General features: G+C 48.2%; 1 protein-coding gene across 1 annotated transcript; it reads left to right on the top strand.

The window, feature by feature from the left end:
- Nucleotides 1-1084: 1084 nt before the first annotated feature.
- On the top strand, nucleotides 1085-80375 carry lrrc71 (leucine rich repeat containing 71). The gene is made up of 16 exons (XM_059643008.1): nucleotides 1085-1139; nucleotides 7474-7568; nucleotides 9369-9488; nucleotides 10393-10533; nucleotides 16006-16081; nucleotides 17174-17248; nucleotides 19506-19574; nucleotides 20694-20853; nucleotides 26633-26716; nucleotides 27665-27748; nucleotides 44085-44213; nucleotides 48003-48087; nucleotides 54278-54363; nucleotides 60539-60638; nucleotides 68887-69008; nucleotides 79641-80375. Exons 2-16 carry the CDS (start codon nucleotides 7493-7495, stop codon nucleotides 79947-79949), a joined length of 1716 nt encoding a protein of 571 aa, XP_059498991.1. The 5' UTR covers nucleotides 1085-1139; nucleotides 7474-7492; the 3' UTR covers nucleotides 79950-80375.
- Nucleotides 80376-115981: the final 35606 nt, after the last annotated feature.

Raw genomic sequence — 115981 nt, forward strand, 5'->3', positions numbered from 1 at the left:
TGTGACTGTCTCTCTCTCTCTCGACCCGGTGTGACTGTCTCTCTCTGTCTCGTCCCGGTGTGACTGTCTCTCTCTCTCGTCCCGGTGTGACCGTCTCTCTCTCTCGACCCGGTGTGACCGTCTCTCTCTCTCGACCCGGTGTGACTGTCTCTCTCTCTCTCGTCCCGGTGTGACTGTCTCTCTCTCTCTCGTCCCGGTGTGACTGTCTCTCTCTCTCGTCCCGGTGTGACTGTCTCTCTCTCTTGTCCCGGTGTGACTGTCTCTCTCTCTCGTCCCGGTGTGACTGTCTCTCTCTCTCTCGTCCCGGTGTGACTGTCTCTCTCTCTCGACCCGGTGTGGCTGTCTCTCTCTGTCTCGTCCCGGTGTGACTGTCTCTCTCTCTTGTCCCGGTGTGACTGTCTCTCTCTCTCTCGTCCCGGTGTGACTGTCTCTCTCTGTCTCGTCCCAGTGTGACTGTCTCTCTCTCTCGACCCGGTGTGACTGTCTCTCTCTCTCTCGTCCCGGTGTGACTGTCTGTCTCTCTCGTCCCGGTGTGACTGTCTCTCTCAGTTCCATGAGTAATTTGCCCTCAAGAGGCTGTCCCTCTGTCTCTTTGTACCCAACATGGTGCCAGTATGTAAACCTTTCACCACACTCATGTGGATACGTGTGACAGTGAAGCTAACTCTAACCCTACCCTCAGCTCTGAGGAAGGGTCACTGCCCTCATTAACTCTGCTCTCTCTCCACTCATGCTGCTGAACTACTGAGTTTCTCCAGCAATTTGGGAATCTGCCTCCCTCACAGGCCCTGCCCTTCCCACACTAACCCCGCCCTGTCAGGCTCGAACCCCGCCCCATGCACTAACCACGCCCCCATCGTGAGGTTTACCCGCTGCCCCCCCGTCAGGGCGAACCAGCATTAACCCCGCCCCCAGCAATAACCACACCCCATTCCGGCTCTAATCCCGCCCCCAGCACTAACCACACCCCATTCCGGCTCTAATCCCGCCCCCCAGCGCTAACCACACCCCATTCCGGCTCTAATCCCGCCCCCCAGCACTAATCACACGCCGCACGGCTCTAACCCCGCCCACTCCAGCTGAAACCCCGCCCCCTCGAGCACAAGCGGAGCGACTCGTCTCCAAGGAAACGCCGAAAGGTAAAATGTCGGATAGAAAGAAATAGGGAAATAGGGAAGGATAGATGGAGGGAGAGGGGGAGAGAGAGATAGAAGGAGGGAGAGGGGGAGAGAGATAGAAGGAGGGAGAGGGGGAGAGAGAGATAGATGGAGGGAGAGGGGGAGAGAGAGATAGATGGAGGGAGAGGGGGAGAGAGAGATAGAAGGAGGGAGAGGGAGAGAGATAGAAGGAGGGAGAGGGGGAGAGAGAGATAGAAGGAGGGAGAGGGGGAGAGAGAGATAGAAGGAGGGAGAGGGGGCAGAGAGATAGATGGAGGGAGAGGGGGAGAGAGAGATAGATGGTGGGAGAGGGGGAGATAGATGGTGGGAGAGGGGGAGATAGATGGAGGGAGAGGGGGAGAGAGAGATAGATGGAGGGAGAGGGGGAGAGAGAGATAGATGGTGGGAGAGGGGGAGATAGATGGTGGGAGAGGGGGAGATAGATGGTGGGAGAGGGGGAGATAGATGGAGGGAGAGGGGGAGAGAGAGAAAGATGGTGGGAGAGGGGGAGATAGATGGAGGGAGAGGGGGAGAGAGAGATAGATGGAGGGAGAGGGGGAGAGAGAGATAGATGGAGGGAGAGGGGGAGAGAGAGATAGATGGAGGGAGAGGGGGAGATAGATGGAGGGAGAGGGGGAGAGAGAGATAGATGGAGGGAGAGGGGGAGATAGATGGAGGGAGAGGGGGAGAGAGAGATAGATGGAGGGAGAGGGGGAGATAGATGGAGGGAGAGGGGGAGAGAGAGATAGATGGAGGGAGAGGGGGAGATAGATGGAGGGAGAGGGGGAGAGAGAGATAGATGGAGGGAGAGGGGGAGATAGATGGAGGGAGAGGGGGAGAGAGAGATAGATGGAGGGAGAGGGGGAGAGAGAGATAGATGGAGGGAGAGGGGGAGAGAGATATAGATGGTGGGAGAGGGGGAGAGAGAGATAGATGGAGGGAGAGGGGGAGAGAGAGATAGATGGTGGGAGAGGGGGAGGGAGACATAGATGGTGGGAGAGGGGAGATAGATGGAGGCAGTGGGGGAGAGAGAGATAGATGGTGGGAGAGGGGGAGAGAGAGATAGATGGAGAGAGGGGGAGAGAGAGAAAGATGGAGGGAGAGGGGGAGATAGATGGAGGGAGAGGGGGAGAGAGAGATAGATGGTGGGAGAGGGGGAGATAGATGGAGGGAGAGGGGGAGAGAGAGATAGATGGAGGGAGAGGGGGAGAGAGAGATAGATGGTGGGAGAGGGGGAGAGAGAGAGATAGATGGAGGGAGAGGGGGAGAGAGAGATAGATGGTGGGAGAGGGGGAGAGAGAGATAGATGGAGGGAGAGGGGGAGAGAGAGATAGATGGAGGGAGAGGGGGAGAGAGAGATAGATGGTGGGAGAGGGGGAGAGAGAGATAGATGGTGGGAGAGGGGGATAGAGAGATAGATGGAGAGAGGGGGAGAGAGAGATAGATGGTGGGAGAGGGGGAGAGAGAGATAGATGGTGGGAGAGGGGGAGATAGATGGAGGGAGAGGGGGAGAGAGAGATAGATGGTGGGAGAGGGGGATAGAGAGATAGATGGAGAGAGGGGGAGAGAGAGATAGATGGTGGGAGAGGGGGAGAGAGAGATAGATGGAGGGAGAGGGGGAGAGAGAGATAGATGGTGGGAGAGGGGGAGAGAGAGATAGATGGAGGGAGAGGGCGAGAGAGAGATAGATGGAGGGAGAGGGGAGAGAGAGATAGATGGAGGGGGAGGGCGAGAGAGAGATAGATGGAGGGAGAGGGGGAGAGAGAGATAGATGGTGGGAGAGGGGGAGAGAGAGATAGAAGGAGGGAGAGGGGGAGATAGATGGAGGGAGAGGGGGAGAGAGAGATAGATGGTGGGAGAGGGGGAGAGAGAGATAGAAGGAGGGAGAGGGGGAGAGAGAGATAGATGGAGAGAGAGGGGGAGAGAGAGATAGAAGGAGGGAGAGGGGGAGAGAGAGATAGATGGTGGGAGAGGGGGAGAGAGAGATAGAAGGAGGGAGAGGGGGAGAGAGAGATAGATGGTGGGAGAGGGGGAGAGAGAGATAGATGGAGGGAGAGGGGGAGAGAGAGATAGATGGTGGGAGAGGGGGAGAGAGAGATAGATGGACGGAGAGCGGGAAAGAAAGATAGATGGTGGGAGAGGGGGAGAGAGAGATAGATGGAGGGAGAGGGGGAGAGAGAGATAGATGGAGGGGGAGGGGGAGAGAGAGATAGATGGTGGGAGAGGAGGAGAGAGAGATAGATGGAGGGAGAGGGGGAGAGAGAGATAGATGGAGGGAGAGGGGGAGAGAGAGATAGATGGTGGGAGAGGGGGAGAGAGAGATAGATGGACGGAGAGCGGGAAAGAAAGATAGATGGTGGGAGAGGGGGAGAGAGAGATAGATGGAGAGAGGGGGAGAGAGAGATAGATGGTGGGAGAGGGGGAGAGAGAGATAGATGGAGGGAGAGGGGGAGAGAGAGATAGATGGAGGAGAGGGGGAGAGAGAGATAGATGGAGGGGGAGGGGGAGAGAGAGATAGATGGAGGGAGAGGGGGAGAGACAGATAGATGGTGGGAGAGAGAGATAGAAGGAGGGAGAGGGGGAGATAGATGGAGGGAGAGGGGGTGAGAGAGATGGTGGGAGAGGGGGAGATAGATGGAGGGAGAGGGGGAGAGAGAGATAGATGGAGGGAGAGGGGGAGAGAGAGATAGATGGTGGGAGAGGGGGAGAGAGAGATAGAAGGAGGGAGAGGGGGAGAGAGAGATAGAGGGGGAGAGAGAGATAGAAGGAGGGAGAGGGGGAGAGAGAGATAGATGGTGGGAGAGGGGGAGAGAGAGATAGAAGGAGGGAGAGGGGGAGAGAGAGATAGATGGTGGGAGAGGGGGAGAGAGAGATAGATGGAGGGAGAGGGGGAGAGAGAGATAGATGGTGGGGAGGGGGAGAGAGAGATAGATGGACGGAGAGCGGGAAAGAAAGATAGATGGTGGGAGAGGGGGAGAGAGAGATAGATGGAGGGAGAGGGGAGAGAGAGATAGATGGAGGGGGAGGGGGAGAGAGAGATAGATGGTGGGAGAGGAGGAGAGAGAGATAGATGGAGGGAGAGGGGAGAGAGAGATAGATGGAGGGAGAGGGGGAGAGAGAGATAGATGGTGGGAGAGGGGGAGAGAGAGATAGATGGACGGAGAGCGGGAAAGAAAGATAGATGGTGGGAGAGGGGGAGAGAGAGATAGATGGAGAGAGGGGGAGAGAGAGATAGATGGTGGGAGAGGGGGAGAGAGAGATAGATGGAGGGAGAGGGGGAGAGAGAGATAGATGGAGGGAGAGGGGGAGAGAGAGATAGATGGAGGGGGAGGGGGAGAGAGAGATAGATGGAGGGAGAGGGGGAGAGACAGATAGATGGTGGGAGAGAGAGATAGAAGGAGGGAGAGGGGGAGATAGATGGAGGGAGAGGGGGTGAGAGAGATGGTGGGAGAGGGGGAGATAGATGGAGGGAGAGGGGGAGAGAGAGATAGATGGAGGGAGAGGGGGAGAGAGAGATAGATGGTGGGAGAGGGGGAGAGAGAGATAGAAGGAGGGAGAGGGGGAGAGAGAGATAGATGGAGAGAGAGGGGGAGAGAGAGATAGAAGGAGGGAGAGGGGAAGAGAGAGATAGAAGGAGGGAGAGGGGGAGAGAGAGATAGATGGAGAGAGAGGGGGAGAGAGAGATAGATGGAGAGAGAGGGGGAGAGAGGGATAGATGGTGGGAGAGGGGGAGAGAGAGATAGAAGGAGGGAGAGGGGGAGAGAGAGATAGATGGTGGGAGAGGGGGAGAGAGAGATAGAAGGAGGGAGAGGGGGAGAGAGAGATAGAAGGAGGGAGAGGAGGAGATAGAGATAGAAGGAGGGAGCGGGGGAGATAGATGAAGGGAGAGGCGGAGAGAGAGAGATAGATGGAGGGAGAGGGGGAGAGAGAGATAGAAGGAGGGAGAGGGGGAGATAGAGATAGATGGAGGGGGAAGGGGAGGTAGATGGAGGGAGAGGGGGAGGGGGAGGTAGATGGAGGGAGACGGGGAGAGAGAGATAGAAGGAGGGAGAGGGGGAGATAGAGATAGATGGAGGGAGAGCGGGAGAGAGAGATAGAAGGAGGGAGCGGGGGAGGTAGATGGAGGGAGAGGGGGAGAGAGAGATAGAAGGAGGGAGAGGGGGAGATAGAGATAGATGGAGGGAGAGGGGGAGGCGGAGGTAGATGGAGTGAGAGGGGGAGGGGGAGGTAGATGGAGGGAGAGGGGGAGAGAGAGATAGAAGGAGGGAGAGGGGGAGATAGAGATAGATGGAGGGAGAGGGGGAGATAGAGATAGATGGAGGGAAAGCGGGAGATAGATGGAGAGAGAGGGGGAGGTGGAGATAGATAGAGGGAGAGAGAGAGATAGATAGAGGGAGAGAGAGAGATAGATGGAGGGAGAGGGGGAGATAGATGGAGGGGGAGGGAGAGAGAGATTGAAGGAGGGAGAGGGGGAGATAGAGATAGATGGAGGGAGGGCGGGAGATAGATGGAGGGAGAGGGGGAGGGGGAGATAGATAGAGGGAGAGAGAGAGATAGATGGAGGGAGATGGGGAGATAGATGGAGGGAGATGGGGAGATAGATGGAGGGAGATGGGGAGATAGATGGAGGGAGAGGGGGAGATAGATGGAGGGGGAGGCAGAGAGATAGATGGAGGGAGAGGGGGAGATAGATGGAGGGAGACGGGTAGAGAGATATAGATGGAGGGAGAGAGAGATAGATGGAGGGAGAGGGAGAGAGAGAGATAGATGGAGGGAGATGGGGAGAGAGAGATAGATGGAGGGAGAGCGGGAGATAGAGGGGGAGAGAGAGATAGATGGAGGGAGAGGGGGAGATAGAGATAGATGGAGGGAGAGGGGGAGAGAGATAGATGGAGGGTGAGGGGGAGATAGATGGAGGGAGACGGGGAGAGAGATAGATGGAGGGAGAGGGGGAGAGAGATAGATGGAGGGAGAGGGCGAGATAGAGATAGATGGAGGGAGAGGGGGAGAGAGAGATAGATGGAGGGAGAGGGGGAGATAGAGATAGATGGTGGGAGGTGGGGAGGGAGAGATAGATGGTGGGAGGTGGGGAGAGAGAGATAGATGGAGGGAGAGTGGGAGATAGAGATAGATGGAGGGAGGGGGAGATCGATGGAGGGAGGGGGGAGATAGATGGAGGGAGAGGGGGAGGGGGAGATAGATGGAGGGAGGGGGGAGATAGATGGAGGGAGAGTGCGAGGGGGAGATAGATGGAGGGAGAGGGGGAGGGGAGGATAGATGGAGGGAGAGGGGGAGGGGAGGATAGATGGAGGGAGAGGGGGAGGGGAAGATGGAGGGAGAGGGGGAGGGGAGGATAGATGGAGGGATAGGGGGAGGGGAGGGTAGATGGAGGGAGAAGGGAGGGGAGGATCGATGGAGTGGAGGGGGGATAGATGGAGGGTGAGATAGATGGAGGGGGAGATAGATCGAGGGAGAGGGGGAGTGGGAGATAGATGGACGGGGAGGGGGAGATAGATGGAGGGGGAGGGGGAGGGGGAGATGGATGGATGGAGGGGGGAGGGGAGATAGATGGAGTGTGAGCAGAAGGGGGTGATAGATGGAGGGGGAGTGGGAGATAGATGGAGAGAGAGGGGGAGGGGAGGATAGATGGAGGGAGAAGGGGAGGGGAGGATAGATGGAGCGGGAGGGGGAGGGAGAGATAGATGGAGGGAGAGGGGGAGGGAAAGATAGATGGAGGGGGAGGGATCGAGAGAGAGAGAGAGAGACGGATGGATAGAGCAAGGTGGAAGGAGGGATAGAGAGAGGGAGGGAGGGATAGATGATGAGAGATGGAGTGAAGGACAGAGATCGAGACAGGGATAGAGAGAGAGAGACAGAGAGAGGAGAGAAGGGTGGGAAAGAGTGTGGGATAGAGTGGGAGAAGGAGAGAGTGAATGGGAGAGGGGGAGACAGGGAGGGGAGAAGGAGAGAGGAAGGTCTAGAGAGATAGCAAGGGAGAGAGGAAGGACTAGAGTGTGAGAGAGTGAGAAAGGGTAGAGAGTGGGGATAGAGATCGAGAGAGGGATGGGGGCGGTGAGAGTGTGCTTGATGGAGAGATAGTGCAGTGGGAATGGAGCGATTGATGGAGACATGGCCAGGGAGTCAGAGAGAATCATGGAGAGATAGTGGTGGCGGGCGGGAGGCAACGGAGATTGATAGAGATGGGGGTGGTGGATGGAGAGATTGAGAGAGTGATAGAAAAGGAGATGAAGAGGTTGATGGAGAGGTACTTCTGGTTGTCCTTGTGTCTGAGTGATCTTTCTGTCTATCTCCTCAGTGCGCTGACAAAAGTGACGATGGGGAAGAAAGTAGAGAAAGTGATAAAAGAGAAGCCAGTCACCCCGGTAGAGGAAGAGGGCCCAAAAACTGCTGGTAAATAAAGGTCATTGACCAAAACACAAACAATTCAGTTCCCCTGAGAGGCAGCGAGGGTGAAGGGGGCAGATTGTGAACTGAGCTGTTCCACATCACAAACGGACAGGTTTCAATACAGGTGAACGAGGGAGAAACCATTCCCCACTGGGAGGAGAGTTGGTTACCAGGGGGAGGAGGGGAACATGGATTCAGGAGGGTTGGTTACCAGAGGGCAGGGGAGGGGAGGGGAATGGATTTGTTGAGCAATATGTGGTTGGGTTCCTAACAGTGGGTGGGATGAGGGAAATGGAGGCACCAGGTCAGGGCTCAGGGCTGTCAATATTGACCGCAGTGCCTCTGAGCCAGTGAGTAGGCATATTTACCAATGTTACAGCTGCGCAACACTCTCACTGTAACACACCGATACACCCAACACCCCTGACTGTAACACACTGGTACACCCCACACCCCTCACTGTAACACACCGATATACCCAACACCCCTCACTGTAACACACCGATACACCCCACACCCCTCACTGTAACACACCGATATACCCCGCACCCCTCACTGTAACACACCGATATACCCCACACCCCTCACTGTAACACACCGATATCCCCCACACCCCTCACTGTAATACACCGATACACCCCACACCCCTCACTGTAACACACCGATACACCCCACACCCCTCACTGTAACACACCGATATACCCAACACCCCTCACTGTAACACACCGATACACCCCACACCCCTCACTGTAACACACCGATACACCCCACACCCCTCACTGTAACACACCGATACACCCCACATCCCTCACTGTAACACACCGATACACCCCACAGCCCTCACTGTAACACACCGATACACCCCACACCCCTCACTGGAACACACTGATATACCCCACACCCCTCACTGTTACACACCGATATACCCTGCACCCCTCACTGTAACACACCGATATACCCCACACCCCTCACTGTAACACACCGATACACCCCATACCCCTCACTGTAACACACCGATATACCCCACACCCCTCACTGTAACACACCGATATACCCCGCACCCCTCACTGTAACACACCGATATACCCCACACCCCTCACTGTAACACACCGATATACCCCACACCCCTCACTGTAACACACCGATATACCCCATACCCCTCACTGTAACACACCGATATACCCCACACCCCTCACTGTAACACACCGATATACCCCGCACCCCTCACTGTAACACACCGATATACCCCACACCCCTCACTGTAACACACCGATATACCCCACACCCCTCACTGTAACACACCGATACACCCCACACCCCTCACTGTAACACACCGATATACCCCACACCCCTCACTGTAACACACCGATATACCCCACACCCCTCACTGTAACACACCGATATACCCCACATTTTCCTAGCTGCTAATGCTCTCCTTATAACTGGGGTGGCACGGTGGCTCAGTGGTTAGCAGTGCAGCCTCACAGCACCAGGGACCCGGGTTCGATTCCAGCCTCAGGCGACTGTCTGTGTGGAGTTTGCACATTCTCCCCGTGTCTGCGTGAGTTTCCTCCGGGTGCTCCGGTTTCTTCCCACTGTCCAAAGATATGCAGACTAGGTGGATCGGCCATGCTAAATTGCCCGTAGTGTTCAGGAGTGTGAGGGTTATCGGGGGATGGGTCTGGGTGGGATGCTCCAAGGGGCAGTGTGGGCTTGTTGGGCTGAAGGGCCTGTTTCCACACTGTAGGGAATCTAATCTAATCTAAACAGTTCGGAATGGTGTTTTCTTCTGTATTTTTGTAGAGGACTACGTGTGCACTGGGCACCTGGAGCATGACTTCATTGAAATTTGTAACCGACTGGAGATCCTGGAGATGCCAATTGTGACTCTGCGACATCCAGGAATCGCAGTCAGCGGACTGTGTAAGTGATTGTTTACCATCTGGCGTGTGTGTGTGTGCGTGTGTGTGCGCGTGTGTGTGCGTGTGTGTGCGTGTGTGTGCGTGTGTGTGCGTGTGTGTGCGTGCGTGTGCGTGCGTGTGTGTGCGTGCGTGTGTGTGCGTGTGTGTGTGCGTGTGTGTGCGCGTGTGTGTGCGCGTGTGCGTGCGTGTGTGCGTGCGTGTGTGTGTGCGCGTGTGTGCGCGTGTGTGCGCGCGTGTGTGCGCGCGTGTGTGCGCGTGTGTGTGCGTGTGTGTGTGTGCGTGTGTGTGCGTGTGTGTGCGTGCGCGTGTGTGTGTGCGTGTGTGTGCGCGTGTGTGCGCACGCGTGTGTGCGCGTGTGTGCGTGCGTGTGCGCGTGTGTGCGTGTGTGTGCGTGGGTGTGTGCGCGTGTGTGTGCGCGTGTGTGTGCGCGTGTGCGCGCGCGTGGTGCGCGCGCGTGTGCGCGCGCGTGTGCGCGCGCGTGTGCGCGCGCGTGTGTGCGCGTGTGTGCGTGCGTGCGCGCGTGTGTGCGTGCGTGTGCGCGTGTGTGCGCGTGTGTGCGCGTGTGTGCGCGTGTGTAGAGGTACATGTGGGCAGGGTGCGGGGCACGGGCTTACTAGAGTAAGGGTGTGTACAGGATCGGGGCGGGATGCGTGTGTACTAAAGCAGGGTGGGGCAGGGATACATGTGTACTGGAGAGCAGGACCAGAGACATGCACTTGGGCACTGGATGTGTATATATGTGTGGGGCAGGGTGTGTCCATGTGTACAACAGAGGGGTTGTGTGTGGGAACAGGATGTGTGCAGGAGCAGGGTTCTGTACATGCGTACGGGAGTGATATATGTTTGTGTAGAATTCTGCTTATTTATTGTTGCATGTCACACTTTGTATTGTGCTTGCCTCCCAGTTGACGAGATGGAATCTTTGACTCCCTCGGACGTCTCCTCTGCTCCCCCTCTGAAAGATCAGATCTCCTTCTTCAGACCCAGTGTACAAGTTGAGCTGGAGAACGATGACCCGAAGCAGGTGAAGGCCATTTATATCCGAGGTAGGTTTCGGACAGAGACAGCAGTGGGCCTGAGACTATGTAGCTCCTTGGCGTATGGTCCAACAGTATGAGCTTTGGTCAGGAATTATAGCAGTTAGGGCCAGTGGAATGTGAACATTTAAAATTGGTGGACAGGATGGGCATTCTGAGGGGTTCTAATAGAGGGGCACAGTGGAGCAAGGGATCTCCACAGATGAGGGAGCCTATGCCCTACCAACCCCACCAATGACAACACACGAGTCATGAGTCAGATGGAATGTTCCTCACTTGCTTGGATAGGGTGCATCTCCAAAAACCTTCAAGAAGCTTGACACCATCCAGGACAAAACAACCCAATTGATTGGCACCACAAACCTCCACTACTGACGCTCCGTCACAGCAGTGTGTACCACCCACAAGATACAGCGCAGCGACTCCCCAAGGGTCCTTAGACAGCACCTTTCGGATTACTTCATTGACACATTTACAGTCTAGAAAGGGGCAATTCACCCCATTATTTGAGCACTAGCTGCCAGATATTCACTCTGTTTTCCAACTCCTGACCCATCCTGCTCCAATCTTACTAGAGTTCCTGACACAACCACCAGGCAGTGAATTCCAGACACGCATCTCCAGCTGGGTGGAAAAATAAAACTTCTCTTCAACTTTCTTCTCAACCAAATCTGTTTTTGCACTTATTTATTTACTCATGGGATGTGGGCATCGCCAGCTAGCCAGCATTTATTTCCAGTCCCTACGTGGCCCTCGAGGAGGTGGTGGTGAGCTGCCCTTGTGGACCACGGTGAATTCCAGCATTTTGACCCAACGACATTAAAGGGACAGCGAGATATTTCCAGTGAGTGGCTTGGAGGGGAACTTACACGGGGGTGGTGCTCCCATTGTACCTGCCGCCCTTGTCCTTCTAGATGGAAGGGGTCGTCGGTAAATTTCTGCAGTGCACGCTGCAGACTCCAGTAATGGAAGACGTATCTTCCTGCCCGTGCCCCTCCTAATCATATACATCTCTAACAGGTCCCCTCTCAACTCTCACTGCTGGAAAACAGCCCGAGTCTATCCAGTCTGTACACATTAAACCAAACCTTTCCGCATTCTGACAAATGTCCTCAGCACTCTCCCCAGTGCTATCATGTCCTACCTTTGCTGCTTGCTGCTCTAACACTGGGGAGACAAAAGGGCCGACGAGATGACTGCTTTGTGAAACACCTGCATTTGGATTGAAAAAATGACCCCAAGCTTCTTCTGGTTACAGCCACGTCCGTGTTGGAGACAGCAAGAACTGCAGTTGCTGGAGTCAGTGCCAATACAGTGTGGAGCTGGAGGAACACAGCAGGTCAGGCAGCACCAGAGGAGCAGGACAGTCAACGTTCCGGGCCTAGACCCTCCATTAAGACTCCTGATGAAGGGTCTAGGCCCGGAACGTTGACTGTCCTGCCCCTCTGGTGCTGCCTGGCCTGCTGTGTTCCTCCAGCTCCACACTGTATTGGCACTACCACTTCCGTGTTGAGAGGCCAACATCCTTGTCTCAGGCTTGCTTCAGTGCTCCAGTGATGCTCAGCGCAAGCTGGAAGAACAGCACCTCATATTTCGCTTTGAGACCCTACAGCCTCAGGACTCCATATCAAGTTCTTTCATTTTAGGGCCCGGATACCTCCTTCCATGTCCTTTATCCACTCCCACACACCAGATCCTGTCATGACATGGGCTGATTTCAGCTCAGCACAGCCAACTCCGTTCCACCCGCCTGTGCTTCCCCAGCGTCAGCTTCTCTTTTTCCCTGGCACGCTATCATCTATCTCTGTCTGCTGAAATGTCGTAACGTGGAGGTGCCGCTGTTGCACAGGGTTGGACAAAGTCAGAAATCACACGACACCAGGTTATAGTCCAACAGGCTTACTTGAGAAGTGGGGGAGTAGGGAAGGTCTTGGCGAGGTGCTCATCGTCATTGATAATGTGTTGAAGGCTGCAAAGAACTTAGCATAGGTTTCCTGCTCTTGGGAAGTAATGAATGGTGAAGGGCACCCTACCAGGTATATCCTGTGTCTGTCTTCTGAGGAGGTCATTCAGGTTTCTCACTGTGGCGCATTGGAACTGGCGATCGATGAGTTGAGCACCATACCCGTTTTTATGAGGGCATCATCAAAATCTTTAGGTGTCTGACACATTCCTCCTCATCTGAACAGATCCTGGGTATGCTTAGGGCTTGTCTGTAGGGGATAGCTGTTTTAATGTGTTTAGGGTGGAAGCTGGAGAAGTGCAGCTTTGTGAGGTTACCCATAGGCTTGTGGTAGAGTGATGTATTGGGCCGTCTGTCCCTGATGGAGATGCATGTGTCCAACTATGAGAGTGATTCTCAAGAGTAGTCTGTGTTACTCTATGTTCGGATGAAACTTGTCGATATTGCAATGTGTTCATCCAGCTTCAGACTTTGTAATCTCTGACATTGCGATGTAGTTGCTTCAGTGATTCTTCACCATGAGTCCATGTTGCCAATGTACCTGGTGTATAATGTTGGTCAGAGGTTCTGTGCAGCAAAGAAGTCTTGTTTGAACCTGTGCATGAAAATGTTGGTGTATTGGGGAGCAAATCTGGCCCCCTGTGTGTTTGGATGATGAACTGGTTGTCTAAGGTGAGGGTGCTGCAGTTAAGGATGAAGTGGATGAGTTATAGGATGGCATCTGGAAATTGGCCTTTGGTGGTGAGTACGGTGTCTGTTGCAGCGATGCTGTCATTGTGAGGGATGCTGGTGTAGAGTGCTTAAATGCCTGTTGTGATGAGAAATGTTCCTTGTTTGACTGACCTGTGGGTGCTGAGTTTCTGTAAGAAGTCTGTAATGTTGCGACAGTAGCTGGGGTTCTCCTTGTATAATGAGTTTTAAGATGCCCTGGACATAACCAGAGAGGTTCTCATACAGGGTCCCATTGCCTGATACGATGGGACATCCAGGTGTATTGGCTTAGTGTATCTTCGGAAGGTAGTAGAAATCCCCTGCTCGGGAAATACACGCGCTGAGAGTGTGTAGGGTACTCTGCAGGACCGGATCAAAAGTGGTGACCAGTCTATTGAGTTCACAGGTGCGTTCCCTGGTTGGAGCGGTAGGTACTTGACTGTGGTATTCCTGGTTGTCCAGCTGTCAATACACTTCCTTGCAGTAGTGCATTCCATTCTGTATGACAATGGCTCCTCCTTTGTCTTCTGGTTTGATGACAATGTTGAGATTGATCTTGAGAAAATGGGTGGCGTTGCGTCGTGCCTGGGTGATGTTTTACACTGCCTTGTGAGTGTGGCTGATGAACCTGGCGTTAGCGCATCTCCTGGCAGCTTGAACATACCTGTTGACCCTCAGGCAGCGGCCTTCCGGAGGGGCCCAATCCAACTCCTTCTTTGGTCACTCCATGATCGATCTCTCTGTCAACTGATCCGGTTTGTTGGTTGTCTCGTGGGGGCTCCCTGCTGACATCTTGGAAGAATTCCCAGAGCCTCATTCACCAGATGAATTCCTCTGTGTCTGCTGCAAGACCATTGCGGTCCATTTTGGTTGTGGAGCAGAAACTGAGCCCTCGGCTGAGAACTTTGATTTCATTTGGTTGAAGGGTGCGATCAGATGAGTTGACAATGGATCTTCCCTGTCGTGGTACTGTGGTACCAGGGGAGGCTTGGTTACTGCTGTTGGTGATCCCAGCTTTCTCCAGTTTCTTGTTCTTGGTGTGCATGTAGTGGTGTAGTCCTGTTGCCTCGTCTATTTGGCGGTTTCTGGGAGATGCGTTGTCGTATCTTGAGCACAAGCTGAGAAAATGGACTCCACCTCGATTTCAAGGTTGTGGTGCCTGCTGTAGAGTTGGCGTACGAGCTGATTGGGGACCGTGCGAGAGGTCTGATGGCAAAAAGCTTCAAAATCTCCCCCTCCGCCACTGCATCCCAAAACCAGCCCAGCTCGTCCCCTCCCCCCACTGCATCCCTAAACCAGCCCAGCTCGTCCCCGCCTCCCTAACCTGTTCTTCCTCTTCCCTATCCCCTCCTCCCACCTCAAGCCACACCTCCATTTCCCACTTACTAACCTCATCCCACTCCCTTGACCTGTCCGTCCTCCCCGGACTGACCTATCCCCTCCCTACCTCCCCACCTATACTCTCCTCTCCACCTATCTTCTCCTCTATCCATCTTCGCTCCGCCTCCCCCTCTTTCCCTATTTATTCCAGTTCCCTCTCCCCATCCCCCTCTCTGATGAAGGGTCTAGGCCCAAAACGTCAGCTTTTGTGCTCCTGAGATGCTGCTGGGCCTGCTGTGTTCATCCAGCTTCACACCTTGTAATCTCGGACTCTCCAGCATCTGCAGTTCCCATTATCTCTCCGTGTAATCTGTGTTGTAGGTTCACACGCACACTCACACTTTCTCTCTCTCTCTCTCTCACACACACACACACACACACACACACACACACACACACACACACACACACACACACACACACACACAGATACATATGTTCTCTCCCTCACTCGCTCACACACTCACTCACACTCACACACATAGACACTCTCACAGACCCTCTCTCTCACACACATATACTCCTTTATTCTCAGATACACTCTCTCAAAGGCACGCACACACACTCATACACACACACACACACACACACACACACACACACACCCTCTCTCTCACACACATATACTCCTTTATACTCAGATACACTCTCTCAAAGGCACACACACACACACACACACACACACACACACACCCTCTCTCTCACACACATATACTCCTTTATACTCAGATACACTCTCTCAAAGGCACACACACACACACACACACACACACACACACACACACACACACACACACACACACACACACACACACACACACACACACATATATCTATGGGATGCAGTTGTATTTGCAGATACATTCTATTTAGGTCAAAAAGCACACAATTTGTTGACACAGTCAGTCAGTGGGACATTTTGTAAATTCCTGCTTCGGAAATAAAATCAGACTGACTCCAGGTTAAAACGCAGACAGATTCTAAACAAGGCCTCACACTTAAAATGCATTGTCTGAGTTGAGATGTCACATCCAGTATACACTGATAAAACCTTTAGTTATCTTGGGGCAGTCACTTGAAGGAAATTCTGGGATTTGCATTTTAATCATTCGAAACCAGCATCTCCTTTCTAACTGATTAAAGATTTAACAGGAGGGGGTCAGCCAGTCATTTTAGGTTCATTCAGCACTTTTGGGATATGGGCCAAATGCTGGCAAAGAGGACTAGATTAATTAAGACTATCTGACTGGCATGGAGGGGTTGGACCAAAGAGTCTGTTTCTATACTGTTCGACTCTGTGACTCGAAACCTGATGAAGGAGCAATGTTCCAAAACCTAGTGTTTTCAAATAAACCTGTTGGACTATAATCTGGTGTCATGTGATGTGAGTCTGGGTTGGAATAACACTTCTGTTCCCTCTCTTCCAGGTTGGATGATTGATCAGAGATACATCTTCATCTTCCAGAAGTGCCTGCCTGCACTCAGCAACCTGCACACTGTCAAGTAGGTGGACTCTAATGCGGAATGTGAGCATAGTGCCTAGGCTGATTTCATCCCACTCTCAGTGGTATTGAGGGGAGCTGTTGTATAAACAGGAGGGAACTCTTCTTGCTGCCTGCAGAATCCAGCACGACAGCCTTAGTCTTAAAAATTGAACCCCATCTTTTACATTTGGGAAATGCTTGCGGTACGCACTGCTCTGCCATTGGCTGTTTCGGAAGCTCCACCAGAAAGACACATTTCGTGTCTGATGCGATTATTCTTTAGAACTGAAAGGGGATTGGAAAATGATGGGATTTCTGCCATTGACAGAGCTGGGGGAGGAGCAGGCGGTGAGGGTGCCCGGGCGAAAAAACAGAGGGAGTACCGATGGTGCTAAAGGAGCGATTGAGATGTGAAATGGGTGTTAAGAGCAGAAAATAGGTCAGATTTGCTGTGAGGGAACCAAATGTAGACATGATGCTGGAGGAGAGTGGGAGGTGGGAAAAGAGTTATAATCAAAATAGAGGGCACTGTCCATTCTCTGATGTCGTTGAATTCAACTTTGAGTGCTAAAGTGCCTAACTGGAAAATGAGGTGTTGTTCCTTGAACCTATGACATGTTTCATTGGAACACTGCAGCATGAGAGTAAGATGGTTTATTGAAAGAGCAAGTGACAGGGAGCTCAGGGTCATTTCTATGGACAGAGTGGAGGTGTTCTGCAAAGTGGTTACCTAGCCGGAGCTCGGTCTCCCCAGATGTTAAAGGAGACTGTGCTGGGAGCACAAAATCAAGTAGATGAGATTGGGAAAAAGAGGTCTAAGTGAAACGCTGCTTCAGCTGGAAGGTGTGTAAGGGCACTGAGGAGGGAGGAGGCGAAAGGGCAAGTGTTAAACTGCCTGTGATTACATGGGAAGGTGACTGAAAGGTACAACAAAGGAACAGGTCCTTCAGCCCACCATAGCTGTGCTGTCCATGTTGCCATTCCAAATGAATCCCCTCTGCCTGCATGTGGTTAGGGTGCTGGGGGAACTGAATCCTTGGCCAAGGAGCAGGAGGATGTCCTTAGCTCTGACGGTGTTCTCTCTCTCACTCTCTCCCTCTCTCTCTTGCAGCCTGTGGAACGTGGGTCTGACAGAAACCACCTTTGCAGCATTCCTCGTTATCCTGCGACAGTGCTTCTCCCTCAAGTAAGTGGCAGGTCACTGCATGGTGGACTGGGGGGTTACATAGAATCCCTATGGTGTGGAAACAGGCCATTCGGCCCAACAAATCCACATGGGCCTTCCGAGGAGCATCCCACCCAGACCCGTCTCCCTACTCTACATTTCCGTTGACTAACACACCTAACCTACACGTCCCTGGGCGCTACCAGGCACCTAACCTGCACATCTTCGGACTGTGGGAGGAAATTGGAGCACGCAGAGGAAACCCACGTGGACACGGGCAGAACGTGGAAACTCCACACAGGCAGTCACCCGAAGGTGGGATTGAACCCATGCCCCTGGCACCATGAGGCAGCAGTGCTAACCACTGAGCCCACCGTGCTGCTGGAGGTGATGAAAATGTTGAAGCAATCCAAACTCACAATGACCCCCAGCTTCAAACATCACAGGCTTCAGCTTTACTCCATGACCAACACTAAGTGGACAGGGGTCACACTGGGGCGAGGGGTCACACAGGGCCAGGGGGTCACACTGGGGCAAAGGGTCACATGGAGCAGGGGGTCACACTGGGCCAGGGCTTGCACTGGGGCAGGTCACTCTGGGCAGTCGTCACAATGGGGGAGGGGCCAAACAGAGAGGGGTACCACTAAGACAGGGTTCACTCCAGGGTAGTGCTCCCACTTGTTCAGGTCTCACACTGGGCCAGGAGATCAAATTCAAACAGTGTGTCACAGAGGGATAGGTGGTCCCACTGTGGCAAGGGGTAGTCTCTCTGAGGTTACACCAGGGCTGGGGGGGGTGGGGTGCGGGGCAGGTAGAACAATTGACTTTGGGAAAGGGGTATTTCATTGGAGGACGGGTCGCACTGTCTGAAGGGTTCTCACTGGGGTTTCATGTGGGAGGGAAGGGGACTCATGGGTCACACTCGGAGGGAAGAAGTCTCACTGGGGGAGAGTGTCTCACCAGGAGAATGGGGTGTCTCACCAAGGTAGCAGCCTCACGCTGGGTGAGAGGGTCATATGGAGTGGATAGATTGAATCACTAATGTATTTTGCATTTTTAAATTGTGGATTGAAATGAAAAAAGAGCTTTCAAAACTGGGGATTGCAAGGATTGCTGTATGACATGAAAGCAAATTACCTGATCTTCATAGTGAGCACTGTTTACACAGCTGTTAGTTACAGCAGTGTTTGCAGATAAACTGGAACCATGGGGCTGTGTACAAATGGAGCTTTGGCTGGCGACAAGTGGCTGATTGGTTTGTGAGCGAGTGACCAGTTACCAACAGCAAAGGCCTTCTGCCTGCCAACAATTATGTGATTGGTTCTCAGGTGGCTGAGCTGCTTGGGGCTGTGAACAAGATACACAGAAGAATTTCAGATCAACTCCAGCTCAGAAGCTCTGTCTGGTCTCTACAATAAAAGCCTCTTTAAGGCTAAAGAAAGGCAGATTATCTTTACCAATAACGTATCTTTACCATAACTCTGTGTGTGTGTGTGTGTGTATGTGTGTGTGTGTGTGTGAGAGTGTGTGTTTGTGTGTGTGTGTGTATGTGTGTGTGTGTGTTTATGTTTGTGTTTGTGTGTGTTTGTGAGTGTATGTTTGTGTTTGTGTGTGTGTGTGGGTGTGTGTGTGTGGGTGTGTGTGTGCGCACGTGTGTGTGTGTGTGGGTGTGTGTGTGTGCGTGTGGGTGTGTGGGTGTGTGTGTTTGTGAGTGTGTATGTGTGTGTGGGTGTGTGTGTTTGTGTGTGTGTGGGTGTGTGTGCGCACGCGTGTGTGTGTGGGTGGGTGTGTGTGTGTGTGTGGGGGGGGTGTGTGTGGGGGTGTGTGTGTGGGTGTGTTTGTGGGTGTGTGTGTGTGCGTGTGGGTGTGGGTGTGTGAATGTGTGTGTGTGGGTGTGTGTGTGTGTGAATGTGTGTGTGTGAATGTGTGTGTGTGTGTGTGTGTGTGTTTGTGTGTGTGTGTGTGTGTGTTTGTGTGTGCGTGGGTGTGGGTTTGTGTGTGTGTGTGTGTGTGTGTGTGTGGAGGGGAGAGTTTAAAGGGGGGATTAGAGTTTAGCAGACTTTTATCCTTATGGCTTACAGTAGTTTACAATAATTTTTGTTAACTACAGAAGTATGATCCATGCTCACTGCCAGATGGTCTCAGAATGCAGGTAAATTGGGGAACTTTGCATATTTGAATACGTCTTGAAATTCTGTCGTTGCTCTGGGTGGTACCGCACTACATCTCAGAATAATGGCCCAGTGAGGTGTGACCCTAAATGTTCCGGTCTCTGCAGGTCAGTGGTACTGGATGGTAATCCCATCGCTGGGCAACCCTATCATCAGCTCCTGAGTGAAGACAGTCAGTGAGTACTAACATTGCGAGCCATTCCATAATTCCTCCAGGACACGGCACAGGGATTCACTCTGATGCTACTGCCTAAACAATCAGACACAGACATGGATCCACAACACAGCACTGTCCCTCTAACAGTGCCCACTCACTCAGCGCTGAACCTCTGACAGTGCCCACTCCCTCAGCGCTGACCCTCCGGCAGCGCCCGCTCCCTCAGCGCTGACCCTCTGACAGTGCCTGCTCCCTCAGCGCTGACCCTCTGACAGTGCCCGCTCCCTCAGCGCTGAACCTCTGACAGTGCCCACTCCCTCAGCGCTGACCCTCCGGCAGCGCCCGCTCCCTCAGCGCTGACCCTCTGACAGTGCCCGCTCCCTCAGCGCTGACCCTCTGACAGTGCCCACTCCTTCAGTGCTGACCCTCTAACAGTGCCCGCTCCCTCAGCACTGACCCTCTAACAGTGCCCACTCCCTCAGCACTGACCCTCCGACAGTGTCCGCTCCGTCAGTGCTGACCCTCTAACAGTGCTCACTCCCTCAGCACTGACCTTCTGACAGTGCCCGCTCCCTCAGCGCTGTCCCTCTGACAGAGCCCGCTCCCTCAGCACTGACCCTCCCACAGCACCCGCTCCCTTAGCACTGACCCTCCCACAGCGCCCGCTCCCTCAGCACTGACCCTCCGACAGTGCCCGCTCCCTCAGCACTGACCCTCCGACAGTGCCTGCTCCCTCAGACTGACCCCCATTACATATGTTTGCTTTTGAAATTTATTCTTTCAGTGAATTTGCAAATTACTGGGTCGGCCAACATTGCCTAATTGCCCCCTTGAGAAGGTGAGAGTGAGCCGCTAGCTTGCATCGCTGTAGTCCCCCCTCCCTGTGTGGTGTCAGGACACCCGCACTGTGCCATTAGGGAGGGAGCTCCAGGATTTTGACACTGAAGGAACGGCTGATATATTTCCAAGTCGGGCTTGCAAGCAGTGGGGGCTTGGAGGGGAACTTGTGTAGGTGATGTTCCCCTGGGTCTGATGCCCTTGACCTTCCTGGGGGTAGAGGTCATGGGTTTGGAAGGTGGAATCTAAATGAATTGCCCCCATGGTCTTGTGCCTGACATCAAAGTGTATTACTTCATAGGTTCCAAAATCTAACTCTGAGAAACAACAAGATTGATGATGCAGGAGCAAAGTTAATTGGAGAGGCGCTTTCTACAATTAAAAAAATGAACAAGACTGTAATAACATTAAATCTCAGCTTTAATCACATCACAGATGAGGGAGCCGGTTACATTGCAGATGTAAGTAAGAGTTAAAGTGCAACCTTCAAGCAGCAGCTTCTCACCTCATACGCCAATCATCGGTTTTCACTCTCATGTACATTCTTACTTTCTCTCGCGCACACATTCTCACTCTTTGTCTCACACTCATGCACTCTCTCTCACTCACGCACACACTCACACACATATTCTCACCCACACCCTCACTCTCTCACACACACATGCTGTCTCTCAAACATTCTCACTCACAGACACGTGCTGTCACATGCAGACAGGCTCACTCACTCACTCGCTCACACGCTCTCACTCAAATGCCCACGCGCACACGCACTCACTCTCACACACAAGCTTTCTCTCACACAGTTTCTTACTGTCCACATACACACCCTCACACACTGACACTCTCACTCAAATGCACACGCTCTCACACACTCACTCACACGCTGTCACACACAGCCTTTCTCGCTGTCACACACACAGCCTTTTTCGCTCTCACACACTCCCTCACAGGCTCACGCACACAGCCTTTCTCGCTCTCTCACACACAGACTTTCTCGCGCTCACACACAGCCTTTCTCACTCTCTCACACACAGCCTTTCTCGCTCTCACACACAGCCTTTCTCGCGCTCACACACACAGCCTTTTTCGCGCTCACACACAGCCTTTCTCGCCCCCACACACACAGCCTTTCTCACATACAGCCTTTCTCGCTCTCACACACACAGCCTTCCTCGCTCTCACACACACAGCCTTTCTCGCTCTATCACACAGCCTTTCTCGCTCTCACACACACACAGCCTTTCTCTCTCACACACAGCCTTTCTCGTTCTCTCACACACAGCCTTTCTCGTTCTCTCACACACAGCCTTTCTCGTTCACACACACAGCCTTTCTCACTCACACACACTCACTCAACGCTCTCACACACAGCCTTTCTTGCTCTCACAGACACAGCCTTTCTCGCCCTCACACACACAGCCTTTCTCGCGGTCACACACAGCCATTCTTGATCTCACACATAGTCTTTCTCGCTCACACACACAGCCGTTCTCACTCTCACACACAGCCTTTCTTGCGCTCACACACACAGCCTTTCTTGCGCACACACACACAGCCTTTCTTGCGCACACACACAGCCTTTCTCGCTCACACACACAGCCTTTCTCGCTCTCACACACAGCCTTTCTCGCTCTCACACACACAGCCTTTCTTGCTCACACACACAGCCTTTCTCGGCCCCACACACACAGCCATTCTCGCTCTCACACGCACAGCCTTTCTCGCTCTCACGCGCACAGCCTTTCTCGCTCTCACGCGCACAGCCTTTCTCGCTCTCACACGCACAGCCTTTCTCGCTCTCACGCACACAGCCTTTCTTGCTCTCACACACAGCCTTTCTCGGCCCCACACACACAGCCTTTCTCTTTCTCACACACAGCCTTTCTCCCCCTCACACACACAGCCTTTCTCACTCTCACACACACAGCCTTTCTCGCTCTCACACACACAGCCTTTCTTGCTCACACACAGCCTTTCTCGGCCCCACACACACAGCCATTCTCGCTCTCACACGCACAGCCTTTCTCGCTCTCACGCGCACAGCCTTTCTCGCTCTCACGCGCACAGCCTTTCTCGCTCTCACACGCACAGCCTTTCTCGCTCTCACGCACACAGCCTTTCTTGCTCTCACACACAGCCTTTCTCGGCCCCACACACACAGCCTTTCTCGCGCTCACACACAGCCTTTCTCACTCTCACACACACAGCCTTCCTCGCTCTCACACACAGCCTTTCTTACGCACACACAGTCTTTCTCGTGCTCACACACACAGACTTTTTCACGCTCACACACAGCCTTTCTCGCTCTCACACACACAGCCTTTCTCGCTCTCACACACACAGCCTTTTTCACGCTCACACACAGCCTTTCTCGCTCTCACACACACAGCCTTTTTCACGCTCACACACAGCCTTTGTCGCTCTCACACACACAGCCTTTGTCGCTCTCACACACACAGCCTTTCTCGCGCACACACACAGCTTTTCTCGCTCTCACACACAGCCTTTTTCACTCTCATACACAGTCTTTCTCGCTCTCTCACACACAGCCTTTTTCGTTCTCTCACACACAGCCTTTCTCGTTCACACACACAGCCTTTCTCACTCACACACACTCACTCAACGCTCTCACGCACAGCCTTTCTCGCTCTCACACACACAGCCTTTTTCACGCTCACACACAGCCTTTGTCGCTCTCACACACACAGCCTTTGTCGCTCTCACACACACAGCCTTTCTCGCGCACACACACAGCTTTTCTCGCTCTCACACACAGCCTTTTTCACTCTCATACACAGTCTTTCTCGCTCTCTCACACACAGCCTTTCTCGTTCTCTCACACACAGCCTTTCTCGTTCACACACACAGCCTTTCTCACTCACACACACTCACTCAACGCTCTCACGCACAGCCTTTCTTGCTCTCACAGACACAGCCTTTCTCGCCCTCACACACACAGCCTTTCTCGCGGTCACACACAGCCATTCTTGATCTCACACATAGTCTTTCTCGCTCACACACACAGCCGTTCTCACTCTCACACACAGCCTTTCTTGCGCTCACACACACAGCCTTTCTTGCGCACACACACACAGCCTTTCTCGCGCACACACACAGCCTTTCTCGCTCACACACACAGCCTTTCTCGCTCTCACACACAGCCTTTCTCGCTCTCACACACACAGCCTTTCTTGCTCACACACACAGCCTTTCTCGGCCCCACACACACAGCCATTCTCGCTCTCACACGCACAGCCTTTCTCGCTCTCACGCGCACAGCCTTTCTCGCTCTCACGCGCACAGCCTTTCTCGCTCTCACACGCACAGCCTTTCTCGCTCTCACGCACACAGCCTTTCTTGCTCTCACACACAGCCTTTCTCGGCCCCACACACACAGCCTTTCTCTTTCTCACACACAGCCTTTCTCCCTCTCACACACACAGCCTTTCTCACTCTCACACACACAGCCTTTCTCGCTCTCACACACACAGCCTTTCTTGCTCACACACACAGCCTTTCTCGGCCCCACACACACAGCCATTCTCGCTCTCACACGCACAGCCTTTCTCGCTCTCACGCGCACAGCCTTTCTCGCTCTCACGCGCACAGCCTTTCTCGCTCTCACACGCACAGCCTTTCTCGCTCTCACGCACACAGCCTTTCTTGCTCTCACACACAGCCTTTCTCGGCCCCACACACACAGCCTTTCTCGCGCTCACACACAGCCTTTCTCACTCTCACACACACAGCCTTCCTCGCTCTCACACACAGCCTTTCTTACTCACACACAGTCTTTCTCGTGCTCACACACACAGACTTTTTCACGCTCACACACAGCCTTTCTCGCTCTCACACACACAGCCTTTCTCGCTCTCACACACACAGCCTTTTTCACGCTCACACACAGCCTTTCTCGCTCTCACACACACAGCCTTTTTCACGCTCACACACAGCCTTTGTCGCTCTCACACACACAGCCTTTGTCGCTCTCACACACACAGCCTTTCTCGCGCACACACACAGCTTTTCTCGCTCTCACACACAGCCTTTTTCACTCTCATACACAGTCTTTCTCGCTCTCTCACACACAGCCTTTCTCGTTCTCTCACACACAGCCTTTCTCGTTCACACACACAGCCTTTCTCACTCACACACACTCACTCAACGCTCTCACGCACAGCCTTTCTTGCTCTCACAGACACAGCCTTTCTCGCCCTCACACACACAGCCTTTCTCGCGGTCACACACAGCCATTCTTGATCTCACACATAGTCTTTCTCGCTCACACACACAGCCGTTCTCACTCTCACACACAGCCTTTCTTGCGCTCACACACACAGCCTTTCTTGCGCACACACACACAGCCTTTCTTGCGCACACACACAGCCTTTCTCGCTCACACACACAGCCTTTCTCGCTCTCACACACAGCCTTTCTCGCTCTCACACACACAGCCTTTCTCTTTCTCACACACAGCCTTTCTCCCTCTCACACACACAGCCTTTCTCGCTCTCACACACACAGCCTTTCTCGCTCTCACACACACAGCCTTTCTTGCTCACACACACAGCCTTTCTCGGCCCCACACACACAGCCATTCTCGCTCTCACACGCACAGCCTTTCTCGCTCTCACGCGCACAGCCTTTCTCGCTCTCACACGCACAGCCTTTCTCGCTCTCACGCACACAGCCTTTCTTGCTCTCACACACAGCCTTTCTCGGCCCCACACACACAGCTTTTCTCGCGCACACACACAGCCTTTCTCGCGCTCACACACTGCCTTTCTCACTCTCACACACACAGCCTTCCTCGCTCTCGCACACAGCCTTTCTTACTCACACACACAGTCTTTCTCGTGCTCACACACACAGACTTTTTCACGCTCACACACAGCCTTTCTCGCTCTCACACACACAGCCTTTCTCGCTCTCACACACACAGCCTTTCTCGCTCTCACACACACAGCCTTTTTCACGCTCACACACAGCCTTTCTCGCTCTCACACACACAGCCTTTTTCACGCTCACACACAGCCTTTGTCGCTCTCACACACACAGCCTTTGTCGCTCTCACACACACAGCCTTTCTCGCGCACACACACAGCTTTTCTCGCTCTCACACACAGCCTTTTTCACTCTCATACACAGTCTTTCTCGCTCTCTCACACACAGCATTTCTCGCTCTCTCATACACAGCCTTTCTCGCTCTCACACTCACACAGCCTTTCTCGCTGTCACTCACACAACCTTTCTCGCTCTCACACACAGCCTTTCTTGCTCTCACACACACAGCCTTTCTCGCTCACACACACACACACAGCCTTTCTCGCTGTCACTCACACAACCTTTCTCGCTCTCACACACAGCCTTTCTCTCTCTCACACACACAGCCTTTCTCGCTCACACACACACACACAGCCTTTCTCGCTCGCTCACACACAGCCTTTTTTGCTGTCTCACACAACCTTTCTCGCTGTCATACACAGCCTTTTTCACGCTCTCACACACAGCCTTTCTCGCTCTCTCACACACAGCCTTTCTCGCTCTCTCACACACAGCCTTTCTCGCTCTCACACACACAGCCTTTCTCACTCTCACACACAGCCTTTCTCGCTCTCACACACACAGCCTTTCTTGCTCTCACACACAGCCTTTCTCACTTTCTCATGCACAAGCATTCACACACACACACACACACACACACACACACACACACACACACACACACACACACACACACACACAGCAAAATTTACCTGTGTAAACTCCAGACAGCCGTCTGTAACTTCTCAGTTTTAGGAGTTGAGGCATACCAGCATCAGGATCTCTCTGATCATCTTCACTGCTCAATTTGTTGCGCATAAGATAACAAGGTGTAGAGCTGAATGAACACAGCAGAACACAGAAAATTTTTCTGAAGAAGGGTCCAGACCTGAAACATTTGCTTTCCTGCCCCTCTGATACTGCTTGGCCTGCTGTGTTCATCCAGTTCTACACCCTGTTATCTCAGATTCTCCAGCATCTGCAGTTCCTACTATCTCAGTTGACCATTCACTGTTTTTCCTTAATGGCCCCTCTTCAAAGCTTTTCACTTCATCCCCCTCTGTATTGCTCGATCTGCACACTCCTGCTTCCACAAATTTCACTTTGTCTGTCAACTTTGTAAACACTGCTCCCTGTCCCTGAGTCTGGATAGACTACAAATACTGAAAGGAGAGGTTTTCATTCTCTTCCCTGTAGGGACTGCGTTTGAACCGAACTCTACTGTGGCTGTCTCTGGCTTACAACCAAATCGGAGATCAAGGAGCCAGAAAACTTGCAGAGGTGAGTGCATGGGGAGCTTGACTGACACTGGGACAGGTTTGTAACACACCAGGTTCCCTGTAACTCCCTGAGGGCAGTGTGTGAAGGACAAGGGCCAGTCTTTGTTTGGAATGGTTTTATTCATAGACTGAGAGGTTGCACATATAGATCTGTGTGCTGCAACCCAGCATTGCCAGGGATGTGCTCAAGTAAGCATTCCAATCATGCTCTCCATCTCAGTTCACCTCATCACAATTAAAACAGGCAGCGGGATGGAAAATTCCCACCGGGTTAGGGAATGGGAGGGCAGGCTTCCTCTGGTGCAGGGAGTGGGATGGGAGTCTGCCCCAAGAATGGGACCAGCGTGGAAGACTCCCACGAGGCAGGGAACTGGACACAGAGAGGAAGCAGGGAGCGGGATGGGTGATTACCCACGGGACAGGGAGCAGGATGGGAGATTACCCACGGGACAGGGAGCGGGATGGGAGATTACCCACAGGACAGGGAGTGGGATGGAAGATTACCCACGGGACAGGGAGCTGAGAATGGGATGGGAGTCACCCTCTGGACAGGGAACAGGATGGCAGACTGTCCCCCCAGAACCGGAAGCGGGATGGGAGACATCCCCTGGGACTGGGAATAACATGGGAGATTCCCCACAGGACAGGGAGCAGTATGGGAGATTAACATGGGATTTGGAGCAGGATGGGAAATTCCCCTGGGTCAGGGAGCATGGAGCGGGATTGAATACACCCCCGGGACAGGGAGCAGGATGGGAGACACCCCTCCCCCCAGGACAGGGAGCGGGAATGGAACACACCTCCTGGGACTTGGGAGCGGGGTGGGAGATTCCCAGCACGACAGGGAGCAGGGTGTGGGAAGTCAGGGAGCAGGACAGATGCAGGAGGTTTCTGGAATTCTCAGAGTTTCCAATGGAATGATCTTGTGTCTTTGCTATTCATTGTGCAGGTGTTGGCTCCCTTTGCTCTGACCCATGAGGAGATCGTGGAAAGGAGAATCCTTCTGTTCGATTCTCAGGAGCGCCAGAAATCGGTAAAATTTACCTCTTGGTGCACCCCTTGCTCTATGTCGTTCGACACATGATGTGCTCCCAGTCTCCCCCGTGCGTTTTCTTGGGATTCGGGCTTCACTGAAAAGGTGACATTTGCTCACAATCATTACCAACATGTCTTCGTGGCTTGGATGAGGTAAATGTATTGTCACCAATTTGCAGATGACCCATTGATAAGTGGGAAGACAGGTGGCACCCAGCCTGCAGAGCTGTACAGACAGGATATGTGAGTGGGCAGATACTCGGCAGATTGAATATAATGTGGGAAAATGTGGGCTGGTACATTTTTGCTGAAGGAATAGAGAAGCTGCGTATTATTTTAATGGAGAAAGACGGCAGAAGGCTGTGGGATTTGGGCATCGTTGCCTGGAAATCATAAAAAATTAACATGTGGGAATAGGAAGGATGAATGGAATTTGGTCTTTATAGCAAAGGGAATGGAGTATAAAAGTCAGGAGGTTTTGCTAAAACTATACAAGGCTCTAGTCAGACCACTATGCACTGTTTTGGGCCCCTTATCTGCGGAAAGATAGACTGGGATTGGAGGCAGTCGAGAGAAGGTTCACTCAGCTGATCTCAGGAATGGAGGGACTATTTTATGAGGAGAGGTTGAGCAGATGGGTCTGTACTTGTTGGGGTTTAGCAGAATGAGACGTGACCTTATTGAAGCATTCTTAGGAGAGATGTGGAGAGGTTATCCCCCCTTGTGTGGGAGAGTCTAGGACTAGAGAGGCATCATCTCAGAATAAGGGGCTGCCATTGAAACACAGATGAGGAGAAATTTCTTCTCTCTGAGGGAAGTGAATCTGCACTTCTTTACTGCAGAAGGCTGGCAAGGCCGGGTCTTGAACTGTACTCGAGGCTGAGACAGAGATTTCTAACCAGGAAGGGAATCAGGACTCAAGGGGAAAAGGCAGGAAAGTGGGAGTAGAGTATTATCAGATCAGCCACAATCTTATTGAACGGCAGAACAGGTTCAATGGGCTGAATGGCCTACTTCTGCTCTAATGTCATAGCGTCTACTACAACAAAGTAGTGAAGGTACACATCAGTACCAATGACAGAGGTAGAAAAAGGACTGAGAATGTGAAAAGTGAGTACAGGGAGTTAGGTTGGAAGCTGAAGTCCAGGACAAACAGGGTAGTTATTTCTGGATTACTACCAGTGCCACGTGATAATGAGGTAAGAAATAGGGAGAGAGTGCAGCTAAACACGTGGCTACAGGGCTGGTGTAAGAGGGAGGGCTTCCATTATGTGGGTAATGGAGCACATTCTGGGGAAGGTGTGACCTGTACAGTGAGGACGGGTTGCACCTGAACCGGAAGGACACAAATATCCTGAGAGGGAGGTTTGCTCGAGCTGTACGGGACGGTTTAAACTAGATTGGCAGGGGGTGGGGAACCGGATTTGTAATTCAGAGGATGAGGTATTCAGCATTCCAACAGACACAACAGGGAGTGAGGTTGTTATGAAGAAATGTGGTCAAAGGAGCGTAATTGTGGACACAGAGATAGTTTGAGGTGTGTACACTTCAATGCTAGAAGTATCAGAAATAAGGCGGATGAGTTCGAGTATGGGTCGGTACTTGGAACTATGATGTTGTCGCCATTACAAACACTTGGGTAACTCAGGGAGAGGAGTGGTTGTTGGAAGTTCCAGGATTTAGATGCTTTAAAAGAAATAGGGAGGGTGGAAAACGAGGCGGGGGAGTGGTATTGCTAGTCAAGGCTGGTATAGCAGCTACTGAAAGGCAGTTCGAGAATGATATATCTACAGAGTCAGTTTGGGTTGAGGTCCAGAACAAGAAAGGAGCAGTCACTTTGTTGGGGTTTTTTTACAGACCCCCTCATAGTTGCAGAGAAGTGAGGATCGGATTGGGGGGCAGATACTGGAAATGTGCAGAAGTCACAGGGTTGTAGTCATGGGTGACTTCAACTTTCCAAATATTGAGTGGAAACTTTTTAGTTGTAATAGTTAAGATGGAGTGGATTTTGTCCAGTGCATTCAGGAAGGATTCCTGACACTGTACGTAGATAGACCAACTCGAGGAGAGGCCACTTTGTTTTTGGTGCTTGGCAATGAACCGCGCCAAGTGTTAGACCTGAGATAATTGGAACTGCAAATGCTGGAGAATCGAGGGAACAAAAGTATGGAGCTGGATGAACACACCAGGCCAAGCAGCTTCTTAGGAGCAAAATAGCTGACGTTTTGGGCCCAGACCCTTCATCAGAAAAGGGGGATGGGGAGAGGGTTCTGAAATAAATAGGGAGAGAGGGGGAGGCAGATCAAAGATGGATAGAGGAGAAGATAGGTGGAGAGGAGACAGACTAGTTAGAGGGGTGGGGATGGAGCCTGTGGAGGTGAGTGTAGGTAGGGAAGTAGGGAGGGGATAGGTCAGTCTGGGGAGGATGGACAGGTCAAGGGGGCGGGATGAGGTTAGAAGGTAGGAAATGGAGGTGCGGCTTGAGGTGGGAGGAGGGGATAGGGGAGAGGAAGGACAGGTTAGGGAGGCGGGGATGAGCTGGGCTGGTTTTGGGATGCAGTGGGGGTAGGGGAGATTTTGAAGCTTGTGAAATCCGCATTGATATCATTGGGCTGCAGGGTTCCCAAGCAGAATATGAGTTGCTGTTCCTGCAACCTTCGGATGGCATCATAGTGGCACTGCAGGAGGCCCAGGATGGACTTGTCGTCTAAGGAATGGGAGGGGGAGTTGAAATGGTTCGCGACTGGGAGGTTTTTCAAACTGAGCTTAGGTGTTCTGCAAAGTGGTCCCTCCGCTTGGTTTCCCCAATGTAGAGGAAGCCGCAGCGGGTACAGCAGATGCAGTATACCACATTGGCAGATGTGCAGGTGAACATCTGCTTGGTGTGGAAAGTGTAGGCGACGCATCATCCTCCGGCACTTCCGCCATCTACAATCTGACCCCACCATTAAAAACAGCTCTACACTTTGTTATCGCAAGTGTTGGTAGGAGAGCATTTTGGCAGTAGCGATAATAACTCTGTTACTTTTGCAATCGTCATGGGAAAGAATAGGCACATAGAGCAGGGTAAGGTTTATAATTCGGGGAAGGGTAATTACAATTCTGTTAGACAAGAAGTAGGTAACATAAAATGGGAACAAATGCTGTCAGGGAAGAGCACTATTGAAATGTTTAGATTGTTTAAGGAATGCATACTGCGTGTGTTCGATATGTTTGTCCCGAGCAGGCAGAGAAGATGTGGTCAAGTGAGGGAGGCTTGGTTCTCAAGAGAGGTCGAACGAATGGTTAAGAGGAAGAAGGATGCTTATGTAAGGTTTAGGAAACAAGGAACGGAAAAGGCTCTAGAGGGATACAAGATATCCAGGAAGGAGCTGAAGAAACAGCTTAGGAGAGCTAGAAGGGTGCATGAGAACACCTTGGCAGATAGGTTCAAGGAAAACTCCAAGGCTTTTTACACGTACGTGAGGAATAAGAGAATGACCAGAGAAAGGGTAGGGCCAATCAAGGAATGTAAAGGGAATTTGTGCGCGGAGCCTAAAGAGATAGGAGAGGTCCTTAATGAGTACTTTTCTTTGGTATTCACAACTGAGAGGGATCTCGTTATGGAGGAGGACAGTGTGAAACAGGCTGATAGGCTAGAGGAGGTCAACGTTAGTAAGAAAGATATGCTAGGAATTTTGAGGAACTTGAAGATAGATAAGTCCCCCAGGCCTGATGGGATTTATCCAAGGATTCTATGGGAAGTGAGGGACAAGATCACAGGGCCTTTGGCGATGATCTTTTCGTCCTCACTATCCACAGGTATAGTGCCAGAAGATTGGAGAGAGGCAAACATCATTCCCTTGTTCAAAAAAGGGAATAGGGATAACCCTAGAAATTACAGGCCAGTCAGTCTTACATCAGCAGTGGGCAAATTATTGGAAAGGACTCTGAGAGACAGGATTTATGATCACTTGGATAGGCACTATTTGATTCATGATAGTCAGCATGGATTTGTGAGGGGTAGTTCATGCCTCACAAACCTGATTGATTTCTTTGAAGAAGTGACCAAACACGTGGATGAAGATAGAGCAGTGAGTGAGGTATACTTGGATTTAAGTAAGGTGTTTGATAAGGTTCCCCATGGTAGGTTCATGCAGAAGGTAAGGAGGCATGGCATAGGGTGAAATGTGGCAGATTGGATTCAGAATTGGCTGACCCTTAGAAGACAAAGGGTGGTAGTGGACGGAAAATATTTAACGTGGTGCTCAGTTATGAGTGGTGTACCACAAGGATCTGTTCTGGGTCCTCTTCTATTTGTGATTACTGTAAATGATTTGGATGAAGGAGTGGAAGGGTGGATTAATAAGTTGGCGGATGTATGAAGGTTGGTCACATTGTGGATAATGCGGAGGGCTGTTCTAGGTGACAAAGGGACTTTGATAGGATGCAGAGCTGGGCTGAGAAGGGGCAGATGGAGTTTAACCCTGAAAAGTGTGAGGTGATTCATTTTGGAAGAACAAACTTGAAAGCAGAATACAGGGTTAATGGAAAGATTCTTGGCAGTGTGGAGGAGCAGAGGGATTTTGGAGTTCATGTCCACAGTTCCCTGAAAGCTGCCACCCAGGTGGATAGAGTTGTTAAGAAGGCGTATGGTGTGTTAGCTTTCATTAATAGAGGCATCGAGTTTAAGAGCCGTGAAGTTAAGCTCCAGTTAGACAAAACCTTGGTTCGGCCACATCTGGAGTATTGTGTCCAGTCCTGGTCACCTCATTACAGGAAAGATGTGGAAGCATTGGAAAAGGTGCAGAGGAGATTTACCAGGATGTTGCCTGGAATGGGGGGGGAGGTCTTACAAGGAGAGGATGAGAGAGCTCTGTCTTTACTCTTCAGAATGATGAAGGATGCAAGGTGACTTGATAGAGGTGTACAAAATGATCAGTGGTACAGATAGAGTGGACAGCCAGAGACTTTTTCCGAGGTTGGAGGTAGCTATTACGAGGGATGTAGTTGTAAAGTGAGTGGAGGTAGATATAGGGGGGATGCGAGAGGTAGGTTCTTTACTCAGAGAGAGGTCGGGGCATGGAATGCATTGCTGGAGAGGGTAGTGGTGTTGGCCTCATTAGAGCATTTAAGCAGCTATTGGACAGACATATGGATGATAGCATAAGGTAGGGGTGGAAATTAGATAGACCTTAGGTTTCGGGTAAAAGTTCGGCGTAACATCGTGGGCCTGAGGGCCTGTACTGTGCTGTATTGTTCTATGTTCTAACAAAAACAAAAGAAATGTGTATCATGGTGAATATATATTATACAGCATAGCAGACAGTGTGTAAATTATGGAGAGTAGCAGCCCCTATGCATATTGCAGAAAATAGCAGCCCCTGTGTATATTGTAGAGAATGGCAGCCCTCGTATGTATATAGTGAGTAGCAGTCCCTGTGTGTGTATCGGAGAGAAGACCAGTCCCCATGTGCCTATTATAGAGAATAGCAGACCCTGTATCTACGATAGAGAATAGCAGACCCTGTGACTGTAAGAGAGAATAGCTGTCCTGTGTGTGTTTTTCAGAGATTAGCAGTTCCTGTGTATGTTATAGCGAATAGCAACCCTGTGTATATGATAGAAAATGGCAGCCCCTGTGTATATTATCAACAGTAGCAGTCCCTGTTTATAGTATAGGAAATGTCAGTCCTTACAAATATTACAGAGACTGCAGTCCCTGTGTATATTATACAGAATAGCGATATCTGTTTATATTATGGAGAATAGAACTCCCTTATATACTATAGAGAATAGCAGTCCCTCTGTATAGTATACGGAATGTTAGCCCCTGTGTACGTTATAGAGGATAACAATACCCCTCCGTCATCAGATGGGGTATTGAGTACAGGAGTTGACAGGTCATGCTACAGTTGTATAAGACTTTGGTTCGGCCACATTCAGAGTACTGCGTACAGTTCTGGTCGCCACATTACCAAAAGGATGTGGACGCTTTGGAGAGGGTGTAGAGGAGGTTCACCAGGATGTTGCCTGGTATGGAGGGCACTAGCTATGAAGAGAGGTTGAGTGGATTAGGATTATTTACATTAGAAAGACTGAGATTGAGGGGTGGCCTGATTGAGGTCTACAAAATCATGAGGGGTATAGACAGGGTGGATAGCAGGAAGCTATTTCCCAGAGTGGGGGACCCAATTACTAGGGGTCATGAGTTCAAAGTGAGAGGAGGAAAGTTTAAGGGAGATATACATGGAAAGTTCTTTACGCAGAGGGTGGTGGGTGCCTGGAACGCGTTGCCAGCGGAGGTGGTAGATACAGACACGATAATGTCTTTTAAGATGTATCTGGACAGGTACATGAATAGGCAGAGAGCAAAGGGATACAGACCCTTAGAAAATAGATGACAGATTTAGACGGAGGATCTCGATCGCCACAGGCTTGGAGGGCCGAAGGGCCTGTTCCTGTGCTGTAATTTTCTTTGTTCTTGGTTCAATCCCTGCATATCTTTTCGGGAATGGCAGTCCCTGTGTACATTATTGAGAATGGCAGTCCTTGTGTATATGATTGAGAATGGCAGTCCCTGTGTACATTATTGAGATGGCAGTCCCTGCGTATGTTATTGAAATGGCAGTCCCTGTGTACATTATTGAGAATGGCAATCCCCGTGTATATGATGGAGAATGGCAGTCCCTGTGTATATGATCGAGAATGGCAGTCCCCACGTATATAATCGAGAATGGCAGTCCCCATGTATATGATCCAGAATGGCAGTCTCTGTGTATATGGTCATAAATGGCAGTCCCTGGCTATATGATCGAGAATGGCAGTCCCTGCGTATGTTATTGACATGGCAGTCCCTGTGTATATGATCGAGAATGGCAGCTCCTGTGTATATTATTGAGAATGGCAGTCCCTGTGTATATGATCCAGAATGGCAGTCTCTGTGTATATGATCGAGAATGGCAGTCTCTGTGTATATGATCGAGAATGGCAGTCTCTGTGTATATTATTGAGAATGGCAGTCCCTTTGTACATTATTGAGAATGGCAGTCCGTGTGTATATGATTGAGAATGGCAGTCCCTTTGTATATCATTGAGAATGGCAGTCCCTGTGTATATGATCGAAAATGGCAGTCCCTGTGTAGATTGTTGAGAATGGCAGTCCCTGTGTAGATTATTGAGAATGGTATTAACTGTGTACATTATTGAGAATGGCAGTCCCTGTGCATATTATTAAGAATGGCAGTCCCCGTGTATATTAGTGAGAATGGCAGTCCCTGTGTAGATTATTGAGAATGGCAGTCCCTGTGCATATTATTGAGAATGGCAGTCCCTGTGTATATGATCGAGAATGGCAGTCCCTGTGTATATGATCGAAAATGGCAGTCCCTGTGTAGATTGTTGAGAATGTCAATCACTGTGTATATTATTGAGAATGGCAGTCCCTGTGTAGATTGTTGAGAATGTCAATCACTGTGTATATTATTGAGAATGGCAGTCCCCGTGTATATTATTGAGAATGGCAGTCCCTGTGTAGATTATTGAGAATGGCATTCACTGTGTGTATTATAGACAATAGCAGTCCCTATGTATAACGATCGAGAATGGCAGTCCCTGTGTATATGATCGAGAATGGCAGTCCCTGTGTTGATTATTGAGAATGGCAGTCCCTGTGTATATGATCGAGAATGGCAGTCCCTGTGCAGATTATTGAGAATGGCAGTCCCTGTGTGTATTATAGACAATAGCAGTCCCTGTTCGTATTAAGGACAATAGCAGTCCCTGTGTGTATTATAGAGAATAGCAGTCCCTGTGTAGATTATTGAGAATGGCAGTCCCTGTGTGTATTATAGACAATAGCAGTCCCTATGTATAACGATCGAGAATGGCAGTCCCTGTGTATATGATCGAGAATGGCAGTCCCTGTGTCGATTATTGAGAATGGCAGTCCCTGTGTCGATTATTGAGAATGGCAGTCCCTGTGCAGATTATTGACCATGGCAGTCCCTGTGTGTAATATAGACAATAGCAGTCCCTGTTCGTATTAAGGACAATAGCAGTCCCTGTGTGTATTATAGAGAATAGCAATCCCTGTGTGTATTATAGACAATAGCAGTCCCTGTGTAGATTATTGAGAATGGCAGTCCCTGTGTGTATTATAGACAATAGCAGTCACTGTGTGTATTATAGAGAAGAGCAGTCTGTGTGTGTTGTAGAGAATGGTAGTCCCTGTGTGTATTATAGACAATAGCAGTCACTGTGTGTATTATAGAGAATGGCAGACCCTGTGTGTATTATAGAGAATGGCAGTCCCTGTGTGTATTATAGAGAATAGCAGTCCCATTGTGTATTATGGAGAATGGCAGTCCCTGTGTGCATTATAGAGAATGGCAGTCCCTGTCCGTATCACAGACAATAGCATTCCCTGTGTGTATTATAGACAATAGCAGCCACTGTGTGTATTATAGAGAATGGCAGTCCCTGTGAGCATTATAGAGAATGGCAGTCTCTGTCCGTATTACACACAATAGCAGTCCCTTTGTGTATTATAGATAATAGCAGTCACTGTGTGTATTGTAGAGAATAGCAGTCCCTGTGTGTATTTTAGAGAATAGCAGTCCCTGTGTGTATTATAGAGAATAGCACTCCCTGTGTGTATTATAGAGAATGGCAGTCCCTGTGTGTATTATAGAGAATGGCAGTCCCTGTGTGTATTAGAGAGAATGACAGTCCATGTCCATATTATAGATAATAGCAGTCCCTGTGTGTATTATGGAGAATGGCAGTCCCTGTGTGTATTATTGAGAATGGCAGTCCCTGTGTGTAGTCTAAAGAATGGCAGTCCCTGTGTGTATTATAGAGAATGGCAGTCCCTGTGTGTATTATAGAGAATGGCAGTCCAAGTGTGTATTATAGAGAATGGCAGTCCCTGTGTGTATTATAGAGAATGGCAGTCCAAGTGTGTATTATAGAGAATGGCAGTCCCTGTGTGTATTATAGAGAATGGCAGTCCAAGTGTGTATTATAGAGAATGGCAGTCCCTGTGTGTATTATAGAGAATGGCAGTCCCTGTGTGTATTATGGAGAATGGCAGTCCATGTGTGTATTATAGAGAATGGCAGTCCAAGTGTGTATTATAGAGAATGGCAGTCCCTGTGTGTATTATAGAGAATGGCAGTCCCTGTGTGTATTATGGAGAATGGCAGTCCATGTGTGTATTATAGAGAATGGCAGTCCCTGTGTGTATTATAGAGAATGGCAGTCCAAGTGTGTATTATAGAGAATGGCAGTCCCTGTGTGTATTATAGAGAATGGCAGTCCAAGTGTGTATTATAGAGAATGGCAGTCCCTGTGTGTATTATAGAGAATGGCAGTCCAAGTGTGTATTATAGAGAATGGCAGTCCCTGTGTGTATTATGGAGAATGGCAGTCCCTGTGTGTATTAGGGAGAATGGCAGTCCATGTGTGTATTATAGAGAATGGCAGTCCCTGTGTGTATTATAGAGAATGGCAGTCCCAGCGTATATTATAGAGAATAGCAGTCCCTGTGTGTATTATAGAGAATGGCAGTCACTGTGTGTATTATAGAAAATGGCAGTCCCTGTGTGTATTATAGAGAATGGCACTCCCTGTGTGTATTATAGAGAATAGCAGTCCCTGTGTGTATTATGGAGAATGGCAGTCCCTGTGTGTATTATTGAGAATGGCAGTCCCTGTGTGTATTATAGAGAATGGCAGTCCCTGCGTGTATTATGGAGAATGGCAGTCCCTGTGTGTATTATAGAGAATGGCAGTCCCTGTGTGTATTATGGAGAATGGCAGTTCCTGTGTGTATTATGGAGAATGGCAGTCCCTGTGTGTATTATGGAGAATGGCAGTCCCTGTGTGTATTATTGAGAATGGCAGTCCCTGTGTGTATTATAGAGAATGGCAGTCCCTGTGTGTATTATGGAGAATGGCAGTCCCTGTATGTATTATAGAGAATGGCAGTCCCTGTGTGTATTATGGAGAATGGCAGTCCCTGTGTGTATTATTGAGAATAGCAGTCCCTGTGTGTATTATAGAGAATGGCAGTCCCTGTGTGTATTATGGAGAATGGCAGTCCCTGTGTATATTATTGAGAATGGCAGTCCCTGTGTGTATTATAGAGAATAGCAGTCCCTGTGTGTATTATAGAGAATGGCAGTCCCTGTGTGTATTATAGAGAATGGCAGTCCCTGTGTGTATTATGGAGAATGGCAGTCCCTGTGTATATTATTGAGAATAGCAGTCCCTGTGTGTATTATAGAGAATAGCAGTCCCTGTGTGTGCTGTACTGTTCTTTGTTCTTTGTTTTTATTGCTATCCCTGTGTATGTCATAGACAGCAGCAGTCCCTCTGTGTAAATTACAGAGAATATCAGTCTTTGTCTGTATTATTGAGAATAATGGAACCTGTGTGTATTCCAAGTCATAAAATTCTCTGTCTATATGACAGAAAATAGCAGTTCCTGTTTATGATATAGGGAATAGCAAACCCCTCTGTTATATATGGAGAATAGCAGATCCTGTGTGCCTTTAGACAGTAGCAGTCCATGTGTACTTTATAGAGAATAGCAGTCCCTATGTTTCTAACAGACAATAGCGCAACCCTGTGTAGATGATAGAGAACAGTAGCACTGTATATATGATCGAGAATAGCAGTCCCTGTGTGTATTTTATAGTGAATATCAGCAGTGAATAACAGCAGTTCCACTGTGTGGGGCATAGAATATGAGTCTCTGTGTACATTATAGGGAATAGAACATAGAACATAGAACATAGAACAGTACAGCACAGAACAGGCCCTTCAGCCCACAATGTTGTGCCGACCATTGATCCTCATGGATGCACCCTCAAATTTCTGTGACCATATGCATGTCCAGCAGTCTCTTAAATGACCCCAATGACCTTGCTTCCACAACTGCTGCTGGCAACGCATTCCATGCTCTCACAACTCTCTGCGTAAAGAACCTGCCTCTGACATCCCCTCTATACTTTCCACCAACCAGCTTAAAACTATGACCCCTCGTGCTAGCCATTTCTGCCCTGGGAAATAGTCTCTGGCTATCGACTCTATCTATGCCTCTCATTATCTTGTATACCTCAATTAGGTCCCCTCTCCTCCTCCTTTTCTCCAATGAAAAGAGACCGAGCTCAGTCAACCTCTCTTCATAAGATAAGCCCTCCAGTCCAGGCAGCATCCTGGTAAACCTCCTCTGAACCCTCTCCAAAGCATCCACATCTTTCCTATAATAGGGCGCCCAGAACTGGATGCAGTATTCCAAGTGCGGTCTAACCAAAGTTTTATAGAGCTGCAACAAGATCTCACGACTCTTAAACTCAATCCCCCTGTTAATGAAAGCCAAAACACCATATGCTTTCTTAACAACCCTGTCCACTTGGGTGGCCATTTTAAGGGATCTATGTATCTGCACACCAAGATCCCTCTGTTCCTCCACGCTGCCAAGAATCCTATCCTTAATCCTGTACTCAGCTTTCAAATTCGACCTTCCAAAATGCATCACCTCGCATTTATCCAGGTTGAACTCCATCTGCCACCTCTCAGCCCATCTCTGCATCCTGTCAATGTCCCGCTGCAGCCTACAACAGCCCTCTACACTGTCAACGACACCTCCGACCTTTGTGTCGTCTGCAAACTTGCTGACCCATCCTTCAATTCCCTCGTCCAAGTCATTAATAAAAATTACAAACAGTAGAGGCCCAAGGACAGAGCCCTGTGGAACCCCACTCACCACTGACTTCCAGGCAGAATATTTTCCTTCTACTACCACTCGCTGTCTTCTGTTGGCCAGCCAATTCTGTATCCAAGCAGCTAAGTACCCCTGTATCCCATTCCTCCTGACCTTCTGAATGAGCCTTCCATGGGGAACCTTATCAAATGCCTTACTGAAGTCCATTATATTGTCTATAATATTGGAATATTGGGCCTCACCTCCATCCCTGTGTTTCTTACAGAGAACAGCCATCCCTGTGTGTCTTATAGGCAACTGCAGTCCATATGGCTATTATAGACAATACCAGTCCCTATGTATTTTATGGGGAATAGCAGCCCATGTGTGTATGTGGAGAATAGTGACCTCTGTGTCTATAATCAAGAATAGCTGTCCCTGTGTGTATTACTGAGAACAGTGTTCCCTGTGTTTGCTGGATTGTTCTAATTGCAGTCTCTGTGTATGTTATAGAGAATAGCAGTTGCTGTGGTAATTGAGCAGAATAGCTGTCCGTATGTGTATTATATAGAATAACTGTCCTGTGAATATTATGTAGAATAGCAGTCCCTGTGTGTATTATAGACAATAGCGGTCCCTGTGTGTATTTTTGAGAATAGCAGTCCCTGTGTGTATTATAGAGATTAGCAGTCCATGAGTGTATTATAGAGATTAGCAGTCCCTGAGTATTATAGACAATAGCAGCCCCTGTGTGTATTATAGACAATAGCAGTCCATGAGTGTATTATAGAGATTAGCAGTCCCTGTGCGTATTTTTGAGAATAGCAGTCCCTGTGTGTATTATAGAGATTAGCAGTCCATGAGTGTATTATAGAGATTGGCAGTCCCTTATTGTATTATAGACAATAGCGGTCCCTGTGTGTATTTTTGAGAATAGCAGTCCCTGTGTGTATTATAGACAATAGCAGTCCATGAGTGTGTTATAGAGATTAGCAGTCCCTGATTGTATTATAGACAATAGCGGTTCATGAGTGTATTATAGACAATCGAAGTCCCTGTGTGTATTATAGTCAATAGCAGCCCATGTGTATATTGTAGAGATTAGCAGTCCCTGAGTGTATTATAGACAATAGCGGTCCCTGAGTGTATTATAGACAATAGCGGTCCCTGTGCGTATTTTTGAGAATAGCAGTCCATGTGTGTATTATAGAGATTACCAGTCCATGAGTGTATTGTGGAGATTAGCACTCCATGAGTGTATTATAGAGATTAGCACTCCCTGTGTGTCTTATAGAGATTAGCGGTCTCTGTGTGTATTATAGAGATTAGCAGTCCATGTGTGTATTATAGACAATAGCAGCCCATGAGTGTATTATAGACAATCGAAGTCCCTGTGTGTATTATAGACAATCGAAGTCCCTGTGTGTATTATAGACAATAGCAATCCCTGTGTGTATTTTTGAGAATAGCAGTCCCTGTGTGTATTATAGAGATTAGCAGTCCCTGAGTGTATTATAGACAATAGCAGTCCATGAGTGTATTATAGACAATAGCAGTCCTTGTGTATATTATAGAGATTAGCAGTCCCTGAGTGTATTATAGACAATAGCAGTCCCTGAGTTTATTATAGAGATTAGCAGTCCCTGAGTGTATTATAGACAATAGCAGTCCATGAGTTTATTATAGAGATTAGCAGTCCCTGAGTGTATTATAGACAATAGCAGTCCCTGCGTGTATTATAGACAATAGCAGTCCCTGAGTGTATTATAGACAATAGCAGTCCTTGTGTGTATTTTTGAGAATAGCAGTCCATGTGTGTATTATAGACAATAGCAGTCCATGAGTGTATTATAGAGATTAGCAGTCCCTGAGTGTATCATAGACAATAGCAGTCCTTGTGTATATTATAGAGATTAACAGTCCCTGAGTGTATTATAGACAATCGCAGTCCATGAGTTTATTATAGAGATTAGCAGTCCCTGAGTGTATTATAGATAATAGCAGTCCCTGTGTGTATTATAGACAATAGCAGTCCCTGAGTGTATTATAGACAATAGCAGTCCCTGAGTGTATTATAGACAATAGCAGTCCCTGTGTGTATTTTTGAGAATAGCAGTCCATGTGTGTATTATAGAGAATAGCGGTCCCTGTGTGTATTATAGAGAATAGCAGTCCATGAGTGTATTATGGAGATTAGCACTCCCTGAGTGTATTATAGACAATAGCAGAGATGAGTGTGTTATAGAGATTAGCAGTCCCTGTGTATATTATGGTCAATGGCAGTCCCATGTGTATGATAGAGAATAACAGTCAGTGTCTGTGTTGGAGACAATACCACACAGGCACCGATATTCTATATAATATACACAGAGGCTGCTATTCTCTACACAAAACATGGGGACAGCTGTTCTCTGTAACATACACAGGTACTGCTACTGTTCATAACATACACATAGGGGCTGCTAATCTCTATAATGCCCCTGTGTGTGTTATATAGAATACCAGTTGCTGTATCGTACTGAATAACAGTCATGTGTGTTATTATAGAGGATAGCAGTCCCTGTGGTATATGGTAGAGAATAGCAGCCCCTCTGCATATGATAGAGAATGACAGCCCCTGTCTATATTATAGACATAACAGGACCTGTGCATGTTACAGAGTGTAGCAGCCCCTATGTTTCATATAAACAATAGCAGGCCCGATCCATTTTATAGAGAATAGCAGTCTCTGTGCGCATTATAGAGAATTTCAGCCCCTGTGTATCTTGTAGAGAATTGCTGTCACTGTGTGTTATTGAGAATAGCAGTTCCTGTGTGTATTTTAGGAATAGCAATCCCTGTGTGTATTATAGAGAATAGCAGTCTCTGTGCACATTATAGAGAATTTCAGTCCCTGTGTATCTTATAGAGAATTGCTGTCACTGTGTATTGTTGAGAATAGCAGTTCCTGTGTGTATTATAGGAATAGCAGTCCCTGTGTGTATTATAGAGAATAGCAGCCCGTGTGTATTATAGGAATAGCATTCCCTGTGTGTATTATAGAGAATAGCAGACCCTGTGTGTCTTATAGGAATAGCATTTCCTGTGTGTATTATAGAGAATAGCAGACCCTGTGTGTATTGTAGAGAATAGCAGTCCCTGGATGTATTACAGGAATAACATTCCCTGTGTGTATTATAGAGAATAGCAGACCCTGTGTGTATTATAGGAATAGCATTTCCTGTGTGTATTATAGAGAATAGCAGTCCCTGAGTGTATTATAGGAATAGCATTCCCTGTGTGTATTATAGAGATTAGCAGACCCTGTGTGTATTATAGGAATAGCATTTCCTGTGTGTATTATAGAGAATAGCAGACCCTGTGTGTATTATAGAGAATAGCAGTACCTGTGCGTTTTATCATAGAATCATTGAATCCCTGCAGTGTGGAAACAGGCTCTTCGCCCAACCAGTCTGCACCGCCCCTCAGAGCATCCCACACAGACCCATCCACTCACAACCCACCCAACCCACACATCCCCGAACACTATGGGCAATTTTAACATAAACAATCCACCTATTCTGCACATCTCTGGACTGTGGGAAGAAACCAGAGCACCACAGGCACGGGGAGAACGTGCAAACTCCACACAGACAGTTGCCTGAGGGTGGAATCCAACCATGGCCCCTGGTGCTGTGAGGCAGCAGTGCAAACAACTGAGCCACTATGCCACCCATTGCTGTCCATTGTAGACAATATCAGTCCCTGTGCATATTGTATACAATAGCAGTCCCTATGCATATTATAAGGAATAGCAGTCCCTGTGTACATTGTATACAATAGCACTCCCTGTGAATATCGTATACAATATCAGTCCCTGTGCATATTATAAGGAATAGTAGTCCCTGTGTACATTGTATACAATAGCACTCCCTGTGAATATCGTATACAATATCAGTCCCTGTGCATATTGTATACAATAGCAGTCCGTATGCATATTATAAGGAATAGCAGTCCCTGTGTACATTGTATACAATAGCACTCCCTGTGTATATCGTATACAATAGCAGTCCCTGTGTATATTGTATACAATAGCAGTCCCTATGCATATTATAAGGAATAGCAGTCCCTGTGTACATTGTATACAATAGCACTCCCTGTGTATATCATATACAATAGCAGTCCCTGTGTCTATTATAGGGAATAGTTGTCCCTATGTATATTATGGAGAATAGCAGTCCGTATGTGTATTACAGAGAATAGTATTCCCTGTGTATGCTGTTGAGATTCATAGTCACTGTGTGTATACTATATATAAAAACAGTCCCTGTCAATATTATTCGGAATAGAGGCTCCTGTGTGTATTATAGGCTATAGCAGTCCCTGTGTATAATGTAGAGAATAGCAGTCCCTGCATATATTATCGAGAATAGCAGTCCCTGCGTGTATTATAGAGAATAGCAGTTCCTGTGTGTGTACGATGGAGAATAGTTCTCCCTGTGTATATTATGGAGAATAGGCATACCTGTGTGTATTTTTTACCATTCTGTAAAACAGAACAGGAGCTCCCCAGTTCCCTGTCTATACTGTAGAGTAGGTCTGACCTCCACCCTGTGCCTATGTTCTGTAACACTTGTTCTATTTCTCCCTCTCTCTCTCTGTTTAGTCCCCTTTGTATCGCCGGCCTGACTCGAAGAGTGACCGCAGTACTAGCCAGTTTGGCAGCAACACCAACATCGACAAGCTGGACAGGATGGGGAAAGGTGGGAAGAATACTTCCAAGAAAAAGGATAAGGTATGGAGCTGACTGCTGTTACTTTTCCTGGCTACGTGTGGGAGGGCACTACCTCTTATTATGTTGCTAAGATTTGTTACACTCTTACATTGCCCCGTGTGATATTCCCATTAGAATTTGGTACATGTCTTTGCAACCCTCGCTGGTTCTTCAGTTACATTTCCACTGTCAAGTTCCACAGCTAAAGTCTCAACATCTCCATGTCATCAAGTTGCACTTAGTTTCAACTTTCTGAATAATCGATTTTGCCCATTTCTGGACGCTGTGCGCAATTTTTCATGGCCAGTCCACCCTAGCCTGCATATCTTTGGACAATGGGAGGAAACTGGAGCAGGGAGGCTCCAGGGAGAATGTGCAAACTCCAATCAGACAGTTGCCCGAGAGTGGAATTGAACCCGAGTCCCTGGTGCCATGAGGCAACAGTGTTAACCACTGAGCCACCGTGCTGCCCCAGCCATAGGGCAAGGAATCCTGGACATAATGTCCCAGCTAGGAATCCAGAGGGTAGGGTCTCTTTGGGTGAGGGTTGGGGGGGCATCATAGGGGAAGGGGCAGGTGGCAGATGGCATGCAGGGGGAGGTGGGGATGGAGGTAGGGGGAGGGGTGTATAAGGTGGGGGTGGGGAGAGAATGTGGGTTTGGGGGTGTGGGTGTGGCTCACAAGGGTTTGAGTCCCATCACAACCCCAGGTGGAATTTAAACTTGATGAAAAAAATCTGGAATTGGAAACTAGATGGTGCCAGTGACAACCGTCTTTGATTGTGGTGAAACCCTCATCTAATGAGGGAAGGAAATCAGCTGTCCTTACCAGTCTGGGCCTACACATGATACCAGACCCACAATGATGGAGAGCGGTACTCAGTCCAAAGTAACAAGGTGTGGAGCTGGATGAACACAGCAGGCCAAGCAGCATCTTAGGAGCAGGAAAGCTGATACTTAGACCCTTCATCAGAAAGGGTCTAGGACCCAAAACGTCAGCTTTCCTGCTCCTAAGATGCTGCTTGCCCTGCTGTGTTCATCCAGCTCCACATCTTGTTATCTCGGATTTGCCAGGATCTGCTGTTCCTATTAACTCAGTCCGAAAGGCAGTTAGAGATATCTACCTTTCCTCTTCATCTGGAAGCTCCCCAGCACACCCATCCTCACATCACCCTGTGACATTAATCTGAATTTTTCCTTCTTTGAGCTCGGAACTGGATGCAGCATTCACAAAGATGATTGTGGCAGATGATAACAGAGCAGATTCTGGACCCAAAGCCATGGCACCCGCTCCTGAGCTTAGTTTCTCTGAAACATGCTCATCCGCAGCCTTCCAGTCTTCCATGACCTCATTCCCAGCACATTGCACTTTAAGTGGCTCCATCCCAGTTAATGGACCTGTTTTAACAAACCCGAAGAACAAAGAACAATGCAGGAACAGGCCCTTCAGCCCTTCAAGCCTGTGCTGCCACATTTTGCCCTTCCATACTAAACTGTCTTCACGTACAGGATCTGTATCCCTCTATTCCCTTCCTATAGATGTATTGTTCCAGGTGCTTCTTGAATGCAGCTGTCGTGTTGGCTTCCACCGTCTCCTCTGGCAGCAAATTCCAAGCACTCCCCACCCTTTGTGTGAAAAACCTGCTTCATACATCCCTTTTAAACTCCACTCCCTCCTCCCCACCTTGAACCTGTGACCCCTCGTAATTGACTCCTGCACCCTGGGAAAAAGCCTCATACCTTTCCGGTCTACCCATGCCATTCACAATCCTATAAACTTCTACCAGGTCACCCCTCATCCTCCTGAGTTCCATTGAAAACAAACCCAGTCTATCCAAAAGATAGTAAGAACTGCCAATTCTGGAATCAGAGTTATCACAGTGTAGAGCTGGAGGAACGCAGAAGGCCAGGCAGCGTCAGAGGAGCAGGGAAGTTGGCATTTCAGGTCAGGACACTATTTCTGAAAAAGGGTTCTGACCTGAAACGTGAGCTTTCCTGTTCCTCTGATGCTGCCTGGCCTTCTGTGTTCCTCCAGCTCCATGCTGTGTTATCACAGTCTATCTAACCTTCCTTCATTGCTAAACTTGTGAAAACATTGGAGATATTCTGTGGGCGGAGAAACAGAGTTCACATTTCGAGTCCAGTAGGGCTCTTCTTTGGGACCGAGGTTCAAAGGAACAGATGTGTGCCCATCACCACATGCGACAGTATTGGAAAGGGTACAGAGGAGATTTACCGGGACGCTGCCTGGGCTGAAGTGCTTCAGGGATGGAGAAAGGTTGGACAGACTGGAGTTGTTTTTCTTAGAGCAGGAAACACAGAGGGGAGGTTTTGGGGGTAACAAGACTGGTCTATGAGGGGCACAGATGGGGAGAAACTTTTCCCCTTACTAACGGGATCAATAGCCAGAGGAGAAAAACTGAAGGGAAGGGGCCGGATGACAAGAGGGGATTATAAGACAAACCTTTCTTTCACTCCCAGAGGGAAGTGCACATCTGGAATGTACTGCCTGAAAGGCTGGTCAAATCAGCAACCTTCGAGATATTTACGTACAGTTTAGATGATAACTTTTGAAATACATTAGCTGTGTCTCAAGTTGCTGGAAAATGAAATTAGAATAAGTGGATTGGGGGCTATGGATGTTGCAGCAGCCCAAAGGGGCCTTTATCCGTGCATTAAAACCTCTCCAACTTCCATATCTCCTCTTGGAGTGTTGTTCGCCCCCTGAGGATGATGGAGGGGCACATTGAGGTGCCTGCTCAGTTAGAGAGGAACATCAAAAGCAGCTGCAGGAGTAGACCTTTTAGCCCTTAGTACCTGTCCTGCCAAGTCAGTAGGATAATGACTGTTAGCATCCAACTCAGTCCCCTGTTCACCATTGGATCTCGTTAGCCCTGAGATCCATATCCGACTCCCTGAAAACATTTAATCTTCCTCCATCGACTGCTTTCTGTGGCAGTGAATTCCACAGGTTCCCCACTCTCTGGGTGAAGACATTTCTCCTCATCTCAGTCCTACCCCACCTCCTTTAGACTGTGACCCCCACCCAGTCCTGTGTTATACCCCCGCCCCAACCCACTCATCAGAAATATCTGTGTGCCTTTGTCTCTGTCTAATCCTGTTAGAATTTTATAGGTTTCTAAACTCATTCTTCTAAACTCCCAGTGAATATACTCCTAATTGATCCAGTGTCTCTCCATGTCAGCCGTGCCATCCCAAGAATCAATCTGATAAACTTTTTTCTCACTCCCTCCTCATCCAGAACATCCTTTTGTCTGTAAAAATGACCCTGTGCTCCCTGTTGCCTGCCACTTTAACACACCACCCTGTTTCCTGGCCAACACCTCTGTCTTGGGCTTGCAGCAGTGCTCCAGCGAAGCTCAGTGCAAACTGGAAGAACACACCTTGGGACCCTGCAGTCGTGGTACCCAATGTTGGATTTTCAAACTCCTTGGTTTACCGTTATTCATCACTTTGCCTTCCTCAGCACCATCCTCTCCCTCTCTCTCTCCGTCTCTCTCGGGGTTCCATCTCCACCTATCAGCTCACTCCTTCCACCCCTACTGTCTTCAGCGTACCTGCCACCATTTCTTAGCTGCAGTCACATGGTAAGAAGGGACCGAGACTTGGAGCATTAACTCTACTTATCTCTCCCTGAGAGAAGCTGCCAGACCTGCTGAGTTTCTCTGACGATTTCAGTTTTTATTTCATCCCTTATCTGTTCCATGCTGCAGGTTAGCTGCACATGAGATGGTTCCCTTTCAGTTCAGGTCTTTCCAGTAATCAATGTTTCTCTTCCTGAAACCACCAGCGAGATCTTGCCATCCAAGAGAAACCGAGTATTTCCAATACACAGCTCCCACAAAAGAAAGAGGAAATCAAGCTTGGAAAACGAGGTGAGTTGATGTGATCCTGCTGGAGAGAATATCTGTCGGTCCTCAGTGTGATAGCTGTCTTTCACTGTCTCCAGTGTGACCACTGTCTCTCAGTCTCCAGTGTGACCATTGTCTCTAATTGTCTCCAGTGTGACCACTGTCTCGAATTGTCTCCAGTGTGACCACTGTCTCGAATTGTCTCCAGTGTGACCATTGTCTCGAATTGTCTCCAGTGTGACCACTGTCTCTCAGTCTCCAGTGTGACCATTGTCTCTAATTGTCTCCAGTGTGACCACTGTCTCTAATTGTCTCCAGTGTGACCACTGTCTCTCAGTCTCCAGTGTGACCACTGTCTCCCGGTCTCCAGTGTGACCACTGTCTCCCGGTCTCCAGTGTGACCACTGTCTCTAATTGTCTCCAGTGTGACCATTGTCTCTGATTGTCTCCAGTGTGACCATTGTCTCTGATTGTCTCCAGTGTGACCACTGTCTCTCAGTCTCCAGTGTGACCATTGTCTCGAATTGTCTCCAGTGTGACCATTGTCTCTGATTGTCTCCAGTGTGACCACTGTCTCTAATTGTCTCCAGTGTGACCATTGTCTCGAATTGTCTCCAGTGTGACCATTGTCTCTGATTGTCTCCAGTGTGACCACTGTCTCTCAGTCTCCAGTGTGACCATTGTCTCTAATTGTCTCCAGTGTGACCATTGTCTCTGCTTGTCTCCAGATTGACCACTGTCTCTCAGTCTCCAGTGTGACCATTGTCTCAAATTGTCTCCAGTGTGACCATTGTCTCTGATTGTCTCCAGTGTGACCACTCTCTCCCGGTCTCCAGTGTGATCACTGTCTCTCAGTCTCCAGTGTGACCACTGTCTCTCAGTCTCCAGTGTGACCACTGTCTCTCAGTCTCCAGTGTGACCATTGTCTCTGTCTCCAGTGTGACCACTGTCTCTCAGTCTCCAGTGTGACCATTGTCTCTGTCTCCAGTGTGACCACTGTCTCTCAGTCTCCAGTGTGACCACTGTCTCTCATTGTGCCCAGTGTGACCACTGTCTCTCAGTCTCCAGTGTGATCACTGTCTCTAATTGTCTCCAGTGTGACCACTGTCTCTCAGTCTCCAGTGTGACCACTGTCTCTCAGTCTCCAGTGTGATCACTGTCTCTAATTGTCTCCAGTGTGACCACTGTCTCTCAGTCTCCAGTGTGACCATTGTCTCGAATTGTCTCCAGTGTGATCACTGTCTCGTGCTATCTCCAGTGTGACCATTGTCTCTAATTGTCTCCAGTGTGACCACTGTCTCTCAGTCTCCAGTATGACCACTGTCTCTAATTGTCTCCAGTGTGACCATTCTCTCTCAGTCTCCAGTGTGACCATTGTCTCTAATTGTCTCCAGTGTGACCACTGTCTCTCAGTCTCCAGTGTGACCACTGTCTCTAATTGTCTCCAGTGTGAGCATTGTCTCTCAGTCTCCAGTGTGACCATTGTCTCTAATTGTCTCCAGTGTGACCACTGTCTCTCAGTCTCCAGTGTGACCACTGTCTCTCAGTCTCCAGTATGACCACTGTCTCTAATTGTCTCCAGTGTGACCATTGTCTCTCAGTCTCCAGTGTGACCATTGTCTCTAATTGTCTCCAGTGTGACCACTGTCTCTCAGTCTCCAGTGTGACCACTGTCTCTAATTGTCTCCAGTGTGACCATTGTCTCTCAGTCTCCAGTGTGACCATTGTCTCTAATTGTCTCCAGTGTGACCACTGTCTCTCAGTCTCCAGTGTGACCACTGTCTCTCAGTCTCCAGTGTGACCACTGTCTCTAATTGTCTCCAGTGTGACCACTGTCTCTCAGTCTCCAGTGTGACCACTGTCTCTAATTGTCTCCAGTGTGACCACTGTCTCTCAGTCTCCAGTGTGACCATTGTCTCGAATTGTCTCCAGTGTGATCACTGTCTCGTGCTATCTCCAGTGTGACCATTGTCTCTAATTGTCTCCAGTGTGACCACTGTCTCTCAGTCTCCAGTATGACCACTGTCTCTAATTGTCTCCAGTGTGACCATTGTCTCTCAGTCTCCAGTGTGACCATTGTCTCTAATTGTCTCCAGTGTGACCACTGTCTCTCAGTCTCCAGTGTGACCACTGTCTCTAATTGTCTCCAGTGTGAGCATTGTCTCTCAGTCTCCAGTGTGACCATTGTCTCTAATTGTCTCCAGTGTGACCACTGTCTCTCAGTCTCCAGTGTGACCACTGTCTCTCAGTCTCCAGTATGACCACTGTCTCTAATTGTCTCCAGTGTGACCATTGTCTCTAATTGTCTCCAGTGTGACCATTGTCTCTAATTGTCTCCAGTGTGACCACTGTCTCTCAGTCTCCAGTGTGACCACTGTCTCTAATTGTCTCCAGTGTGACCATTGTCTCTCAGTCTCCAGTGTGACCATTGTCTCTAATTGTCTCCAGTGTGACCACTGTCTCTCAGTCTCCAGTGTGACCACTGTCTCTCAGTCTCCAGTGTGACCACTGTCTCTAATTGTCTCCAGTGTGACCATTGTCTCTCAGTCTCCAGTGTGACCATTGTCTCTGATTGTCTCCAGTGTGACCACTGTCTCTCAGTCTCCAGTGTGACCATTGTCTCTGATTGTCTCCAGTGTGACCACTGTCTCTCAGTCTCCAGTGTGACCACTGTCTCTCAGTCTCCAGTGTGACCATTGTCTCGAATTGTCTCCAGTGTGACCACTGTCTCTCATTGTGCCCAGTGTGATCACTGTCTTTCACTGTCTCCCGTGTGATCACTGTCTCTAATTGTCTGCAGTGTGACCACTGTCTCTCATTGTGCCCAGTGTGATCACTGTCTTTCACTGTCTCCAGTGTGATCACTGTCTCTAATTGTCTCCAGTGTGACCACTGTCTCTCAGTCTCCAGTGTGACCACTGTCTCTCAGTCTCCAGTGTGACCATTGTCTCTGATTGTCTCCAGTGTGACCACTGTCTCTCAGTCTCCAGTGTGACCATTGTCTCTAATTGTCTCCAGTGTGACCACTGTCTCTCAGTCTCCAGTGTGACCATTGTCTCTGATTGTCTCCAGTGTGACCACTGTCTCTCAGTCTCCAGTGTGACCATTGTCTCTGATTGTCTCCAGTGTGACCACTGTCTCTAATTGTCTCCAGTGTGACCATTGTCTCGAATTGTCTCCAGTGTGACCACTGTCTCTCAGTCTCCAGTGTGACCATTGTCTCTAATTGTCTCCAGTGTGACCATTGTCTCTGATTGTCTCCAGTGTGACCACTGTCTCTCAGTCTCCAGTGTGACCACTGTCTCTAATTGTCTCCAGTGTGACCATTGTCTCTCAGTCTCCAGTGTGACCATTGTCTCGAATTGTCTCCAGTGTGACCACTGTCTCTGATTGTCTCCAGTGTGACCACTGTCTCTAATTGTCTCCAGTGTGACCATTGTCTCTGATTGTCTCCAGTGTGACCACTGTCTCGTGCTATCTCCAGTGTGACCATTGTCTCTAATTGTCTCCAGTGTGACCATTGTCTCTGATTGTCTCCAATGTGACCACTGTCTCTCAGTCTCCAGTGTGACCACTGTCTCTAATTGTCTCCAGTGTGACCACTGTCTCTCAGTCTCCAGTGTGACCACTGTCTCTAATTGTCTCCAGTGTGACCATTGTCTCTGATTGTCTCCAGTGTGACCATTGTCTCTAATTGTCTCCAGTGTGACCACTGTCTCTCAGTCTCCAGTGTGACCACTGTCTCTAATTGTCTCCAGTGTGACCACTGTCTCTCAGTCTCCAGTGTGACCACTGTCTCTAATTGTCTCCAGTGTGACCACTGTCTCTAATTGTCTCCAGTGTGACCACTGTCTCTCAGTCTCCAGTGTGACCACTGTCTCTAATTGTCTCCAGTGTGATCACTTGCTCTCGTTGTCTCCAGTGTGACCACTGTCTCTAATTGTCTCCAGTGTGACCACTGTCTCTCAGTCTCCAGTGTGACCACTGTCTCTAATTGTCTCCAGTGTGATCACTTGCTCTCGTTGTCTCCAGTGTGATCACTATCTCGTGCTATCTCCAGTGTGATCGCTGTCTTTCACTGTCTCCAGTGTGATCACTGTCTCCTGGTCTCCAGTGTGACCACTGTCTCTAATTGTCTCCAGTGTGATCACTTGCTCTCGTTGTCTCCAGTGTGATCACTATCTCGTGCTATCTCCAGTGTGACCACTGTCTTTCACTGTCTCCAGTGTGATCACTGTCTCCCGGTCTCCAGTGTGACCATTGTCTCTAATTGTCTCCAGTGTGATCACTGTCTCTCATTTCCTCTAGTGTGATCACTGTCCCTTACTGTCTCCATGTGACCACTGTGTCTCATTGTGTCCAGTGTGATCACTGTCTTTCACTGTCTCCAGTGTGATCGCTGTCTTTCTCTGTCTCCAGTGTGACCACTGTCTCCCGGTCTCCAGTGTGACCATTGTCTCTAATTGTCTCCATGTGACCACTGTCTCTCATTGTGCCCAGTGTGATCACTGTCTTTCACTGTCTCCGGTGTGCTAGCTGTCTCCCAGTCTCCAGTGTGATCACTGTCTTTCACTGTCTCCAGTGTGCTAGCTGTCTCCCAGTCTCCAGTGTAATCACTGTCTTTCACTGTCTCCAGTGTGCTAGCTGTCCCTGTGTCTCCAGTGTGCTAGCTGTCTCCCAGTCTCCAGTGTGATCACTGTCTTTCACTGTCTCCAGTGTGCTAGCTGTCTCCCAGTCTCCAGTGTGATCACTGTCTTTCACTGTCTCCAGTGTGCTAGCTGTCCCTGTGTCCCTCAGCACTGACCCTGCGACAATGCGGTGCTTTCTCAGTACTGACCCTCCGACAGTGCGGTGATCCCTCAGCACTGTCCCTCCGACAATGCGGCGCTCCCTCAGCACTGACCCTATGGCGCGGTGCTCCCTCAGCACTGGCCCTCAGACAGTGCGGTTCTCCCTCAGCACTGACCCTCCAACAGTGCGGTGCTCCCTCAGCACTGATCCTCCAACAGTGCAGTGCTCCCTCAGCACTGACCCTCCGACAGTGCGGCGCTCCCTCAGCACTGACCCTCCGAAAATGCGGTGCTTCCTCAGCACTGACCCTCCGACAGTGCAGCGCTCCCTCAGCACTGACCCTCCGATAGTGTGGTGCTCCCTCAGCACTGACCCTCTGACAATGCTATGGTCCCTCAGCACTGACCCACCGGCGTGGTGCTCCCTCAGCACTGACCCTCCGACAGTGTGGTGTTCCCTTTGCACTGACCCTCTGACAGTGCGGTGTTCCCTCAGCACTGACCATCCAGTGTGGTGCTCCCTCAGCACTGACCCTCCAACAGAGCAGTGCTCCCTCAGCACTGACCCTCCGACAGCGCAGTGCTCCCTCAGCACTGACCCTCCGACAGTGCAGTTCTCCCTCAGCACTGACCCACCGACAGTGCGGCACTCCCTCAGTACTGACCCTCCGACAGTGCCCACTCCCTCAGCGCTGACCCTCCGACAGTGCAGTGCTGCCTCAGCACTGACCCTCCGACAGTGCAGCGCTCCCTCAGCCCTGACCCTCAGACAGTGCGGTGCTCCCTCAGCACTGGCCCTCAGACAGTGCGGTTCTCCCTCAGCACTGACCCTCCAACAGTGCGGTGCTCCCTCAGCACTGATCCTCCAACAGTGCAGTGCTCCCTCAGCACTGACCCTCCGACAGTGCGGCGCTCCCTCAGCACTGACCCTCCGAAAATGCGGTTCTCCCTCAGCACTGACCCTCTGACAGTGCGATGCTCCCTCAGCACTGACTCTCCGACAGTACGTCGCTCCCTTAGGAATGACCCTCCGACAGTGCAGTGCTCCCTCAGCCCTGACTCTCTGACAGTATGGCGCTCCCTTGGCAATGACCCTCTGACAGTGCCCACTTCCTCACTGCTGACCCTCTGTCAGTGCAGTGCTCCCTCAGCACTGACCCTCCGACAGTACGGCGCTCCCTCAGGAATGACCCTCTGACAGTGCAGCGCTCCCTCAACACTGACCCTCTGACAGCATCCATTTCCTCAGCACTGTCACTCCGACAGTACAGCGCGCCTTCAGGAATACCCTCTGACAGTGCAGTGCTCCGTCAGTACTGACCCTCTAACAGTGTCCTCTCCCTCTGCACAAGTTCCCTGACAGTGACCGCTCAGACAATGCTGACTGTCCAATAATCAAAAATTGTGATGTTATGGTCTTTTAGGGTCGATTGTCATAGATGTGAAAATGAGCAAGTCAAAATTAATACGACCTGGAAAGGACAAGAGGGGAGCCACACAGGAACAGGAGGTGAGTGCACAACACGTCCTTGCCTTTCCAGCCTGGAAGATTGAACCGTTCATGTGACTGGAGTTTTGCTTGGGTAACTGAAACTTCCTGGATCACAGTGAGTAGATGTTGCTTGTTGTCTCATCCCTTCACAAAGAGACAATGCAGGATTTCTCAACTGTGCGGAGGGTTCAGTGTGAACCAATATTGCTGGGACCAACGTTCCAGGGAAAATGGTAAATAGAGTGGCCGACGGGACTTTAAACTGGAAAGTGGGGCAGGGAGGAGGGAATGGTAAAACTCCAGAAAGTAGAATGGCCAATGGGGAACAAAGCAGCAGGTTAACATCTGTGGGAGTGGATTCAACTGCACAGTCAAAGTAATAAGAGAAAGGAGATCACAGGAGAACAAGGAACAAAGAAAATTACAGCACGGGAACAGGCCCTTCAGCCCTCCAAGCCTGTGCCAATCCAGATCCTCTATCTAAACCTGTCACCTAATTTCCAAGGTTCTGTATCCCTCTGCTCCCTGCCCATTCATGTATCTGTCCAGATACATCTTAAATGACACTATCTTACCCGCCTCTACCATCTCCACTGGCAACATGTTCCAGGCACCCACCACCCTCTGCGCGAAGAACTTTCCACGCATTTCTCCCTTAAACCTTTCTCCCTCACCTTGAAATCATGACCCCTAGTAATTGAGTCCCCCACTCTGGGAAAAAGCTTCTTGCTATCCACCCTGTCTACGCCTGTCATGATTTTGTAGACCTCAATCAGATCCCCCTTCAACCTCCGTCTTTCTAATGTAAATAATCCTAATCTACTCAACCTGTCTTCATAGCTAACACCCTCCACACCAGGCAACATCCCGGTGAATCCTCTGCACCCTGTCCAAAGCATCCACATCCTTTTGATAATGTGGTGACCAGAACTGTACACAGTACTCTAAATGTGACCGAACCAAAGTCTTATACAACTGTAACATGACCTGCCAACTCTTGTACTCAATATCCCGTCCAGTGAAGGAAAGCATGCCATATGCCTTCTTGATCACTCTATTGACCTGCGTAGCCACCTTAAGGGAACCAATGCCCTGAACATCCAGATCTCTCCATACGCCAATTTTCCCCAGGACTTTTTCCATTTACTGTATAGTTCGCTCTCGAATTGGATCTTCAAAATACAATTGGAGTGCATAGGAGGGGCTATTAAAGTCTCCAGCACACACAGTAGGACAGAGTGTTTGGAAAAGGCTAGGAGTGTAACTTCAAACACACTGGATAAACCAATGGCGATGAGAAGAAGGATGGCTAGTACAGGACTGGAGATGTTACATCTAGATGCATGTAATACGTGTAAAAAGGTAAATGTGCTTGCGGCGCAGTTTGAAATTGGCATCCTCGATGTGGTGGACATCACGGAGACGTGGCTGCAAGGGGATCAGCACTGGGAGCTAAACATCCACGGATATACATCCTGTCGAAAAGACAGGCAGGTGGGCAGAGGCTTTGGGGTTGCCTTATTAGTAAGAAATGAAACTAAATCAATAGCAAGAAATGTCGCAAGGTCAGTCGATGTAAAGTGGTGTGGGTAGAGTTGAGGAATCGCAAAGGTTAAAGAAACAATAATGGGAGTTATGTGCAGGGCCTCCAAACAGAAATGTGGGGCACAAGGTACACCAGGAGATGGAATAGGCATGGAAGAAGGGCAAGGTTACAGTGATCATGGGGGATTTCAATACGCAGGTGGACTGGGAAAGTCAGGTTGGTAGCGGATTGCAAGAATTAGAATTTGTGGAATATCAACAAGATGGCTTTTTGGAACAGCTTGTGGTGGAGCCCACTAGGGGACAGGCAATCCTGGATTTGGTAGCGTGCAATGAGGCAGATTTGATTAGAGACTTCAAGGTGGAGGAACCATTAGGAGGCAATGACCATAATATGATAGAATTTACTATGAAATTTAAGAAGGAGAAAGTGGGATCAGATGGACAAACTCCCAATCTTTAGCAGAGGTTGACCCCGCCCCGCCCCGAGAACCAAAACCGAAACACCCAAAGAGAAGCACCTTGTCCTATAATCTGTAACAAGAGTACAAAAAGTAGTGTCACTTGAGTAACTCGAGTATAGGAGTTGAAACATTATGTTATAATTATATAAATCGTTGATGAGGCTGCACTTGGAGCATTGTGTACAGTTTTAGTCACTCTGTTGTAGGAAAGACACAGTTAAACTGGAAAATGTGCAAAGAAGATTTAAGAGAATGTTGCCAGGACTAGTAGGGCTGAGTTGTAGGGAGAGGGTGGCCAGAATAGGACTTTATTCCTTGGAACATAGGAAAATAAGGGTTGACCTCATTGAGGTGTATAAAATCGTGAGGGGCATAGGTAGGACGAATGCATATAGTCTTTTTCCCAGGGACGGGGAATTGGAAACTAGAGGGCACAGGTTTAAGGTGAGAGGGGAAAGATTTCAGAAGGACCTGAGGGGCTACTTCTGCACACAGAGAGTGGTGCATAGATGGAAGGGGCTGCCAGAGAAAGTGGTGGAGGCAGGTACAACAGCAGCATTTAAAACAACATTTGGATAGATGCAGGGATGGGAAGGGTTTAGCGGGATTGGGACCAAATGCAGGCAATTGGAACTAGCTGAGCGTGCATCACGGACAGCATGGACCAGTTTGAGCCGAAGGGCCTTTTTCCATGCTGTATTACTCTATAAGTCTAAGTTAATCCTTTCATTCCTGGGATCATTCTTGGGAACTCTCTCTGGACCCGATCCAGGGCCAGTACCTCCTTCCTGAAGTATGGGGCCCAAAATTGGCCACAATACTCTAAATGTGGCCTGAACAGAGCTTTATGAAGCCTTTGTTGTACATCCCTGCTTTTATATTCTAGTCCTCTCAAAAAAAGTGCGAACATTATATTTGCGTCCCTAACTACTGACTTAACCTGCAAGTTTATTTTAAGAGAATCCTGGATTAGGACTCCAAGTCCCTTTGCACTTCAGATTTCTAAATTTTCTGCCTATTTAGAAAATAGTCCATGCTTTTATTCTTCTTACCAAAGTGCATGACCCCACACTTTCCCACATTGTACTATATCTGAGACTTCTTTGCCCACTTTCCTAATCTGTCCAAATCCTTCTACAGCAACGCCACCTCCTCAATGCTACCTGTCCCTCCACCTGTCTTTGTATCGTCTGTAAATTTAGTCAGAATGCCCTTAGTTCCTTCATCTTGATAAAGTAAAAAGTTGTGGTCCCAAAACAATACTCCAAGTGTAGCCTCGTGAACAATTTATACAACTGTAACATCCCAACTCCAATACTCAATGCCGTGACCAATGAAGGCGTGCTAAATGCCTTCTTCACCCACCCTGTCCACCTGTGACACCGCTTTCAATAAACTATGTACTTGTAACCCTAGGTCCCTCTGTTCCACAACGCTCCTCAGGACCTTACCATTTACTGTATAAGTCCTACCTCGTTTTGACTTTTCAAAATGCAACACCTCACACTTATCTGTATTGAATTGCATTTGCTAATTCTCAGCCCACTTCCCCATCTGATGAAGATCCCTCTGCAATTTTTGATAACCTTCCTCGCTATCAACGTTACCTCCTAATTTTGTATCATCTACAAACTTACTGATCATGCCTTGTACATTCACATCCACATCATTTCTGTCAATAATCAGTAACAAAGGTCCCAGCACCGACCCCTGTGGCACACCAGTAGTCACAGGCCTCCAGTCCGAGAAACAACCTTCAACCGTCACGGTCTGCTTCCTACCATCGAGCCAGTTTTGTATCCAGTCAGCTGGCTCTCCCTGGATCCCATGCGACCTAACCTTCATGACTAGCCTACCATGTGGGACCTTGTCAAAGGCCTTACTAAAGTCCATACAAACAACATCCACTGCCCTACCCTCATCCATCCCCTTGGTTACCTCTTTGAAAAACTCTGAAAGATTTGTTGGATATGACTTCCGCACACAAATCCATGCTGACTATCCCTAAGCAGACCTTGACTATCCAAATGTTGGTTGATCCTGTCCATCAGTATCCTCTCCAATAACTTGCCTACCACTGATGTCAGGCTCATTGGCCAGGAGTTCCCTGTAGGAGCACACTTAAGAGGGAAATTAGAAGAGCAAAAAGAGGGTATGAGATGGATCTGGCAGGTAAGATTAAAGATAATCCCAAGAGATTCTATATCTATATTACGAGTAAAAGGATGGCTAGGGAGAGAACAGGCCCCCTTAAAGATCTGCGTGGCCGTCGATGTGTGGAACCATCGGCCCATTTGTCTTTGCTCATTTTCTTAAATGATAGAACAACTTTAGCCACCTTCCAGTCTTCTGGAACTTCACCAGTGGCTAAAGATAGAGTAAAGCCTCTGCAAGGCCCTCTGAAATTTCTTCCCTAGCCTCCCACAACATCCGAGATGGACTTGATCAGGCCCAGACGATTTATCCACCTTAATACAAACTCCTCTCTCGTAATGTGTATGCGGTCCAAAACATTCCCATTTATTACCCTTATTTCCTTAGCATCCATGATCCTCAGTAAACACCGGGGCGAAATAGTCATTAAAAAGCCTCTCCCATCTCCTGTGGCTCCACACATCGACGGCCACGCTGATCTTTAAGGGGGCCTATTCTCTCCCTAGCCATCCTTTTATTCTTAATATAGATACAGAACCTCTTGGGACTATGTTTAACCTTATCTGTAGATCCATCTCATACCCTCTTTTTGCTCTTCTGATTTCCCTCTTAAGTGTGCTCCCACACTTTTTATAGTCATCTAGGTATTCACTTAAACTGGACAGCTTAAACCCAACGTATGCCTTCCCCTCTTTCCTAACAGGAGCCTCAATGTTCCTCATCAGCCAGAGATCCCTAAACCTGCCAGCTTTTCCCTTCACTCTAACAGGAACATACTGTCCCTGGTCTCCTGATATCAGACTTTTAAAAGACTCCCACTTACCAGACTCACCCAGTCGACCTCTGTTAAATCCTGCCTAATGACTCCAAAATTGGCCCTGCTCCAGTTCAGCACCTTAACTTGTGGACCTCTCCCAGTCTCTCTCTCTGTTGCACTGTGTCTCACTGCCCCAGTCTCTCTCTCTCACTCACTGCCCCAGTCTCTCTCTCTCTGTTGCACTGTGTCTCACTGCCCCAGTCTCTCTCTTCTGTCTCACTGTCACACTGCCCCAGTCTCTCTCTCTGTTGCACTGTGTCTCACTGCCCCGGTCTCTCTCTCACTCACTGCCCCAGTCTCTCTTCTGTCTCACTGTCACACTGCCCCAGTCTCTCTTCTGTCTCACTGTCACACTGCCCCAGTCTGTCTTCTGTCTCACTGTCACACTGCCCCAGTCTCTCTTCTGTCTCACTGTCACACTGCCCCAGTCTCTCTCTCTCTCTCTCTGTTGCACTGTTTCACTGCCCCAGTCTCTCTCACTCACTGCCCCAGTCTCTCTCTCCCTGTCTCACTATGTCTCACTGCCCCAGTCTCTCTCTCTCCCTGTCGCACTGTGTCTCACTGCCCCAGTCTCTCTCTCTCTCTCTCTCTCTCTCTCACTCACTGCCCCAGTCTCTCTCCCTGTCTCACTGCCCCAGTCTCTCTCTCTCTCTCTGTTGCACTGTGTCTCACTGCCCCCGTCTCTCTCTCCCTGTCTCACTGTGGCTCACTGCCCCAGTCTCTCTCTCTCTCACTCACTGCCCCAGTCTCTCTCCCTGTCTCACTGTCTCACTGCCCCAGTCTCTCTCTCTCTCTCTCTGTTGCACTGTGTCTTACTGCCCCAGTCTCTCTCTCTCTCTCTCTCTCTCTCTCTCTCTCACTCACTGCCCCAGTCTCTCTCCCTGTCTCACTGTGTCTCACTGCCCCAGTCTCTCTCTCTCTCTCTCTCTGTTGCACTGTGTCTCACTGCCCCAGTCACTCTCTCTCTCTCACTGTCACACTGCCCCAGTCTCTCTCTCTCTCTCACTCACTGCCCCAGTCTCTCTCCCTGTCTCACTGCCCCAGTCTCTCTCCCTGTCTCACTGCCCCAGTCTCTTCTCTCTCACTCACTGCCCCAGTCTCTCTCTTTCTCTCTCACTGTCACGCTGCCCAAGTCTCTCTCTCTCTCTCTCTCTGTCTCACTGCCCCACTCACTCAGTCTGACATTAATGGTGGTTTGTGCTTTTCTTCGCAGGTTGTAGAGATTCTGAATCCTCTCATTGACTACGTCGAGCATCATGATGGAGATGTGTATCTGCCAGGAAATACTAACCTCATCAGCCTGAACCTGACACGTATGCTTCATGTCAGCCCTCCTGTCTGCTCTCCTCTCTGTTCTCCTGTCTGCTCGCCTCTCTGTTCTCCTGTCTGTCCTCCTGTCTGCTCTCCTGTCTGTTCTCCTGTCTGCTCTCCTCTCTGTTCTCCTGTCTGCTCTTCTCTCTGCTCTCCTGTCTGCTCTCCTGTCTGCTCTCCTCTCTGTTCTCCAGTCTGTCCTCCAGTCTGCCCACCTGCCTGCCCACCTGTCTGCTCTCCAGCCTGCCCTCCAGTTTGCTTTCCTGTCTGTCCTCCAGTCTTCCCAACTGTCTGCTCTCCTGTCTGTCCTCCTGTCTGTCCTCCAGTCTTCCATCCTGTCTGCTGTCCAGTCTGTCCTCCTGTCTGCTGTCCAGTCTGCCCTCCTGTCTGTCATCCTGTCCGCCCTCCTGTCTACCCTCCTGTCTACCCTCCTGTCTGTCCTCCTGTCTGCTGCCCAGTCTGCCCTCCTGTCTGCCCTCCTGTCTGCCCTCCTGTCTGCCGTCCTGTCTGCCCTCCTGTCTGCTGTCCCGTCTGCCCTCCTGTCTGCCCTCCTGTCTGTCCTCCTGTCTGCTGTCCAGTCTGCTCTCCTGTGTGTCCTACCATCTGCCCTCCTGTCTGCCCTCCTGTCTGCCCTCCTGTCTGCCCTCCTGCCTGTCCTCCAGTTTGTCCTCCAGTCTGCCCCTCTGTCTGCCCTCCTGACTGTCCTCCAGTTTGTCCTCCAGTCTGCCCATCTGTCTGCCCATCTGTCTGCCCATCTGTCTGCCCATCTGTCTGCCCTCCCGTCTGCCCTCCCGTCTGCCCTCCTGTCTGCGCTCTTGTCTGCCCACCTGTCTGCTCTCCAGTCTGCCCTCCAGTTTGTTCTCTTGTCTGCCTTCCTGTCTGTCCTCCAGTCTGCCGTCCAGTCTGCCCTCCAGTCTGCCCTCCTGTCTGCCCACCTGTCTGCTCTCCAGTCTGCCCTCCAGTTTGCTCTCCTGTCCACCCTCCTATCTGCTCTCCAGTCTGCTCTCCTCTCTGTCCACCAGTCTGTCCACCAGTCTGTCCTCCAGTCTGTCCTCCAGTCTGTCCTCCAGTCTGTCCTCCAGTCTGTCCTCCAGTCTGTCCTCCAGTCTGCCCTCCTGTCTGCCCTCCTGTCTGCCCACCTGTCTGCTCTCCTGTCTGCCCTCCTGTCTGTCCACCTGTCTGCCCACCTGTCTGCCCACCTGTCTGCTCTCCAGTCTGCTCTCCTGTCTGCCCACCTGTCTGCCCACCTGTCTGCCCTCCAGTCGGCCCTCCAGTCGGCCCTCCAGTCGGCCCTCCAGTCGGCCCTCCAGTCGGCCCTCCAGTCTGTCCTCCTGTCTGCCCTCCTGTCTGCCCTCCTGTCTGCCCTCCTGTCTGCTCTCCTGTCTGCCCACCTATCTGCCCTACTGTCTGCCCACCTGTCTGCCCACCTGTCTGCCCACCTGTCTGCCCTCCTGTCTGCCCTACTGTCTGCCCTTCTGTCTGCCCTTCTGTCTGCCCTTCTGTCTGCCCACCTGTCTGCTCTCCAGTCTGCCCTCCTGTCTGCCCACCTGTCTGCTCTCTTGTCTGTCCTCCTGTCTGGTCTCCAGTCTGCCCACCTGTCTGCTCTCCAGTCTGCCCTCCAGTTTGCTCTGCTGTCCGCCCTCCTATCTGCTCTCCAGTCTGCTCTCCTCTCTGTCCTCCTCTCTGTCCTCCTCTAGAACATAGAACATAGAACATAGAACAGTACAGCACAGAACAGGCCCTTCAGCCCACAATGTTGTGCCGACCATTGATCCTCATGGATGCACCCTCAAATTTCTGTGACCATATGCATGTCCAGCAGTCTCTTAAATGACCCCAATGACCTTGCTTCCACAACTGCTGCTGGCAACGCATTCCATGCTCTCACAACTCTCTGCGTAAAGAACCTGCCTCTGACATCCCCTCTATACTTTCCACCAACCAGCTTAAAACTATGACCCCTCGTGCTAGCCATTTCTGCCCTGGGAAATAGTCTCTGGCTATCGACTCTATCTATGCCTCTCATTATCTTGTATACCTCAATTAGGTCCCCTCTCCTCCTCCTTTTCTCCAATGAAAAGAGACCGAGCTCAGTCAACCTCTCTTCATAAGATAAGCCCTCCAGTCCAGGCAGCATCCTGGTAAACCTCCTCTGAACCCTCTCCAAAGCATCCACATCTTTCCTATAATAGGGCGCCCAGAACTGGATGCAGTATTCCAAGTGCGGTCTAACCAAAGTTTTATAGAGCTGCAACAAGATCTCACGACTCTTAAACTCAATCCCCCTGTTAATGAAAGCCAAAACACCATATGCTTTCTTAACAACCCTGTCCACTTGGGTGGCCATTTTAAGGGATCTATGTATCTGCACACCAAGATCCCTCTGTTCCTCCACGCTGCCAAGAATCCTATCCTTAATCCTGTACTCAGCTTTCAAATTCGACCTTCCAAAATGCATCACCTCGCATTTATCCAGGTTGAACTCCATCTGCCACCTCTCAGCCCATCTCTGCATCCTGTCAATGTCCCGCTGCAGCCTACAACAGCCCTCTACACTGTCAACGACACCTCCGACCTTTGTGTCGTCTGCAAACTTGCTGACCCATCCTTCAATTCCCTCGTCCAAGTCATTAATAAAAATTACAAACAGTAGAGGCCCAAGGACAGAGCCCTGTGGAACCCCACTCACCACTGACTTCCAGGCAGAATATTTTCCTTCTACTACCACTCGCTGTCTTCTGTTGGCCAGCCAATTCTGTATCCAAGCAGCTAAGTACCCCTGTATCCCATTCCTCCTGACCTTCTGAATGAGCCTTCCATGGGGAACCTTATCAAATGCCTTACTGAAGTCCATATACACCACATCCACAGCTCGACCCTCATCAACCTTACTAGTCACTCTCTGTCATCCAGTCTGTCCTCCAGTCTGTCCTCTAGTCTGTCATCCTGTCTGCCCTTCAGTCTGCCCACCAGTCTGGTCTCCAGTCTTCCCACCTGTCTGCTGTCCTGTCTGCCCTCCTGTCTGCCCTCCTGTCTGCCCTCCTGTCTGCCCTCCTGTCTGCCCTCCTGTCTGCTCTCCTGTCTGCTCTCCTGTCTGCCCTCCTGTCTGCTCTCCAGTCTGCCCTCCTGTCTGCTCTCCAGTCTACTCTCCAGTCTGCCCCCCTATCTCCCCTCCTGTCTGCTCTCCAGTCTGCCCTCCTGTCTCCCCTGCTGTCTGCCCTGCTGTCTGCCCTCCTGTCTGCCCTCCTGCCTGCCCTCCTGTAGATACCTTACACTCTCCCTGGCATCATTCCATTTGCCACTCTACCTCCTCCCGACTTGGCACGTGACTTCCCTGTAATGACATGTCATCCTGTCATCTTCCAGCCTGCCCCCTCCCCAGTTGACCGCACCTGGTTCCCTTCCTGCCTGATAACTTACCCTACACCTATGTGTGATCCCAAAACCTTGCCCCCCCTGCACTGTCACCCTGCTTATGGCCCACCTTCACTTACCTGGCAGGGTGGCCTCCTGGTTTCCTCACATCACACTCACAGACTGCATTTACCATGCGCGATCCCACCAATCCCTGGAAATGTGCCCCTGTGTCTTAAACGCCATCTTCTCTGATGGGGCCGTGGCGTTGCTGCCTTGCCCACTAACAACAGTCCACTGTCTGTGTGAGCGCACAGGAATTAGGAACAGAACAGGCCACTCGACCCATCAACCCACTCAGCTGTTCATTTAAATCTTGGTTTCGGCTGTGCCTTTCTCCCTCCCCCCGTCTCAATACCGTCTGAGTCCCCTCTTCATCAAGAATCTGCCTGCCTCTGCTTTAAATTTATTCCAGAATCCAGATTCCAATCGTGAAGTCAGTTTCTCAGATTTTCCAGCCTCTGAGAGCATCTGCGTTTTTGGGTAACCCCCTCTTTTTCAGGCATTGGTCGAGTGGACCTTTCTAGATCTACTTTGAATGCATTTCCATCCTTTTATGATTGAAGCTTATAGAATTTTATTTTTGGATTAGGATTATTCCACAGCACAACATCATGGGCCGGAGGGCCTGTACTGTGCTGTACTATGTTCTATCTTCTAATACTGAGGGCCCTGGATGGGAGTAGACGTGCGCAGGATGTTTCCACTCGTAGGGGAGACCAGGACCCAAGGGCACAGCCTCAGACTGAAGGGACGGCCCTTTAGAATTGAGATGAGGAGGAATTTCTCCAGCCAGAGGATGGAGAATCTGTGGAACCCAGTGCGGCAGAGAGCTGTGGAGGACACGATGGAGGTTTTTGATCACTAATGGGATTGAGGGATGTGGGGAGAAGGCAGGAGAATCAGGTTGAGGAATATATCAGCCATGATTAAATAGCGGAGCAGACTCGATGGACCGAATGGCCTATTTCTGCTCCCATATCATGTGGTCTTATGAAAGCAGTGTACAGTAACCCAGACTTAGTCTCACTGTTGTCCCTGCAGAACTGTGCCCAAACATCCCTGTCATTACGTTCTAGTCTCTGTTCAATCAGCAGAAAACATTGTGCAGATTTCATTTTCACTCCAATCCCTTGTGATTTGGGTTTCATTGAGCCACGCCACTCGTACAAAATTACCCCACTGTGTCAATCAGCTTGATTCCAGCCTCACTGAAAACTATAAAGTCTCTCCTAAGGATGCCCACCTCCAAAGAGAGCTCAGTAAGTCTATCTCCCACTGCATCTCCCCGCAAACCCCCCTCCCCCCCACCCCGGTTACCTGCCCTGAAACTCTTCAACAGCCACTCCTGGAGAAGGGCTCCAACCCGAAGTGGTGATCATCCTGCTGTTTGGATGCTGTGTCTGACATGCTGTGCTTTGTTTTGACTCTTTCACATATCTCTTGTTGTTCACCTTGGTGTCTGCCCAGATCCTTAGGTTCATCGTTTATTGAACATCGGGAAATAGAAGCAAGAGATGGCTTCTTGGGTCATTCAGGAATAGTTGCTGTACTATCCTCCCCAATCTGCATTGCCCCTTCTCTCCCAACCGCACAGAGTTGTAAGGATGTACAGTGCAGGAAGGGGACCCCTCAGCCCAACGAGTTCATACCCACCAAAAGCAACCACCAATTCCCATTTTCCAAAACTTGGTCCAAAGCCTTGGAGTAGCAAGTTCACACAGAGTCACGCAGCACAGTGACAGGCCCTTCGGTCCAACCAGTCCATGCTGACCATAATCCCAAACCAAAGTGGTCCCACCTGCCTGCACTTGGCCCATATCCCTGCAAACCTTTCTTGTTTAATACCTGTCAAATGTTGTAACTGTACCCACACCCACCCCTTCCTCTGGAAGTTCATTCCACACACCAGCCACACTCTGTGTAGAAAAGTTGCCGCTCATGTCCCTTATTAAATCTTTCTCCTTTCACCCTAAAAATATGTCCCTTCGTCATGAAATCCTCCACCCCAGGGAAAAGATAAGGTTTTGCCTTACCTATACCTATATCATAATTTTATAAACGTCTAAACACTTCTTCAATGCGATGAAGGTCCGTGCCTGTCATGGTGGCTCAGTGGTTAGCACTGCAGCCTCACAGTACCAGGGACCCGGGTTCGATTCCAGCCTCGGGCGACTGTCTGTGTGGAGTTTGCACATTCTCTCTGTGTCTGTGTGTGTTTCCTCCGGGTGCTCCGGTTTCCTCCCACAGTCCAAAGATGTGCAGGCTAGGTGGATTGGCCATGCTAAATTGTCCCGTAGTTCATGGGTGTGTGGGTTATAGGGGGATGGGTCTGGTTGCGATGCTCTGAGGCTTGGTGTGGACTTGTTGGGCCGAAGGGCCTGTTTCCACACTGTAGGGATTCTGCCTTGCAGGCAGTGAGTTCCAGACTCTGGATGAGAACATTTTACTTCATATCCCCTCCAAATCTCCTGCCCCTTCCCTTTAATCTGTGCCACCTTCCCTGGTCATTGATCGCTCCATCAGAGGAAACGTTCTCCCCTATCAATGTTCCTCATCATTTTATACATCTCAATCATGTCCCATCTCAATCTCTTCAGCTGTGAGAAAAACAACCCCAATCTGTCCAATCTCTCTTCATCACTGAAACTCTGCACCCATCCCCTACCCGCAGCCAACAGGACAACATACTGATAAATCTCCTCTGCACCCTCTCCGGTGCAGTTACATCCATAGGGCCATACGAAATACAAGCAGGAGTAGAATCATAGAATCCCCATAGTGTGGGAGCAGGCCATTCTGCCCATCGTGTCCGCACTGCTCCCTCCAAAGAGCAACCCACCCAGATCCACCATCCCCCTGCCCTATCCCTGTTACCCAGCATTTCCCATGGCTAACCTACCTACTGCACATCCCTGGGCACCATGGGATAATTTAGCACAGCCAATCCACCCTAACCTGCACATCTTTGGACTGTGGGAGAAAACCAGAGTGCCCGGAGGAAACCTGTGCAGACACTGGGAGAATGTGCAAACTCCACACAGACAGCCCACCAAGGGTGGAATTGAACGCAGGTCCCTAGCACTTTGAGAGAGCAGTGCTAACCACTGAGTCATTGTGCTGCCGTTTGGCTCCTCTACCATTCATTAGGATTGTGGCTGACCTGACATTTCTCGTGTTCATTTTTCTGCCCTGTCCCCATAACCTTTCATTTCTCTACTCATCAAGAATCTGTCTATCTCAGCCTTAAATATAGACAAGGACTGTGTCCCCACAGCTCTGTCTGTGGAAAGGAGTTCCAAAGGTTTCCAACCCTCTTGAGAGACAAAATTCCTCCTCATCTCTGTCATAAATTGGTGCCTTTTTATTCTGGGACAATGCCCTCTGGTCCTAGACTCCCCAATGAGGGGAAACATCCTCTCAACATTTACCCTGTCAAGCCCCTTAACAATCCAATACGTTTCAATGAAATTACCTCTCACTCTTCTTGTGAGTAGAGACTCAACCTGCTCAGCCTTTGCTCTTAAGACAATCCCTCCCATACCAGGGATCATCCGGGTGGACCTTCTCTGAACTGCCTCTGGTGAAAGCTTTCCTTCAGTAAGGGGAACAAAACTGCTCACAGTACTCCAGATGTGGTCTCACCAGCACCTTGTACAGTTGCAGTAAGACTTCCCTACTCTTTTACTCCAACCCACTTGAAATAAGCGCAGCTAATTCCATTAGCCCTTCCTGGTTGCATGCTGCCCCAGTTTGCTAACTTTGTGTGCATTGTGCAAAGTCCCCAAGTGGTGCAGCTTGCTGCAGTTTCTCTCCATCGAGATAATATTCTGTTCTTTAGTTCGCCATTCCAAAATGAACAGCCTTCTCACATTGTGCTCCATTTACCAACTTTTTTCCGACGTACCCGTCGATAGTTCCCTGTAAACTGTTTGTACCCCTCTCACAACTTCCCCTTGCAACTATTTTTGTGACGTCTGCAAATTTGGCTATAGTACATTCATTCCCTTCCTCCAAGTCATAAAAATATATTGTAAACAGCCGAGATCCCAGATTGATCCCTATGGAACCCCACTGGTTACAGGCTGCCAACCTGAAAATAACCCCTTATCCCCAGTTTCTGAACAAGGCTCTCGACCTGAAATGTCAGCTTTCCTGCTCCTCTGATGCTGCTTGGCCTGCTGTGTTGATCCAGCTTCACACCGTGTTATCCCTTATCCCTGCTGTCTGTTTCCTGCCTAGTTACCAATTCTCTATCCACACCAATGTATTACCTCTAACACCATGGGCTCTTCTCTTATGAATTCACCTCCGATAATGTGAATCCCATTACTGTGCACCAGTGCGCACTAGCGCACTCTCTAGCTGTACCCTAACCCATGTTTTATACAGTTCCAACATCACCTCCCTGCCCTTATACTCTGTGCCTTTAACATTTCATCCATGACCTTAGACTTTGCAGCCACAGGGCACAGCCTTCCTGTCTCAAAACTCCTGAAAATTAATTGGATCACCTCTCACTCTTGTAACCTGGCCAAACTCACCCCCCTCTATCCCTGTCTCATGGGAGGGTGGTCCACGATCCGTTGGTGACGTTTTCCATTCTACTTTTACAACCTCTTCAAAACAAGTAGCAGTTTGGTCGTACGAAACATGAGCACTTCGAGGATTTTTCATCTTGCACTCATCAGGATACTGTGCAAGAGTGCCAGTTCGACAGCTGTGGAGGATGGGGGGTGGGGATGCCAGCTCTCCATCTGTGTGAGAGGAGAGTGCTGATTGGTTGGCCCGGTTCATTGCGATGCTGGTGGTGATTGCTGTCTCTTTCTCTATCAGATAATAAGATTTCCGAGAGTGGTCTCAAGGCTTTCCTGACAGCGGTGCAAACACAGATTCAGAGTTCAAAGTTCAACCCTGATGGCAGGACCACGGTTGGCCTGCTGAGATTGGCTATAACGGTGAGTTTTTACGACAGTGCCTCTAACATGACACAACAAAAGAGTAATTTTCGAGGGACAGAGAACACTAGGTGGGCAGGCCTACGGGGTACTTCTAAAAATTCTGGGTGTTGCTGGCTGGGGTGGCATTTGAAGCATAGCATTTGAATGGTGTGGAAACAGACCACTCAGCCCAACAACTCCACATCAACCCTCCAAAAAGCATCTCATCCTATCCCTGTAACCCTGCATTTCCCATGGCTAACCCACCCAGCCTGTACATCGCTGCACACTATTGGCAATTCAGCATGACCAATCTGCCCCAGCCTGCACATCTTTGGACTGTGGGAGAACACCAGAGCACCCGGAGGAAACCTGCACAGACACGGGGAGAATGTGCAAACTCCACACAGACAGTCGTCTGAGGCTGGAATCGAACCCGGGTCCCTTGCAGCCAGTGCTAGCCATGGAGCCACTGTGCTGCCCCTCAGTGTCGCAACTACCCCTCCCCAAATCTAATGTTCTACGATTATGAAGGGGACATGAGTGTGTCCTGCAATGCACAGAGGCTTCCTGACACCCCTCAGTGTCCACAGCCCACACTTCAACTCAACACCTCAGAGCTGAGGCTCCTCAGCCTATAAGAACATTCCATGGACATCAACTGTTTGCCACCACAGGGGGCTAGTAACGAACACCCAGAGCTATGTTACACAGTTAATGTTAGATTCATACATGGTCTTTATATTGAATTGAGTATTTTAGTTTTCTTAATAGTGTGGTCTTGTTTAACATGTTAATTGTAAAGAAAAGCAGAAGCATGTTCTTCTTAAGCAGCTGACAAGGGGAAAGCACAGTACACACAACGCAAAGTGAGGGCTCACCTAGTCCTTGTGTGTGTGTGTGTGTGTGTGTGTGTCTGTGTCTGTGTCTGTGTGTGTGTGTGTGTGTATGTCTGTGTAGGACCCCGCACCCCAGTGAGAGTCTGTGTGTGTATATGTGCGTGTGTGTGTGTGTATGTATATGTGCGCGCGTGTTTGTGTGTGTGTGTGTAGCACCCCGAACCCCAGTGAGAGTCTGTGTGTGTGTATGTGCGTGTGTGTGTGTGTGTACGTATATGTGCGCGTGTGTGTGTATGTGTGTGTGTGTGTAGCACCCCGAACCCCAGTGAGAGTCTGTGTGTGTGTATGTGCGTGTGTGTGTGTGTGCATGTGTGTGTGTGTGTGTGTGTACGTATATGTGCGCGTGTGTGTGTATGTGTGTGTGTGTGTGTGTGTATGTGTGTTTTATGTAGCTCAATGCTCGACATGAAGACTCACTACTCTCTTGTTGATGAGGCTGTCTGTTGCTGTGCCGAGCTAATGGCTAACTCTCAGTTTGGGAGCAGGTCTGATAAACTCCACTTTCACAATTGAGTTGATAGTGTGGTTTCCAGTGTTTATGAGGAAGTTGGAAATATTTGTTCTTCGAGCTTTCTCTAATTCCGGTGAAATACGTCATGGGAATATTTCTTCTGCTGGTTTTCTTTAAGGATTATGTCTTTCCTCACAGAGAGTGTGGAAGATAGCATCCCCCCGCCGCCGCTTGCAGGCCTCCCACAACTGCGCAACTCTCAACTCTGTGGTAAAACCGAAATTAAAAGTCCAGAGATGCTTACTGGGCAACCGCCTGCACTGAGACTCCTTCCAGATTGCACTCTATTTGTTTTTATGATCCAGGCAGTAATTTACTTTTCTTTTAGAAGCTTATCTCCCAAAGTCTCTATGTTGTTCTTAAACAGGGTTGACTTTTGACTTTCTGATTTTCCATTTCCAAACAGTCACATGGGAAACTGCCTGCAACCCAGACATTGCGCAAACGTTCCATCTATTCCAACTTGCACAACTGCTGTGGCACAAATAGGGGCCATTCAGCCCATTGTGCCTATACCTGTTCTATAATCCACCCTTGAGGGATGCAGCACCATTTCAAAATTCCAATGTAAACATGTCACATTTACAGCAAACAGGAAAATGCTCATGTCATTCATTCTCATTTGCACTTACACAGGATTTATACAATTCCTTGCCACCTTTTAATCTTTAAGCTGTTTCAGCTTTTTCACTGCTGTATAATGCGCCTCCAGTTATATTATCCTTTCCATCGAAATGCTCAGTTCTTATATTGTAAGGTTCAATTAACAAATTCCATCCAAAGAATCCCAAGTTTTGAATTATTTCACAAAATCTGAAGGATCAGAGCCAATGTACATTAATATTTCTTTGTGGCTGTTCTGAGAGACATAACCTTCAAAATGCTTAAGAGCTAATAACAATCCCGGGGTTTCATTATCCAGTGCAGCGCAGTGAATTGAGGGCTTAGAACAGTACCCCACTGGCTTCTCTATGACAAGTTGTCGTCTTTGAATTCTATGACCACAGCATCAATTGCCATATAAAGTCATGCCCTGAACAATGGAAGGTGGTTGTGGTTGGTGGAGTCTAGTCATCTCAGTTCCGGGACATCTCTGCACTCATCAGGGTAGTGTTCTCGGCTTATTCATGGTTAGCTACTTCATCAATGACCTTTCTCCCCAGTGGAAGGTCGGAAGTGAGGATGTTCACAGATAATTGCACAATGTTCAGCACAATTCATGACTCCACAGATATTGAAGCAGTTGTATTCAATTCCAGCAAGACCTGGACAGTAGCCAGCCTGATGGGTGACAAGTGACATTCACACTGTACAAGTATTGTACAATGACCATCTCCAAAAAAGAGAGAATCTAACCATTGGTCCTTAATGTTCAATGGCATTACGATCACTAAAACCCCGTTATAATCATCTTAGGGGTAATCCTTGGCCAGCCATTTGGATACTATGGCTATAAGAGCAGGTCAGAGGCTAGGAATACTGCCACAATAACTGCCCAAAGCCTCTCCACAAATGCAATACAGAAGCCAGGAGGGGGATGGAATCCTCCCCACTTGCCCTGGATGGGGGCAGCTCCAACAACACTCAACAAGTTTGACGCCATCCAGGACAAAGCAGCCCCCACCACATTGGCACCACATCCACAAACATCTGCTCCTTCAACCACTGATGCTCAGTCACAGCAGTGTGTACCATCTACAAGATGCACTGGAGACACTCACCAATTCTCTTTAGACAGCACCTTTCCAACCATACCCTCCATCCAACAGAAGAACAAGGGCAGCAGGTATGTGGGAAACACCCCCACCCATAGATACACCTCCAGCACCCCCGTATACCACCCTGACTTGCAAATCTATTGGTCATTCCTTCAACATCGCTGGGTCAAGTCCTGGAACTCCCTCCCAAACGTCCCCACACCACACACACTGCAGTGGTCCAAGGTGGTGACCCTACACAAGCCCCTCAAGGGCAGATAGGGATGGGAAATAAAGCCCAGACCAGCCAGGGACATCCACAGCACATAGATGAATGGAAAGGAAAAGAAAAGTTTAATGAAGCCAAGTGTAGCCACCAGAATTTTCTTAAACTTCTCACAAGCAGCTTTGACACTGTAATGACTATTTTACCTTTGCTTATTTTTCAAATAAATCTATTGCAGGTGTAGCTATGGTGGTGGAATTAGGAACAAATTTTCATTAGAAGCCACACATTCCCAAAGGTCTCGTTACTAAGTTGTAGGAAGAAGGAATTCTACCCGAGCCTTGGCCCTTCACTGTTCTCAGCCACACCTGTCCTTGCCCTACAGGGGGAGAGGTCTTTCCTTAAACTCATCTTTTACAACATTGGTTACTGAGTCGGCTGAGTGTAAATGTTTGAGGAAGGCGTCCAGCTGTGTTTTACGCTCCGCTGGGTTGTTATTATACACTACTGCATGTGCTGAGTAAACCACATAATTATGTACATTCGCTACAATTTGGCTCCTGGGTCTTTGGAAAGTTAGCAGGAGCATTTTGAAATCCAAATGGTATGCCTTGACATCGATGCAGCCTGTTTTAGATACCTGAAGCTGACATCTCTTTAGCCCTTGAGGTCAATAGTACTTGCCAACTGCACTTCAATAAATCCAACTTAGCAAGGAACAAGGCTCTGCCAACTCCGTCAATACAGTTGTCTAATCAAGGGCTTGGGTGCACATCTGTTTTTGTTACCGTACTTACCATTCCCTAACCTGTGCAGATCCATCGAGCTTAGGATTTGTTACCATCGGAGAGTTCCCACTGCTTTAGCTAGGTTCAATCAAGTGATTTTTTTTACACATATCCGGTCGCTGAGCTCACCAGAGTGTGTTGTTCTGACCCTAAACAGTAAGATCCTTTATTGGCACTGAGCCAGCCACATCCACATCATGTCTAGCCAAGGTGAGATGGTGAAACTCTATCGCTGTCCTTGAGTTCCATTCATAACCTCAATAAAGATTCTCATTCTCCTTTCGCTAAGTGTGAGAATATGGTGTCTTATTTGTCCCAGCGAGGCACAGTTTGTGAATTCTCTACATCTCCTTCAACCTCACTCTCGCTCTCACATTGGGCTTAAATGCAGGCAGCTTACATCCTGAGGTATATAAGGTACTAAAGGGGATGGACAGTATGGGCGTGGGGCAGATGTTTCCTTTTGTGGGGCAGTCTCGAATGAGAGGTTGTAGATTTAAGGTGAGGGGTGACAGATTTAAAACCAACGGGAGGAGAAATTACTTCCCCCAAAGGGTTGTGAATCTGTAGAATTCACTCCCCCAGAGTGCGGTGGAAGCCAGGACTTGAAATAATTTTATTGTGATTTAAATTTTATTTAATCATTTAACGATATATTAATTATTTACATTTATTGTGATCATTTAAATTTAAGATATACTTACGTCAGTAATAGATGGTTGTCCTTTGGAGATTGGGCAGGAAAGTGGAGTTGTGGCCAGGATGAGATCAGCAATGGTTGTACTAAATGGTAGAGCAGATTCGAGGGGCCGAATGGCCTGCACTGTTCCCACTTTGTGAGCTCCTGCAATACCAGCTGTTCCTTCCTATCTTCCTGTCTGCAATGACACAATGTTTAGACATGTCAGCGTGATAATCGACTCACCCTCCTGCAAACTACAGCCTTTATCAGGTCTCATTCACGTTACCCAACCCTCTTAATGACCCTGCACTGATCACTGAACCTTGCTTTCATAGGTTTACCACAAACTTGGCAACAGTGCATTCATTTCCCTCGTCCAAGTCATGCGTATAGATTGTAAATCATTGTAGCCCCAGCACTGATCCTCATGGCGTCTCACTAGTTACAGGTTACCATCCTGAAAATGCTCTCCTTCATCCCAACCTTCTGTCTTCTGTTAGTTCGTCAATCCTCCAACTCTAATTCCATGCCACCTCCAACACCATGGGCACTTCTTAATTAGCCTAATGTGTGCTACCCTGTCAAACACCTTCAGAAGATCCAGGTATCTTACTGCCATTGCTCCCCCTTTATCCTGCTTTTCCCTAGAATCATACAATCCCTACAGGCCATTCAGCCCATTGAGTCTACACCAGCCCTCTGTAGAACATTCCACCGACCCACCCCATGCCCTGCCTCTCTAACCCTGCATTTCCCATGGCTGACCCACCTAGCCTTCACATCGCTGGGCACTTTAGCATTGCAGATTCACCCTAACCTGCACAGTTTTGGACTGTGGGAGGAAACTGGAGCACCCAGAGATACCCCACGCAGATACGGGGGGAAAAGAACATGCAAACTCCATACAGGCAGTCATCCGAGGGTGGAATCGAACCCCTGGCGCCATGAGGCGGCAGCGCTAACCACTGAGCCACAGGGCTGCTTCTCAAAGAATGCTAATGAATGATCAGGCATGATTTCGCCTTCATAAAACGGTTGTTGTAGAACAGAGGGACTTCAGGCATTTCATTCCTTGAAGTTTGCGTCACAGGTAGACAGGGGGGGAAGGAGGCGTTTAGCACGCTTGCCTTCGTTGCTCAGACCCAATGAGTGTAGGAGTCGGGGACGTCATGTTGAGGTTGTACAGGACGTCGGTGAGGCCTCTTCTGGAGCAGTGTGTCCGAATCTGGTCTCCCTGTTATCGGAAGTTTATTATTAAGCTGGAGAGGATTCAGAAGAGATTTACCAGGATGTTGCTGCAAATGGAGGAATTGAGGTATAAGAAGAGACTGGAAACGCTGAGACTTTCCTCACTGAAGTGTAAGAGGTTGAGAGGGGATCTTGTTGAGGTTTTTAAAATCATGAGCGGTACAGATAAGGCGAATGACACTTGTCTTTTTCCTAGGGTGGGGACTTCAAAACGAGGGCGGGGGGGGCATATTTTTAAGGCGAGAGGAAAAAGATTTGAAAAAAGACCCGAGGGGCAACATTTTCACACACAGAGTGGTTCGTGAGGGGAATGAGCTTCCTGAGGGAGTGGTCGATGCAGGTACAGTTACAATGTTTAAAAGACATTTAGGTAAGTGCATGAATAAGAGATGTTTGGAGGGATAGGAATCAAGCGCCGGCAGGTGGGACTAGTTTAGTTTGGAGTTATGGTTGGCATGGACTGGCTGTACCAAAGGGTCTGTTTCTGTGTTGTATGACTCTATGACTCTAATGTCTTCTACTGAGAAGTATTTATTCAGCCCATCTGCCATTTCTCGGTTCCCCATTATTATTTCCGCAGCCTTTCTTCTCTTTGGCTTCTCTCTTCAACTTCACAGGTTGACCACCCTCTGACTGGAGAAATGTTTCCTTAGCTCAGTTCTATCCTGAGGCTGTAACCGTTGGCTCCAGGCTGCCACAATTGAGGAAAACGACCTCAATGCGTTTAATCGGTCCAGTCCTATTAGACTACCATACGCTTCCAACAGATCGCCCTTTCATCCTCTAGTGAATGCAGACCCAGTCGAACAAAACTCTCTTCATACATCAGTCCTGCCATCCCCGGTATCAGCTGTGGGAACGTCTGCTGCACTCTGTCTATGAGAAAATGTATCCTCTCATGGGTAAGGAGACAGGAACCGCACACAGTACTCCAGGTGTGGTCTCACCCCTTGACTGCAGTAAGACTGCTGCACATGCTTGGGTTTCCTCCAGCAGTCCAAAGATGAAGCAAGCGGACTGGTGCAGTGGGAGCATTCTGGGCCCATTATGCAGAGGTTGATGGATCGAAACCATTCTCTTCAATAGTAGCAATGGCTCATTGGTCTAGGGTGGAATGTTCTACAGAGGGCTGGCGTAGACTCACTGGGCTGAATGGCCTGTAGGGATTGTATGATTCTAGGGAAAAGCAGGATAAAGGGGGAGCAATGGCAGTAAGATACCTGGATCTTCTGAAGGTGTTTGACAGGGTAGCACACATTAGGCTAATTAAGAAGTGCCCATGGTGTTGGAGGTGGCATGGAATTAGAGTTGGAGGATTGACGAACTAACAGAAGACAGAAGGTTGGGATGAAGGGAAGCATTTTCAGGATGGTAACCTGTAACTAGTGAGACGCCATGAGGATCAGTGCTGGGGCTACAATGATTTACAATCTATACGCATGACTTGGACGAGGGAAATGAATGCACTGTTGCCAAGTTTGTGGTAAACCTATGAAAGCAAAGTTCAGTGATCGTTGCAGGGTCATTAAGAGGATTGGGTAACGTGAATGAGACCTGATAAAGGCTGTAGTTTGCAGGAGGGTGAGTCGATTATCACGCTGACATGTCTAAACATTGTGTCATTGCAGACAGGAAGATAGGAAGGAACAGCTGGTATTGCAGGAGCTCACAAAGTGGGAACAGTGCAGGCCATTCGGCCCCTCGAATCTGCTCTACCATTTAGTACAACCATTGCTGATCTCATCCTGGCCACAACTCCACTTTCCTGCCCAATCTCCAAAGGACAACCATCTATTACTGACGTAAGTATATCTTAAATTTAAATGATCACAATAAATGTAAATAATTAATATATCGTTAAATGATTAAATAAAATTTAAATCACAATAAAATTATTTCAAGTCCTGGCTTCCACCGCACTCTGGGGGAGTGAATTCTACAGATTCACAACCCTTTGGGAGAAGTAATTTCTCCTCCCGTTGGTTTTAAATCTGTCACCCCTCACCTTAAATCTACAACCTCTCATTCGAGACTGCCCCACAAAAGGAAACATCTGCCCCACGCCCATACTGTCCATCCCCTTTAGTACCTTATATACCTCAGGATGTAAGCTGCCTGCATTTAAGCCCAATGTGAGAGCGAGAGTGAGGTTGAAGGAGATGTAGAGAATTCACAAACTGTGCCTCGCTGGGACAAATAAGACACCATATTCTCACACTTAGCGAAAGGAGAATGAGAATCTTTATTGAGGTTATGAATGGAACTCAAGGACAGCGATAGAGTTTCACCATCTCACCTTGGCTAGACATGATGTGGATGTGGCTGGCTCAGTGCCAATAAAGGATCTTACTGTTTAGGGTCAGAACAACACACTCTGGTGAGCTCAGCGACCGGATATGTGTAAAAAAAATCACTTGATTGAACCTAGCTAAAGCAGTGGGAACTCTCCGATGGTAACAAATCCTAAGCTCGATGGATCTGCACAGGTTAGGGAATGGTAAGTACGGTAACAAAAACAGATGTGCACCCAAGCCCTTGATTAGACAACTGTATTGACGGAGTTGGCAGAGCCTTGTTCCTTGCTAAGTTGGATTTATTGAAGTGCAGTTGGCAAGTACTATTGACCTCAAGGGCTAAAGAGATGTCAGCTTCAGGTATCTTAAACAGGCTGCATCGATGTCAAGGCATACCATTTGGATTTCAAAATGCTCCTGCTAACTTTCCAAAGACCCAGGAGCCAAATTGTAGCGAATGTACATAATTATGTGGTTTACTCAGCACATGCAGTAGTGTATAATAACAACCCAGCGGAGCGTAAAACACAGCTGGACGCCTTCCTCAAACATTTACACTCAGCCGACTCAGTAACCAATGTTGTAAAAGATGAGTTTAAGGAAAGACCTCTCCCCCTGTAGGGCAAGGACAGGTGTGGCTGAGAACAGTGAAGGGCCAAGGCTCGGGTAGAATTCCTTCTTCCTACAACTTAGTAACGAGACCTTTGGGAATGTGTGGCTTCTAATGAAAATTTGTTCCTAATTCCACCACCATAGCTACACCTGCAATAGATTTATTTGAAAAATAAGCAAAGGTAAAATAGTCATTACAGTGTCAAAACTTCTGCAAGTTACTCACTGAAGCATTCCTGGCCCCTGCCCTGCTTTTGTAGCCGTCCCTGGAATGGTAGGTTTAACGTATGATGTACGGCTAAGGGCCTGGGATTGTATTCATTAGAGTTTAGGAGGTTGAGGGGAGACCTAATAGAAACTTACAAGATAATGTATGGCTTAGAAAGGGTGGACGCTGGGAAGTTGTTTCCGTTAGGGGGGAGATTAGGACCCGTGGGCAGAGCCTTAAAATTAGAGGGGGTAAATTTAAAACTGAAATGAGGAGACATTTCTTTAGCCAGAGAGTGGTGGGCCTGTGGAATTCATTGCCGCAGAGTGCAGTGGAGGCCGGGACGTTGGATATCTTCAAGGCAGATATCGACAAATACTTGATCTCACAAGGAATCAAGGGCTACGGGGAGAGTGCAGGGAAGTGGTGTTGAAATGCCCATCAGCCATGATTTAAATGGAGTGGACTTGATGAGCTGAATGGCCTTACTTCTCTCCTATGTCTTATGGTCTGATGGTCTCCAAAATGCTGGTCAAGGGTAACCCCCAGGATGTCAATAGTGGCATTTCAGTGATGGTAACACCATTGAATGTTGAAGTCCAATGGGGGATTAGATTCGCTCTTGGAGATGTTCATGGTCGATCACCTGTAGGGCGTGAATGTTACTGGTGAATTGTCAGCCTGGACAGTGTCCAGGCCTTGCTGCAATCAAACACAAGATAACAAAGTGTGAAGCTGGATGAACACAGCAGGCCAAACAGCATCTCAGGAGCACAAAAGCTGACATTTCGGGCCTAGACCCTTCATCAGAGAGGGGGATGGGATGTGGGTTCTGAAATAAATAGAGAGAGAGGGGGAGGCGGATCGAAGATGGAGAGAAAAGAAGATAGGTGGAGAGGAGAGCATACTCTTCTCTCCACCTATCTTCTTTTCTCTCCATCTTCGGTCCGCCTCCCCTCTCTCCCTATTTATTCCAGCACCCTCTCCCCATCCCCTTCTCTGATGAAGGGTCTTGGCCTGAAACATCAGCTTTTGTGCTCCTGAGATGCTGCTGGGCCTGCTGTGTTCATCCAGCCTCACATTTTATTATCTTGGATTCTCCAGCATCTGCAGTTCCCATTATCTCTGATGCAATCAAACACAGACTGTTTCAATAACTGAGAGGTCACAAATGATGCTGAAGGTTGTGCAGTCATCGCCAAATGCTCCCATTATTAAAGATTATTGCTGACAGCCCTGTAGAGTATTCCGATACATTACTTTAACATTAGTATGAACTGTGTTAATCTCTACAATAATCTCAATGTGGTAGCTACACAGCAAAGTCTTAAAAAGGCACACAACTCATTTGGCTGTTGGTGTGATGATTACTATGTTTTCCAAAGCGTGTTCCCAATTTGTAGTATGTAAGGATGTTGCTGTTTGTGAAATTCGTGCTCATCTTAATTTCATTGAATTTAATGCTGTAACTCTACTTTGTGATAGCCCCCTCATCTTGAGGAGTTGTGCCACGAGAGTGATTTAGCAAATATCGCAGTTTACTGCTACATTGAAACAGCAGCAGAAGTCGGCCATGTGGCCTCAAAAACAAAGTTGCTGGAAACGCTCAGCAGGTTTGGCAGCGTCTGTGGAGGAGAAAACAGAGTTAATGTTTCGGGTCCGGTGACCCTTCCTCAGAACTGGCCATGTGACCTCCCCGGGTTGCTCCGCCATTTCATGCCTGATTTGCCTCAAGCCTCAACTCCCAGTTATTTCAAAAAATTCTCTTTGGTGGAATTAGCCATTATTGATTAGGTTCCCTACAGTGTGGAAACAGGCCCTTCGGCCCAACAAGTCCAGACCACCCCTTGGAGCATCCCACCCAGACGCATCCCCCTGTAACCCATACACCCCTGAACACAATGGGCAATTTAGCATGGCCAATCCACCTAGCCTGCACATCTTTGGACTGTGGGAGGAAACCAGAGCACCTGGAGGAAACCCACGCAGACACTGGGAGAATGTGCAAACTCCACACAGACAGTCGCCTGAGGCTGGAATCGAACCTGGGTCCCTGGCGCTGTGAGGCTGCAGTGCTAACCACTGAGCCACTGTGCCACCCCTATATGTGTACTGACATGAAGACAGTGAAAAGTTTGCAAGTTGCCTCTCAACAGCACTATCTTAGGTACAAAGCTGCGGATTCTTACAAAAAAGTTTGTCAAAATAAAAGCAATAAAATAGCCAGCATTACAGATTGTATGAATAAATTAGAAAAATAAAGAAATAAAATGTTCAGGATAGTTTGTAACCTTGTCTCCACATTGTGAGGCCTGAGGGATTGGTACTGGGTCTGCTTCTATATAAATAATTTGAATGAGAATACAGGAGGCGCGGTTAGTGAGTTGGTGAATAACATCAAAATTAGTGGTAAAGTGGACAGTGAAGAGGGTTGTCTGAGATTACAAAGAGATTTGATCATTGGGCCAATGGGCTGAGGAGCGGCAGATGGAGTTTAATTTGGATAAATGTGAGGTGCTGCATTTTGGTAAAACAAACGAGGGCAGGATTTATACAGTTAGTGGTAGGGCCCTGGGTAGTGCTGTAGAACAGAGGGACTGAGGGGTTCAGGGACATAATTCACTGAAATTTCCATCATAGGTAAACAGGGGGGTTATGAAGATATTTGACACGCTTTCCTTCATAGCTCAGACCTTTGAGTACAGGAGTTAGGGATGTCATGTTGAGTCTGTGCAGGACGTCGCTGAGGCCTCTTCTGAGCTTTATGACCTTTAACTGCTCGATCGACAATTTTGGTGCTATAGGAATGATGTTATTAAACTGGAGAGGGTTCAGGAAAGATTTACCAGAAGGTTGGTGGGAATGGAAATTTTGCGATATAAAAATAGACTGGAAAGACTGGGACTTGAGCCCAGGAGGTTGAAGTGTGACCTTATCGAGGTTTATAAAATCATGAGATGCGTAGATGAGGTGAATGGCAAGGGGCTGTTCCCTGGGGTGTGGGAATTCAAAACTAAGGGGCATATTTTTAAGGTGAGAGGAGAAAGATTTAAAAAGGACCTGAGGGGCAACTTTTTTTACACAGAGCGTGGTTCGCGTGCAAGATTTGATGGGCCAAATGGCCTCTGCACTGTAGGAATTCAATGATCCTATACTCAAACTATCTTAGAATGAAGGCCAACATGCCATTTGCCTTCCTACTCGCTTGCTGCGTCTGCATGTCTACTTTCATTGACTGGTGTACAAGGACACGACGATCCCTTTAAACATGCACACTTCCCAATATATCGCTATTTAAATAATATTCTTCCTTTCTGTTTCTCACACCAAAGTGTGCAATTTCACTTTCAGCCACGTTAACTTGTCTGAATCACCTTGAAACCTCCATGCATACTCCTCACAATTCTCAGTCCCTCCCAGTGTGGATTGTCAGCAAACTTGACAATGTTGGATTTAGTTTCCTCCGTCCAAGTCATTTCTATCACAGAGTGGTGAGAGAGGGATGACCCTTCAGTTCAGGAGCAGGTCAGCTAGGGCACCTTCTCTCAGCTGAGCTCGTGGTATATTGATTCTCTGAAACTGGGGAAATATTCCAGTGGGATATTTGTCCAATTGGTTTTTTTTTTAAGGGTCATGTTGTCACTCTCAGAGAGAGAGAGATAGCATTGCTTCCTCGATGTATCTCCACAGCCATATGACTCTCAAGTCCGTGGCAAAACATAAACCAGAAGTCCAGAGGCTCTCCTTAGCCAACCATCAGCACTGGGACCCTTACAAAATTTATTAATCGAGCAACTGCAGGACATAAGGCAATCCCTTATCTCTCTTGTGAAAGTTGATCTCCCCTAGTCTCTTGGCTGATTATAAACCAGCCCCGACGCCAAATGCTGGTTTAAAAGCTTCCTGTTTGCAGTTTCCAGCCACCCCCTCTTTACCATGGACATGCAATCCCTTTACACATCCATTCCCCACCAGGCAGGTCTTAGGGCGCTCCGCTTCTTCCTGGAGCTAAGACCTGAACCGTCCCCACTCACCACCACCCTCCTCCGCTCATCCTTAACCTCAACAACTTCTCTTTTAACTCCTCTCATTTTCTTCAGATAAGTGGGGTGGCCAGGGGCTACCCGCATGGGCCCCAGTTATGCCTGTCTCTTCCTGAGGTATGTGGGACATTCCTTGTTTTGGTCCTATTCTGCCCTACCCCCCCCCCCCCCCCAACAGCTCTTCCTCTGACACATTGCTCAGAGGCACGGTGGCTCAGTGGTTAGCACTGCTGCCTCTCAGCGACAGGGACCTGGGTTCGATTCCACCCTCGGGCAACTATCTGTGCGGCGTTTACACGTTCTCCCCATGTCTGCATGGGTTTCCTCCCACAGTCCAGAGATGTGCAGGTTATAGTGGATTGGCCATGCTAAATTGCCTGTAGTGTTCGGGGCTGTGTAGATTAGGGGGATGGGTCTGGGTGGGATGTTCTTTGTGTTGGTGTGGACTTGTTGGACCGAAGGGCCTGTTTCCACACTGTAGGGATTCTATCAATGAACACCGATGATATCGTCAGTGCTGCTTCCCTCTCTCAGAAAACTTCATCAATTTCACCTCCAATTTCCACCCTGCCCTCACTTTCACCTGGTCTATCCCTTCCCTTCCTCAACATTTCTGTTTCCATTTCTGGGGTAGACTGGCCACTAATATCCATTACAAACCCACCAACTCCCACAGCTACCTGAACTATGCATCCTCACACCCCACTTCCTGTAAAAACTCCATCCCATTCTCTCAGTTCCTCCGTCTCTGTTGTGTATGTTCTGATGAGGCCAACTTTGACAAGGGAGCTTCCAAAATATCCACCTTCTTCCTCAACTAAGGATTTCCCAGCTCCGTTGTCGACAGGACCCTCAACGAGGTCCGACCCATCACCTGCACTTCTTCCCTCACCCCTTCTCTTCCCTCCTGCCACAGGGATAGTGTTCCTGTTATCCTCACCTACCATCCCACCACCATCCACATCCAGAAGATCGTCAGATGCCATTTCCGCCACCTCCAGCAAGATGCCACCACCAGACACATATTCCCTTCCCCTCCCTTGTCCATCTTCCACAGGGACCGTTCCCTCTGGGACACCCTGGCCCACACTTCCTTCATCCCCACCACCTCCCCACAGCCCTACGGCACCTTCCCCTGTAACCAGCGAAGTTGCAACACCTGCCCATTTTCCCCTCCCTCCTCAGTATCCAACACTTCACCTGTACATCCCACAGTCTAGTCGTTACTGCATTCGCAACTCACAAAGTGGCCTTGTCTACACTGGGGAAACAAAGCGTAGGCTGGGTGGTCGCTTTGCAGAACATCTGCGTCGAGCCTGAGCTTCCAGGTACTTTAATGCACCACCCTGTCCCATGGCCAACGTCTCTGTCTCTGGCTTGCTGTCGTGCTCCAGTGAAGCTCAGCGCATGCTGGAAGAACAACACCTTACAGCCCTCCAGACTCAATACTGAGTTCATAATTTTAGGGCCTAAACTCTCCCATGTCCTAGCCTCCTACACCTTGGTATCACATAGCTTGCTGTTACACTACCTATTGTTAGTCACTATTCACCCTCCCAGCGATCGCTATTAGCTCATTTGTCGGTCCAATTAGGCTCTATCCTATTGTTTACTCCCCATCCCCCTCCCTGGTTTCTGCATATAAACTGACAATTTCGCAGCCACTATCAGATTTGAGGAAGGGTCACCGGACCCAAAATGTTAGCTCTGATTTTCTCTTTACAGATGCTGGCAGACGTGCTGAGCTTTTCCAGCATCTTCTGTTTTTATTCCTGTAAACAACAGTTAATATAGAACGTAGAACAGTACAGCACAGTACAGGCCTTTCGACCCATGATGTTGTGCTGAACCCTGTACCCTAATCCTAAAGTCAATCTAACCTCCATCCCTACCTTATACTATTAACCATTTGCCTATCTAATAGCTGCTTAAATGAGGCCGACTCCACTCCCCTCTCTGGCAATGCATTCCACGTCCAGACCACTTTCTGAGTAAAGAACCTATCTCTGACGTCTCCCCTCTATCTACCTCCACTCACTTTAAAACTATGTCCCCTCATAATGGCTACCCCCACCCTCGGAAAAAGTCTCTGGCTGTCCACTGTATCTATACCTCTGATCATTTTGTACATCTCTATCAAGTCACCTCTCATTCTTTATCGTTCTAAAGAGAAAAGCCCGAGCTCTCTCAACCTTCCCTCATAAGACCTTCCCTCCATTTCAGGCAACATCCTGGTAAATCTCCTCTGCACCTTTTCCAATGCTTCCACATCTTTCCTGTAATGAGGTGACCAGGACTGGACACAATACTCCAGATGTGGCCGAACCAGGGTTTTGTATAACTGGAGCTTAACTTCAAGGCTCTTGACCTCAATCCCTCTTTAATGAAAGCTAACAGACCATACGCCTTCTTAACACCTCTATCCACCTGGGTGGCAGCTTTCAGGGAACTGTGGACATGAACCCCATGATCCTTCTGCTCCTCCACACTGCCAAGAATCTTTCCATTAACCCTGTATTCTGCTTTCAAGTTTTTCCTTCCGAAATGAATCACCTCACACTTTTCAGGGTTAAACTCCATCTGCCCCTTCTCAGCCCAGCTCTGCATCCTATCAATGTCCCTTTGTAACCGAGAACAGCCCTCTGCACTGTCCACAACGTGACCCACCGTCGTATCATCCGCTAATTTACTAATCCACCCTTCCACTCCTACATCCAAACCATTTACAGAAATCACAGTTAGAAGACGAACCAGATTAGATCCCTATGGTACACCACTCGTAACTGAGCACCACGTTGAATAATGCCCAGTTCTTTTGCACTTTGACTTTCTAGCTCCTAGACATCACGTGGTAACACATCATTGCAATGCCAAGACATTCCATCCATTCTGATTCACATGCTCCTTAAATACAGGTTAGCACAGTGGCTCAGTGCTTAGCGCTGCTGCCTCACAGCGCCAGGGACCCAGGTTCGATTCCACCCTCAGGCGACTGTTTGTGTGGAGTTTGCACATTCCGTATTTATAATGTGTGGGTTACCTGCCACGGTCCCAAGATGTGCAGGTTAGGTGGATTGACTGTGCTAAATTGCCCGGTAGCGTCCAGTGATGTGCAGGCTAGGTGGGTCAGCCATGGGATATGTAGGATGAAAGAGTAGGGGGCTGGGTATGTGTGGAGTCAATGGCTCAAATGGCCTGCTTCCACACTGTAGGGATTGTCCCATGAGTGTTCCTGACTATATTGGAAATGCAGGATACTGTCCAGGTAAATAACGTTTTATAAAAGTATGTCATTAACCAGCTCCAACCCAGAGGGATTTGGAAATCCTTATCCATGAATCATAAACAGCTATGTTCAGTGGGTAATGGAATATTGGCCTTTACTTCAAAGGGAATGGAGTTAAAAATAGTGAGGATTTGTTGAAACTATACAAGGCATTAATGAGACCACAGCTGGAATTTTGTATGTTGGTCTAGGCTCCTTATCTAGGGAAAGATAGTATGCCATTGGAGGCAGTCTGGAGAAGGTTCACGGGACTGACCCTGGCTATGGAGGGACTGTCCTGCACAGGGGAGAGGTTGGGTAGATTAGGCCCACACTCAGTGGAGTTTAGAAGAGTGAGAGGCAGCCTCAGTGAAGCATACAAGATTCTTAAGGGGCAATTGACAAGAGAGATGTGGACATATTGTTTCTCCATGTGGGACAGTCTAGGAGCAGAGGGTCATTATCTCAGAATAAAACGTAGCCCATTGAAGACAGGGATGAGGGGGAGTTTCTCCTCTCCCCGGGAGGAGTAAATCTGCAGACTTCTTTACAGCAGAAGGCTGTTCAGGTTGGATTTGTCAGTACATTCGAGGCTGAGGCAGACAGATTGTTAATCAGAAAGATAACGGCAACAAGGCAGAAAAGTGGAGTTAAAAATGATGAGAACAGCCATGATCTCATTCAGTGGCAGTGAGGACACATGGGTTGAATGGCCTGCATTTGCAAACACATCATATGGTACTGTATCCTGTATTTATAACACACACACATGGGGCTGTATCCTGTATTTATAACACACACACACTGGGCTGTATCCTGTATTTATAACACACAGACACTGGGCTGTATCCTGTATTTATAACACACACACACTGGGCTGTATCCTGTATTTATAACACACACACACTGGGCTGTATCCTGTATTTATAACACACACACATTGGGCTGTATCCTGTATATAACACACACTCACTGGGCTGTATCCTGTATTTATAACACACACACACTGGGATGTATCCTGTATTTATAACACACACACACTGGGCTGTATCCTGTATTTATAACACACACACACTGGGCTGTATCCTGTATTTATAACACACACACACTGGGCTGCATCCTGTATATATCACACACACACTGGGCTGTATCCTGTATTTATAACACACACACACTGGGCTGTATCCTGTATTTATAACACACACTCACTGGGATGTATCCTGTATATAACACACACACACTGGGCTGTATCCTGTATTTATAACACACACACACTGGGCTGTATCCTGTATATAACACACACTCACTGGGCTGTATCCTGTATTTATAACACACACACACTGGGATGTATCCTGTATTTATAACACACACACACTGGGCTGTATCCTGTATTTATAACACACACACACGGGGCTGTATCCTGTATTTATAACACACACACACTGGGATGTATCCTATATTTATAACACACACACACTGGGCTGTATCCTGTATTTATAACACAGAAACACTGGGCTGCATCCTGTATATATCACACACACACTGGGATGTATCCTGTATTTATAACACACACACACTAGGCTGTATCCTGTATTTATAACACACACTCACAGGGCTGTATCCTGTATTTATAACACACACACACTGGGCTGTATCCTGTATTTATAACACACACTCACAGGGCTGTATCTGTATATTTAACACACCCACACTGGGCTGTATCCTGTATTTATAACACACACACTGGGCTGTATCCTGTATTTATTACACACACACACACTGGGCTGCATCCTGTATTTATAATACACACTCACAGGGCTGTGTCCGTATATTTAACAGACACACACTGGGCTGTATCCTGTATTTATAACACATACACACACGGGGCTGTATCCTGTATTTATAACACACACACACTGGGATGTATCCTGTATTTATAACACACACACACACGGGGCTGTATCCTGTATTTATAACACACACTCACTGGGCTGTATCCTGTATTTATAACACACACACTGGGCTGCATCCTGTATTTATAATACACACACAATGGGATGTATCCTGTATTTATAACACACACACACTGGGCTGCATCCTGTATTTATAACACACACACACAGGGCTGTATCCTGTATATATATCACACACTCACTGGGCTGCATCCTGTATTTATAACAAACACTCACAGGGCTGTATCCGTATATTTAACACACACACACTGGGCTGTATCCTGTATTTATAACACAAACACTGGGCTGTATCCTGTATTTATTACACACACACACTGGGATGTATCCTGTATATAATACACACACAGGGTTGTATCCTGTATATAACACACACTCACTGGGCTGTATCCTGTATAGAACACACACACACTGGGCTGTATCCTGTATTTATAACACACACACTGGGGTGTATCCTGTATTTATAACACACACACACACTGGGCTGTATCCTGTATTTATAACACACACTCACTGGGCTGCATCCTGTATATATCACACACACACTGGGATATATCCTGTATTTATAACACACACACACTGGGCTGTATCCTGTATTTATAACACACACACACTGGGATGTATCCTGTATTTATAACACACACACACTGGGCTGTATCCTGTATTTATAACACACACACACTGGGATGTATCCTGTATTTATAACACACACACACTGGGCTGCATCCTGTATATATCACACACACACTGGGATATATCCTGTATTTATAACACACACACACTGGGCTGTATCATGTATTTATAACACACACACACTGGGATGTATCCTGTATTTATAACACACACACACTGGGCTGTATCCTGTATTTATAACACACACACACTGGGCTGTATCCTGTATTTATAACACAGACACACTGGGCTGCATCCTGTATATATCACACACACACTAGGATGTATCCTGTATTTATAACACACACACACTAGGCTGTATCCTGTATTTATAACACACACTCACAGGGCTGTATCCTGTATTTATAACACACACACACTGGGCTGTATCCTGTATTTATAACACACACTGACAGGGCTGTATCTGTATATTTAACACACACACACTGGGATGTATCCTGTATTTATAACACACACACTGGGCTGCATCCTGTATTTATAACACATACACACTCGGGGCTGTATCCTGTATTTATAACACACACACACTGGGATGTATCCTGTATTTATAACACACACACACACGGTGCTGTATCCTGTACTTATAACACACACTCACTGGGCTGTATCCTGTAGTTATAACACACACACTGGGCTGCATCCTGTATATATCACACACACACTGGGATATATCCTGTATTTATAACACACACACACTGGGCTGTATCCTGTATTTATAACACACACTCACTGGGATGTATCCTGTATTTATAACACACACACACTGGGCTGTATCCTGTATTTATAACACACACACACTGGGCTGCATCCTGTATATATCACACACACACTGGGATATATCCTGTATTTATAACACACACACACTGGGCTGTATCCTGTATTTATAACACACACACACTGGGATGTATCCTGTATTTATAACACACACACACTGGGATGTATCCTGTATATAACACACACACACTGGGCTGTATCCTGTATTTATAACACACACACACTGGGCTGTATCCTGTATATAACACACACTCACTGGGCTGTATCCTGTATTTATAACACACACACACACTGGGATGTATCCAGTATTTATAACACACACACACTGGGCTGTATCCTGTATTTATAACACACACACACTGGGCTGTATCCTGTATTTATAACACACACACACTGGGCTGCATCCTGTATATATCACACACACACTGGGATATATCCTGTATTTATAACACACACACACTGGGCTGTATCCTGTATTTATAACACACACACACTGGGATGTATCCTGTATTTATAACACACACACACTGGGCTGTATCCTGTATTTATAACACACACACACTGGGCTGTATCCTGTATTTATAACACACACACACTGGGCTGCATCCTGTATATATCACACACACACTGGGATGTATCCTGTATTTATAACACACACACACTGGGCTGTATCCTGTATTTATAACACACACACACTGGGCTGTATCCTGTATTTATAACACACACACACTGGGATGTATCCTATATTTATAACACACACACACTGGGCTGTATCCTGTATTTATAACACAGAAACACTGGGCTGTATCCTGTATTTATTACACACACACACACTGGGCTGCATCCTGTATTTATAACACACACTCACAGGGCTGTGTCCGTATATTTAACACACACACACTGGGCTGTATCCTGTATTTATAACACACACACACTGGGCTGTATCCTGTATTTATAACACATACACACACGGGGCTGTATCCTGTATTTATAACACACACAGACTGTGATGTATCCTGTATTTATAACACACACACACACGGGGCTGTATCCTGTATTTATAACACACACTCACTGGGCTGTATCCTGTATTTATAACACACACACTGGGCTGCATCCTGTATTTATAATACACACACACTGGGATGTATCCTGTATTTATAACACACACACACTGGGCTGCATCCTGTATTTATAACACACACACACAGGGCTGTATCCTGTATATATATCACACACTCACTGGGCTGCATCCTGTATTTATAACACACAATCACAGGGCTGTATCCGTATATTTAACACACACACACTGGGCTGTATCCTGTATTTATAACACACACACTGGGCTGTATCCTGTATTTATTACACACACACACTGGGATGTATCCTGTATATAATACACACACAGGGCTGTATCCTGTATATAACACACACTCACTGGGCTGTATCCTGTATAGAACACACACACACTGGGCTGTATCCTGTATTTATAACACACACACTGGGGTGTATCCTGTATTTATAACACACACACACACTGGGCTGTATCCTGTATTTATAACACACACACACTGGGCTGCATCCTGTATATATCACACACACACTGGGCTGCATCCTGTATTTATAACACACACACACTGGGCTGTATCCTGTATTTATAACACACACACACTGGGATGTATCCTGTATTTATAACACACACACACTGGGATGTATCCTGTATATAACACACACACACTGGGCTGTATCCTGTATTTATAACACACACACACTGGGATGTATCCTATATTTATAACACACACACACACTGGGCTGTATCCTGTATTTATAACACAGACACACTGGGCTGCATCCTGTATACATCACACACACACTGGGATGTATCCTGTATTTATAACACACACACACTGGGCTGTATCCTGTATTTATAACACACACACACTGGGCTGTATCCTGTATTTATAACACACACACACTGGGATGTATCCTATATTTATAACACACACACACTGGGCTGTATCCTGTATTTATAACACAGACACACTGGGCTGCATCCTGTATATATCACACACACACTAGTATGTATCCTGTATTTATAACACACACACACTAGGCTGTATCCTGTATTTATAACACACACTCACAGGGCTGTATCCTGTATTTATAACACACACACACTGGGCTGTATCCTGTATTTATAACACACACTCACAGGGCTGTATCTGTATATTTAACACACACACACTGGGCTGTATCCTGTATTTATAACACACACACTGGGCTGTATCCTGTATTTATTACACACACTCACTGGGATGTATCCTGTATATAACACACACTCACTGGGCTGTATCCTGTATAGAACACACACACACTGGGCTGTATCCTGTATTTATAACACACACACTGGGGTGTATCCTGTATTTATAACACACACACACACTGGGCTGTATCCTGTATTTATAACACACACACAAACACAGGGCTGTATCCTGCATTTATAACACACACACACTGGGCTGTATCTGTATTTATAACACACACACACTGGGATATATCCTGTATTTATAACACACACACACTGGGCTGTATCCTGTATTTATAACACACACACTGGGCTGTATCCTGTATTTATTACACACACACACTGGGATGTATCCTGTATATAATACACACACAGGGCTGTATCCTGTATTTATAACACACACACACTGGGATGTATCCTGTATTTATAACACACACACACTGGGCTGTATCCTGTATTTATAACACACACACACTGGGCTGTATCCTGTATTTATAACACACACACACTGGGCTGCATCCTGTATATATCACACACACACTGGGCTGTATCCTGTATTTATAACACACACACACTGGGCTGTATCCTGTATTTATAACACACACTCACTGGGATGTATCCTGTATTTATAACACACACACACTGGGCTGTATCCTGTATTTATAACACACACACACTGGGCTGCATCCTGTATATATCACACACACACTGGGATATATCCTGTATTTATAACACACACACACTGGGCTGTATCCTGTATTTATAACACACACACACTGGGATGTATCCTGTATTTATAACACACACACACTGGGATGTATCCTGTATATAACACACACACACTGGGCTGTATCCTGTATTTATAACACACACACACTGGGCTGTATCCTGTATATAACACACACTCACTGGGCTGTATCCTGTATTTATAACACACACACACTGGGATGTATCCTGTATTTATAACACACACACACTGGGCTGTATCCTGTATTTATAACACACACACATGGGGCTGTATCCTGTATTTATAACACACACACACTGGGATGTATCCTATATTTATAACACACACACACTGGGCTGTATCCTGTATTTATAACACAGAAACACTGGGCTGCATCCTGTATATATCACACACACACTGGGATGTATCCTGTATTTATAACACACACACACTAGGCTGTATCCTGTATTTATAACACACACTCACAGGGCTGTATCCTGTATTTATAACACACACACACTGGGCTGTATCCTGTATTTATAACACACACTGACAGGGCTGTATCTGTATATTTAACACACCCACACTGGGCTGTATCCTGTATTTATAACACACACACTGGGCTGTATCCTGTATTTATTACACACACACACACTGGGCTGCATCCTGTATTTATAATACACACTCACAGGGCTGTGTCCGTATATTTAACAGACACACACTGGGCTGTATCCTGTATTTATAACACATACACACACGGGGCTGTATCCTGTATTTATAACACACACACACTGGGATGTATCCTGTATTTATAACACACACACACACGGGGCTGTATCCTGTATTTATAACACACACTCACTGGGCTGTATCCTGTATTTATAACACACACACACTGGGCTTCATCCTGTATTTATAACACACACACACAGGGCTGTATCCTGTATTTATAACACACACACACTGGGCTGTATCCTGTATTTATAACACAGACACACTGGGCTGCATCCTGTATATATCACACACACACTAGGATGTATCCTGTATTTATAACACACACACACTAGGCTGTATCCTGTATTTATAACACACACTCACAGGGCTGTATCCTGTATTTATAACACACACACACTGGGCTGTATCCTGTATTTATAACACACACTGACAGGGCTGTATCTGTATATTTAACACACACACACTGGGATGTATCCTGTATTTATAACACACACACTGGGCTGCATCCTGTATTTATAACACATACACACTCGGGGCTGTATCCTGTATTTATAACACACACACACTGGGATGTATCCTGTATTTATAACACACACACACACGGTGCTGTATCCTGTACTTATAACACACACTCACTGGGCTGTATCCTGTAGTTATAACACACACACTGGGCTGCATCCTGTATATATCACACACACACTGGGATATATCCTGTATTTATAACACACACACACTGGGCTGTATCCTGTATTTATAACACACACTCACTGGGATGTATCCTGTATTTATAACACACACACACACTGGGCTGTATCCTGTATTTATAACACACACACACTGGGCTGCATCCTGTATATATCACACACACACTGGGATATATCCTGTATTTATAACACACACACACTGGGCTGTATCCTGTATTTATAACACACACACACTGGGATGTATCCTGTATTTATAACACACACACACTGGGATGTATCCTGTATATAACACACACACACTGGGCTGTATCCTGTATTTATAACACACACACACTGGGCTGTATCCTGTATATAACACACACTCACTGGGCTGTATCCTGTATTTATAACACACACACACACTGGGATGTATCCAGTATTTATAACACACACACACTGGGCTGTATCCTGTATTTATAACACACACACACTGGGCTGTATCCTGTATTTATAACACACACACACTGGGCTGCATCCTGTATATATCACACACACACTGGGATATATCCTGTATTTATAACACACACACACTGGGCTGTATCCTGTATTTATAACACACACACACTGGGATGTATCCTGTATTTATAACACACACACTGGGATGTATCCTGTATTTATAACACACACACACTGGGCTGTATCCTGTATTTATAACACACACACACTGGGCTGTATCCTGTATTTATAACACACACACACTGGGATGTATCCTATATTTATAACACACACACACTGGGCTGTATCCTGTATTTATAACACAGAAACACTGGGCTGTATCCTGTATTTATTACACACACACACACTGGGCTGCATCCTGTATTTATAACACACACTCACAGGGCTGTGTCCGTATATTTAACACACACACACTGGGCTGTATCCTGTATTTATAACACACACACACGGGGCTGTATCCTGTATTTATAACACATACACACACGGGGCTGTATCCTGTATTTATAACACACACACACTGGGATGTATCCTGTATTTATAACACACACACACACGGGGCTGTATCCTGTCTTTATAACACACACTCACTGGGCTGTATCCTGTATTTATAACACACACACTGGGCTGCATCCTGTATTTATAATACACACACACTGGGATGTATCCTGTATTTATAACACACACACACTGGGCTGCATCCTGTATTTATAACACACACACACAGGGCTGTATCCTGTATATATATCACACACTCACTGGGCTGCATCCTGTATTTATAACACACAATCACAGGGCTGTATCCGTATATTTAACACACACACACTGGGCTGTATCCTGTATTTATAACACACACACTGGGCTGTATCCTGTATTTATTACACACACACACTGGGATGTATCCTGTATATAATACACACACAGGGCTGTATCCTGTATATAACACACACTCACTGGGCTGTATCCTGTATAGAACACACACACACTGGGCTGTATCCTGTATTTATAACACACACACTGGGGTGTATCCTGTATTTATAACACACACACACACTGGGCTGTATCCTGTATTTATAACACACACACACTGGGCTGCATCCTGTATATATCACACACACACTGGGCTGCATCCTGTATTTATAACACACACACACTGGGCTGTATCCTGTATTTATAACACACACACACTGGGATGTATCCTGTATTTATAACACACACACACTGGGATGTATCCTGTATATAACACACACACACTGGGCTGTATCCTGTCTTTATAACACACACACACTGGGATGTATCCTATATTTATAACACACACACACACTGGGCTGTATCCTGTATTTATAACACAGACACACTGGGCTGCATCCTGTATACATCACACACACACTGGGATGTATCCTGTATTTATAACACACACACACTGGGCTGTATCCTGTATTTATAACACACACACACTGGGCTGTATCCTGTATTTATAACACAGACACACTGGGCTGCATCCTGTATATATCACACACACACTAGTATGTATCCTGTATTTATAACACACACACACAGGGCTGTATCCTGTATATATATCACACACTCACTGGGCTGCATCCTGTATTTATAACACACACTCACAGGGCTGTATCCGTATATTTAACACACACACACTGGGCTGTATCCTGTATTTATAACACACACACTGGGCTGTATCCTGTATTTATTACACACACACACTGGGATGTATCCTGTATATAACACACACTCACTGGGCTGTTTCCTGTATAGAACACACACACACTGGGCTGTATCCTGTATTTATAACACACACACTGGGGTGTATCCTGTATTTATAACACACACACACACTGGGCTGTATCCTGTATTTATAACACACACACAAACACAGGGCTGTATCCTGCATTTATAACACACACACACTGGGCTGTATCTGTATTTATAACACACACACACTGGGATATATCCTGTATTTATAACACACACACACTGGGCTGTATCCTGTATTTATAACACACACACTGGGCTGTATCCTGTATTTATTACACACACACACTGGGATGTATCCTGTATATAATACACACACAGGGCTGTATCCTGTATATAACACACACTCACTGGGCTGTATCCTGTATAGAACACACACACACTGGGCTGTATCCTGTATTTATAACACACACACTGGGCTGTATCCTGTATTTATAACACACACACACTCTGGGCTGTATCCTGTATTTATAACACACACTCACTGGGCTGCATCCTGTATATATCACACACACACTGGGATATATCCTGTATTTATAACACACACACACTGGGCTGTATCCTGTATTTATAACACACACACACTGGGATGTATCCTGTATTTATAACACACACACACTGGGCTGTATCCTGTATTTATAACACACACACACTGGGCTGCATCCTGTATATATCACACACACACTGGGATATATCCTGTATTTATAACACACACACACTGGGCTGTATCCTGTATTTATAACACACACACACTGGGATGTATCCTGTATTTATAACACACACACACTGGGATGTATCCTGTATATAACACACACACACTGGGCTGTATCCTGTATTTATAACACACACACACTGGGCTGTATCCTGTATATAACACACACTCACTGGGCTGTATCCTGTATTTATAACACACACACACACTGGGATGTATCCAGTATTTATAACACACACACACTGGGCTGTATCCTGTATTTATAACACACACACACTGGGCTGTATCCTGTATTTATAACACACACACACTGGGCTGCATCCTGTATATATCACACACACACTGGGATATATCCTGTATTTATAACACACACACACTGGGCTGTATCCTGTATTTATAACACACACACACTGGGATGTATCCTGTATTTATAACACACACACACTGGGCTGTATCCTGTATTTATAACACACACACACTGGGCTGTATCCTGTATTTATAACACACACACACTGGGCTGCATCCTGTATATATCACACACACACTGGGATGTATCCTGTATTTATAACACACACACACTGGGCTGTATCCTGTATTTATAACACACACACACTGGGCTGTATCCTGTATTTATAACACACACACACTGGGATGTATCCTATATTTATAACACACACACACTGGGCTGTATCCTGTATTTATAACACAGAAACACTGGGCTGTATCCTGTATTTATTACACACACACACACTGGGCTGCATCCTGTATTTATAACACACACTCACAGGGCTGTGTCCGTATATTTAACACACACACACTGGGCTGTATCCTGTATTTATAACACACACACACTGGGCTGTATCCTGTATTTATAACACATACACACACGGGGCTGTATCCTGTATTTATAACACACACACACTGGGATGTATCCTGTATTTATAACACACACACACACGGGGCTGTATCCTGTATTTATAACACACACTCACTGGGCTGTATCCTGTATTTATAACACACACACTGGGCTGCATCCTGTATTTATAATACACACACACTGGGATGTATCCTGTATTTATAACACACACACACTGGGCTGCATCCTGTATTTATAACACACACACACAGGGCTGTATCCTGTATATATATCACACACTCACTCGGCTGCATCCTGTATTTATAACACACACTCACAGGGCTGTATCCGTATATTTAACACACACACACTGGGCTGTATCCTGTATTTATAACACACACACTGGGCTGTATCCTGTATTTATTACACACACACACTGGGCTGTATCCTGTATTTATAACACACACACTGGGGTGTATCCTGTATTTATAACACACACACACACTGGGCTGTATCCTGTATTTATAACACACACACACTGGGCTGCATCCTGTATATATCACACACACACTGGGCTGCATCCTGTATTTATAACACACACACACACTGGGCTGTATCCTGTATTTATAACACACACACACTGGGATGTATCCTGTATTTATAACACACACACACTGGGATGTATCCTGTATATAACACACACACACTGGGCTGTATCCTGTATTTATAACACACACACACTGGGCTGTATCCTGTATATAACACACACTCACTGGGCTGTATCCTGTATTTATAACACACACACACTGGGATGTATCCTGTCTTTATAACACACACACACTGGGCTGTATCCTGTATTTATAACACACACACACTGGGCTGTATCCTGTATTTATAACACACACACACTGGGCTGCATCCTGTATATATCACACACACACTGGGATATATCCTGTATTTATAACACACACACACTGGGCTGTATCCTGTATTTATAACACACACACACTGGGATGTATCCTGTATTTATAACACACACACACTGGGCTGTATCCTGTATTTATAACACACACACACTGGGCTGTATCCTGTATATATCACACACACACTGGGATGTATCCTGTATATAACACACACACACTGGGATGTATCCTGTATTTATAACACACACACACTGGGCTGTATCCTGTATTTATAACACACACACACTGGGATGTATCCTATATTTATAACACACACACACTGGGCTGTATCCTGTATTTATAACACACACACACTGGGCTGCATCCTGTATATATCACACACACACTGGGATGTATCCTGTATTTATAACACACACACACTGGGCTGTATCCTGTATTTATAACACACACACACTGGGCTGTATCCTGTATTTATAACACACACACACTGGGATGTATCCTATATTTATAACACACACACACTGGGCTGTATCCTGTATTTATAACACAGACACACTGGGCTGCATCCTGTATATATCACACACACACTAGGATGTATCCTGTATTTATAACACACACACACTAGGCTGTATCCTGTATTTATAACACACACTCACAGGGCTGTATCCTGTATTTATAACACACACACACTGGGCTGTATCCTGTATTTATAACACACACTCACAGGGCTGTATCTGTATATTTAACACACACACACTGGGCTGTATCCTGTATTTATAACACACACACTGGGCTGCATCCTGTATTTATAACACATACACACTCGGGGCTGTATCCTGTATTTATAACACACACACACTGTGATGTATCCTGTATTTATAACACACACACACACGGGGCTGTATCCTGTATTTATAACACACACTCACTGGGCTGTATCCTGTATTTATAACACACACACTGGGCTGCATCCTGTATTTATAATACACACACACTGGGATGTATCCTGTATTTATAACACACACACACTGGGCTGCATCCTGTATTTATAACACACACACACAGGGCTGTATCCTGTATATATATCACACACTCACTGGGCTGCATCCTGTATTTATAACACACACTCACAGGGCTGTATCCGTATATTTAACACACACACACTGGGCTTTATCCTGTATTTATAACACACACACTGGGCTGTATCCTGTATTTATTACACACACACACTGGGATGTATCCTGTATATAACACACACTCACTGGGCTGTATCCTGTATAGAACACACACACACTGGGCTGTATCCTGTATTTATAACACACACACTGGGGTGTATCCTGTATTTATAACACACACACACACTGGGCTGTATCCTGTATTTATAACACACACACAAACACAGGGCTGTATCCTGCATTTATAACACACACACACTGGGCTGTATCTGTATTTATAACACACACACACTGGGCTGTATCTGTATTTATAACACACACACAGGGCTGTATCCTGTATTTATAACACACACACACTGGGATGTATCCTATATATAATACACACACTGGGCTGTATCCTGTATATTACATACACTCACTGGGCTGTATCCTGTATTTATAACACACACACACTGGGCTGTATCCTGTATTTATAACACACACTCACTGGGCTGTATCCTTTATTTATAACACACACACACTGGGCTGTATCCTGTATATAATACACACAGGGCTCTATCCTGTATATAACACACACTGAAAGGGCTGTATCCTGTATTTATAACACACACACACTGGGCTGTATCCTGTATTTATAACACACACACACACACACAGGGCTGTATCCTGTATTTATAACACACACACACACACACACACACACACACACAGGGCTGTATCCTGTATTTATAACACACACACAATGGGCTGTATCTGTATTTATAACACACACACACTGGGCTGTATCCTGTATGTATAACACACACACAGGGCTGTATCCTGTATTTATAACACACACACACTGGGCTGTATCCTGTATATAATACACACAGGGCTCTATCCTGTATATTACACACACTCACTGGGCTGTATCCTGTATTTATAACACACACACACTGGGCTGTATCCTGTATTTATAACACACACTCACTGGGCTGTATCCTGTATTTATAACACACACGCACACTAGGCTGTATCCTGTATTTATAACACACACACACTGGGATGTATCCTGTATATAATACACACACTGGGCTCTATCCTGTATATAACACACACTCACTGGGCTGTATCCTGTATTTATAACACACACACACTGGGCTGTATCCTGTATTTATAACACACACACACTTGGATGTATCCCGTATATTTAACACACACACACTGGGCTACATCCTGTATTTATTACACACACTCACAGGGCTGTATCCTGTATTTATAACACACACACACTGGGCTGTATCCTGTATTTATAACACACACTCACAGGGCTGTATCCGTATATTTAACACACACACACTGGGCTGTATCCTGTATTTATAACACACACACTGGGCTGTATCCTGTATTTATTACACACACACACACTGGGCTGCATCCTGTATTTATAACACACACTCACAGGGCTGTATCTGTATATTTAACGCACACACACTGGGCTGTATCCTGTATTTATAACACACACACACACTGCGCTGTATCCTGTAATTATAACACACACACACTGGGATGTATCCTGTATCTCTAAGACCATAAGACCATAAGACATAGGTGTGGAAGTAAGGCCATTCGGCCCATCAAGGTCATTTAAATCATGGCTGATGGGCATTTCAACTCCACATCCCTGCACTCTCCCCGTAGCCCTTGATTCCTTTTGAGATCAAGAATTTGTCGATCTCTGCCTTGAAGGCATCCAATGTCCCGGCCTCCACTGCACTCCATGGCAATGAATTCCACAAGCCCACCACTCTCTGGCTGAAGAAATGTCGTCTCATTTCAGTTTTAAATTTACCCCCTCTAATTTTAAGGCTGTGCCCATGGGATCTAGTCTCCCTCCCTAACAGAAACAACTTCTTAGCGTCCACCCCTTCTAAACCATACAGTATCTTGTAAGCTTGTATTAGATGTCCCTTCAACCTTCTAAACTCGAATGAATACAATCCCCGGATCCTTACCCGTTCATCATACGTTAAACCTACCATTCCAGGGATCATCTGTGTGAATCTCCGCTGGACACGCTCCAGCGCCAGTATGTCCTTCCTGAGGTGTGGGGCCCAAAATTGGACACAGTATTTTAAATGGGGCCTAACTAGAGCTTTATAAAGCCTCTGAAGCACATCGCTGCTTTTATATTCCAACCCTCTTCAGATAAACGACACCATTACATTCACTTTCTTAATTACAGACTCTACCTGCAAGTTAACTTTTAGAGAATTCTGGACCGACACTCCCAGATCCCTTTGCACTTCTGATTTGCGAATTTTCTCACCGTTTAGAAAATAGTCCAGGCCTATATTCTTTTTTCCAAAGTGAAAACCTCACATTTACTCACATTGAATTTCATCAGCCATTTCCTGGTCCCCTCTCCTAAACTGTCTAAATCTTTCTGCAGCTTCCCCACCTCCTCAGTACTACCTGCCTGTCCACCTATCTTCGTATCATCGGCAAACTTCGCCAGAATGCCCCCAGTCCCTTCATCCAGATCATTAATATATAAGGTGAACAGCTGCGGCCCCAACACTGCACCCTGCGGGACACCACTTGTCACCGGTTGCCATTCTGAAAAAGAGCCTTTTATCCCAACTCTCTGCCTTCTGTCAGACAGTCAATCCTCAATCCAAGCCAGTAGCTCACCGCGAACACCATGGGCCCTCACCTCGTTCAGCAGCCTCCCGTGAGGCACTGTATCAAAGGCCTTTTCGAAGTCTAGATAGATAACATCTACTGGGTTTCCCTGGTCTAACATACTTGTTACCTCTTCAAAGAATTCTAACAGGTTTGTCAGGCAGACCTCCCCTTACTAAATCCATGCTGACTTGTTCTAATCTGACCCTGCACTTCCACACACACAATGGGCTGTATCCTGTACAAAATCCACATACATGGGGCTGTATCCTGTATCACTAACATGCACACATGGGGCTGTATCCTGTATTTATAACACACACACACTGGGCTGTATCCTGTATCTCTAACACACACACTGGGCTGTATCCTGTATCTCTAACACACACACACTGGGCTGTATCCTGTATCTCTAACACGCACACTGGGCTGTATCCTGTATTTCTAACACACACACACACTGGGCTGTATCCTGTATCTCTAACACACACACAGGGCTGTATCCTGTATATATATCACACACACACGGGGCTATATCCTGTATTTATAACACACACACACACACACACACACACACACACACACACACACAGGGCTGTATCCTGTATTTATAACACACACACACACACTGGGCTGCATCCTGTATTTATAATACACACACACTGGGATGTATCCTGTATTTATAACACACACACACACTGGGCTGCATCCTGTATTCATAACACACACACACAGGGCTGTATCCTGTATATATATTACACACTCACTGGGCTGCATCCTGTATTTATAACACACACTCACAGGGCTGTATCCGTATATTTAACACACACACACTGGGCTGTATCCTGTATTTATAACACACACACTGGGCTGTATCCTGTATTTATAACACACACACTGGGCTGTATCCTGTATTTATTACACACACACACTGGGATGTATCCTGTATATAATACACACACTGGGCTCTATCCTGTATATAACACACACTCACTGGGCTGTATCCTGTATTTATAACACACACACACTGGGCTGTATCATGTATTTATAACACACACACACACTGGGATGTATCCTGTATTTATAACACACACACACTGGGTTGTATCCTGTATCTCTAAGACCATAAGACCATAAGACATAGGTGTGGAAGTAAGGCCATTCGGCCCATCAAGGTCATTTAAATCATGGCTGATGGGCATTTCAACTCCACTTCCCTGCACTCTCCCCGTAGCCCTTGATTCCTTGTGAGATCAAGAATTTGTCGATCTCTGCCTTGAAGGCATCCAACGTCCTGGCCTACACTGCACTCCGTGGCAATGAATTCCACAAGCCCACCACTCTCTGGCTGAAGAAATGTCGTCTCATTTCAGTTTTAAATTTACCCCCTCTAATTTTAAGGCTGTGCCCACGGGATCTAGTCTCCCTCCCTAACAGAAACAACTTCTTAGCGTCCACCCCTTCTAAACCATACAGTATCTTGTAAGCTTGTATTAATGTCCCTTCAACCTTCTAAACTCGAATGAATACAATCCCGGGATCCTTACCCGTTCATCATACGTTAAACCTACCATTCCAGGGATCATCTGTGTGAATCTCTGCTGGACACGCTCCAGCGCCAGTATGTCCTTCCTGAGGTGTGGGGCCCAAAATTGGACACAGTATTCTAAATGGGGCCTAACTAGAGCTTTATAAAGCCTCTGAAGCACATCGCTGCTTTTATATTCCAACCCTCTTCAGATAAACGACACCATTACATTCACTTTCTTAATTACGGACTCGACCTGCAAGTTAACTTTTAGAGAATTCTGGACCAACACTCCCAGATCCCTTTGTACTTCGGATTTGCGAATTTTCTCACCGTTTAGAAGATAGTTCATGCCTGTATTCTTCTTTCCAAAGTGAAAACCTCACATTTACTCACATTGAATTTCATCAGCCATTTCCTGGACCACTCTCCTAAACTGTCTAAATCTTTCTGCAGCTTCCCCACCTCCTCAGTGCTACCTGCTGTCCACCTATCTTCGTATCATCGGCAAACTTCGCCAGAACGCCCCCAGTCCCTTCATCCAGATCATTAATATATAAGGTGAACAGCTGAGGCCCCAACATTGAACCCTGCGGGACACCACTCGTCACCGGTTGCCATTCCGAAAAAGAGCCTTTTATCCCAACTCTCTGCCTTCTGTCAGACAGCCAGTCCTCAATCCAAGCCAGTAGCTCACCTCGAACACCATGGGCCCTCACCGTGCTCAGCAGCCTCCCGTGAGGCACTGTATCAAAGGCCTTTTCGAAGTCTAGATGGATAACATCTACTGGGTTTCCCTGGTCTAACATACTTGTTACCTCTTCAAAGAATTCTAACAGGTTTGTCAGGCAGACCTCCCCTTACTAAATCCATGCTGACTTGTTCTAATCTGACCCTGCACTTCCACACACACAATGGGCTGTATCCTGTACAAAATCCACACACATGGGGCTGTATCCTGTATTTATAACACACACACACTGGGCTGTATCCTGTATTTATAACACACACACGGGCTGTATCCTGTATCTCTAACACACACACACTGGGCTGTACCCTGTATATAAAACACACACACTGGGCTCTATCTGTATATATAACACACACACACTGGGCTGTATCATAGAACATAGAACAGTACAGCACAGAACTGGCCCTTCAGCCCACGATGTTGTGCCGACCATTGATCCTCATGTATGCACCCTCAAATTTCTGTGACCATATACATGTCCAGCAGTCTCTTAAATGACCCCAATGACCTTGCTTCCACAACTGCTGCTGGCAACGCATTCCATGCTCTCACAACTCTCTGTGTAAAGAACCCGCCTCTGACATCCCCTCTATACTTTCCTCCAACCAGCTTAAAACTATGACCCCTCGTGCTAGCCATTTCTGCCCTGGGAAATAGTCTCTGGCTATCAACTCTTTCTATGCCCCTCATTATCTTGTATACCTCAGTTAGGTCCCCTCTCCTCCTCCTTTTCTCCAATGAAAAGAGACCGAGCTCAGTCAACCTCTCTTCATAAGATAAGCCCTCCAGTCCAGGCAGCATCCTGGTAAACCTCCTCTGAACCCTCTCCAAAGCATCCACATCTTTCCTATAATAGGGCGCCCAGAACTGGACGCAGTATTCCAAGTGCGGTCTAACCAAAGTTTTATAGAGCTGCAACAAGATCTCACGACTCTTAAACTCAATCCCCCTGTTAATGAAAGCCAAAACACCATATGCTTTCTTAACAACCCTGTCCACTTGGGTGGCCATTTTAAGGGATCTATGTATCTGCACACCAAGATCCCTCTGTTCCTCCACACTGCCAAGAATCCTATCCTTAATCCTGTACTCAACTTTCAAATTCGACCTTCCAAAATGCATCACCTGACATTTATCCAGGTTGAACTCCATCTGCCACCTCTCAGCCCATCTCTGCATCCTGTCAATGTCCCGCTGCAGCCTACAACAGCCCTCTATACTGTCAACGACACCTCTGACCTTTGCGTCATCTGCAAACTTGCTGACCCATCCTTCAATCCCCTCATCCAAGTCATTAATAAAAATTACAAACAGTAGAGGCCCAAGGACAGAGCCCTGTGGAACACCACTCACCACTGACTTCCAGGCAGAATATTTTCCTTCTACTACCACTCGCTGTCTTCTGTTGGCCAGCCAATTCTGTATCCAAGCAGCTAAGTTCCCCTGTATCCCATTCCTCCTGACCTTCTGAATGAGCCTACCATGGGGAACCTTATCAAATGCTTTGCTGAAGTCCATATACATCACATCCACAGCTCGACCCTCATCAACTTTTCTAGTCACATCCTCAAAGAACTCGATAAGGTTTGTGAGGCATGACCTGCCCCTCACAAAGCCGTGTTGACTGCATTTGATCAAGCCATGCTCTTCCAGATGGTCATAAATCCTATCCCTCAGAATCCTTTCTAACACCTTGCAGACGACAGACGTGAGACTTACTGGTCTGTAATTGCCAGGGATTTCCCTATTCCCTTTCTTGAAGACAGGAATTACATTTGCCTCTCTCCAGTCCTCAGGTACGACTCCAGTGGAGAGCGAGGATGCAAAGATCCTCGCAAGTGGCAAAGTAATTGCATTTCTCACTTCCCAAAGCAGCCGAGGACAAATCTGGTCCGGGCCTGGCAACTTGTCAATCTTAATGTTTGACAAAATTTTCAGCACATCAGCTTCCTCTATCTCTATCCATTCCAGCATGCACACCTGCTCTTCAAAGGTTTCATTCACTACAAAGTTCGTTTCTTTCATAAAATATCCTGTATTTATAACACACACACGCTGGGCTGTATCCTGTATTTATAACACACACACGCTGGGCTGTATCCTGTATTTATAACACACACACACTGGGCTGTATCTGTATTTATAACACACACACACTGGGCTGTATCTGTATATATAACACACATACACTGGGCTGTATCCTGTATGTATAACACACATTCATTGGGCTGTATCTGTATATATAACACACACACATGGGACTGTATCCTGTATTTGTAACGCACACTCACTGGGCCTTATCCTGTATTTATAACACACACTCACTGTGCTGTATCCTGTATGTGACATGTACACATGGGGCTGTATCCTGTATTCATAACACACGCACACACACAGGGCTGTATCCTGTATATATAACTCACAGAGTATGGGCCATATCCTGTACATATAGCACACACTCACTGGGCTGTATCCTCTATTTATATCACACACACACTGGGCTCTATCCTGTATCTCTAACACACACACCCCCACACAGACACACAGACACAGACACAGACACACACACACACACACACACACACACACACACACACACACACACACACACAGACAGACACACAGACACACAGACACACACACACACACACACACACACACGCACACACACACACACACACACACACACACACACACAGGACTGTATCCTGTATTTCTAACAAACATACACAACAACAAAAAGTAGGCAGAAATTAAAACAAGGGGAATGCTGTGTCCATCTGGGATTACGAGTGGCTTTATTATCTCAGTTGGTTGTCAAATGCAACAGCTACCCACAGGGAAGTTTGGGGTTTACGGTTTTCGGAACTGGCATGTGCGTTTTTTTTGTGTTCTCACTGGGATCTTGCAATTATTTCTATTTCAGAAGAACATGTTTTCTCTGTCGTGCGACACCTACACACAGCTTCATGAGCTGATGTTCGCTCGAGACCCTGTCACCAGGCAGCGAATGGTGTGCACCCCATCATCTGCCCACCATGATGCACAGGGACAGAGCTGAGCTCCTTACCCTGCTCTGCCTTTGGGAGAACTTCTTTCCCAGAGAGCTGTTGGCGAGCATGCCCTCCCCATTTGAAACTCTACCTCGCGGACCTCTGCTCATCGAATTCCAGCTCATGACCACCTGGTCCTCAGCCGTCTGATGGTCTGTCTCGCATTAAACCATGTGCAAATGCTCAGAAAATGTGAACTTCCAGAGATATTGTCAATAAAAATTTTAACAAGTTTCAGTGTAATTCATGTTTCTTGTTCAGTGCTGCATTCCCTTTCTGAACAGAGCAGGGCTCCCCATTGCACTAACAGCTTATCACACAGGCCCAGTCATTACAGGGACACGGGGACGGTGTAACCGTGTTATCGGGATAGGCGGGCGGTTTAACCTGGTTATAGTGATAGGTGGGCGGTGTAACCAGGTTACACGGACAGGTGGGTGGTGTAACTGGCATACGGGGACAGGTGGGCAATGTAAGCGGGTTACAGTGACAGGCGGGCGGTGTAACCGGATTACAGTGACAGACGGGCGGTGTAACCGGGTTACAGTGATGGGTGGGCGGTGTAACTGGGTTACAGGGACAGGTGGGTGATGTAAGCGGGTTACAGGGACAGGTGGGCGGTGTAACCGGGTTACGGGGACAGGTGGGCGGTGTAACCGGGTTACGGGGACAGGTGGGCGGTGTAACCTGGTTGCAGTGACAGGCGGGGAGTGTAACAGGGTTACAGGGACAGGTGAGCGGTGTCACCGGGTTACACGGACAGGCAGGCAGTGTAACCGGGTGACACGGACAGGCGGGCGGTGTAACTGGGTTACAGGGACAGGCAGGCAGTGTAACCGGTTTATGGGTACAGGTAGGTGGTGTAACCAGGTTATGGGGACAGGCGGGCAGTGTAACCAGGTTACAGGGACTGGTGGGCGGTGTAACCGGGTTACGGGGACAGGTGGGCAGTGTATCCGGGTTACAGTGACAGGCGGGCAGTGTAACCCGGTTTCAGTGACAGGCGGGTGGTGTAACCGGGTTACATGGATGGGCGGGCAGTGTAGCCAGGTTACAGTGACAGACAGGCGGTGTAACTGGATTCCAGAGACAGGTGGGCGGTGTAACCGGGTTACGGGGACAGGCGGGCGGTGTGACCAGGTTACATGCACAGGCGGGGAGTGTAACAGGGTTACAGGGACAGGTGGGCAGTGTAACCAGGTTATAGGGACTGGTGGGCGGTGTCACCGGGTTACGGGGACAGGTGGGCGGTGTAACCAGGTTACAGTGACAGGCGGGCGGTGTAACCCGGTTTCAGTGACAGGCGGGTGGTGTAACCGGGTTACGGGGACAGGCGGGCAGTGTAACCGGGTTACAGGGACAGGCGGGCAGTGTAACCGGGTTACGGGGGCAGGTGGGTGTTGTAACCGGGTTACAGGGACAGGCGGGCAGTGTCACCGGGTTACAGGGACAGGCGGGCAGTGTAACTGGGTTACAGGGACAGGTGAGCGGTGTCACCGGGTTACACGGACAGGCGGGTGGTGTAACTGGGTAACGCGACAGGCTGGCGGTGTAACAGGGTTAAAGGAACTGATAGGCGGTGTAACCAGGTTACAGTGGCAGGTGGGTGGTGTAACCCGGTTTCAGGGACAGGCGAGCGGTGTAACCGGGCTACGGGGACAGGCGGGTGGTGTAACTGGGTAACGCGACAGGCGGGCGGTGTAGCAGGGGTTACAGGAACTGATAGGTGGTGTAACTAGGTTACAGTGGCAGGCGGGCGGTGTAACCGGGTAACAGGGACAGGTGGGTGGTGTAACCTAGTTACAGTGACAGGCGAGTGGTGTAACCGGGTAACAGGGACAGGTGGGTGGTGTAACCTAGTTACAGTGACAGGCGAGTGGTGTAACCGGGTTAGTTTGGGATTGGGGTGAGTTTGGCATTGAGCGGAGTTTGAGATTGAGGGGAGTTTGGGATTGGGGTAAATTTGGGAGTGGGGATAATTTGGGATTGGGGTAGTTTGGGATTGAAGGATGTTTAGGATTGGGGTAAATTTGGGATGGGGTAGTTTGGGATTAGGCTGTGTTTGGGATTGAGCAGAGTTTGAGATTGGGGCTAGTTTGGGATTGGGGTGAGTTTGGGATTGGGGGTGTATGGGATTGGGGGTAGTTTGGGATTGAGGTAAATTTGGGTTGGGGAGTTTGGGATTGGGGTAAATTTGGTATTGGGGCGTGGTTGGGATTGAGGTGAGTTTGGAATTGGGGGTAGTTTGGGATTGCGCGGAGTTTTGGAGTGTGGGAGTTTCGGATGGAGCGGAGTTTGGGATTGGGGATAGTTTGGGATTGAGCGGCGTTTGGATGGGGAGAGTTTGGGATTGAGATAAATTTAGGATTGGGGAGTTTGGGATTGAAGGATGTTTAGGATTGGGGTAAATTTGGGATGGGGTAGTTTGGGATTGGGCTGTGTTTGGGATTGAGCAGAGTTTGGGTTTGGGGCTAGTTTGGGAGTGGGGTGAGTTTGGGATTGGGGGTGTTTGGGATTGGGGATAGTTTGGGATTGAAGTAAATTTGGGTTGGGGAGTTTGGGATTGGGGTAAATTTGGTATTGGGGCATGTTTGGGATTGGGGTGAGTTTGGGATTGGGGGTATTTGGGATTGGGGTTAGTTTGGGATTGGGGTTAGTTTGGGATTGGGGATAGTTTGGGATTGGGGTTAGTTGGGATGAGGGGTAGTTTGGGATGGGGGTAGTTTGGGATTGTGGTTCGTTGGGATTGGGGTAGTTTGGGGTTGAGGTTAGGTTGGGATTGGGGGTAGTTGGGGATTGGGGGTAGTTTGGGATTGGGGTTAGTTGGGATTGGGGGTTGATGGGATTGGGGGTAGTTGGGATTGGGAGTAGTTGGGATTTTGAGTAGTTGGGATTGGGGTTAGTTGGGATTGGGTGTAGTTTGGGATTGGGGGTAGATTGAGATTGAGGGTAGTTTGGGATTGGGGGTAGTTGGGATGAGCGGTAGTTGGGATAAGGGGTTAGTTGGGATAGGGGGTAGTTGGGATTGGGGGTAGTTTGGGATTGGGGGTAGTGTGGGATTGGGGGTAGTTTGGGATTGGGGTTAGTTGGGATTGGGGGCAGGTGGGATTGGGGTTAGTTGGGATTGGGAGTAGTTGGGATTGGGGGTAGTTTGGGATTGGGGGTAGTTTGGGATTGGGGTAGTTTGGGATTGGGGGTAGTTGGGATTGGGGGGAGTTTGGGTTGGGGGAGTTTGGGTTGGGGGTAGTTTGGGATTGGGGGTTTTTGGGATTGGAGGTAGTTGGGGATTGGGGGTAGTTTGGGATTGGGGGTAGTTTGGGATTGGGGGTAGTTTGGGATTGGGAGTAGTTGGGATTTTGAGTAGTTAGGATTGGGGTTAGTTGGGATTGGGGTTAGTTGGGATTGGGGTTAGTTGGGATTGGGGGTAGATTGAGATTGAGGGTAGTTTGGGATTGGGGGTAGTTGGGATGAGGGGTAGTTGGGATTGGGGGTAGTTTGGGATTGGGGGTAGTTTGGGATTGGGGGTAGTTTGGGATTGGGGTTAGTTGGGATTGGGGGCAGGTGGGATTGGGGTTAGTTGGGATTGGGGGTAGTTGGGAATAGGGTAGTTTGGGATTGGGGGTAGTTTGGGATTGGGGTAGTTTGGGATTGGGGGAGTTGGGATTGGGGGGAGTTTGGGTTTGGGGGAGTTTGGGATTGGGGGTAGTTTGGGATTGGGGGTGTTTGGGATTGGGGAGAGTTTGGGATTGGGGTAGTTGGGATTGGCGTTAGTAGGGATGGGGGTTAGTTGGGATTGGGAGTAGTTGGGATTGGAGGTAGTTTGGGATTGGGGTTAGTAGGGATTGGGGGTTGTTGGGATTGGGGGCAGTTAGGGATTGTGGGTAGTTAGGTATTGGGGGTACTTTGGGATTGGGGGTAGCTGGGATGAGGGGTAGTTGGGATTGGGGTAGTTTGGGATTTGGGGTAGTTTGGGATTGGGGGTAGTTTGGGATTGGGGGTAGTTTGGGATTGGGGTTAGTTGGGATTGGGGGCAGGTGGGATTGGAGTTAGTTGGGATTGGGGGTAGTTGGGAATAGGGTAGTTTGGGATTGGGGATAGTTTGGGATTGGGGTAGTTTGGGATTGGGGGAGTTGGGATTGGGGGGAGTTTGGGTTTGGGGGAGTTTGGGATTGGGGGGTAGTTTGGGATTGGGGGTGTTTGGGATTGGGGAGAGTTTGGGATTGGGGTAGTTGGGATTGGGGTTAGTAGGGATGGGGGTTAGTTGGGATTGTGGGTAGTTGGGATTGGAGGTAGGTTGGGATTGGAGTTAGTAGGGATTGGGGGTTGTTGGGATTGGGGGCAGTTAGGGATTGGGGGTAGTTAGGTATTGGGGGTACTTTGGGATTGGGGGTAGTTGGGATATGGGTTGGTTGGGATTGGGGTTAGTTGGGATTGGGATTAGATGGATTGGGGGTAGTTGGGATTGGGAGTAGTTGGGTTTGGGGGTAGTTTGGGCTCGTGGGTAGTTTGGGATTGGGAGTAGTTGGGATTGGGGTTAGTTGGGGACTGGGGGTAGTAGGGATTGGGGGTAGTTTGGGATTGGGGGTAGTTGGGGATTGGGGGCAGTTGGGATTGGGGGTAGTTTTGGATTGGGGGTAGTTTGGGATTGGGGGTAGTTTAGGATATGGGTCAGTTGGGATTGGGGGTAGTTTGGGATTGGGGGAAATTGGGATTGGGGGTAGTTTGGGATTGGGAGTAGTTTGGGATTGGGGGTAGTTTGGAATTGGGGTTAGTTGGGATTGGGGGCAGGTGGGATTGGGGTTAGTTGGGATTGGGGGTAGTTGGGATTGGGGGTGTTTGGGATTGGGGGTGTTTGGGATTGGTGTTAGTTTGGATTGGTGGTAGTTTGGGATGGGGGTAGTCGGGATTGGGGTTAGTTGGGATTGGGGGCAGTTGGGATTGGGGATAGTTTGGGATTGGGGGTAGTTGGGGACTGGGGGTAGTTTGGGATTGGGGGTAGTTTGGGATTGGGGGTAGTTTAGGATATGGGTCAGTTGGGATTGGGGGTAGTTTGGGATTGGGGGTAGTTGGGATTGGGGTTAGTTTGTGATTGGGGGTAGTTGGGATTGGTGATAGTTGGTATTGGGGGTAGTTGGGATGAGGGGTAGTTGGGATTGGGGTTAGTTGGGATTGGGGGTAGTTGGGATTGGGGCTGTTTGGGATTGGGGTTAGTTGGGGAGTGGGGGTAGTTTGGGATTGGGGGTAGTTGGGGATTGGGGGTAGTTGGGGATTGGGGGTAGTTGGGATTGGGGGTAGTTTGGGATTGGAGGTAGTTTGGGATTGGGGTAGTATAGGATATGGGTCAGTTGGGATTGGGGGTAGTTTGGGATTGGGGTAGTTGGGATTGCGGGTAGTTTGGGATTGGGGGTAGTTTGGGATTGGGAGAGTTTGGGATTGGGGGAGTTTGGGATTGGGGGTGTTTGGGATTGGGGTTAGTTGGGATTGGTGGTAGTTTGGGAGTGGGGGTAGTTTGGGATTGGGAGTAGTTGGGATTTTGAATAGTTCGGATTGGGGTTAGTTGGCATTGGGGGTAGTTGGGATTGGGGGTAGTTTGGGATTGGGGTAGTTGGGATTAGTGGTAGTTGGGATTAGGGTTATTTTGGGATTGGGGGTAGTTTGGATTGGGGATAGTTGGGATCAGGGGTAGTTGGGATTGGGGTTAGTTGGGATTGTGGGTAGTTGGGATTGGGGCTGTTTGAGATTGGGGGTGTTTGGGATTGGGGTTAATTGGGATTGGGGGTAGATTGGGATTGGGGGTAGTTTGGAATTGGGGTTAGTTGGGATTGGGGGCAGGTGGGATTGGGGTTAGTTGGGATTGTGGGTAGTTGGGATTGGGGGTGTTTGGGATTGGGGGTGTTTGGGATTGGTGGTAGTTTGGGATTGGGGTTAGTTTGGGATTGGGAGTAGTTGGAATTTTGAGTAGTTGGGATTGGGGTTAGTTGGGATTGGGGTGAGTTGGGGTTGGGGGTAGTTTGGGATTGGGTGTAGTTGGGAAGAGGGGTAGTTGGGATTGGGGTTAGTTGGGCTTGGGGGCAGTTGGGATTGGGGGTAGTTTGGGATTGTAGTAGTTTGGCATTGGGGGTAGTTGAGGATTGGGGGTAGTTGGGGACTGGGGGTACTTTGGGATTGGGGTAGTTTGGGATTGGGGGTAGTTGGGGATTGGGGGTAGTTTAGGATATGGGTCAGTTGGGATTGGGGGTAGTTGGGATTGGGGTTAGTTTGTGATTGGGGGTAGTTGGGATTGGGGATAGTTGGTATTGGGGTAGTTGGGGATTGGGGGTAGTTTGGGATTGTGGGTAGGTTGGGATTGGGAGTAGTTGGGATTTTGAGTAGTTTGGATTGGGGTTAGTTGGGATTGGGGTAGTTTGGGTTTGGGGGTAGTTTGGGATTGGGGGTAGATTGAGATTGAAGGTAGTTTGGGATTGGGGGTAGTTGGGATGAGGGGTAGTTGGGATGGGGTTAGTTGGGATTGTGGGTAGTTGGGATTGGGGGTGTTTGGGATTGGGGTAGTTGGGATTGGGGGTAGTTTGGGATTGTCGGTAGTTTGAGATTGGGAGTAGTTGGGATTTTAAGTAGTTGGGATTGGGGTTAGTTGGGATTGGGGTTAGTTGGGATTTGGGGTAGTTTGGGATTGGGTGTAGTTGGGATGAGGGGTAGTTGGGACTGGGGGTAGTTGGGATTGGGGGTAGTTGGGATTGGGGGTGTTTGGGATTGGGGGTGTTTGGGACTGGTGTTAGTTTGGCTTGGTGGTAGTTTCGGATTGGGGTTAGTTTGGGATTGGGGTAGTTGGGATTGGGGATAGTTGGGACTGGGGGTAGTTGGGATTGGGGGTAGTTGGGATTGGGGGTGTTTGGGATTGGGGGTAGTTTGGGGTTAGGGGTGTTTGGGATTGGGGGTATTTTGGGATTGGGGGTGTTTGGGTTTGGGGGTGTTTGGGATTGGGTTTAGTTGGGATTGGGGGTAGTTTGGGATTGGGCGTAGTTGGGATGGGGGGTTAGTTGGGATTGGCGGTAGTTTGGGATTGGGGTTAGTTGGGATTGGAAGTAGTTGGGATTTTGCGTAGTTGGGATTGGGGTTAGTTGGGATTGCGGTTAGTTGGGATTGGGGGTCGTTTGGGATTGGTGGTGTTTGGGATTGGGGGCGTTTGGGATTGGGGTAGTTTGGGATTGGGGGTAGTTTGGGATTGGGGGACGTTGGGATGAGGGGTAGTTGGGATTGGGGGTGTTTGGGTTTGGGGGTGTTTGGGATTGGGGTTAGTTGGGATTGGGGGTAGTTTGGGATTGGGGGTAGTTTGGGATTGGGGTAGTTGGGATTGGGGGTAGTTGGGATTGGGGTAGTTGGGATTGTGGGTAGTTTGGGATTGTCGGTAGTTTGAGATTGGGAGTAGTTGGGATTTTAAGTAGTTGGGATTGGGGTTAGTTGGGATTGGGGTTAGTTGGGATTTGGGGTAGTTTGGGATTGGGTGTAGTTGGGATGAGGGGTAGTTGGGACTGGGGGTAGTTGCGATTGGGGGTAGTTGGGATTGGGGGTGTTTGGGATTGGCGGTGTTTGGGACTGGTGTTAGTTTGGCTTGGTGGTAGTTTGGGATTGGGGTAGTTGGGATTGGGGGTAGTTGGGATTGGGGGTGTTTGGGATTGGGGGTAGTTTGGGGTTGGGGGTTTTGGGATTGGGGGTATTTTGGGATTGGGGGTGTTTGGGTTTGGGGGTGTTTGGGATTGGGTTTAGTTGGGATTGGGGGTAGTTTGGGATTGGGCGTAGTTGGGATGGGGGGTTAGTTGGGATTGGCGGTAGTTTGGGATTGGGGTTAGTTGGGATTGGGAGTAGTTGGGATTTTGCGTAGTTGGGATTGGGGTTAGTTGGGATTGCGGTTAGTTGGGATTGGGGGTCGTTTGGGATTGGTGGTGTTTGGGATTGGGGGCGTTTGGGATTGGGGTAGTTTGGGATTGGGGGTAGTTTGGGATTGGGGGACGTTGGGATGAGGGGTAGTTGGGATTGGGGGTGTTTGGGTTTGGGGGTGTTTGGGATTGGGGTTAGTTGGGATTGGGGGTAGTTTGGGATTGGGGGTAGTTGGGATTGGGGTTAGTTGGGATTGGGGGTTAGTTGGGATTAGCGGTAGTTTGGGATTGAGGTTAGTTGGGATTGGGAGTAGTTGGGATTTTGCGTAGTTGGGATTGGGGTTAGTTGGGATTGCGGTTAGTTGGGATTGGGGGTAGTTGGGATTGGGGGTCGTTTGGGATTGGTGGTGTTTGGGATTGGGGGTGTTTGGGATTGGGGTAGTTTGGGATTGGGGGTGGTTTGGGATTGGGGGCAGATTGAGATTGAAGGTAGTTTGGGATTGGGGGTAGTTGGGATGAGGGGTAGTTGGGATGGGGTTAGTTGGGATTGTGGGTAGTTGGGATTGGTGGTGTTTGGGATTGGGGGTGTATGGGATTGGAGGTGTTTGGTATTGGGTTTAATTGGGATTGGGGGTAGTTTGGAATTGGGGTTAGTTGGGATTGGGGGCAGGTGGCATTGGGGTTAGTTGAGATTGTGGGTAGTTGGGATTGGGGGTGTTTGGGTTTGGGGGAGTTTGGGATTGGGGGTGTTTGGGATTGGTGTTAGTTTGGATTGGTGGTAGTTTGGGATTTGGGGTAGTTTGGGATTG

The sequence above is a fragment of the Stegostoma tigrinum genome, chromosome 47 (assembly GCF_030684315.1).
Source record: "Stegostoma tigrinum isolate sSteTig4 chromosome 47, sSteTig4.hap1, whole genome shotgun sequence".
NCBI classification, from domain to species: domain Eukaryota; kingdom Metazoa; phylum Chordata; class Chondrichthyes; order Orectolobiformes; family Stegostomatidae; genus Stegostoma; species Stegostoma tigrinum.

Excerpts from the sequence above, each read along its gene's own strand:
- lrrc71 (XM_059643008.1), top strand. The coding sequence starts at position 7,493 with ATGGGGAAGAAAGTAGAGAAAGTGATAAAAGAGAAGCCAGTCACCCCG. Across the intron at positions 7,569-9,368 it reads AGAGGGCCCAAAAACTGCTG|AGGACTACGTGTGCACTGGG; the intron begins GTAAATAAAGGT and ends GTATTTTTGTAG. Across the intron at positions 16,082-17,173 it reads AGCAACCTGCACACTGTCAA|CCTGTGGAACGTGGGTCTGA; the intron begins GTAGGTGGACTC and ends TCTCTCTTGCAG.